Raw genomic sequence first — 144179 nt, 5'->3', positions numbered from 1 at the left:
AGGAAGTAATGAGTAAGGTACCAAAAGGGAAGCTAAAGCTTTGAAAGAAGTCTTGTGAGATTTGGGTGAGTCAAAGCCTTTTTTTTTTTCCAAAAGAAAAATAACCTTGGTTAATTTTCAACGTCTGAAAATCTGATTCTTCCAAAATGAAAAAGCAGCAGAACAAACTTTTTATAACTATGTATTAGAAGAAACCTGGGTAATGATTGCAATTTTTTCAAGTTATTTTAAAAAATACATGTAACACATGAAGCTATAAATTTATCTGTCAAACACTTTAAAAATTAAACAGGTCAAATAATTTGTTTACTTAGAGCTTCCCTCTTATTATTTGCAACTGCTTTAGTACATGGGAAAAACAACCAGATACTGGATAGCACTTTCTTCAAAATAACTAGTTACAAAGAATGTTTAACATAATAGTCTATGTTTGTAAGTCTAATGAAAGTAGTAAAATAAGATTCAGTTCCATGACTGAGCTATCTGGAAGGTTAAAATTCACATTTATACACGATATAAAAAAAAAGGACTTTAGAAAGAAAGCATATTTCTTAACTTTTTATGTGAATAGAGGAGACAGCTCAATTATGCCTGAGGAGTGTTATTAGCCACAAAGGTAGTCTCTACTGCCTTTGTCCCTCCTGTTCCACACTTATACAGACATGCATTCCACACTGCTTCTATCCTGTGGGGACAACCCTCTTTATTTCAGTCTGAGGAGCCTGCAACTCTTCATGTTGGGGTTGTGAGTTCAAGCTGCACGTTGAACATAGAGACATTAAAAAAATCAACAACAACAAACATAATTGTTTTGTGTCTCATATATTTCTAAGTTCTTCATTTTCAGTTAGTTTAGCATGAGCTTGTTCATCAATAGCCATGATCTGCTAAGGAGAACTAACCGTTTCCCCTTTGATCATCTAATCTGTGTGTGTGGTAAAGATGACCCCGAACAGAATGGTCTCAACACATCAGATCCTTAGAACAGTGTCATTTATTAGTACCTATTAAGAATTGGTAGGACTCTAGTAATTATGATGGTTTATCTTATGTGTCAATTTAACTAGGCCTGGGGTGGTCTCTCCTGTTTTATCCCTTCTTCAGACTCAGCTGAACATACTCCCCACAGTGCTCTAATACCAGGTATGTGCTTAAACACTGTTTCTGGGTGTGTCTGTGATGGTGGTTTTTTATTTTAAACATTGTTTTAACTTCTAAACATAAAACTTTATTATATCTCTAGTTATGTCCTTTTGTAGGATATATTTAGGACCAAGTACTGTATAGAGAATCGTTCTGCTAATTGAGTTTCCACCCTCACCCATAGATGACCCTTATCCCCCTTCCCTACCCAGCTTAAGTAACTTGATCACAAAGTGGTAGTTTGTTGGACAGTTGGAGCTCAAGTCTAAATCCTACAGTATAAGAACAAACAAGGAGAGGAAGTCTCATTCCTCTCAGGGCCCTCCCAAGTTAGCAAAAGAAAAGAATACAGAAGATTCTGCTCTAAGCATCCTGAGCACAGATTGGCTGAGGCCCACCCACATTAGGGAGGACTATCTGTTGAAGGCTATTGTTGAATAGAATAAAAGGCTGAGTAAGAAAGAATTCTTTCTGGGGCACCTGAGTGACTCAGTCGGTTACGTGTCCAACTCTTGTTTTAGGCTCAGGTCATGATATCCCAGTTTGTGGGTTCGAGCTCCTCATCCAGCTCCACAATCTCTCCCTCTCTCTCTGCCCTTCCCCTGCTGGTGCTCTCTCCAAAATAAATAAACTTTAAAAAGGGAGGGAGGGAAGGAGGGAGGGAGGGCTTGGACTGGGAGTGGAACCTACATCACAAGCCTTGTGGCTCTCCAGCTTGCTGAGTACTCATCTTGGGCTTCTCAGCCTCTGTAATCTGTTTCTGTCAGCCAACTTCCTTTGTAACCTCTGGGAAGAAGGTCAGCAAGTCTATGTTAAATATCAATTATTAGGTAGGTAGTCTTCCATGTGCTGGAGATACACTGGTGGACAGCAGGGAAGACAAACATTAATCCCTCTTTCTTAGAGTTTAAAATGTAATGGGAGAGACAGACAACAAATAAAATACCTAATTGTTGAGAAACAATTCTCCATGTGTCTCTCACATTTCCAAGTATATTGTGATCAGAGGTACTGCCTGACTTTGTTCTGGGCTATTTTCTCAAGGTTGTTTATACAGTAAAGAAACTTGAAAAATATAGTCTCTTGTTCCAGAGCAAGGTCAGGTTTTCTTACAGCTTTGGATATAGTGATACTGATAGTGATAGGCTTTAGAGCTGAGTGAGATGGAAAGTCACTAGGAGGTTTTCAGCAAGGGAGTGACATAATTTGATTTGCAGTTTAATAGAATCACTCTGGGTTCTGGGTTGAAAATAGCTCAAAGGAGACCAGGACAGAAGGAGGGAGTCATGAGATTGAAAGATAAGGCAGAGAAGGAGTATGTAGCTAGAAATGGAGTGTTTCCTTGAGTTACAAGGAGAGGCAAAAGACTGGTGTTCCTTGGATAAAGGCATTTCTCCTTTTAATATTTCAAACCCCAATTAGTGTGCTATTTTTCTCATGAGCATTCTTTTTTTTCGTTCATTGAAATATAATTGTATAACCCTAATTAGTGCTAAGAATCCATTAGGCAATAAAAATTTCCTCTCTAATTACAGAGGAGCACATGTCCTACATGTGAAATTAACAAAAAATTAATTTTTATTTCACCAAGTTAGAAACCAACTTATTGATAATTTGGAACAGATATTGAGCTTTTAGTGTTTTCTGATGCATCATGAAGCAAATAAAATTGATGTTTTTTTGTCGGGTTTTTTTTTTTTGTTGTAAGCTATGTCAATACATAAGCCCTTTTATTCAGAGGAATGTTTTTTTCTATCATTTCAAAAAGTAAAAATCATGACTAGGATAGTCATGGATATCCAAATCACTACTTTCTAGGAATCTTTTCTTCCTAAGCCAGTCATCTCAATCTTTCAGAGATAAAAATCTTACATGAATTCTGGCTGATTCACTACCATAATTAACCTCATATAGCCTCCTATAATATAATAAACCTCATATAAAAATTAAGGGAGGAAATAAGAAAAATGATCATGGCAAGGAAGCCATGCAAGCCCTAGATAAAATCAGGAAAGACCAATCTCCTTTTACAGACTTCACCATCATCCATCTTTTCTTAGTTCCCCAGTGAGGTATATATCCTAATCAGATGGCATCATTTTTGGCTCACCCAGCCAGAGAGAAATCCCCTCTTTTCTTTGAACTTGAGATTTCAACTAGACATCAGCTAGACAATGTCATGAATTCTTGATAAGCTACTCTTTGAAAAAACCCCAGATAATACCTGAGTATTTTAACTATTCATCCATCCATCCATCATAGCAACAAATATTTAACACTCTATCCTGGAGGGTACAGTGATTTACATGGAAAATAGACATAGATGTCTAAGATCTGATCTCTGAAGAGAAAAATATATATGCAAGGAAAGGCATTCTGTGGTAAATGCAGTTTATACTGCTATTATGAAAGTTAATACAAAAAACTATAGGAAATAGAAGAGCCATTAAACTGCAGTGGTGATGGACCAGGGGCTACTGAGCTGTACATTTAAGGGTGAGTGGGATTTATTTGGGAAAAGAGATAGAGGCAGGAGCAAGATCTTCAGAACACAATTTTTTCTAACCCATCTCTGATATGTGTTGTGGCTATGAAAAATTTAATACACTCCCCCAAGAAAGCTGCTTCACATATTATTATGATCTCACATTATTGAGATCTATGCCAGAGGCTTTAAGTAGCATAATGAATGTAAGAAATAATTTTGCAAGAGAGAAGATAGCGGAGTAGGGTGACCCTAAGCTTGCCTCATCTCTAGAACACAGCTAGATAAAAATCCAATCATTCTGAAAACCCAAGAAATTGATCTCAGAACTCAGAGAACCAACTGCACAACTAGAGGGAGAGAAACAGCGACATCATGAAAGGTAGATGCTGTGGAGAGTTTATATGGGGGACTAAAGAATTGGAGGTGCTGCAGAGGGTAGGGAGCCCTGATCACAGAGGTAGGAGTCAAAGAGAAAAAGTGAAAACAGTCTTCAGGGGATTGCACAAGAAAAACCCTGCCCCAAAATCATGGACTGGGAAAAAGAGAGGAGGTGACTACCACAATTTTTTATAAGTAGTGGAGCTCAAACTCTGAAACTTTAGAAGTCCCTGCCATCACTGGGATCATGGCTGGGGCCTTAGTGGTGCCCTGTGGGGAAAAACAGAGACCTGAGATCAGGCAGCATGGTCTGAGGATCCCCTGGGTCACATGGGGAGAAAAACTTCTTGTACTTTCCAGGGACAAAAGAGCTGGTGGGCACCAACCAACTGCCCTGTTCGCTAGCATAGGAAAGGGATACCTGTTGAGGGCAGCAAACCTTGGTACCAGCTTTTTGCTGTATCCTACCATAAACTCAGTTGCTGCACAGTCGTGCAGCTGCTTTTCTGTGACAAAGCAGCACTAGCCACAATTCAGTGAGACCCTCCCACAAAGGATCAGCCCAGGTCCCTAAAATCTGGAGTTTTAAAACTAAGCTGCACACCTGAGATAAAACACAGGTGTACTATGTCACCAGGCAGGCAGACAGATAAGACACAGACAAGGGTGAAGGCAGGGATCTGATGGAAGCTGGCAATACAAGAGGGGAGATTGTTTGCTCTCCTTTGAGGACTTCCTGAAGAGTGGCAGATGTGAACCTCGTGTTGCAGGGACAAGAGAGCTGGGTGACACCAGCCCCCACCCCCCACCCCACATCAGCAATGACCAACTTCAGTGAGCAACAAACTTCCCCAGAGTGGAGGCTAGAGCTACTTACACCAAGTCCCACCACCCCACCCCCCCAGCCCTGTGCCCTGCAGGTACTTTTCACCAGGGCAATTCTGCCTGAGAATTAGTGCAGCAGTTCCCTCCTGAAGAAAACCAGCACAAATTCCTCCCTCACACCAAGTCTACTGATCATAGAGGGCTGCAAAGCTTCAGCTCTAGGGGAAATAGGATCTAGCTTTTTAAAATCAGACCTAAACACACCTACTTAAAACTTGCTACACAGTAGACAAGGTCTACTGTGCCTCCCCCCACAGCAGGCAAGGAGAAAGTCTTCAGAGGACTGACCTAAGGGAACGAGTAGCCAAAACACAAAAGCAGAGTACACACAACATACACCACAATCAATTCCCGATTCGGCACCAGTCCCAAGACAGTATAGGACCTCTCCTTCATATATCCATCATTTTCTGTAGCATGAATATAACATGCTTTCCTAACACACAAAAAAATCTGGCCTAGACAAAAATGTCAAGATGAAGAATCCATACCAAAAGAAAGAACAAAAAGTAGAAGTAATGGTCAGGGATTTAATTGAAACTGATACAAGATGCCTGAACCAGAATTTAAAACAACAATCATAAGGATACTAGCTGGGCTTGAGAAAAAGCATAGAAGACACTAGAGAATCGCTTGCTGCAAATATAAAACAATGGTCATGAATGTAGACTTAAAGAACTCAGCAACTCCTTAAATCATAATAATATGTCACAGGAGTCCCAGAAGAAGATAGGGGAAAGGGGGGAAATAGTTGAGTAAATGATAGCTAAAAAGTTTCCTAATCTGGGGAAGGAAACCCAGATCAAAATCCAAAATGCACAAATAACTCCCATGAAATTCAACAAAAGCCAGCTGATACCAAGACATATCATAGCCAAATTCACAAAATACTCAGACAAGGAAAGAATCCTGAAAGCAACAAGGGAAAAATAAGTCCTTAACCTTCAAGGGAAGACAAATCAGGTTCACAGTACATCTATCCACAGAAACGTGGCAGGCCAGAGAGAGTAACATATATTCAACATGCTGAATGGGAAAAGTATGCTGCCAAGAATACTTTATCCAGCAAGATCATCATTCAGAATGGAAGGAAATAAAAACAGTTCCTATCAATAATAACTTGGAATGTAAATGGACTGAATGCTCCAATCAAAAGACATAGGGTATCAGAACGGATTTAAAAAAAAAAAAAGCAAGACCCACATCTATATGCTGCCTGCAAGAGACTCATTTTACACTTAAAGGCACCTGCAAACTGAAATTAAGGGCATGGAAAACCATCTATCATGCTGATACACGTCAAAAGAAAGCCAGAGTAACCATACTTGTAGCAGGCAAACTAGATTTTAAACCAAAAACTGTAACAAGAGATGAAGAAGGCCACTATATCATAATTAAGGGGTCTAACCATCAAAAAGAATCTAACAATTGTAAATACTTATGCCTCCAACTTTAGAGCACCCAAATATATAAATCAGTTAATAACAAACATAAAGAAACTCATTGATAATACTATAATAATAGTAGGAAACAGATCACCTAAGCAGAAAATCAATAGGAAACAATGGCTTTGAATGACACACTGGACTGGATGTACTTAACAGATATATTTAGAACATTTTATCTTAAAGCAGCAAAATGCACATTCCTTTTGAGTGTGCATAGAACATTCTCCAGAATAGATCACACACTGAGTCACAAACCACCAAGTACAAAAGATCTCAACAAGTACAAGATTGAGATCATGCCACATGTATTTTCAGCTCATAACACCATGATACTTGAAGTCAACCTAAGAAAAAATGTGGAAAGCCCTCAAATACATGGACGTTAAAGAACATCATACTAAAGAATGAATACGTTAACCAGAAAATTACAGAAGAAATATATATACATACACACAAATATATATACACCACATTAATAAAAGAAAGGATCAAAACAATGATACTGTCAATACATGCAGAAAAAAATATTTGACAAAATACAGCATCCATTCTTCATAAAAACTGTCAATGAAACGGGGCATATACAAAAGATCTCAGTTAAGACTATATACCAAAGAGGCCTCAACATCATAAAGGCCATACACAAAAGACTCACAGCTAATATCATCCTCAATGAGGAAAAACTGAAAGCCTTTCTATAGAAAGTTGCATTTCTATACACTAACAACAAAGCAGCAGAAAGATCAAAGAATTGATCCCATTTGCAACTGCACCAAAAGCCATAGGATACCTAGGAATACACCTAAAATAAACCTAACTAAAGAGGTAAAAGATCTATATTCTAAAAATTACAGAACATTTATGAAAGATATTAAAGAGAACACAAAGAAATGGAAAAGCATTCCATGCTCATGGATTTGAAGAACATTGTTAAAATGTCTATACTACCTAAAGCATCTACACATTTCATGCAATCCCTATCAAAATACCATCAGTTTTTTTGCAGAACTAAAACAATCCAACAATTTGTATGGAACCACAAAAGACCACGAATAACCAAAGCAATCCTGAAAAAGAAAAGCCAACCTGGATGCATCACAATTCCAGACTTTAAGCTATATTAGAAAGCTGTAATCATCATGACAGTATGGTATTGGCACACAGACACCTAGATCCACAGAACAGAATACAAAACCCAGAAATGAGGGCACCTGGGTGGCTCGGTTAAGTGTCCAACTCTTGGTTTCAGCTCAGCTAATGATCTCACATTTTGTGGGATCCAGCCCTATGTTGGGCTCTAGTCTGACAGCACAGGGACTACTTGGGATTTTCTATCTCTCTCTCTCTCTCTCTCTCCCCCCCCTTCTCCTCTCTCTTTCTCTCTCTCGCTCGCTCTCTCAAAATAAATACATAATTTTTTTTTAAAAAGAAAAGATAATCCAGAAATGGGCCCACAACTACATGGTCAACTAATCTTCAACAAAGCAGGAAAGAATAGCCAATAGGGAAAAAAAAATCTCTTCAGCAAATGGCATTGGGAAAACTGGACAGCAACATGCACAAGAATGAACCTGGACCACTTTCTTACACCATACCCAAAAATAAATTCAAAATAGATGAAAGACCTAAATGTGGACAGGAAACCATCAAAATCCTAGAGGAGAACTCAGGCAGGAATCTCTTTGACCTGGGCCATAGTAACTTCGTACCGGACACGTCGCTGGAGGCAAGGGAAACAAAAGCAAAACTCAGCTATTGGGATTTCAAGATAAAAAGCTTCTACACAACAAACAACAAAAAAGCAACCGACATAATGGGAGAAGTTTTTGCAAATGACATAGCTGATAAAGGGTTAGTATCCACAATATATAAAGAACTTACCCAATTCAACACCCAAAACACAAATAATTCAGTTAAAAAATGGGCAGAAGACATGAACAGACACTTTTCCAAAGAAGACATCCAGATGGCTAACAGACCCAGGAAAAGATGCTTAACATCACTCATAATCAGGAAATTACAAATCAAAACCATGATGAAATACCACCTCACACCTGTCAGAATGGCTAAAATTAACAACCCAAGAAACAACAAATGTTAGCAAGGATGTCGAACTCTCTTACACTGTTGGTGGGCATGCAAACTGATTCAGGTGATGGGCATTGAGGGCACTTGTTGGGCACCCATTTTAACTAGAATTTAAATAAAAATTTGAAAAAAATTAATTCTTCATCCATGATATTTCAGACATTTAAGATACTTAGGTAGCCAGGACTTCACAGACCCACTTTCCTGTGTGATGGAAGTTTAAGAACCCAGTCCCATCCAGCAAGGCATCCCTTCACAGTGCTTCTGTCCTGATTCAACTACAAACTTGCTTTAGAATATAGTTGCATATATGAAATCTAAATCCAGGCAAACTAATTTATGGGGACAGAAACCAGACAAGTGTTTGGGGAGGGGATTTGATGGCAAAGAGAGCACCGGGAAAGGGAATGAAAATGTTTTAGATCTTATTTGGGACAGTAGTTAGATGGGTATATAAAACTATCAAAACTCAACAAACTAATACTTATGATTATATTTTAATTCTATCTTAATAAAAAAATAAGAAATGGTATCATTGCACCTTCCTCAAAGTGAGCTTTTTATGCATGGTACTACTCAGAGGTTTTAAGGATAGGTCTGGTGTTCTGCAAGCTACAAGAACAGTCTCAGAGTTTTTCCGACAGCCCATGAGTAAATGCAGGTAACTTTGGCAGACTTTGGCTTTAAATGTGTTTTTATTGGAACTATCTAGTCACTAGTTCATAGAGATGCTGACAGAAAAGCAGTACCTACACCCTAACTCTCTGATATTTACTAAAAAAAAAAAAAAACAAAAAAAAAACAAAAAAAAAACCCACCTGACAATACAGCTCAATGGTTGTACTGCCTTCTGTTAATTTGCAACCCTGAATAATAGCAATTGTCACTGTGAAAATACAAAGTCAAGCTACATAGGGAGGGTAGTGTGCTGGTGAATCCCAGTGTGCTGGGATTGTAAGAGAGATCTTTTAGTTCCCTCTCTAATTGCTCATGAGCCAGGTTTGCAGATGTGCTGAGATATGGCCCACATATCTACTCTCCTCACAAGGCCTTCTATAGTGTCTTGCACTAAATATTTACTTACAATGAAGTAGAGGAGGAATAAATATAGAAAAGTTTGTTTCAGGTATATGTTTATTAATTTGCCAAACCAGAAATTTGTAAAGCCAAAAGAGGACAAAAAGAAAAGGAAAAAAAAAAAGGAGAGGATTTGGGAAAAGTATTGACAATTGACAAGAAATAGACAAATATTAGATGCAAGAACCTTGCACATGTTGTTACTGTCATACTCCCTTATCTCCTCAGTACTTTTCTTCTCTCCTTAGGAGTCTTTCTCTCACCCTATACAAACAATGAGCTTAATTTTAAAACTATTGTTCTTAAGGAGGCTGATAAAAACATCATATCTCAGACTTAAACTATGTTTATTCTGGAAAATGAGTCAGGCTTGGTTTGGTTAAGCTCTTAAGCTATCTTAAATGATTTCCAAAAAATATTATAACCTAAAACTGAAAAGCCACACCTGCATTACATTTTCAATTTTATATACCTATTTATATACCAATTGTATATACCTATATACATTTTCAATTTTATATACCTATATACCTATTTCAAATTTATATACCAATTTTATATACCTATTGAAATTTGATAGCATGTGCCTTATTCCTCCACAAATAACAATGAAATAGTTTAGCCTTGATTGAGTGCATACTACAGTGAATCTGATATTTCTGAGGTTATATATTTCAATCTCCTTATTGACTGAATAAACAGAAAAAAATGCACACACAATTGTAATGTGAATACTGCCTCATGAATCAAAAGATAGCAACCCTAGATAACTAGTTTTCCCTGTAGAATAGAAACTCAGGATAGTGAAAAAGTAAGTTTTTGTCACATTCATTTTTAAAATGTCAGTACACGGTGAGCTTTGATTGTAAGGCCAAAGGAGTTGCGGGCAGGCAATGGAGGAATAGTAAATCTGTTGACCTTTTAACAGACCAACAATGTTTGATGTGAATTTGCATTTATATTTCCAGATGCATAATATTTATGGCCCCTAAAAATTAGCGTATTGCTGAAACACCCAGTTTTTTTTTGAAAATGCATAGGATACTGCAATGTCCATAGAACAGCAGGCATACAACATGCCTAATACAAGCTTCGCTTTTGTACAGTCTGTTCCAACTACGACACCATGTACCTTGGGGACTTTGCTTACATATTCTAGAATGTTATTTAACCTAAAGATAAATGAAAGTCTTTAAAAGAGAGTACAGAGGCTGCATTTTGAAGCCCAGGTCTTACTTTATTCTTGGGTGCAACTCAACCCACAGAAAGATTATTCACACCCACTCATAGGTCCCAGCTGCAATCCCACCACCGGGTATGCATACACCCAAAATGGTCCCTTTGTATGGAGGAGGGCCTGGAAAGGAGGAACAGTATGTTCAGTCATTCTGCAACCACTGGGTAAGAAGCTCACCTTCTGTCCAAGTTTAAGAATGTTAGTACCTATTCTATACGGTTGTGCAAGCCAGACCAAATGAAATGTTGTTGAAAGAAAGTCATGTTTTAGAGTTTGGAATTCTTTATTTCAGTTTTAGAGATTTCCTTGCAAGCGAATTATTAACTTGGTATTCCAACCTATGTTTGCAAAAGCACTCTGTTGTCCGTTTAGAATGTGTTTTCAAAGAATAGCTGGCATAATAAGCTTGCACAAGCCATATTAAAATGTTAATGCAGAGTGGAAATGAAACAAAAAGTACATTTATGTTTTATATTAGGCAACAATTTTACGTGTAAGGATGAGTATATTTTTTAAGTACTTTTGGTGCATATCCTGATCTAACTGGAGCTCACTATAGAATAAATTACTGGATAATACTCATCAAACTCCAAATTGGGAATATCAGAATACATGAACTGATAAGTATGCAGAAACACAATGAGATAGATTATTTAAATCAGGATTTGTCAGAGTATTATTAACTTTGGGGGCTGGGTAAGTCTTTGTTGTGGGAAGCTTCCTGTGCACTATAGTACATTTACCAGAACCTCTTGCCTCTACCCACAAATGCCATTAACAACCCATCCCCATCTTCTAAACTGTGACAAGCAAAAATATTTCTAGATATTGTCACCTTCAGGGAACAGGGGAGGTCAAAATTACCCTCTGTTGAGAATCCCTGTTTTAAATCAAGATAGTTCTATGAAACCCTGAACATATGGTTACTAGTCACTTAACTCTAAAAATTAGGATGTTGAAAAACAATACAAGTATGAACACAAAACAATGCCACAACTACACATAAGCTCTTTTCTTTGGCTGGAAGATATTAGCTAGTGTCAATAGGCAGTCAATAGGCCCAAATATTACCCAATATATCTGATTTAGGAAATGGAGTCAAATTTATCTAGACAAATTTTTATACCGGTTTCCTAGTGTACACCACTTTTTTTTCTGTATTAACAAATCTGAATTTTTATTTTATATTTTTTAAGGTTTTATTTTTAAGTAATCTCTACACCCAATATGGGGCTCAAACTCACAACCCTGAGATCAAGAGTCGCATGCTCTATCACCTGACCCAGCGAGGTGACCCAACCAATCTGAGTTTTAAAAAAGAGGCATTTTCTAAATTTTCCACTAAGCTTTATAAATAAAGTGAAATCTTATTGAATATCAAGCGAGGCCCTGGGTGGCTCAGTCGGATAAGCGTCTGACTTCAGCTAAGGTCATGATCTCACAGTTCGTGAGTTTGAGCCCCACATAGGGCCTCTGTGCTGACAACTCAGAGCCTGGAGCGTGCTTCTGATTCTGTGTGTCTCTCTCCCTGCTCTCCCTCTCCGACCCCTCATACTCTGTCTCTCTCTCAAAAGTAAATAAACATTAAAAAATAGTTTTTTTTTATAAATATTATAACCCAATTCTCAGAAACCATCAGTAATACCGTACTTGGAAAACCCAACTTCCATTGTTGCAAAGATAGAAGTAACTTTGTAAAATTTTGCTTTCTGGAACAAAGGACAATTAACCAATGCTATATCGCATGCAAACTATTCTCCTATTTATTTTGAGTACAATTTCTAGCCTCACAACTTATCTATTGTTGTCATTTAATTTCTGGGTATCTAACTGATGCCTTTTAAACCCAGAAGTTCCCTCTAAACTCTCCCTTCCTTTGTACATCAGTAACTGATGGAATTTAAAGAAAAGTAAACCTTAAGTAGTGTGTGGGGGGGGGGGGGCAGAAGAATAAAAGGAATTTGCAAAGAAGAATATAAATCACAGAGAATATTGAGATACCTGCACTCTTCCAGGGTAGGGCAAGTGCTAAAACAACAGGGGATTGTCCCAGCATAGACTTGTTAAGATGAAAAGTCTCTGCCCCACCCTCACAGGGTACCCACCTGAACCTGGTAAAGGTCCCCAAGTCCTGAGATCTCAAATAAAAGCCACAAGAGAGGCTGGTCAGTTGTGAGCTGTATGTATTTTCTCACTGAGAAGTTCCTTATTCAGAAGCTTTCCATGAATGTTTCTTGTGATATTCTCCCTGAATTCCAAGATTCCATTAATAGTAGGCCTACTCCACTTGCCATACAAGTTCACAACCTCTAAGTCTGTAAGTGTTAAAAAAAAAAAAGGGGGTAGGGGAGCCTACCAATGGGAGTGCTTTTCAAAACTTTATTTACCCTGATGTCTTGGCATGATATTTCACACCTCAATTTCTGTGTACAGATCTTAAGGACACAGCTACATTCAGACTGCCCTCTAGTCACACATACTTCATATTCAGTATTCTTTGGTCTCTTGTTTGAATATATTTTTAAAATTCTTTCTCTGAGCAAATCCCCTCCTTTTTTTTCACTTTAACAACTCCTATTTAACCAAATTACATAGACTTTTGCCTCTGAAATGTCTGTACAATATTTCCTATCTCCTACTTGACCTATTCCATTCCCAGAATTATTTTGCTTATGCTCTGACTGCACTTCCACACTTATCACCTCCCACTTCTTTCATACATTCGGGTGTTAGTTTGTATTCATACACACAGCTCTGATAATAGACCAAATCCCTACTAAAGTCAGTGAATGGCTTCTAGCTCTCCAGAGACATCAAATACAGACTCATCCTGCACATTTTCATGGCTGCTAACAATATCACTATGACTTTATTCCCCTGTCACTCCAGCTTTATCCCTTAACCCTTTCTGTAGTTTCCCCGTTCATCAGGTTAAATGGAACATTATCATCACCCAAGTAGGCCTAGCTGTGTACATGTTGTTCTCTTGCTTAGCATTTCCTTGATGCCTAATTCATCAAATACTAATAACAAAGTATTACCGATATTTCAAGTTCCATCTCCAATGCCTTGTCTCTTTTCCCAATTCCTCCTGAGTGGAGGGGACTGCTGATTTTAAAATGACCAGTCCTTAAAGAACTTTCTTTGTACTCTTTTATGGCATTAAGCCTGCATATATCACCTTGTACTCTATAGTATGTGCCTCCTGGCTCATGCCATATGCTAGACCATCAGGTCTTTAAGTGTAGAAAATAAAATTTACTCATCTTTATGGTACTTAACAAGCACATAGTCAATATTTGTAAAGTTAAAAATAAAAGAACAGAAAGTATCGTCAGGGGCTTGAAGAAACATGCAAGTATTCACTCATATATTCAATAAATATTCTTGAGTATATATATATCACTTGCCAGAAACTGTCCTATGATACATTTAATTCTGCTCTAATGGTTGTTCCCATGTGGAAGCACTTAATATTATGTACTTGCCAATAGCAATGAAAAATAAGCCAACTCTACTTCAAAAATAATCAATCTGCTGGGGCGCCTGGGTGGCTCAGTCGGTTGAGCGGCCGACTTCAGCTCAGGTCATGATCTCGTGGTCTGTGAGTTCAAGCCCCGCGTCGGGCTCTGTGCTGTCAGCTCACAGCCTGGAGCCTGTTTCGGATTCTGTGTCTCCCTCTCTCTGACCCTCCCCTGTTCATGCTCTGTCTCTCTCTGTCTCAAAAATAAAATAAATCTGCAACACAGCTTTCACCAACAAAATCTGGCAGATATTATTTCTCGTTATGTTAAAATACGTAAATGAAATTAAATCTCCCTATGTGTTAATTTACGCATTATCTCTGCATAGAAATCATGATATATAAGTAGAAATTTTCACCTTCTAGGATATACTCGATGCAAAATAAACATATAACTGACAGCTGACAGCTTTGTAGGATTAGTGTTGGAAAAACTCCGTAAAATTAGATCTGTTAGCTCCATAACACACTAGGTAATGGTAAATTTACACTAAAGTAACAGTAGGCATGAAGACTGGAATAGATCTTTGCAAAAATCGTATTATTGTACTTGCTAGTTTTTACTGGCCTATGTGTGAATTATTTAAAATTAAGTTACCAAGCATCAGAAATTGGTATAGTTGTGCATATGTGCCCAACATACACATGACTACATACAAATTTTGTAAACTGAAGTTTGTCGGAGATTGACTACTGAATGGCATAAAGACTGGGTTACAATTCCTAGGCCTAGCTGTTCTAGCTAGCCTGTATTTACTAGCAGTACAATCTTAAATCAATTAACTGTTTGAGACTTAATTTAATGAGGTAAAAAAAAAATCACATAATCAAAATTAGCTTTAAGGGACTTCTGCCATCTTGGAAGAACATGGAGTAACAGAGTCAGATTTACCCTCTTTCTGAAACAACCCCAACACCAGACAGCATATTGAAATAATGGATTTCAGGACTCTGGATACCAGGCAAAGAAAACAGTGATCTCTGAAGATGGGCAACAAATGAAGTGATCCTTTTGATTGCCCAGTTTACTGCCTTGAGAGAGTTTCCAGATAGTGTTTTGGGGAGGGGAGACCAGGTAGAGTTTGGCTGATTCTTTAAGGTGAAGAGATGAAATCTAAGAGAGACCAATAGGGTGTAGTTCTCAAGCCAGAGTACTGGAGAGAAGTCAGATGCACAGAAAAGGGAGCACTGCAGATCTGCAGAAGGTTTCCCTTCAAAATTCAGGAGAGTTTAGGTCATTGCATGCATATGGAGAAACTACTCAAAGCCAGGGCCAGAACCATCCATAAGGACAAGTGACAACATTTCATGAAGCACATACAGGACAGGATACTGTCCTAGTTCCCACTAGCTAGACTAAGTATCAATGAAACTCTCACTGGTTCTTTGAGATCATCAATAAACCTCTAGTCAGACTAATCCGGAAAAAAGAAGACAAATACACCAATATTAGAAATTGAAGGGATAACATCTCTAAAGATTATATATATATATATATATATATATATATATATATACACACATATATATGTATATGTATATATATATATAGGCAATATTATGAACAACTTCATACAAATAAATATGACAACTTGGAGATACAAACTACCTAGGCTCACTCAAAAAGAAAAAAAAGAGATAATGGGAATAACCCCATATCTATTTAAGAAATGCAATTTTTTAGTTAAAAACCTTCATACAAAGAAAACTACAAACACAGTATCTTCTCTGGTGAATTCTACCAAACATGTAAGGAAAAAAATAGCAATTTTACATTAACTTTGAGAACACTGAAGACAATTAATGGCTCCCTAAATTATTCTATGTAACTAGAATTACCCTGAGACTAAAACCAACAATGTCATAAAAACAAACAGAACTTGAGCTGAATATCCCTCATGAATATAGTTGTGAACATTTGAACAAAATCTTAGGAAATCAGATAGAACAATACATTTAAAAATTAAAACAAATCATGACAAAGTAGGGTTTGAATGAACCTTTGAATATAGGTTGACTTAAGTCAAAAATTAATTAAGGTGAGGCACCTGGGTGGCTCAGTTGGTTAAGCATCCAACTTCTGCCGCGGTCATGATCTCATGGTTCATGAGTTCAAGCCCCACATCAGGCTCTCTGCTGGTGGCACAGACCCCACTTTGGATCCTCTGTCCCCCTATCTCTCTGCCCTTCCCCTGCTTGCTCACTATCTCTCTCAATAAATAAATAAATTTTTTAAAATATTTTAAAAATTAAATTCACTGTAATTGTTCATAAACTAATAAAAATCCTGTGACATCCAAATTTATGCAAACCAAGTATCTGACAAAATCAGACATCCATTCTTGACAAAAACTTACAGCAAAATAGGAACAGGAGGGAATTTTCTCAACCTGATAAAGGGTATGTGTATATGGGTATAGCTTATATCATACTTAATGGTGAAAGACTAAATACATTTCTCCTAAGAGCAGGACGAAGACAAGGAGGTTTCAACCTCACCAGTTCTGTTCAAAACTGTACTAGATGGTCTCGTCATTTCCATGAAATAGAAAAATAAGTCATCCAGATTGGAAAGGAAAGGATTCTGTTTATTCATAAAAAATATGACCCACTATGCAGAAAATATAATGCAATCTTTCCCAGAGCTACTAGATTTAATACATGAGATTAACCAGATGGCAAGATAGAAGATAGATATTCTGTAGGCAATTTTATTTCTATATTTATTATCAACAGGCACTGTATATTAGAATTTTTAAAAACTCATGCCATTTATAATAGCAAAAAAATGCAAAAGATATGTACACTGAAAACTGCAAAAAGTTGTTGAGAAAAAATAAAGTAGACCTAACTAAGAGGAGACATACTTCATTCTTGGATTGGAAAAATACTCAAGATTGTATGCCTTCCAAATTAATCCATAGGTTGAAGCCAATTTTAGTTAAAATTCCAACAGTTGTTTTTATAAAACTGACAGCCTACATATAAAATTCACATGGAAATGCAAAGGACCTAGAATAATCAAAAACAATTTTGACTAGAAAAACAAAGTTGGAAGGCTAATATCTGCTTTACCTATTTATTATAAACCTACACTGATCACTACAGTATGTTATTGGCACAAACATCGATCACTGAAACAGAATAGATAATCCATAAATAGACCCCTATTTATGGAAAACAGACTTTTTTCAGCTTTATTGAGGTATAACTCACAAATAAAATTGTAAGATATTTAAAGTGTATGATGTGATTTGATATACGTATACATTGTGAAAGGACTAACCCCCTTGAGTCAACTATCTCACGTATTTACCTTCTATTTTTTGTGGGGTTTTTTTTTCACTTTTGGTAAGAATATTCAAATTCTACTCTCTTAGCAATTTCAATTATACAATATAGTGTTATCAACTACAGTCACCAGGAGCCCCAGGAAACCACTTTTCTACTCTCTGTTTCTTTAACTTTGACTGTATATTTTCTACATGTAAGAGATACCATGCAGTTTTTGTCTTTCTCTGGCTTTATTTCACATAGCATAATGCCCTTCAGTATCATCCATTGTGTCACAAATGACAGGATTTCCCTTTTTTTTTTTTTAGGTTAAATAATATTCCATCGTGTTTACCACATTTTCTTCATAGAGGTTAAACTCCTGGACATTGGTCTTGGCACTAATTTTTTTAATTGGCAACAAAAGCAAAAATAAGCAAGTGGAGCTACATAAACTAAGAAACTTTCGCAAAGGAAACCATCATCAAAATGACATGGACATACATGGAACATGAGAAAATATTTTCAAACCACTTATCTGATAAGTGGTTAATATCCAAAATATATAAGGAATTCGTAAAATTCAATGGCAAAAAAACCTCTAAAAAACAAAAAGTCCAATTAAAAAATGTGCAAAGGGCATTTTTCTACAGAAGATAAACAAAAAACCAATGGGTACATGAAAAGGTGCTCAACATCACTGTGCATCAGAGAAATGCGCATCAAAACCCCAATGAGACATCACCTCCCACCTTGTTAGGTTGTCTACTAACAAAAAGACCAAGTGATAACAAATGTTGCCAAGAATGTTCAGGAAAAGGAAGCCTTGTTGCACTAGTGGTAGGAATATAAACTGGAATAGCCACTATAGAAAACAGTATGGAGTTTCATGAAGAAATTAAAAAAGAATTGCCACGTTATTTAGTGATCCCACTTCTGGGTAAACATCCAAAGGAAACAAGATCGTTGTATCATAGAGCTATCTGCACTCCCATGTTCATTGCAACATTATTCATAATAGCCAAAGTATGGACAATTGATTTTCAACAAAGTTGCAAAGGTAGAGAGAAGATGGTCAAGAAATAGTGGCAGAAATAACTGTCTGTATGAAAAAGCATGAACTTTGATCTTTAACTCACACTATAATAAAAACTAACTCAAGATGAGTTATAGAACCAAATGTGAAACCTGAAACTACAGAACTTTCAGAAGAGAATTTAAGAGAAAATCTATATGGCCTTCGATTAGGCAACAATTTCTTAGACACTGAAAGTATATCCATTTAAAAAATTGATAAAATAGACTTTGTCAAAAATGAAAACTTCTGCTCTCCAAATGACATTATTAAGAATATAAAAAGACAAGCCATAGACTGCAAAAAAATATTGACAAAGCATATTTCTGATAAAATACCTGTATTGTAAAAATACAAAAACTGTCAAAATGCAATTATAAGAAAATAACACAATAAAAATGGGGAGAGAGGGAAATGATAGATGCTTCTCCAAAGAAAATATATAGGTAACAAATAAGCATATGAAAATCTAAATATTGTGAGTTATTAGGGAAATGGTAATTAAAACCACAATGAGATACATACATCATAGAATGGCTATACTTAAAGGGACTGACCATACCAAGTATTGACAAGGATGTGGAAAAACTGATGCTTTCATACACTGATAATGGAATGCATAATTGTCAAACACTTGGGAAAAGTTTGACAAATTCTTAAAATGTTAAATATAAACTTATAATATGATCTAGCTATTCCACTTTTAGCTAGTTACCCAAGATAAATAAAAACATATGTCTACACAAAAATATGTATCTGAATGTTCAAAGAAGCTTTATTTGCTACAGACCTAAACTGGGAACAACCCAAATGTTCATCTCAAAATAATCGCACCGAGTGAAAGAAGCCAAACAAAGAGTAAACACTGGATAATTTCATTTCTACAAAGCTCTAGAAAGATATCTAGAATTATCTCCAACATTTGCAGATGACATGATTCTTTATATAGAAAACCCAGAAGCTTTCACCAACAACTGCTAGAACTGATTAACAAATTTGGTAAAATCTCAGGATACAAAGTCAACATACAGAAATCCATTCCATTTCTATACACCAAAAATGAAGAAGCATAAAGATAAATTTAAAAATCAGCCCCATTTACAATTACATCAAAAACCCTAAGATACATAGGAATATACCTACCGAGGTGAACAAGAAAACTTCTGGATGTAACAGAAACATTCACTATCTTGATTGTGGAGATAATTTCACAGGTGTGTACATGTGTCAGAACGTTTTAGGGACACCTGGGTGGCTCATTTGATTAAGCCTCTGACTCTTAACTTCAGCTCAGGTCATGATCTCACCATTTAGTGAGTTGGAGCCCCACATCGGGCTCTGCACTGACAGCGCGGAGTCTGCTTGGGACTGATTGATTCATTCATTCATTGGTTCATTCTCTCTCTCTCTCTCCCCTCCCCCCTAAATAAATAAATAAATAAATAAATAAATAAATAAATTTTAAAACCTTTTTAAGTTGTAAAATTTAAATCTGTGCACTTTATTACATGTCTGTTTTACCTCAGTGAAGTTGTTTAAAAATGTCCTTTGAAAACCTATGACATTATTTATACTTGAATTAAAAAATGTCTTGAAAACCCATTAGCTTGCCCCTACACTATAATAAACATACACATATTACATACACTGTAAATTCTTACATGGTGAACCACTGTGAGAACCACAAGAGTAGACTAAAAAAGGACCAAAGGAAAGTGTTTACACAGATATTAGGGCATTCAAACCATTCTGCTTCTAATTTCAGTGATGAAGACAAGAGCAGGGTGAAAAATTTCAAGACATTCTTATGTTCAGTGTTTACTCCTTTTGGTTATACTATAAACCTGACCATGTGAATGCACATTACTAGATGTGTTTGTTACTGTACAAATAATAGGGTCCTGTCAAATTTTGTTGTGGCTTGTTGGCATAAATTAAAATCATTTCTATGTTCAGACTCCACTATAATTTCTACCTACTGCATTGCTTTTTGGATGTTTGAATATAAAAATTAGCTTCTACCCTAAAGGCCTGTACATTCTATTGGGAAAGTCAGCATGCAAACATTTGTAACACAATGTTGTTACGGCTACAGACAGGCAATTGATTTTGCATAGGGACAGAGGGTCAGGTAAAGCTTTAGAGAAGATGTGAAATTAGAACTGTGACTTGAATTAAATACAGTTATTTTCCTAGAAGGGAAGAAAGAGATTATTTCAGAAGAAAGTGTCTTTTCTTGGTTAGAAGCACCTTTAAAATCTCTCCTTGTTGCCACCCAAAATTTTTCAATTGCCATCTCCAAACCTTGTGTTGGTTACCAGTTGCTAAGCTTTAATGTATGTATTAATGTATATCTCACTCTGTCTTACATTAGCTTTGCAGAATGGGTAATGTTACCCCCACTTTATAGATAAGAAAATGTGTAAATCACTTTAGGCTAAGGTACTATGTAGTATAGCAATAAGGGTTTATTTCCTGCTCACATTACGGGTCTCCAATGTGGATCGATTGTGTCTGTGCTTCATGTCTTCTGTTTTTCCAGACAAAAACTGAAGAAACAGCCCTTATCTGGTATAGACCAATCTTGTAAGAGGAAAAGACCAATACTGGAAACACAAAATGGCTCTTAAAGCTTTTATTCACAATATGTTGGCTAAAGCAAGTCACTTGGTCAAATGCGATGTAATGGCTGGAAGTCTAATACTCTCATGGAAATCTACCATGAGCCACATGCCATGGGAAGAGACATGTCATTCTCTCACTGTTGAGGGTAGCAAATATCTAGAACTTCATAGAACTAGCGTTCAAAAATGTGTATAACTTGCAAGCCATAGAGCTGAGTGGCAGGGACAGGGTTCAAAACTGTTCATTATCAAAACCTCTACTTTTTACACTAATACCACATTTCCACACTCATTTATCTCAAATGTACAGGTCAAGTTTAAGTGTAGCGAATATCCTTGGTAGGGAAGAGAGAATCTCAATAGTATGTGTATACACACAAACATGCATGTGTGTGAAATAGAGAACGAGGCAGGTAGACAAAGACAGAGACACAGAGAAGAACTGGAGAGAAATGAAAACAGGACTTGATCGTTTAGTCTTACCTCAATTCTATGGCTATAATAAAGAAGAAGTTCTTTATTTCTCCACAAATTTATCCCGCCCTTCCCCTGAATATGGATAAAAGTATTAGATACAAATTTGAGGCTATTTAATATAGTCTCAACATAAGGCAATACGTCACTTGACATTTAGTAAGCACACCATGGATACAGCGCTAAACCAGGGAGTCTAGAGAGACATCAGTCAGATGGCAACCCATGTGAAATAGCATTAGAGCTCCTACAACCCAAACGACAAATGCTTAAGATACTCCTTCAGATACGTTGCTAATTGGGAGCCTGTCCCACACACAAGTTAATCTCACCTAACCTGAGGTTCCACATCCCATTCTACCATGGGCAATTCATCTTACCCTCCCTGTTTGCGTCCCTGGAATCCTTTAGCACACAAGTATTTCCATATTAAAACAGAAGGACCTGCATGATAGAGAAGCTGGCCTCCTTGTCTTGAGCTTCAACATAAATCAATGAGAGAGAACTTCAGTAATCATCCAAGTCCTCATCATTCCCCTCTGTCTTTGCATGGTTCTGACCGAGTGTCACTTGCCAAAGTTAAACTTTCTTGAGGTATTTCCTTCTAAATCATCACAATTAAATAAATGCAGCTGACTCTATATAGCAAGGAAGGGGCAACAATTATGTGGCATTCTAAGCACGATGGAACCCATTAATTTTCTTTCCTTTTTAAAAGAATGCTGTCACTTTAACTCTGCACTTAAGGCAAATTTTCAGAAGTCTTAAGTTGCTAAGAGTATCTAGAGAAAATTGTTAAAACACCGTAAGTAAATCTGTGTTACATTATATAGAATAGTCAAGTACCAGTCAGCAGAGGTCTGGAAAAAAAAAAAGACATAAAAGATAAAATTTTATTTTGAGACTGTATAGTGCGATTCTCACCTTGAGGGCTGCTGTGTCCACTAGTCAAATGTGTCATGGGCATCGTGCTTGTGAACTACTGGGAAATTGGTTTGTAAGGAAGTCTACTGGGGCTCTTTGGAAATAACTGAGCTTGTATCCATTTATGGGGTTCAGTTGTCCTCAGGTCTGCATGGAAAACTGGAGTAGCTGACAGCGCATCAGGGGAAGAGAAGGTGGCAGAGTGTGCAGACAGCAATTGAATTCCACAAAGGATGGCAACATTCATGGTCAACTTGGCTCAGAAAAAATAGATTTGCATGGATGGTGCAAGGAGTTTTTAAGTATAAAGGAAAAGTGGAATTTCTCAGAGGCATGTGCTGTTTATGCCCTGGCAGCAATGCCAGCTCACCTCAGAGCCTGCGTCTCTTGGTTTCTCAGTCATTGGGCTTTCTCCAGACTCATGCAAATTTGCCCAGTGTTACAGGGTAGCCCAGAAATAGCCCAGTGTAGCTCGAGATTTATCACTCCCCAGGAGTGATACCCCCTCAACAAATGAGAAATGGGAGCCAGCAGATAAATAACCAAGTTTCCTAGACATTCAGTGGACAATTGTGACATGTATTCCACCCAATATCTCAAATAGCCCATAGTGAGGTTGAGCCCATAACCCACTTATGAATGAACCTTTATCAGTGCTTCCCTCCCCTCCCCATCTCTTTCTTTACCCCTTTACTTGTGCTTCCTGGAATACTCCATAAACAAACCACCTGTTGTTATGTCATCTCAGAGTCAGCTTTTGAGGAATCAACTCTAAGTTACTCACCGAATACAGTGTATCACTGGGTCCAAAGAACTCAGCTTTTGAATTATATTAAAAAAGGTATAATACAAAGGAGGAAAAGACACTTTTCCCTGATTCTGCAAGATTATCTCAAAGCTCTGGCACCAAGAAGATTCAAGGTGATCACCAGGAGAAACATGTATCTGATAGAGCAGTGAGAGAACAGAACCCTTGCAAGGCAGTTACTAAGACTGAAGGGTAGAGGCAGCACTCACCACCCTGTTGGGGTGACAGATGCCATGTAAAGAGGGCCATGAATCAGTGAGGCATAATGGCATGGTAGATGTCTCACAGGGGGAGAGTAATAAAGGAGATTTTAATAGGAGTGTATTTTTATTGATGTGTTGCTTACATAGTAGACGTTTTGAAATTATAAATAGTAATGGATGAAGTAAAATCTGACACAGAAATAAAGATATTCCATGCCTCATTATTGATCAAGCAATTATAGTTACTTATTTCCTGCTGGTAGGGTTTAGGAAATGAATATCAGAGCAGAGCACAGACTGCACAACTGAGAGCAAAGACTGAAAACTGAAATGAATGAAAACTGAAGTAAAGCACCCAAGTAGTGGACTAAGAAGTTCTCTTAAAGATGTCACCAAGAGGATTCTCCAAACTGAACCCTGAGGGAGGGGTTAACTCCCAAGTTAATGTAAGGAACCAATACAGGGTAAACAAGATCCATGTACTAATTAAAATACCTTGAAAGTAAAAAAATTGGCCTACTAGGATAGAGGTTAAAAATTCCCATTTTGGAAAAATATCACTAAATGAAACTATTAAATTTTACATAATAAAACAAGGATCTACAAATGGTTATGGAGATAATAAACACATTTCAAACAAAATACCAAAATACAAACATTTGTAGACAAAAAAAAACCTACACAAAAATAAATCCAAAAAATGCACTGGAAAATATGTAAATATATTTGGATATGAAATAGAGTTAATATTTGAATATAATAGATCCAGAAGAAATAAAAATCTCCAACAACCTAACCTTACACCTGAAGGAATGAGAAAAAGAAAAACAAAAGAAGCCTAAAGACAACAGAAAGAAGGAAATAATAAATATTAGAGCAGAAATCAGTGATATAGCAACTAAAAATCAAAAGAACAGATCAATGAAACCAGGAGCTTGTTCTTTAAAAAAATTAATAAAACTGATAAATTCCTAGCCAAACTTATCAAAAAGAAAAGACAAAGGACCCCAAATAAAGAAAAACACAAATTACAGACGAGAAATAACAACAAACATCACAGAAATACAAACAATTGTAAGAGAGTTTTATGAAAAATTATATGCCAAAAAATTGGACAACCTGAAAGAAATGGACAAATTCCTAGAAACATATAAACTACCAAAAATGAAAAAAGAATAAATAAAAACTAGAACAGACCAATAGCCAGCAAAGAAATGCATTCAATAATCAAAAATCTAAAAAACTAAAGTCCAGGTACAGATGACTTCAGTAGAGAATTCTACCAATCATTTAAGAAGAGCTAATACCTATTCTTCTCAAACTATTCCAAAAAATAAAAATGGAAGGAAAACTTCCAAATTCATTCATGAGGCCAGCATTACTCTGATACCAAAAGCAGATAAAGACCCCCCTAAAAAGGGAACCACAGGCCAATATCCCTGATGAATATGGATGCAAAAAAAATCTCAATAAAATCCTACCAAGCCAAATCCAACAGTACGTTAAAAGAATCATTCATCACAATCAAGTGGGATTTATTCCTAGGCTGCAGGGATGGTTCAATATTTGTATCTCAATCAACATGATATACCACATTAATAAAAGAAAGAATAAGTACCATATGAACCTCTCAATAGATGCACAAAAAGCATTTGACCAAGTACGGCATCCATTCATGATAAAAACCCTCATAATGTAGGTTTAGGGGGAACATACCTCAACATCAAAAACCCACAGCTTACAAAGCTGTAATCACAGGCACTGGCACAAAAACAGACACACAGATCAATGGAACACAATAGAGAATGCAGAAAAGGACCCATAAATGTATGCCAACTAATTTTTGACAAAGAAAGAAAGAATATCCAATGGATAAAAGAGTGTCTCTTTCACATATAGTATTGGGAATACTCGACAGTGAAATGCAGAAGAATAAACTTTGACAAATTTCTTACACCATACATAAATTAAACTCAAAACGGATCAAGGACCTAAATGTGAGGCAAGAAACCATCAAAATCCTGGGGGAGAAAACAGGCAGCCACCTCTTTGACCTTGGCCACAGCAATTTCTTGAGACAAGGGAAACAAAAGCAAACATGAACTATTGGGACTTCAAGATAAAAAGTTTCTTCATGGTGAAAGAACAATCAACAAAACTAAAAGGGCAACCGACAGAATGAGAGAAGATATTTGCAAATGGCATATCTGATAAAGGGTTAGTATCCAAAGTGTATAAAGAACTTATCCAAATCAACACCCAAAACACAAAGAATCCAGTGAAGAAATGGGCAAAAGACATGAATAGACACTTTTCCAAAAGACATCCAGATGAACAACAGACACATGAAAAGATGCTCAACATCACTCATCATCAGGGAAATACAAATCAAAACCACAATGAGATACTACCTCACATCTTTCAGAATGGCTAAAATTAACAACTCAGGCAATAAAAGATGTTGGTGAAGATGCTGAGAAAGAGGAACATTTTTGCACTGCTGGTGGGAATGCAAACTGGTGTAGCCACTCTGGAAAACAGTATGGGGGTTCCTCAAAAAGTTAAAAATAGAATTACCTTACAACCCAGCACATGCACTACGAGTCATTTATGCAAAGGATACAAAAATGCAGATTCAGGGCGCCTGGGTGGCTCAGTCGGTTGAGCATCCAACTTCGGCTCAGGTCATGATCTCGCAGTCTATGAGTTTGAGTTCTGGGTCGGGCTCTGTGCTGGCAGCTCGGAGCCTGGAACCTGTTTCAGATTCTGTGTCTCCCTCTCTCTCTGCCCCTCCCCCACTCATGCCCTGTCTCTCTCTCTCTCTGTCAAAAATAAATAAACATTAAAAACTTTTTTTAAAAAAAATGCAGATTCAAAGGGGCACATCCATCCCAGTGTTTATAGCAGCACTATCGACAATAGCCAAAGTATGGAAGGAGCCCAAATGTCCATTGACTGATAAGTGGATAAAGAAAATGTGGTTATGGGAATGCAAGCTGGTGCAGCCACTCTGGAAAACAGTATGGAGGTTCCTCACAAAACTCAAGATAAACTATCCTATGACCCAGCAATTGTACTACTAGGTATTTATCCAAGGGATACAGGTGTGCTGTTTCGAAGGGACACATGCACCCAATGTTTATAGCAGCACTATCAACAATAGCCAAAGTATGGAAAGACCCCAAATGTCCATGGATGGATGAATGGATAAAGAAGATGTGGTGTGTATGTATGTATGTATGTATGTATGTATATATATATATATATATATATACACACATATATAATGGAGTATTACTCGGCAATCAAAAAGAATGAAATCTTGCCATTTGCAACTATGTGGATGGAACTGGAGGGTATTATGCTAAGTGAAATGAGAAAAACAAACACCATATGACTTCACTCATATGAGGACTTTAAGAGACAAAACAGATGAACATAAGGGAAGGGAAACAAAAATAATATAAAAACAGGGAGGGGGACAAAACAGAAGAGACTCATAAATATGGAGAACAAACTGAGGGTTACTGGAGGGATTTGGGGGGGGGGGGATGGGCTAAATGAGTAAGGGGCACTAAGGATTCTACTCCTGAAATCATTGTTGCACTATATGCTAACTAATTTGGATATAAACTTTAAAAAATAAAAAATAAAATTAAAAAAAAATGAAGGGAAATAGTCTGTACCAGAAGGAAGGAGAAAAAAAAAAGAAAAGAAAATGTGGTATAGATATACAATGGAATATTACTCGATTATCATAAAGAATGAAATGTTACCATTGCAACAACATTGATGGAACTAGAATGTGTTCTGCCAAGCAAACTCAGTCAGTGAAAGATAAATATCTTATGATTTCACTCATATGTGGAATTTAAGATACAGAACAGATGAACATAGTGGAAGGGAGGGAAAAATAAGATAAAAACAGAGAAGTAAACCATAAGAGACCCTTAATTACAGAGAACAAACTGAGGGTCGCTGAAGAGGTGTCAGGTGGGGGGATGGGCTACCTGGGTGATGGGCATTAAGAAGGGCACTTGTTGGGATGAGCACTGGGTGTTATATAAAAGTGATGGATCACTAAATTCTACTCCTGAAACCAATATTACACTATATGTTAACTAACTTATATTTAAATAAAATTAAGAAACAAACAAAAATAAATAAAAGCAAAAACAAAAAAACCTGAGCTATTATCAGCCTCAATTAGGAAAAACTGACAGCTTTTCATCTATAGTCAGGAACAAGACAGGGATGTCCACTCTCACCACTGTTATTTAACACAGTACTAGAAGTCCTAGCCACAGCAATCAGACAACACCAATAGATAAAAGGCATCCAAATTGGCAAGGAAGAATTCAAGCTTTCAATATTTCAGATGACATGATTCTCTATATAGAAAACCCGGAAGACTTTACCAACAAGTGCTAGAACTGATAAACAAATTCAGTAAAATCTCAGGATACAAATTCAACATACAGAAATCCATTGCATTTCTATACACCAATAATGAAAAGCATAAAAAGAAATTTAAAAATCAGTCCGATTTACAATTGCATCAAAAACCATATGATACATAGGAATATACCTACCAAGAGGTGAAACCTATATTATGAAAACGGTAGAACACTGATGAAAGAAATTGAAGAAAACACAAAGAAATGGAAAAAGATTCCATGCTCATGGATTGGAAGAAAATTGTTAAAATATCTATATTACCCAAAGTAACCTACACATTTAATGCAATCCCTATCAAAATACCAACAACATTTTTCACAGAGCTAGAACAAACAATCCTAAACTTTGTATGGAACCAAAGAAGAGCCTGAATAGTCAAAGAAACATTGAACAAGAAAAGCAAAGCTGGAGGGATCAAATTCTGGACCTCAAGTTCTATTACAAAGCTCTAGTTTATCAAAACAGTATGGTACTGGCACAAAAACAGTCACATATATCAATAGACCAGAATAAAAAACCCAACAATGAACCCACAACTCTATGGTCATTTAATCTCTGACAGAGCAGTAAATATTATCCAATGGGCAAGAGACAGTCTCTTCAAAAAATGATATTGGCAAAATTGGGGGAACCTGGTGACTCAGTAGGTTAAACTTCTGACTTTGACTCAGGTCATGGTCTCATGGTTCATGAGTTCAAGCCCCACATAAGGCTCTGTGCTGAAAGCTCAGAGCCTGGAGCCTGCTTCGGATTCTGTGTCTCCCTCTCTCTCTGCCCCTCCCCTGCTCATGCTCTCTCAAAAAAATGAATAAACATTAAAAAAAATACAGTTTAAATAAATAAATCCATCCATCCATCCACTTTTTCTAGTTCAGCATCAGGATGAAAAAGCCACAAAGCAAGCCTATCTTTTTACCCTAAAAGTTGAGAGTATTGAATAGCATGACTCCAGTTACCTTATTAACAGAATCTCTTTTCTCTACCTTGTTAAGAACGCTACTGTTGCCTGCATCTGAGTACACTTCCCATTATATGGTCCTATCTTTTTCCTATCTTTTAAAATAACCTATACTATTATCAAGAAATGGTATAGGGAGGGCCTCCCCGGGGGGGTTCAGTCGGTTAAGCTTCTGACTTTGGCTCAGGTCATGATCTCATAGTTCACAAGTTCGAACCCCGCGTCAGGCTCTGTGCTGACAGCTCAGAGCCTGGAGCCTGCTTCAGATTCTGTGTCTCCCACTCTCTCTGCCCCTCCCTACTCTGTTTCTCTCTCAAAAATAAATAAACATTAAAAAAAAGAAAAGAAAAGAAACTGTATAGGGAAAGACATCCTACCATCTTACAGTGGCATCAAAATCCCATATCATTAAAAATTTTAATAAATGCATATGCAAATTTTGAGATGCAGAGTTGTAAACCATTTACTTCACTAAGCTTATTTTAATTCTTTTTTCATTTCTTTAGTATTTATATCATCATTTGATGTGACCACGACAGATGGAAATGTGTGTTAAATTCTGCCACTAAGACTGGTTTTGTCTACTTCTTGAATTTTTACTACCTTTGGTTTTATATATTTCATATATTTAATGACTCAACGTTCATGGTTATGATATTTTACTGTGGTTATTTAATATTTTGTCAATATTTTTAAAAATCTTTCTTCCAAATTATGACTTTCCTATAGTGTTTTCTGATATTAATATTGACTACCCACTATCTTTCTCTTGGCATTTGCCTGGCCTATCTTCCACTCATTTCTTTGTCTGTTTAGCCTTTCAATTTCCAAGGGAACTAAATAGTTTTAATAGTGCCCACACAGTCTCTGCAAATATTTGCAAATTCAAATAGTGAACTAAAACAGGTCTCCTTTTTTGAGGATGAGCACACGGAGAAAAATACCTTTTTATTGGACTGGGAATCCAGTTGAACATAAAGGGCAAAATAGTGCTGATTCTAAGTGCAGGGAGCTCTCCACTTTGCTGAGGGCAGTCCTTGAAATCGTGGGTATTTCATAATTAGGTGATCTTGGGCGGGTTCCTCAACCTTTCTGTCTCTCGGGTCTACCTCCTCTGAGAAATAAGATGACAATATATACTTTCTAGGATAGATGTAAGAGTTAAGTAGGTTAATCCACGTAAAATGCTTACAATACCAGGCACATTGTCAGTATTCAAAGGACGCAAAGTAGTATCATGATTCCTATTGTTACTCCTGTCACAGGATTTGTTCCATCTGTTTCCTACTTTTCTCTCTGGAGCCTGCTGTTAACGTTTAGGGGTCCATGACAGGTTCGAGCTGCAGCGACCAGTAGGAATATGAGCTTATGAAACCGGACTTGCCATTTTTTTCTTAACTCAGCAGAAAATGTTGTGTTTGACATGGTGAAATTTTTTCACAATATCAAAGGTCCCCTCAAACCTCCCTTCCCAAGGCAAATCCTAAACTCAGCTTCTTAATGTTTGTTTATTTCTGAGAGAGACAGAGCATGAGTGGGGAAGAGGCAGAGAAAGAGGGACACACAGAATCTGAAGCAGGCTCCAGGATCCGAGCTGTCAGCACAGAGCCCAACACGGGGTTCGAACTCAGAAACCAGGAGATCATGACCTAAGCCAAAGTCAGACACTTAACCAAATGAGCTACCCAGGCAGCCCATGTATTCAGCTTCTTATGCTACCTTTCTGAATTATTGTCTAAGACTTTAAAAACAAAGAAAAAAGGGAGAAAAACCAAAATGGTACTGTTCTGCCTGCACACAATACTCTGCACTTAATAATACCTCTTGTATATGGTACAGACTTTCCCCTATTTAAAGTATTCCCTGGCTTATCATTTTATTTTCAAAAATAAAAGTCACAACGAGTATCTTTGTACATATGGATATATTTTCTAAAGGGTAAGTTTTTAGAAGTAGAATTCTAGGCCAAGACCATGAGCACTTTTAATTTTGGTAAATATGCCAAATTGTCCTCTGTGGAGGTCATATCAACCCACATTCCCAATAGGGTTGGAGGGTAGAAAGCTCACTTACTCTCCAAGTGTATTAGCAAACCTTTTCATCTCTGCCAGTCTGGTAGCTGGAAACAGTATTTCATTACGGTTGTGATTTACCTGTGTTTCATTCAGAATGAGACTGGGTGTGTCTGCCTCTGTCATGGTCATCGTCTAACATTTGGGCTGATGAGACAGTGAGTGAGGCGGCATCAGTCTTTGCAGAGGAGCAGGCTTTGAAAGTCTACGGTGGTCAGCCTGAACCTCGTTACAGATATTTTAAAAAGCAAAACTGCAGGTTTCTTTAGCCTAATATTTTTGTTTCTTTTATTTCATACTTTTGTACCAATTCAATAACATTTCTAAATTGCAGTGGCCGCAGAAGTTCTCAGGGAGTCTTTTACACTTCTATTAATTTTCTTTTCTGTGAAATTATACTAAGAAAATATAAAGAAGGAAATCCTTTTCTGCTTGCCTACAGCAATTTAAAGGCCAATGATGAATGGTTAGCTGGGAGAGCAAGGCTCCCAAAGCAAGGGAAATAGGGTGATTAGGTTTTGTATTTTAAATGAGGAATATGTACTTGGAATACATAAGCAAGAAGATACCCGTTTGTGCAAAAGCAAGAGGAACACAAAATTAATCAATTACAAAAGAATCAAGCATAAAAATACAACTTTTCCCAAAGAATAAAAATTTCTTCGTAGAAAAATGCTTTTTTTTTCCTGCTCCAGACTAAAGATAAATGACCAGACATGTGTTTAGACAAACGACAATGTATTTTCAGTGTGAAAACCTGAATCATGTAATGCCAACCAATCAGAATATGGTTGGGGTGCCTGAGTGGCTCAGTCAGTTAAGCATCCGGCTCTTGATCTCAGTTCAGATCATGATTTCATGGTTCATGGGTTCCAACCCCGTGTTGGGCTCTGTGCTCAGCTTGGGATGGTCTCTCTCCCTCTCTCTGTGTCCCTTGCTTGCTCGTGTGTTTGTGTGTGTGTGTGTGTGTGTGTGTGTGTGTGTGTGTGCGCGCGCACACACACGCATACTCTCAAAATAAATAAGCTTAAAAAATATTTAAAAAGAATATGGTTATTCACATGAATCATTTCTTAGTGAGGTCATTACCCCTAAATGAATTGATATTTATGAGTGGATATTCATAATCTAAACCTCACCTAGATTTTCTAAAATCCCTGTTGCCGTACATAATTGCTCAGCTACAGAATCCTCAACTACAGTACCTGAATCATTGAGTTGTGTTGGACAATTTTATTGCTACATCAAACTGGTCAACTGGTCAACTGCACAAATATTTTCTGTTTCCTATAGTCACATCCATTTTTCTATTGATCAGATTCTGGTTTAATCTAATTTTTCCATAATGATTCATCTTAACTTTTTACTGGAATTTCTATAGAAATTAAGAAGAATTAAACACTTGAGAACATGCATCTGAAAACTGCATTGCTGGATAAATGTTATCAGTAAAGAGAGTTAATAGTTCATCAAGTTATTGTTTTGACTACCATATCTATATATGATAAAAATTGTTAAAAATGTTGTACAATATCAAATCTAGTAACAGAATAAATTAATCAATGAATAGAACAGAATTGGGCCAGGAGAGAAGGGCCAGTTTCTTTAACAAACCTCAAGACAGCTTTCCCTTCTCACTTTAACAGTTTTGACTCAACACGATTTTACCAATAATTACTCATCCTCTTACCCAAAGAAGTAATAATAAACACTGGTGTAGAAAATATTTGAGGCATCTGTCCAGTACCTTCTGGAAATACCCTTTCTCCTTCATACAGTCAGATGTCTTAAGAAGAGACACCTCACGGGGTGTCTGACAGTTAAGCATCTGACTCTTGGTTTCGGGTGAAGTAAAGATGTCAAAGTCATGAGATTGAGCCCCACATGAGGCTCTGCTTTGGGCTTGAAACTTGCTTGGGATTCTCTCTTTCTTCACTCTCTCTGCTCCTACCCTGCTTGTGTGTGCATGAGTGCATGTGCATGCATGCTCTCCCTCTCTCAAAATAAATAAGTGAAAAAGAAAGAAAAAGAAGAAGAAAGAAGAATACAGCACCTCATTCAACCAAACCCTCCCTAAGCCCTGGCCACAAAGAGGAGTACCTGACTCAAGCTGGTTTCAGGTTTGGAACTAAAGAAATCATTAAGCAGTCTCACCAAGAGTTTGAATTTGTGAGAAGTAAAGCTAGGGAGTTATCAATGGCAACAGAAGAATAGAGGCAAAAACAGAAAGACAATCGCTTGTGACAAATGTCAAAAGGTAAAGGAACATACAGTTGACTGCTTTCAGATGGATGGGTCAGGGAAGACTTGGAGAAGTGGCATTCAAACTGGGTCTTAACACATGGATAAGAATTGAACATTCATTCTTTATGTGTGCCAGAAGGGGCTTTAGTGCAATTTTGGAAGTTTCTCTGTTGTTTTCCCTTCTGGAGACCCTCACTTCTAAATCACAAGCCAGTTATTTGGATATATACATAAGTATGTGAGTATGTATGCATACATAAACACACATATAAAAATTTAAGAATAAAGTTATATGAGTAGGGATGTTAAGTGCAGCTTTATTCTCATTAGTAAAAAGAAACATGAATATTTCTGTTATATATATATATATATATATATGCACAGTTAATAATGACAACACATTATGACATAGAATGGTAAACAGATCTGTAAAAATTGTATTCCAGATACCTATGTATCTTTTGAAAAATTTTTATGCCATGTATTTCAATTTTTATTTTTGTCAAAGTTATACATGAACACAGTTCAGAATTAATAGCTCTTGTTTTTAAAAAAACAGCATGCCTCTGACCTCCCATATGCCACTGCTTCCTGATTTCTAGAGGCAACCACTTCTGAATCCTTTAACAATTTATTAATTTTTATTTTTCTGAGTAATTTACTTTAATTGCTTCTTCTTGACCTTTGAGTTTTAGACACTATTGACTTCCCACTGTGAAGATGAGGCTCCTGCCCATGCATTCATATTTCCCATTTCCTATTAAGATAACAAAACATAATTTTTATTAAATCAATGTTCATTTTCAGCCATGGTGGACTATTCGCTATACTATGATCATTTTGTGTTTTCTATACAACAGAAACTCTTCCCTCCAAATTACTTTATTTATTTCTTTGTTTCTTTATTTTTGGTGTATGCTTTTCACATTGGAGGCTTTTTCAAATGCCCGGTGATCCTCTACAGTCTGCTCCCACTTATGACTCAGCCAAAAAACTGTTGATTAGAAAGTCTACCTGTGGTGGACAGAGATGGTTGTTGAATGTATATTCTTTTTAGGGTTGTCTGCCTAAATTAATCCACTGGAGGTAGTCAGCATCTTTACTTAGAGGATCAATCATTCCTCAGAGACAGTTTCTTCAATTCTTGCTTGTGGATATAATCCTAATGGGCAAGCTGGGAGAGTCAACATAGATATATCAATCTTTACTTCATTCCCCTGCTTCTCTGTCTCTGCAGGACAGAGACCTTCTAGAGAGGACAAACCTGCCAGCATCGGAGGAAAGCAGTGGCCGATTGAGCAGAGGAGAGGAGCAAACTGGGTGACTTGCTTTCTGGAAAGACTTTCAACCAAAATTCTTGTTTTCAACCCACTTTTGTCTCCACTTCCAGCACTTTCTAGCATCAGCAATTCTGGAGCCCTTTGCAGGTCTCATGGTATAAATCAGTTGGCTTCTTTGCTTTCTCCACTGTGTAATTAGGATTCAGCATTCTGAGATCTGCTAAGTCAGTTTTAATTCTTCCATCTGTTCTTTGGCTTCCAATGTTTCATTACTGACATTTCCTCTTCTCTTTGTCCTTAGATATCTATCATCTTTAAAAATACCTGTACTGTCATTTTATTGAATTTTCAGGAGGGAGCAGAGGCTACTGCCTATTCAACTCACTGTGCTTAACTTCCCAATTGGCATTTTATACTAGACTTTTATTTTTTAAAGAGTTCAAAAATTAGGCCTCAAGTAGCAATGTCTGGTTATTTATTGTAAACCCCAAACACTAGATTTTCTAGCAACAAACTTGGAGTCAGTTCTTTTTTTCCCCCCTCCAACTGTATGTAAGGGGATAGCAGGCAGTACAAATATATTTTAAAATCATTTGATATGATATTTAACTCAGCCTTGGTCCTGGGACCTGGGTAAACAGAGTTTAAAATGTGCACTCTGACGCATATTGAGTATTTGTATCCTAACTTTTGTAAACAGTGTACTGAAAGTTTTCTTTCTGTTTTGGAGTAAACAAAAGGGTCCCAAAAATGAAACAAAAACTTGAACATCTGTGAGACCTGAACATCTACCAGTCACAAATTCTCATTGTATCCACTAAGTCTGAGATACTTAAATTATTGAATACCTGCGGCCTTATCCCCATAAATTATTGTTCAGAAATTTAAATTTCAGGAAGAAGTGAAGGCACTTTTCCCTACACCTAAGAAGTGTGCCATCTATCTTAATACTGAAACTTCTTTCAAACATGTTAATTTGAGGAAATTCTAGAACAAGTTTTGAAATCTTATTTGACAAGAATTCCTATACTTGTTTTTATCTCAACCAAAGGATATACTCAGTGGTCCATGAATATTTACCAGACTTTAATATTTCACTAAATGTCTCAGACATCTAAGAAGTAGCTTACCCACAGTATAGTTATCCATGCCGTCCAAGCAGAGACCTCTTACTAACTAGGTCATCAAAACACAGTGAGGGCTAGACAGAACAGCCTCTCTTCAGCTTATGGAAGAGCATATAAGGAAGATTCGTCTCAGGACAGGATGGTGATCAAATCCAGGGATTTTTGCAGCAGCTCCCATTGATAAATACTAGGTTATATTGACTATGTGCACCACAATAAACCACCATTTGTAACCAGTTCAAGTCAACACTGATAGAGGTGAAAAAAAATTTCTACAAAACATTTTCACTTGCCAAGGTTAAGATAAACAACTATTCTTCAAAATCGTCTCAACAAAAACAGAGGCTATGTGCCTGAATCTTCTGGGCTACATCCATCCTTCAAAAACTATTCCCCTTATCATTTTAGGCCACACAAAAACCTCTTGGGAAGAAAATGGTTAGTTCAATTGGAGTCAGAGCCTATGGCCATCTTGATATCTTAAGTAACTGACTGGTGCCAAATTCCCCAAGCTATTCTCAGTGTCATTATAGGACTGTGGTTCTGGAATCAGAGATTTGGATTAAAACCTGGGCCTGCCACCAATAAGCTGTGTATTTGGGGGGAAGTCAGGTAAACTCTTCTATATAAAATGGAAAAGAATCTTAGAATTCTTTTGATTGTTCATGTCAAAAACCCTACTTAAGGTGACTTAACTAAAAACAAAAAAAAAAATGCATTGGCTAGCATGATTTATTGGCTCTGCTTTCTTTTGGGTTGGCTTCATTTATGGGAAGATTCTTCCCATGGAGAAGCAAAAATGGGCCCTTATCATTCCAAGTATACAGATATCCCCAATACTAGAAAACCCAGATACAAAGGCAAGGTGTCTCTCCCCACGAACCCCATGAATCTCCAACATGGATTCTGGATGACTTTTTTGGGGGTCGGTTTTCACCCTTGGGACAATAATTTTGGCTACTGAGATTAGTTTTTAAAAATGGCAGATTTGATCTATGTTACATAGAAATGAAGGCACAATTACCTTCTGTACCATCAAAATTACATGGAGGCGTAGTTCCAGAAAGAAAAAGACAAAAGCAATTTAAAAATTGTACAAGTCTACAACATGGCGTACCCATTCCTATTTTACAGAACCACTATGACAAATTCACAAGGTAACTTCAGCAAAGCAGTGGACATAATGACTTTTGGCAATTATTTTTTAAAAACCTTACTTATATAGATAAGCTAATTGTATCCAGGTGTTTTACCCATTTCTTTGAAAGCTAGATATGTGCCTTTTGCTCAGTAGTCTCCCGTAAGCATCTAATCAGATGCTGTTTCTTTAATTTCTAAGCATGCTAAACATGATTAGTTAAAGCTAGAACCTTCAAACAAACTTCTTGCTTCAAAAACAAAGTCTGAAAACCTAAGCAAAGTACAGATTGCAACCAATATTAAAAGTCACACACTGCCAAAAACCAGAAAATAGCCCCACAGTCAACTTTAACCTCCACCTGAACTGGCTGACAGAGAGGCCATAAACAGCCATAGAAATCATTGCAAATTTGGTGTGTTATAAAAATTCTGAATGCAGTCCTGAAAATGAGATCTAGATGTTAAAAACTGTATGTTCTTGCTCTTTCAGCATGTATCTTAAAACCCAAAAGTTAGAGACAGTGATATTTTTTTTCTAAGGTCACCATTACAACTGCAAGGGTGGTTTGTATACACACTACTTTAACCCTTTCAGGGTCCTCCCTTTGCTACTTATAAGATGATGTTTATCAGGTAGCCAGACAACTGTGTGTGATATAATTTATGGGTGAACTTAAATCCTTATTTGTCTCCTACAAGAAGAGTATGGTTAGTTATATAGTAACTAACTTAAGATAGGGTGCTTATATACTGCAATTCTTTGGGATTTCTGATGCAAATATAATAAGAACAGAGATTCAGAGGTGGGAAATTATACCAAGTGAATGCTTAGTAGTACAGTTTGCGCAGAAAAGAGAACACAAAGAAGAAGCTATGGGAAATATTCATGACACATTTTAAAGAATATCTGATGAAAGCAGTTTACAGAAAATTGGATTCTAATATTTCTGCTTATAGATGAATCAATAAAAATTATTTTAAAGAGAGGATTCTATAGACCTTTACAACTCCAGAGTGGCTCTAACTCAATGCTCCTTTCAATATACAAAAAAGTCAAAATTATTTCACATTTGAGAAGAAAAAGAGCTCTCTCTCACAGCCACTGGATCATTTTCTGGTCAAGCTCTCCTACTTTTTTTTTTTTTTTTTTGGTTGTTGTTGTTGTTTGTTTGTTTGTTTTTGAGGGAGAGTAAGTACTACAAATTATGTGAGCTGCTTTTTAGAGCATGAATTCCACGTATTAAACTTTTTTGATTTCGTGCTGAAACTAAAGTAGTGTGGTTTTTTTATTAAGCAGTTGCTTTGATTGTACTGGTTTACTTACTGCCCACTACCAACCTTATTTCCAAAAGCTGGAGAGGAACCTGCTGTTAGCCTAATTGTCAACACACACCCTGGAGGAGGAAGGGGGATCATTTCCCAGGACAAAGACACCACACAATCTTTCTGGGAAAAGTCTTTCCATTAGTTTTCTTGGCCCCCAACTTGACCATGTGTTACTTTTAGCCTTGGAAATTTCTTCAAGGTTTATGGATTGTCACAGAGAAACCTTCTTATAGGAGAGCCCTGAGTCCTCAGTTTAAATCTGGCAATGTTGCATGTGGCTATACAATGAGGAAATTGGTTTTGTTAACTTCCAGAGACTGACTTCTTTGTGCATGATGATATTACTTACCAACAATAACTAGAGGCATGGAACTCTAAAAACCCCGAGAATGGAATCAAATAATGGTAGATCAAAACCTACATTGGCATTTGAGTGAGGAAAAAAACTAAGTACATATATCACCAAGAAAAATCCAATCCCTATTCTGTAGGTGGCTATTTTGAATGATAACTTTCAGAATTAGTCACCATTCATGGAGAGAAGGAAGGTGAAAAGTTTTTATAATAGATGATATCATCTCCAGATAGCAATCAGTAAACTGGTATGCTGTTCCTTACTATTAACAGTGGAAAACACAAATAAACACCTTCCCCTCAAGTAGTTTACAATCTAAAATTAGAGATAAAAGATATTAAAGAGATATAGTAACAAAGCATCATAAAACTGACAATCAAAATTGTCATAAAAACATCACTGAGTTGAAAAGGCAGCATTTATAATTTCATGTTGAGAGAGTCTCATGAAAGGGTGAAATTTTAACTTGGACCTTTAAGAAAAGGTAGGATTTTGATAGAGAAATGTGTTGAAAATCTCTTTGTAGGGAGAACAGAGTGAGCAAAGACATGGAGGAAAAACAATGTTAAAGGAATTGGATTGGAATTGAAGCTTTGTGTGAGAAAAGTAGATTAGCTCCAAAGGTATATAAAGGGTAAATTGTGTGAGCCCTCAGATGCAGTATAAAGGGATTTAGTCCCAAAGGCAAGGGAGATTAACCTTAAAGAAGATTGATGTATGCAGGGTGAGCTGGACCAGGGAGAGGCTAAAAACGCTTTGAGCATAAGCTAATCTTTGTGTGGCCTTTCAAATTCGGTGCAAGTGATCTCGAAGCGGATGGAGCCAGCGTGGTATCAGTGGGAATGGAAAGGAAAGGATGGATTCAGGAGATACAGCAAAGGAATGCCTGATTAGAGGAAAGGCTATCAGACTTTCTGCGTCTGGGTGACTAGAGAAGTGTGATACAGTAGCAAAAATGTGACATCAAAGGGATGGTTTGTATAGGGGGAAAAAGAATGGGTTTGGTTTTAAAAACGAGTTTTAGTACTGATGTCCAATGAGGAGTCCTGAAGCCAGAACTGGAGAAATAAATTTAGTGCCTTTATAAATAAGCAAAGCCACAACTGCAAAAGGTGACCCCAAAGCTGGGTGAGTATAAAGAAGAAGAATGAACCCCAGGAAAAGCCAAGCTTCAGGATAACAAGTTAAGGAAGAAGAGGCAGCAATGAAGGAAAAAAAAAAATTAGGTGGACAAGACATGTACAGGGGGATAAGGAACCGAACATTGAGCAGCAATAGAACAAAACAAGGGCCGGGGGGCATGGGCACGGATTCCAGGAGGGCAGAGCTCTCCTTTGGAGCCCCATGTCCTCAGAACACACAACCATTCTCTGCTCTCCACTATGTGCACTTCCAGATGGCCCTGCAGAGTCATCTATGCCAGGATCCAGGTGGGCTAATTCGTGCAAGGAAGTATTTTAGTACCACTCGGATGCCCAAATAAAGCCACCATTTCCCATGAGCCTTATCTATAGTAGTACTAACCTTTTCATCTCTCACTGAGAAGGAAAAAAGGGAAGTCTAAAGGCAAGAGACGGGGAGAAAGGAGAAAATGTTACATAAAGTAAGATGCTATAGAAAAATTAAGAAGTATGAGGGTTGTCGGCTGAAAAAAAGGATTAGAAAAAGTCTTCTGAGAAGGCATCTGAGGAAGAGAAACACCTTATTTTTTAAGGAAAGCTGTTTTAGTAGTCAAAAAGTTTGCTGCCTTCACTATTCACAAAGAGAAAAAATTTGAGAATTTCCTATAGCTCAGTATACTGAATTGAACTTGGCAGAGTTCATTAACTGTAATGGTGCCCTCAAAATTACATCCCAAAATATGAATCCATCATCAAAAGTGTTCCATAGTTTTTGTAGCATTGATTTTGCATAAGTGAAAATTAATAGAATATTCACCAGTGAACAAAAAGTTTTCTCTTTATTAATTTGGAAGGGCTACAATGACTTGAGTAGCCAAAGTTCTGTGCAGTGAAAGCAAATAAACACCAACAGCTTCCTAATTGAACAGGCACACTATTGTGTTTTGAAATATTCACTGAAAAATTTTCAGGCTTGGAAGTGAGCTGCTCAGGGTCTCTTTCCTCCATATGTCCTGTAACAATTAAAACCTCAATACTACTTTGAGGAACATTTAACACCAGCTTTCCTGCTTTCTTCAAATAATAAATGTGGCTGCTAAATCAACTGTAGACTCATAAAGCTAAAAGAAATCTCAGGATCATCAAGTCCTAGAAGAAGCATAAAGGGTATTACCTAAGCAGTTTAATCAGAGATGTATATTTCTATACTTGTGAAAAGAACTTCAGATTTTCAATTTCTATTGGCTAACGAGTCAGTGATTACTATGTAGATTCATTCCTACCTTTTCCCTAGTAACCAATCTGTGCTTACCATAAAGGGATTGAGGTTTTCTAAAACATATTTTTAAATATTAAATACATGCATTAATATATGCATAAGCCAGCAAGTATGGTTACGTCAGTCAAAATTAGTTTGGGCTGTAACAACTGAATCCCAAAAGAATAGTACCTTACACAAGCATTTTATTTTTCTTATATAAAACTCTAAGGAAGGGCAGTGTGGATATTAGGGCCACTCTGCTCCCAGCCTTCTTCCAACTTTTGTTTCCCTTTGTAAGGTCTCAATCGGCAAGATTTCCCCATGGTCCAAAATAGCTACCTCTAATTACATTTACCCAAATAAATGTGGTCTCTCATATTGTGTATTATAAATAGCTCTGTAATGAATTCATTTACACAGAAACCTTTGTTTATATCACCCATTTACCTTGAGTGAATTCCTAGTGCCAAAATAATCATTCAGAAAGGGTATAACAAATGATAACTTCACCATCAGCCTGTAATAGTACCCTTTTTACCAACACATGCCCTTGACAAAACGGAGTATATCATTTCCTCAATTATTTGACAGGTGAAAATGTTTTCTGGCAATTTTAATTTGTACTTATTTGGTCATAAGTGACCTTGAACAACTTTTGTGAATACTAACTACTCACACTTATATCTCTTGCAAATTGTCCTGATACCATGGTAATTTGTTTGAAGCTGGAATAAGAAGACTGTATGAAAACATTTGCATATTATAAGATGCTTTATAAATAGGAGATGCTTTTAGGGTCTGATTAATAGTAAGAATGTCTTCCCTTTCTTCTTTCGGGATTATCATTCAGATCAAGTAAATATTATATGTGACAATGCTAAACATAGTTTATATGTAGAATGCACTTGGATATATGTAAAATTTCTTTAGTTTGTTGATGAATTGGCACCCATGCAAAAGGTAGGAAAGGAACATGTGCAGTTTTTCCCATGGTCATCACTTTACTCATGACCTATCTGCACAGGAGCATGGAGCATAGTCCAGGAGCATGGAAAAAGTATGTTTTCTAGAAAGTTCCTTCCAAAATCTACATCAACAGTAGGGAAATCAGGTTTACGGGGGCAAAAAAAAAAAAACAGTAAGATTTGAAAAAGAAACGGGGCGACTTTTGACACTTCTAAAAAGGAATTGTCACTAGGAGTTTTGAAACTAACCTCACCTTTCTTCTAAGAGCAAACAGAAGCAGCAATGATGCAGGAATTACCTTAATATCCCCCCTTCTCATTAAGTTACCTAAATCCACACACACCATTGTTTGCTTGCCTTAGTATCAGAGATGATGCTGTATACATTCCCCATGCAAGCTCATTTCTGGCCAAGGCTGTAACTAATATGTGTATTTTCATCTCTCAAATACAAACTTCCAGTTACATCTCGCTATAGACCAGTTAACACATATTTAACAAAAACTAAATTCATCTATATATTTTTGCATTTGGTGTCCCTTAAGCAAACACATTACTAACACCTTGCTAAAATCAAAACATCTTTTCTGTGAGTGACAATAAACACTGCAAATGCATATAATTTATGTTAATAGGATATACAGATTTGGAACACAAAGAAAAAGAATGATGGCAATATTATCCTCCTCTACCTCATTTATAAATTTTTATATATTCTGATTATACTGCTTATTTCAAAGCAGAATACGATTTTATCAGAATTTAATCTATTCGACTTATGCTATTATTATTTTTATGCATGTTTTGTTTTATTAGTTGACTTGTCATGGTTGCTGGTTATTTTTGGGAGTTTGGTAAGATATTGATGCAAAAGAAATTAAAGGAAAAAATGCATTTACTAAATAATCCTAATATTTAAAATGCTTCACAGGAAATGAAATGAGTATTTCCAAAAATGAATATTGTTTAATAAATCATAATTATCTTTTTCTGGAGAAGAGTCAAACTTAACTAAGCCTTGGCTACTGAAAATTCTTTGTCTCTGTCAAGGAGCAATGAAATGTTTCCTAAATGGCTTTGAAACTAGAGTGCAGGGCACAATACCTACATGAAGGGTGGTTCTTTATACAGTTGGGAAAAATAAGCATAATGATTCAAGTGCCATCTATAGGAAATGTTCAAGTATGTTAAGAAAGCTTGCAGAGTTGATTGATAAGTAATCTTTAGATAATAAATCTCTTATGCAAAATGAGCTAAGTCTTTGGGCCTTAATTCTGAAATGAGTAAGAATTTCTCATGCAAGGCAAACCCTGGACTTTAGTTTCCACCTCCCCTATTAGTGCTGGCTTTGTCTTTAGATCGTCTCTGCTCTGGGTCCATCAAGGTGACTGAGTGTGGCTCAATGTCTGATGCATTAGTTGCAATCTTTTCACTCTGATGATGTGTTATGAGTGCTGCTGCTAGCAGCTGTGATTGTTGTTTGTAATTATCTCTATTTTCCTGATAGGCGGTCTCTTGCTCCTACAGCTCTGAAGCAATCATCTGCAATGTTGACTTCTCAAAGCAGTAATACTCAGGACAGAATTGCCTCCCACTTTATTTGTCTACAAATGTCAAACGTGTATTGCCTGAAGCTGCTGTCATGCACTATGTGAAATGGAGAGGGTCAGTTATTGCCTAAAAATTTAAATAAAATAAACATTGGACATTAAACTGAGGAAGACGAAGGCCAGGATGACAAGTTTTATCTGGACTGAACGTTTGGATTGGTAATGGCTGCCTGTACTGAAGACGGTGAATCTGTATTTAATCCTAGCAGAAAGCTGTTAATTATTCATTAGCAATGTCTACCCTCAGTGCATGGGTCGTGATTCAGATCTGTTCATTTGGGCAAAGGGATTCTAGACAAATCTGATTGTCATCAAGAGTTGTTATATAATCTGTGAAGTAAATTGCTTTTAAAATCCATCAGTAAGCAGTGTAATATATACAGGTATGGGTTAACTTTAATACTCAAGGCAAGGGCATCCAGTTAGCATTTGAAATAGATTAAAGAGGAATCCACACTCCGAAAGTGCACTTAGGCATTTCAAATATTTTATCAAAATCTTTACAAGAAATTTTGTTAATCACAAAGAAACTCAGCAGTAAATTTTCATTGCTAAAATGAATGATTTCTGAAATATATGGTTGGCTAAATGCGAGACTAAATGAAGATGGCATAAAAATTCAACAAACCCAAATTGGCAATCACTTGATATTCAAGACTCCAAAGGCCTTTGGCCACTCCATTTCAGGAACAACTCAGTCATTTGACCCCAGTAACCAGTGGCTGACATGGCCATCAAAATATTGTAGCATTGGCCTCAGGTTAAATTTTTCATGTAAGCTACCTGTCAGAGTGGCTAAGGACAGAGAGATGGATGTTCCAGAGAAATCAAGAAAAGATTTTATGCATATGTTTTTTCCTATTCATTAATAAACATTTATACATTAGGCAGAACTGGGGTTAAGGCTAAGACTTGCTTTCAACATCAAGTATCACCCGGTAACATCAAAGGTAGCCTCCCACATATCTCTATTTATCTGATGTGACATTGTTGAGCCAAACTGGCTTAGACTGGTTCACAAAAGTGGTTACTCTTTTGTTTGAGATGGTTATCCCAGCTCCCTAGGTTTCTTTGTTCCTTTTTCTCAGATACATTTTATGTGTAATGCTTTGTTGAAAATTGTTTTCTCCACCATCCTTCTCTGTACTTCTTCCTTGCTATTTTTGTATCCATAGCATTAAAGGAGGCATTTTAGTAGAATATAAGTTTCAAATGGAGGAATGACAAATTCTCTCCCAAGTTTAAACTCACAGAATTTATAGTTATCAAAGTCTGTAAGAGCCCTGATATGCTTAAGGCGTATGCACTCTTTTTTTGCAGGCTAAAAGACCAGTCATCTTCTATTTGTCAGGTATCTAAGCCACTTAAGGAAGAACAAAACACAGCATGGGTTCTAGGCCAAGGAGCTGGAAGACCAGTTTTGAGCCACTGCCAAGTCCAGAGCACCACTGGTCACAGAAATGAAATGGCAGCTTCCCTTCTGTTTTGCCAGGAAGTCAAGAGCTTCGCTGCCCGCAAAACAAAATTTCAAACATTTTACTTCATCAGTATGACCCAAGACATGTGTGAATTCTGCATTTAAATCTTCCACCTTTGACTATGAAAGAAGATATTATTTGTTGTTGGGTAATTATCTGTGATATCTTTATTTCCTCAGTCTCTATTTTATATTTATTGAGAGTCTCTGGTCTGAGAGGTCCAGTTCAAGTAATGACAAAGTAGTTGGTATCAGAGTAACTCTCCCACATAAAACAATTAGAACTTTGAAAAAAATTATTAAACTGGAGAAAAGAACTGCACTGAGGGATATCCACATTTACATGGCTTTTCCTCTATAGGAGAGTCTCACCAGCACACAGCAGCAAAGTAGAAACCAAGCAGAAAGCAGAAGGTTTTTGAGGAGGAGGTGTCACAGGACAAAGTTCAATTAAAGTTATGCCATTTTGTGCAATTGTTAAGAAAATTGAAGGTATTTGTAAGTTTGTCATATTAATTGGAAGTATTTACTATTCAGAAAGATGATTTTTTTATTTTACACGACTGTACTTTTGGACAAGTGAAATATTTAAGAAGAATATTCAACATATAGTATATAATCTATAAATTCAGCTAAGTATATTTGAAGATGTCAATTAAGTTTCAAATGGTGCCAAATATTATTTCAAAAGTAATTTAAAATGATGGTTAAAAGTTGCTAGACTTACAAATTACAATAGTAAGATGTGTAAGCTAAAAAGAAGTTAAAGAATTACCAAGTCTTTGAATTCACATAACTTTAAAAAATAGTTCTAATTATTGGAACCATAAGTTAACCTTTGGGTAGTTATTCAATGAAAAAAGAAGAATCGTCAGAAATACTAAACATCTTACACTGTCAGAGACAGGAACAGAACTACTCCAACAAGGTGCCAATGGAAGTTCAAAGTTCAAGCAAATAGGCAAGACTGAGGATCTGAAGGAGCTGACAAGCCAGAGAGAAGAATGCAGCAAAACACCAAATATAGCAAAAACAGGAAGGATCTTGATGACTACCAAAGTCACCCTTTGTTCTAGCCAGGAAATGTGTGTGTTGGGGGGTGGGGGTGGAGGTATTAGATATAGATACTTAAAAAAAAAAAAAAAAGAACTGGGCAGTAGTCAGCCTTTTCTTCCTTTTTATGAAGCCAGAACCTATCACATACTGCAGTCACCAAACTGTAGGAGAAAGTTACAGGCCACAGAGAAAACCTGCACCAGAGTAAATTAATGAACCCTACAGATCCATCATTATTTATTCTTAGAAATCAACTAATTCTGTTCAATAGCAGAACCTTAACCAGAGTTTGGACAATAAGCTACTTTTCTTTACCATGTGATTTCTGGCTTCACTTTTTATTTTTAATGCTACCACATTTAGGAATATACACAAGAACCTAACATAGTTATGTACTTGTTCGTTTTAAAACCCACCTTATATTTGGGAGAGTAAAATCTCTATTTATAACAACACAGATCACTAGACAACAGAGTCCTGCCTTAAATTATTTTCATCTCCACTATGAAATATATTTTCTTCCCATTTACATTTTTTCTCCAAGGCATATTAGAGTTTTCTCAGTATCATGGAAACTCATTGAAAATAGATATTGAGGGGCGCCTGGGTGGCTCAGTCGGTTAAGCATCCGACTTCGGCTCAGGTCATGATCTCATGGTCCTTGAGTTCGAACCCCGCGTCGGGCTCTGTGCTGATGGCTCGGAGCCTGGAGCCTGCTTCTGATTCTGTGTCTCCCTCTCTCTCTGCCCCTCCCCCGTTCATGCTCTGTCTCTCTCTGTCTCAAAAATAAATAAACATTAAAAAAATTTTTAAAAATGGATATTGACTTCACTTTTCTGATTGACTCACACTCCTAGGTACTGTTGGATGTCCAAAAACACTTTTGTTATTCAAGTAATTATGTTTATACAGACTCTACTGCATGTGCTGTCAAGTAAGTAGAGCTCATGGGCTAGAGACTCATTCAGCCCCCTCATTATTATTTTAAAAAATCTAATGGTATCAACCAGTTGTTCTGAAACATCTCCCTTCCCTGCACTCTTGGGATGTGTGATAATTCCTATCAATAGCAGGGGCTTGCTCTGGCTAAAGTAAGGGTAGGGACCAACAGGGATGGATTTTTAAAGAAGCTTAGATGAATTTTTACTATTACCCTTCACCAAAATTCCCCTGAAATAACTTGTACAAATGGTAGGTTAGTGGTCGAGAACGATAAGCAATTTAGGTGGGTAATTTGCTTTTAGGAAAATAAAACTTTATAGAAGCACAGAATTATTATAATTTGCAAATAAATTGCTCTTACAGCATGGTAGGTAAGAGCTTGTACTCTTGAGACAAATGATGGGTTCAAAGATGCTACCACTTACTTAGTTCGTGGTATTCAGTAAGTTCCTAAAACTCTTGTGCCTCCCATCTCCTCATTTTGCAACACAGGAAAAACAAAAATGTGAGTACCAGCTTAATAGCCTTGTGACACTTAAATGGATTGATACTAGCAGAGAGGTTGAGACTGTGCCTGGCCAAAACAGAAGACGAACAAGCAGCACTAGAAGAATTCAGGAAGTATAAGCTGTTATTGTTTTCATAGCGTTAAACAAATATGCAGCCCATCTGTAATTATTTTCTATGCTTGCAAGTACTAATATGCATTATTTTATAATACACATGTATTAATCTGCTCAGGCTGCCATAATAAAATATCACAGATTGGGTGGGTTAAACAACAGAAATTTACCTTCTCACAGTTTTGGTATCACAAAGTCCAAGATGAAGGCCTCAGAGGTTGGGTTCTGGTGAAGGCTCTCTTCTTGGGCCTTTGTTCTGTGTGCGCACACACACAGGCAAAAAGGGGAAGACAGGGAGCAAAGGAGAGGGGGAAAGAAGGAGAGATAGAAACACATGGGGAGGAAAGGAAAAGGGGAAAGTGGGAGAGGGTAACAGGGAGAAAGGGAGGAAACAAGGAGAGAAGGAAACAAGGAAAGGAGGGAGGGAGAGGGGGAGAGAACTCTTCCATCCTCTTCTTCTAAGGACACTAGTCCTATTCAATTAGGGCCCCTCTTTATGACTTCATTTAACCCTAATTACCTCCTTATAGGCCCTGGCTTCAAATACAGTCACACACGGGGTTAAGGCTTCAAATTGTGAATTTGGGGGTAGGGAAGGGTATACAATTCAGTCCTCAACAATTCAGTCCTTTACATATAATCCATGTATTTCACATTTTTTAGCCAATCTCACCAGAATATCCCTCCCCACTAATTAGCCCACATTAATTTAGCTGAATTACTCAATAGAAGAACAATTTAATGATGCTTTGTAAAATTAAATTCCTAGTTACTACCTTCCTATAAAACTGACATTTTCAGGTAGAACTGAATTAATCATACCTATATCCTACCTAAATACTTCATAAGGGAGGGCGGATTGGGCAGAGGAATGGGTAGCAGCGCATAGATGGTACCACAATAATTAAGTCACAATTATCTTCTGGAGCTTCCTCAAAATATACCTTTTTCACTAACCTCTCCAACTCTGCGAAGTATTATGTAGTTATCTTTAGATACTGTTCTAAGAACTCCCCAGATTTCTCCCATGACTTCCCTCTCTCCAGAAAATTATACAACAAATATTTCCCTGCCAGACCCATTGGCTGCCAGAGCCCATCAGCCTCCAATTCTCAGTGAATATCAAACACAGTTATTTAGAGTTTTCTAGCAATGAGCCAGATACCTTCTTATTCTCCAAGTCTAGGAACCCAATTATTTTTCAGAAGAGATTTTTTTTTAAAGAATCAGATCGTGTCTGATATATTGATGCCATTTAGCTTTATAAATACTTTTAAAAAATAACTTCAACTTCCTTCATCTGGCAGTTGTTAGTTTTCCATCACTATTGTAAGGTCTTTTTGTTCCTGTTCAAATCACATTCAAGATGTGTAACTCTAGAAAAACAATTTATCTGAGAAGTGTACTGGCCACGCTAACACATCAAAATCATAATGGTGCACAAAGAGCAGCAAAAGGGGGAAAATGCATGGAAATATGAATGTTGGCAGGGACCTGGAGAAGAAAGTAGGTACTGTTCACTACAGTAAGTTTCAGAGTTAACTTTGAAATAACAGATATAAATATAATAGTTTACATATAAAATCAGCAGAGCTGGCTTATACTGGTTCGTAAGAACGGACTTATTAAAATTTTAGGAACTTTGTGGTAGTTTTAAATTGATCAACATGCAAGTATTTACACCACAAAAGTAAGCTAATTTTACACATTAGGACTTTTTCCCAAAGAGCTAGTGGTTCCACATTTGCAAACGTATCACCATAATATTCAGTGTAATTTATGCACATGTATCACTTTAATTATGGGCAGGCGACTATGTAAATACCAGAACTCTCCCTTTTTCTCATCTATGCACTCCCAGTACATCTCTATAAAACTCTCTGATGATTTTTAAAGGAAGAAAAACCGAAGTGAAAAGCATATTGACTTAGTAGAAGTACTCTTATTCTCAAGTAGCAATAGGTCTCTGTAGTCTTCTCACAAAGAGTCATCTGCACACCATGGAATACCTGCATCTCAGAGTCTACATCTGTAGCTTCCTTATGGAAACAGACTCCTCAATGTTCACCTCTCTTACTGTACAGCACACAGTATGCTGTAAGTCATGGATTCTTAAGTGCTAATAGACTTGGGATTACTCGGGTCATTACAAAAACAGTCAGATTTTCCCATGTCACTCTCAGAGATACCAATGCTGCAAGCCTAGGGTACGATCTAGAGGCCAGACATTTCACAGTATCCCCAGTGCTTGTGCTCCAAGTGATCCTCAGCCTGCACCTATGAAACACTGCCATAAGGTGGTGTAGAAGGTGGTGGCAGAGTGTCTGCAGAATTTTGGTCACCTTGCCAAAAATTAACTTGAACCTGCCTACTCTAAGGAGCAGTATTTGTTCCGTCTCTCTAGGTCATGCTTACATGTCAATAATCACCTCTCTTCTAGGAGCCCTGATCAAATTATCTCCTCCTCCAATTTGTCTGGATAATTCTATCCCAGCACTTTTCCTCTCCAAAATGTATATTTTACTTGCCAGTTGATTGCTGAACAGCTACTGCTGGGTTTCTTGGCTAAGGATCAGACTTATGTGTCCAACCTTTAGGTAAAAAAAGACTTTACTGGGTTGGGACTTCCCAAAGATCACACAACTTCTGTTCAAAATCATGCTTCGCAGGTTGCAACCTTTTCCTTGGAGCTCCTCAGAGACACCTAGTAAGAAATTTAAAGGCTTTTGAACACTCTTTAAAAAAATTATTAGGTAAACTCTACACCCAACATGGAGCTCAAACTCACGACCCTGAGATTAAGAGTCGCACCCTCTACTGCCTGAGCCAGCCAGGTGCCCCAAAGGCTTTTGAATACTCTTAAGGGTCTCCTCTTGTCTCCCTTGAGGAGCAGAACAGCAATTCAAACTACTTACTATCAATCTTTTAGTATCTATCAGGTTAATATTTGCCTAACAACTTCAAATACAGTGACTGACCAGGCTTCTGTCTTTGCTGGAGTTCTGATATTGTACTGCACACTATTCATTACCGGTACCACAGACCTATTTCTCAGAGATTCGTTCTATCTGAATCCTTCATTCATGACTGTATGTACTGGCCACTATCCTAGGTATTTCCAAAGCACTCTTTTCTAAGTGATTTCCAGCATATACACACATGTTAGTATAATATTTCCAAATTTAAATCTGTTTTCCCTATATGCACACCTTGTCTGAATTTAGTTCCCTGAACTTTTCCAGTTGTTTCCTCCAGGGGCCTCTTCCCTCTCCCAAGGCTGCACAGGGAAAAGTAGCTGTGAATCATCCAATGCAGAAACATAAACAGAGCCTGAGAACAACGGAAGATAGAAAGATTCAGTTACGGCAGAAGAAGTTTTCCACTGGGAGAAGCTCTGGAAGGAAACTGTTGGGAGGAAGGTATATAACACGTAGAAAGAGAAAGAAAGTAAGGAAACCACTAGTCCCTGGAAGCTAACTTTTCTGGAATCTAACTAAATATGCAGCTGTTGCCTTTTGAGAACCATTCCCTTGAGCAGTCAGCCAGTTGCCCAAGTTTCCTTCAGTTTGTATTAACTTTGATCTAGACCAGAGAGACAGCCCAGAGCTCAGACCAGCCCTTTCCGTCAGCTTCTGAATCTGCTAGCTCTTTGCTAGCAGGAAATCTCGGGATTTGGGGAAGCTTCCGGAATAGAGGGTAAAGGATGTTAGATCTTAGAAAATTTGTGAGTTAAAGAGGATACCGAGAGAAGTTCTAGTCCTCTGACCAACAGTGGAAGGTTAACAGTACAGTACTGTCACATAAATGGCATAATTTATATAAATACTTTGTATAAATGTGTAAGTGCCCCTTCTGAGTGAACCAACACAAGAAGGAACCACACTCAACAGAGAGATTACAGAAAGGTGCCTCCTCTGGGCAGATGAATTACAAAACAGCGTATGAGAGCAAGGCAAATCATCAGGAGCTAGACTTCAGGGCACAGGCTGTGCAACTGCATCCAACATGTTGGCCATGGTGGGACTTCTAACTTCATGGACCACCCTTTATGTGGCTAGTTTTTATCCCTGAAAACTGAGTTTAAGCATTACCTCACCTTACCAAACACAGTCAATACTCTGTTCCTCAAAGTATTTGTAATGTTTCTGCCTAAATACTAATTTAAGACAATTATATCAAGATAACTTGTTCGTGGATCTGTTTCTCTCTCCAAACTATAAACTCATTGGACACAAAAACCACCAACCATTGATCTTGGGGCTTCCAGCACCCACTATAGTGCTCGCTACATAGTAGGATCTTACTACACGTTTGCTTAACTGCCTATCCCTTGCAAAGTTGTGGCATACTTACAGTAGCATTTGTTTCTCTGTTAAACACTTCTAAACAGAAGACGAAAGCTAAAGGTGAAGAGGCTTCAGTAATATACAGACATTCCACTCAACAGATTCAGTGAAGAGTTTTTTTTAATGAGGCAAGTATAAATGGTAGCCTTTTGAATTATTAATGCACATGATCTCTTCTTTAACGTAAGTACATATTCAGGTGGATTCTTAGAAATAAAATCCTCCAACTTTAATCCATTCTGTGAAGTCATGTATTTCAGTGCAAATTTTGGAAATATCATGAAAGGCACTAACAAGCTACAAGCGATTATTTTAACATCTGTATTTACAAGGTACATGTAGAGACTATGACCATTTTTTTTAAGCACACAAAATGCCATCACTACAATTGGTGAGATTGCACTGCAATTACAGGAAAAATAATCTGCATATTAAATTTTTAGGTTTATAATTCATAACACAATAGTTAGTAAATGAAATATTTGAAAAAATCATTATCATGTATTGTTCCAAAAAGATGTGTCAGGAATTCCTAATGACAGCATACTTTGCAACCTCATGATCCGCTGGAGTCTATAAAGCTAGGGATGTGTAGAGCCCAGGACTGTCGTGACATTTTCATAGTGTTTTCAGTTTTTGTAAGTAGTCATTTACGTCAAAAAGTAATAAAGCATAAAAGTGGTGCTATGGTGGCAGTGGTTTCGTAAAACTGCCTCAACAATGAAATTAGTAATATACTGCAATGGTTTGATAGTCTATCTTTTTCAGATATTATCTAAATGCAACTTTCAAAACCCCGGGGAGAAAGGCATTTACATTTTAATTTTATGGGTGAACTATGGTAGGTTTAGTATACATTAATTGAAATTCCTGTATGCTTGGTCAACATGATAGCCAATGATTACCCAGACTTAATGTTTTTTAACTTTTCTCTGTTTTTTCTTCATGAAGATAAGGAAGAAAGGATGGGAAAATTAGTGAGCAAAACCTGCTAGGGAAAATCATCAGAATATTGTTTAAGAAAAATGGAAACTATTATACATGTCCTATAACAGGACATAGGTTTTATCAGTTATGGTATGGCCTTGCCATGGAGTCGACTTTGCATCCATAGGACAAATGCTGCAAAATGTATTTATCATCTTAAAAGCATGTTACATATTTCGGTCACTTTAAGAATGGATAGACTATAAACCTTGAAAACGTAAAAAGTAGTAATATGCTTGACAAAAGCAGTATAAAGTTGTTTGATAGGAAGTAGCAAATTGTGTGCGCAATTCATTTCCTAATCATTTACAGCAGTCATTTAATTGATAGTATCTAAAGTTACATTTTCCGAATGGCATTGTTTAAAAGATAACTCACTTTTATTTTAGAAGCCGTGGGCAAAATTATGCAGGAACAAACTGCACAAAAATTCTTTTTATTAATGCCTCTCTGAAATACTGCCTATTTTCATACTCAAACCTTTTAAAATTCTATTTTCTTCTCATGTTTGTACATTGGACTGATATGCTAATATATACACCTTGCCAAAGCTTTAGTCATAAAGCAATCAAAAAGACCAAAAGATAGTGTAGTTAAATAAACTGATTGCAATCATGTACAGAAATAGACTGAGTGTCAAAATGGGTATGAATGAAGAGCTAAAGGAGATGGTGGAACTTTAGGTCCTGAAGTGTGTATAGGATAAGGACAGAAGAGCTTTGAAGGCATAGGAGATCCAGAAACAGCTCTGCTAACAGGGACCAAATTCTTTTGCCTTTCAGTAAAGAAATGCCTTGATTCATTGATTCTGCTCTGGTTTGGCAAGGAGGGGGGAAACTAGTGTGCAGGGTATCAGAGAGAAAGCAGAGATAAAAGAGAAGAAAACCCAGAAAATAAACAGATAAATAGTTGAAAAAAACCTCCATATGTACTCCATATGTACTCCAAGCACAATTGGATGAAACAGGTTGGCAGGAACCAAGCATTAATGGCAGGGTATGGAAAGAACTCTAAATGAAAAGGTGAATTGGGATTCAAACATGGAAGGCACAGAGAGATAAACAGAGAAGTAGATTTTAGCAAGTATGAATCATCACTTCTGGTTTTTAAGGAGACTCTGGAAATATTTCAATGGTGCAAAATGAAGTAGAAGTACAAAAGAGGGAAGGGAGAAACAACCTCTCCTAACAATCAAGGGACATTGCTTGATAACTTCTCTTTCATTATCTACAGCAACCCGGTGAGGCTTATGTTATGGTTTTCAATATACAGATGAGGAGATTAGGGCTCACTGATGTTAAATAACATGCTTGATCAAGGTTGGCAGGAAATGAGACTATAAAGATGCTGTTGAAGAGACAGGTTTCTGGGATGGTAGGATAAGGATCTCCAAAAATCCACTCCTCCATACAAGTAAAGAAAACACGGACAAAACCAACTTTCTCAGACCTCTGAAAGTTAACTAATACACGCCAGAATCCAAGGAGTGTTTATTCAAGAAAAAATAGTTAAGTTTTGGTAAGGGCAGTGAGCTTTGAGGTGAATTCTAATAAACATTTAAAGAAAAGTAAACACCTATTCTTCTCAAACTATTCCAAAACATAAGAAAGGGAAGAAAACTTCCAAATTCATTCCATAAGGCCAGCATTACCCTGATACCCAAACCATATAAAGCCCACTAAAAAAGAGAACTACAGGCCAATATCCCTGATGAACATCGAAGCAAAAGATCTTCAACAAATTACTAGCAAATCATATCCAAAAATACATTTAAAAAGTCATTCCCCATGATCAAGTGGAATTTACTCCTGTTTTTCAAGGGTTGTTCAATACCCACAAATCAAACAACATGATATACCACATTAATATAAGAAAGGATAGGGGCGCCTGGGTGGCTAGGTCGGTTAAGCGGCCGACTTCGGCTCAGGTCATGATCTCGCGGTCCGTGAGTTCGAGCCCCGCGTCGGGCTCTGTGCTGACAGCTCAGAGCCTGGAGCCTGTTTCAGATTCTGTGTCTCCCTCTCCTTGACCCTCCCCCGTTCATGCTTTGTCTCTCTCTGTCTCAAAAATAATAAAAAAATTTAAAAAAAAAAAAAGAAAGGATAAGAACCATATGATCCTCTCAATAGACACAGAAAAAGCATTTGACAAAGTACAAAATACATTAGTGATAAAAACCCCTCAACAAAGTAGGTTTAGTTTACCTTTTGTATGTTTCGCTTTCTTTGTCTTCATTAAAGGTGATAATGTCTTCGGTAGTGGCTACAGCAAAATCAGAAAAGAAAAAAGTAAAGTAATAAATGAATATTCCCATAATAAACAGTCTCCTGAATCATTAAGAATTTGAGTCACTTTTTACCTGTCTTTTTTTTTTAATGTTTATTTATTTTTGAGGGAAAGAGAATGTGAGCGGGGGAGGGGCAGAGAGAGAGGGAGACACAGAATCTGAAGCAAGCTCCAGGCTCTGAGCTGTCAGCACAGAGCCCAATATGGGGCTCGAACTCACAAACCCACAAACCCACGAACCCACGAACTGCGAGATCATGACCTGAGATGAAGTCGGACACTTAACCAACTGAGCCACCCAGGCACCCCTTACCTGTTTTCTTAAGCTAACTATTCTTCCAATGAATAAATGAGAGGTGCACCTACAGAGAAGAAGTGGAAAAAAAAAAAAAACAACCACAGCGGATTTCTATTTATATTTAAATCTGAGCATGCCCTCTTCCTCTAAATTCCCAGACAGGTGATTTAACCTTTGTAAATAGATGATGGGGATTAAGGAATGCACTTGTGATGAGCACCAGGTGTTGAATGAAAGTGCTGAATCACTATATCGTACAGCTGAAACTAATATTACACTGTATGTTAACTGGAATTTAAATAAAAACTATACACCAATAATGAAAGAACAGAAAGAGAAGTTATGGGATCGATCCCATTTACAACTGCACCAAAGCCAGTAAGATACCCAGGAATAAACCCAACCAAAGGGGTGAAAGATCTGTACTCTGAAAACTATACAACAGTGTGGAAAGAAATTGAAGACGACGCAAAGAAATGGATAAACATTCCATGCCCATGAATTGGAAGAAGAGATATTGTTAAAATGTCAATACTACCCAAAACAATCTATGCATTCAATGCAATCCCTATCAAAATACCACCAGCATTTTTCACATAGCTAGAACAAACAATCCTAAAATTTGTATGGAACCACAAAAGACCCCGAATAGCCAAAGTAATCTCGAAAAAGAAAAGCAGTAAATAGGAAAAGCAGTGTGATCTACAGGTGTAAGGAAAAACCTAGTCCTTCCTGTGTTTCTTTTTTACTCTCACGCTACCAGACTCCCACAGAACACTTCTAGTCACCTGATGTGTGAAGGTTTTCCCCACACTACCAAACAGCACTCAATTCTCGTGTGTGCGGAGGGCAAGAGGATCCTCCACACCTCTTAGCAATGCCCAGGAGACCAACTGAGTGTCCTACAATTTAACTCAAATTTCAACTCAATTCTGACATTTTCTACCTAGAGAGAGCAGCAAATCCCACAGATTTAAGAGTTCAGTCCTACAACCATGGCCCCCCTTAACTCCCAACTTCAGATGACAGTCATAAGTACAGGTTGTTACCAGGGCTAGAACAGCTTACAGAACTCAGAAACACTTTACTTACTTGACTACCTGTTTATTTAAAAAAAAAAAAAAAAGGTTTTATTCAAATTCCATTTGGTTAACATACAGTTTAATGTTTAGTTTCGGGTGATTAAACACTTGTATACAACACCCTGTCCTCTTCACAGCAAGTACGCTCCTTAATTGCTATCACCTGTTTCACCCAACCCCTCTCCTACCTCCCCTCTGGTAACCATCAGTTTTTTGTCTATAGTTAGAGTCTTGGGGTGCCTGAGTGGCTCATTCGGTTAAGCATCCAGACTCTTGATTTGGACTCGGATCATGATCTCACAGCTCTTGAGTTTGAGCCCCACTTGGGGCTCTGTGCTGACACTATGGAGCCTGCCTGGGACCTCTGTCTCCCTCTCTCTCTGTTCCTCCCTAGCTTTCTCTCTCTCTCTCTCTCTCTCTGTCTCTCTCTCTCTCTGTCTCTCTCTCTCCCCCCTCCAAAGGAAATAAACATTAAAAAAAAAAGAATCTGTTTCTTGATTTGCCTCCCTTCCCCCGCCCTTTGATTACCTGATTATTATAAAATTTAGAAACAACCAGATGAAAGAGATGTGTACAACAGGGCATGAAGGAAAGGCATGGAGTTTCCAAACCGTCTCAGAGTACACTTCTCTCCCTGAATCTCTACCTGTTCACGAACCTGAAAGTTCTTCAAATGCTCTCCTTTTGGATTTTTATTACAGCTTCATTACATAGGCTTGATTACATAGGCATGACTAAACCATCGGCCACTGGCGATTGATTCAAATTCCAGCCCCTCCCCTCTCGCGGGACGCCCTGGGGTGGGACTCAAAGTTCTAATCCTCAAATCATGGTTGGTTCTGGCAACTAGCCCCATCCTTAGGCACTGTCCAAAAGTCACCTCATTAACATAAAAAAAGACATCTTCATTGCTCTCTTCACTTTGGAAATTTCAAAGGTTTTAGGAGCTCTGTGCCAGAAACGGGGATGAAGAACAAATCTACATTTGTTATTATAAATCACAGTATCCCATTTAGGCTTATGTAAAACAAGTGAAATCTGCACCATCCCTTGCACCACCTCTCCTTTGCTTCCTGGCTTAGGTGAACGGGCAGATGGTGGTTTCCTAAGCCAGAGCATCTCTTCTGACAAGGTCTCATTGCTTTGATGGCCTTTGAGTTGCTAAGCAACCTACCTTTCTCACCCCCAGGTCTGTCCCCATCACTGTTCATCGAACTCTGGCCCTGTCGTCTTACTCATTCCATAAGCCAAATACATACATATACATTGAATTTCCACATTCCGAGGTTCTTCCACACTTAAAGAATATTTTAGGGTTTTTTTCCCTTAAATTTTACACAAATAATCTTGTAGCTGACATTGTTTAATCTCTTATCCATTCACCCTCCTTACAGGAATACCTTCTAATCCTTTTCTGAAGTTTAGCAGGTCTTTTTAGAGGTTCCCCCTGACCCTTCCTCAAATTTTCAGGTGGAAAATCTCTGCCTATTCAACAAAATGATAGCACATCTGATGTCATTTAACAAGTCCTGCCCCATAAAGGAGGTAGTATGCCCTTTTGTTTTCACAACAACCAGAATAAATAAGTTTAAAATGGGCCTCCTGGAGACACTTTAGCAACAACAACACACAACTCCAATGATGAGGATTCCAAAGATGCGGTAGCCAGGTGGGGGCTATTTTTGAACAAACACACCTCTCTCTGTCCCTCAAATTATACCACTGGCATTGCCTCCCACTCTGTTTATAAGTGGGATCACCCTACCTCAAACAAATTCACTAACATTTCTTATTAATAGATCTGGAAGAAGATTTGTAAAGAGGAACAAGTAAATTAGAATAGGAAAATATTTTTCTCTCTGCTGTCAATGTGATTCAAAGATTCAATTAAGGACACTCTGTGGCTAAAATGAACAAATCAGGAGACTATAGATGCTGGAGAGGATGTGGGGAAACAGGAACCCTCTTGCACTGTTGGTGGGAATGCAAACTGGTGCAGCCGCTCTGGAAAACAGTGTGGAGGTTCCTCAAAAAATTAAAAATAGATCTACCCTGTGACCCAGCAGTAACATTGCTAGGAATATACCCAAGGGATACAGGAGTGGTGATGCATAGGGGCACTTGTACCCCAATGTTTATATCAGCACTTTCAACAATAGCCAAATTATGAAAAGAGCCTAAATGTCCATCAACTGATGAATGGATAAAGAAATTGTGGTTTATATACGCAATGGAATACTACTTGGCAATGAAAAAGAATGAAATATGGCCTTTTGCAGGAACTGGAGAGTGTTATGCTAAGTGAAATAAGTCATACAGAGAAAGACAGATACCATATGTTTTCACTCTTATGTGGATCCTGAGCAACTTAACAGAAGACCATGGGGGAGGGGAAGGAAAAAAAAAAGTTAGAGAGGGAGGGAGACAAGTCATAAGAGACTCTTAAAAACTGAGAATAATGCTCTGGTTTCTCTTCAGATTGCATAAATCTTTCACCTTTTAAAAACTGAAAATAAACTGTGGGTTGATGGGGGGTGGGAGGGAGAGGAGGAAAGTGGGTGATGGCACTGAGGAGGGCACCTGTTGGTATGAGCACTGGGTGTTAGTTCCTCTCTAATTTATTTGACAATAAATTTCATATTAAAAAAATAATAAAATAAAATAAAAATAAAAAATAAGGACACTCTGGAGATGAAATCTAATTTTAGTTATGGAGTTTTTGATCTTTTTTATTTTTATTTTGTTACTTTTAATTTTTTTAGTGTTTATTTTTGAGAGAGGGATAGAGAAAGAGACAGAGTGTGAGTGGGGGAGGGGCAACAGAGGAGATACAGAATCCAAAGCAGGCTCCAGGCTCTGAGCTGTCAGCACAGAGCCTGATGCGGGGCTCGAACTCATGAGCTGTGAGATCACGACCTGAGCGAAAGTCAGACTCTCAACCGATTGAACAACCCAGGCATCGCTTTATTTTTTTTACCTTTAAAATAAACTTTATTTTTTAACATTTGTCAGATATTTGTCATTAACTTTCCACATGCTAGTCACTGAAAATAAAGTGGTGAACAAAATGACTTAGTTGTTGTCCTAGGGTAGCTTAGACCAAGGAAGACAAATATCAAACAAGTCATAAAAACATGATGTAAAGGGGCTCAGGTTGCTAAGGAAGTATATGACACAGAAACTGAAACTATAATTCTTTGTGTGTGTCTGTGTGTGTGTATGTGTTTTGGTTCCAAAATTTATTGGTATTGACTGCAGCACAATGTTCCATTTAACTGAAAATTTTCTAAGCCACTATCCCTACAGAAATATTAATAAGCATAATTATTCTAGATAATAAAGCTATAATTCTTAAGAGGAAAAATTTAGATATCATTTACTTCTAGATCTATTACAGTTTTCATACTTTATCATTCCTCATGTGAAAAATGTCATAAGAGAAGAAATGAGAGCAAAAGAGAATTCAATTGAGGTCCTTTTCAGATTCCTGCTCATATATAACTGCACTTTTAATTTCTAAATAGGGTTAGAACTTGGTAGGTAGTAATCTTACATATTCTAACTATAACAGTTTAATCTAGAGTATAATTTTAAAGAGACTGAAATTCAAAGACAGCATAAGCAGAAGTCTTCCAGTATTTTGACAGATCAAGTGAGTGGTTTTTCCCAAAAACTATTCCTCAAGTACAAATAAAAATAGCAGTGATTACAGCCCCTTTTACCACTGTGCTGGTAAACACTTCTAAAGAAGAGAAAATCATGCAATGTCTCTAAGAAAAACCAACAGAACTGTATCTGGCAAGGCAATTGGGGTTCTAAACTTACTGCCCTATTACAACTTTTCCAAGCATCAAATCTTCACAGATTCTGTCCTTGACACAACATGTATTCTTTTGAACAGGAGAACACAAAGACCTCTACAGAGAATGATTTACCAATAAATAAAGTACAAGTCCATCTAAGCCTGTAGCCTCAAAACTAGACAGAGGTACTGTAATGCTCACTTGTCCAATATACATATATTTATATGCCTTTTATTGTATGAATTTTTTTTTAAGTAAAATGGAGATGCCCAATGCAGAGCCCAACTGGGGCTTGAACTGATGACCCTGAGATCAAAACCTGAGCTGAGATCAAGAGTTGGATGTTTAACCAACTAAGCCACCCAGGCACCCCTATGAATTATTATTTTCATTGCATGAATAATCCAAATAGTCTCAATAATTGCTAATGAATTATTAATTCATTAAGAATACAAACTAGATGACTCACAACATAAAGAATGGACTATTGTTATTTTATTTTACTGATCAATTGATTAATGTCATTGCCCAATCCATGGTTTGGGGTAAAACCTGCTTCCATTTTCAAATGAAAACAACAAAAATTTTAACCAAAATAGTCATCACTTTAATAACAACAAAGATAGGTTGTATCAAATTACCCCTTTTCTAGAGGTCAAGTGAAGAATGGAAATTATAGCCATGGATCTATTATTTCTCTTATTATTTGATAATACTAGCATACATAATATCAGAAAGATTACAGGCATTAAATTTAAGTGTTTTATTATTTAAGAGTCATCTTTTTTCTCTAAACCCTAAGGAAAAAAAGATATCTTTTGACAACCAGAACTTTGAAGAATCAGTGAGATAAAATATCCTTCAAATTCAATTATTTTTTTGAAATGGTAGAAAGAAATCATTTTCACAGTTAACTTTTCAAAGGGCAGTTACAAAATGACATACATATTTTACATTGAAATGAAAATAAAGCCATGAACCTTAATTTTACCTTAAATTCTAAAGTTGACTAAAAATGATTCATGATTTTTAATAGCAAAACTACAAAACAAAATAATACCATCAAAGGTTAATTAATGAATTAACTATCAGGAATGTGAACCAGCCTTAATGATAGTCTAGCAGACAGAAAAAAAAAAGCTTTACCCTTATTAAAGGGCCAGGAATATACTCCTACTGCACTGATTTTACCTTAAAACTTATATTTATCCTTTCCTATATAGAAGCTAGACAACATTAGGACATATTCTAAAATAAATAACATGTATTTTAAGCTCCCAAATTTGTGCCTTATTGTGTTTTCTAAGTGGGTGCTAGTACTTATATTCATTCAGAATGGGATCTCATAGAAACTCATTCTTAGCTTCTTCAATTATCAAGAAGCATCAAAAATGGAAACTCAGTCAAGTGATTGCTAGGCGTTAGGTGGAAAGAGGGATGAATATGTGGACCACAGAGGATTTTTAGGGAAGTGAAAATATTTTGTAAGATACTATAGTAGCGGATACATGTCATTACACTTTTGTCCAAACCCAAAGAATGTACACCACCAAGAGTAACTAAGAACTTTGGAGGATAAGGATATGTCAATGTAGTAGATCCATCATTTGTAATAAATGTATCACTCCAGTGGGGTGTTGATAATGGGGGAGACTATGCACATGTGAGGGGAAAGGAAAATTTGGGTGATCTCTATACCCTTTTCTTAATTTTGCTGTTAACCTAAAACTGCTCTAAAAAATAAGACTCAATAAGGCAATGTACACAGTTTTCTGTTTTTATTTTCTGTTTTTATTCCAGCTGGGGGGGGGGGGTAGCTTCTGAACTCTGTACACTATTCTAATAGCGATACTCAAATAATAAGTAATACTCAAATAGCTCAAGCCTTACAGCCACAAGTAAATCCACAAAGGGATCAAACTATAACACTAAATGATCAAGTATATTTTTTGGTCTACAAATATTTCTCTATTGTTTTTAGATACGCAGAAATGTAGCATAGTAACTGTCTATGAAATTGGAGTACAAAATTCCATTCAGCAGTGACCTATATGTTTAAGTTTCATGCATAGTTATAGAAGGAATCAAAAAATATATTTTAGGAGCTGCCGGAGTCTGATGAACAACTATATTCACTCAACTTTATCCAAAGATAGTTTCTACTTCCTCCAAACAACTTAATTAATTCAAAGAGTAGAGAATGCCACACTCAGGCCAAGTATAGTAAAGCAATGTGGTTTTTAACATCTAGATCACAAAACCAAAAATGCATCTCAGGTTTTTAGACCTTAGCTATCCAGCAAGCTTTGTCAGAAAGGTTTTCATAAAGGCAGTGTTATGTTCAGAGTCATGACAGAGGGAAATGGTATCATGAGCAAGTAGAAATGGATTCCTGATGAGAGCTGAGTCAGGGAAGGCAAGCAGGATGCTAATACAAGAATGAGGTTCAAATAAGAAAGGGATATTCAGAATGAGAAAGAGGTGACAGGTATGAAAAATACTTCAGACTTCTTTCTAGGGGCAACAGAATCCTGACATGTTAATTCAACTTGCAGGAATGCTCAGGCATTTGTGTGGCAAGGCACTGAGATGATGAAGAGAAAAACTAAGAGGGAAGAGGCCGTAAAAATGAGTCGAGTCTCAAATCAAATCATATTGCTATTTTTTAACAGACGATAAACCTGAGAGTGCAGTCAGAAATCACTTTCCAGGGGTCCCTGGGTGGCTCAGTCAGTTGAGTTTCCAACTTCGGCTCAGGTCATGATCTCACAGCTCGTGAGTTCAAGCCCCGCGTCAGGCTCTGTGCTGACAGCTCGGAGCCTGGAGCCTGCTTCGGATTCTGTGCCTCCCTCTCTCTCTGCCCCAACGCACTCTCATTCGGTCTCTGTCTCTCTCAAAAATAAATAAACATTTTTAAAAATTAAAAAAAAAAAAAGAAATCACTTTCCAGTTTCTTCCTGCTAACATACTTCCTCTGTGGTTTTGAGGTGATTCAGTTCAGCAAACTTTCCTTCATTCCTACATGTAGAAGGGATTGTGCTTGGGGTGGGTAGTAGGCAACACAGGAAGGTTTCAAAATACATTTGACATAAGCAGTCAATGTGCTTATAGTATAATGAGGGAGATAGGTATACACCTAACTAATGAGTTGAACTATGCAAAATTCTGTAATAGAGTTATGAGGTAATAAACAGAGAGGAGGAAATAATTAATTCCTAGTTATGTTCTAGAAGAAATACATTAGTTACAACCGTATTCTAAGTACTCTGATTTACAGAAATAGGTGGCTGAGAACATTTCACATGATACCAGGGTGACTTTGGGACAATTCCTTAATCTCAGGAGACTCAGTTTACTTATCAAGAAAGTAAAGGATTGAGTTAAATCATTCTAGCTTACTTTTAATTCTAAAAACTTTCTACTTCTACTTAAGTGTTATTGGAAGGCGGTAAGGAGGGCTTAGAGTAGAGGACATTTACAGGATTCTGAAGTTACTGATGAGGTTTTCCCTGTATAAGCTGAGAGGTAGTCACCTCAACTTTGCTGATGTTCAGAAGACTTCATGTTCCCAAATTACCTGCCTTTAAGCTCAAAAGAGATGTGACACTGGGTATTTACACCAGCAAGCATTTTCTAGTTGACATTCAAGGCAGGATTACTGAAAAATTACAGTGTGTTCAGCAGCAAAGCTAGTATCAAGTAGACACAAAATGGGGGAAATACTTCCTTTTTTTCTTTGTTTACAAATTGAGTCTTTCTTCCAGTTTAACCTTTCCTAACTTAATTTAGCCATATGTTGGAAAAATTAGATTATGGTTAAGAAAGGAGTTCAGATTTCCTATTTACAATGGAATGAATTGGCTGAGCCAGGCTGTGAGAGCAAGCATTGAAGATAAATGTATGTAAAGCTATTTCTACTCTCACTGTTCAGAGGCTCCTTCTAAAATCCTTTTCTTTCCTCAGCACTTAAAATAAACCACAAGTGAGCTTTCTAATGACCTTGATGCAAAAAAGGATACATATCTGTCTATATATGATAGATGTATGTGTATATATATTAAGTCTTAGCTATTCTTTTAAATACTGTCTAGTGCCTGCCTTGGATATAAAGAGAGAATTAATTCTGTATATTTGGTCATATGAGGAAAAAATTAGCTTTTACCTATCAAGTTTAGCACAGATTTGTATATAAAATTTCAAAGCATCTCAATGTTTATTCCAATCCAAGCTTAAATCACAATTTACTAAGAGGCATGTTGCTCTAAGTATTTACGTTAATATTCTCTTCCAGCCTTCTGATAGAATTGTCCTGAAGCTTGGCACTTGACTAATCTCTCCTTTTTGAAATTCTTCATAGGCTTCTGACACAATATAATCTTGTCTTTCCCTCCATCTGTCTGACACCTCTAGACCATTTCCTTCACTTTCAAATAATCAAAGCCCTACACTCCAGTCTCTCTTGGGTAGTCTTCTCTATGCCAACCTTAGCTAATTCACCCATTTTAGCCTAAGAAGAATTACATATTAATCACTCCAGCCCAATTAGACTTGACATCCTTTTCTTTAAAGGTTGTAAGAAAAGAGAATAAGAAAAAAAATACAAAAAGGACTACATTTGCTGATAGTTACAATTGGTTTAAATTTAAAATAACAATATTATAACAATATAAGCAAAAAAAATCAATTCAAATGGTTAACATTAGAATTCTAAGACAATAACCTTATTTTCTCCTAACCTCAACCTAGTTTCTTAGAAGAATAAAACAGTTTACCTTTGTTTATTATCATTTATAAAATCACTCAGCAGCCAAGCATGGAAGAAAAATATGTATTATGTTTCTCTTAATTTTATTAGATCAATAACAATGATACAAATTATTAATCAACCTTCGATGATTTATTCTTTATGCCATTGGCTATTAGGTACAGAATACTCTAAACTAGCTTGTTCAACACCTAGCTTTCCTCATTTTTTTTTTTTTTTTTACTTTCTCTGCTGAATTTAGACTCTCATCGTTATCTTCAACAATAGCAATAAACATTTTTTGATCAGGTTCTAACAGCAAGGCTGTGTGCTAGAAATTGAATATACAAAGATATAATATTGTCTTTCAGGAAGTTTATGACATAGCCGATTAAAAAAACTGAATATATGAAAATACCAATAAAATGCAAGGCAGCATAAAGTGGCAAGTGGGTGTTCTTAACACAGTATGCATTTGTGAAAGATGAAGAAATTTTCTGATACTAGGACAATCAAAGACAACATGACAAAGGTCATGGGACTGAATCTGGGCCTCACTCCAAATTGGGAGAATCTGGTTAATAATGAAATAGACAGCAATGTATTGAAAAAGTGAAGAAAGAGTTTGGGCATTCTGGACAAAAGAAACACACTGAGAAAACAATAGATTAGAATAAAGTTGCTATGACACCAAAACCAATCCAACAGGCAAGCAGGGGACAATGTAGGCGCTCACTTCTCAGGAGCTGAGGATATTTATCACTTGGTATGATATTCATATGGCCTCACTAGCTTCTAGAACAGCTCTGCTCTTAACATTTGAACAATTTATTGCCTAATTATTTCATTTGCCCTTTTGAAGAGGCTCTCTACAGGACACTTTCTGGGAGTGAGAGCACAAAAAGGGGGCCCTTGGAAAGTTATCCTCTCCCCATTGCATTAAAAGCAAAATAACCTTTTATCAAATGCTTTGTGACCATTTCGAATATTGAATTTGTATTTTAATCTTGGAGTTCAACAGGAATATAGCCAGTGGGAAGGACTTAATTACAAACGATGTCTTTCTCATGGTTATGCCCGCAATCCCAAGGGATGTTTTAATGAAGTTCTGAGCCCTCAGACAGGAAAGGTCAAATGGCTTTCCTCCCCTGGTACCTCAAAGTGCACATAGCTGCACCTTTATCCTCACAGATGTTCAACCAGGTATAATATTAGCCAGAGGCGAAAATTCCAGGAAATTTGAACTCACAGGGTTAAGAGTTCTTTGGAATTCAGTGGATAATAGAACAGCCTCTTTCAGAGTTTGAAGAGCAGATGAATTTAGATAATCACCATTTGAATACAAATGTATATTTCATTAGTGATATAATATGCCAGGAGGAATGCCATTCTCCTTGCAAATGTATCACATATTAAAAATTCATGATATTTTAGGCTGATATTTTTTAAATGGTGAGGATGTTTCTGCAATGTTTATGCACATATTTAAGTTTGTATTACGTTAGCTGGATGAAATTGCCTTTTTTTGTAGGTCAAAAATGGTTGAATATTCCATTTTATCTGGTTCAACCTGACTATTTAAGTTGTCTTACAATTAGGAAAAGAATGCAAAGTTACATTTTATAACACCATCCTGACCTAATTTATTCTTAAAAAGTATTTTTGCACCATGCTAAACAAGATCTTTTCAAAATGTGCTGATTTGTGTTTGTGTGTGTGTGTGTGTGTGTGTGTGTGTGTGTGTGTATCCATTAGCTCTAAATTTGTATTTGCTTTTCCTCGCACTGGCCTGGATTTTCAATTTTGATTTTTAGGTTTTGTATCACGAGCACTAGCCAAGTAACTTAAGGTAGAACCTGACATACATTTTAAGCACATAGTCGTTTTAAAAATTAATACTGGAGAAAAGATTTGGCTTTTCTTAAAACGTTAAAAAGCTGGTTGCCCTGCCTTCCCCAAACAAAACCAAAAATACCTCAATATGCCATGAAAAGCATGTGTTTCCACATGAATTACTAATGTTAATAATTAGAAGATTCATACACAGAATGCAAGTATTTGGGTCTTCCATTTTTTTTCACAACTTATACTTTCACAAAATATTTGGTCATGAAATAGATTTGAATTTATTTAGTTAGTTCCTTAATTAGACTTTTTAACCAAAATTTATTAATGTGACTTTGCCCTGATGCATAATTATAGTAACAGATGAAAGTAATGTCTACCTCTATAAAGTATTATTTAGGTGAATATTAATTAACTTAAACATAAAAATATTTTTAATATTCTTAAAGCTGATTCCAGTGTAAATTTTAAATAATCACTAAAATATGTGAAATTAAAAATGAATGGAAATGTATATAATGTCAAATTAAGTCTGAATAAGACTTAAAACACACACTTTTGGCAGGTTAAGTATCTGTGATTAAAAATACTGGAGATCTTTTAACAAAGACTAGTAACTAGGTAACTTGGAAAGGGATCTAGGAAATAAGGGTAGGATAACTCTTGTCTGGAACAGTAGAGGTAAGTAGCTGTGGTTATTTCTTGAAGCTTATCTCACTTGGTGGAGTTGTACCTGAGACTGAAACAAACAAAAATTCTAGAAGAACTCACTGCGATCCAACCAAATCGCAAAACAGATGGTCTTGTGTGCCTAACAGACAATTTCTGAAGAGAATAAATTCATGGAGCAGACCACAAAATAAAGGGAACAAGTGCCATCCATGGGCCAGCCCATCTGATGGACTCTCCAAGCACCTCCCAGAAATTAGGTTTTTAAGCTCAAAGAACAAGATTAGGGTCTAAGCTCTCTTTACACGATTTCATAACCACACACTACCAGCCTCGCCATCGTTATGAAGCTTTGATATAAAAACTGTAAGATACTTGTTTTTAGGTCTAATTCCTTTATGTTCCTTAAAATACGGATCATCATGAACATTTACAAGAAATGGCACAAAAACTCTTCTCATGATTGAAAAGCAGAGAGGTATCTTATTTTTATTGGCAGTTAATGTGGGGGCCTACACTATAACAGCTGTTTCAGCCATTAAATTAACAACATAAAATCGCAAAACCTTTGGCGGCCTGTTTTCTGTGGGGAGAAATAGAAAAAAAAAATGACTAAAACGGCGTCTTCCCGGGGTTTTGGAACGACTGTACAAGAAAGGTGTTGGATTGGCTGTTGGGAGATTCGTTTTTAATTATTTCAGTTTGAATAGAACTGTCTTCTTTTAGTGAGGATTTATGGGTGTTGGGTTTGTTTTTGGAACAAAATCTTTCCAAGAGGCACGTGTTAATTTACCAAGCACCTGAATGGCAAGGACGACGAGTCTGGGGCAAGAATCAGTGAAATACGTCAAGGGAAAGCTTGGGGGGGGGGGGGAGGGGTGATTTTTTTTTTTTTTTAAATTTATTTTAAGATCTCTTTCCCGCCTCTCTCCAAAGGGGAAGCCACCACCGCGGTTTAGGCTTAGACTTTATCTCTGAGACAATAGCGCCGCTCGCCGCCTCGGGCGCAGCTCAGACCTCTCGCCCTGCCCTGCCCTGCCCTGCCCGCGCCCTCGTACCCCCGCCCGGCCAGCTCATCTGCCCCGCGAGTCACCTGCCCCGCGGACGTCCCTGCCTCACTGCGCCTGTGTCCCACTGACGCCGCCACTCCACTAACTCATCTGCCCGCAAGTCCCCCAGCCGCGCCAATCCCTCAGCTCATCAGTCCTCGGCCCCGCCGGACCCTCTGCCCCACAGGTCTCCCCGCCCCACGAGCGCCCCAGCTGGGCTGCAGCGGTGGTCGTGAAGAGCCCGCAGTCAGTCCAGCCTGCGCCTTCCCCGGCCCTCGGGCCAGAGCCGGCATGAGGCCGCGAGCCCCTGGACGCCTCCCAGCGCCCCGCGCCCACGGTGCCCTGCACCCCCGGGATCTCGGGCGGGCCAGCCCACGTCTCGCCTCCTCGCTGGCCCGGAGCCCCTCAGGCTTGTTTGCTTGTCCTCATCCCCGGGCCAACCCCGCTCCCTCCCGGCTGCTTCAACAGCCGTTTGCTTCCTGCGGTGTGTTTCTTTTTTTCCCCTCCTAGGCTCCATCAAAGGTGGCTCTGTTATTGAAATATGAAGCCATTTCCTCTCCAAAACCCTTGGTTACTCAAGGCGGGAATCAATGGACCTATATACTCTCCCAGGAGTTATAAATAAACGTCTGTTTGTTCAGGAGGCGTTTTCCCGCGTGTCCCAGCATCTTCCCCAGTGGTTATTTTAGGGGTGTGTGTGTGTGTGTTGCGCGCGCGCGCGCGCTCACCCTGTGCCCATCTGGTTCTAATCCTGGGTATGGATCCATAAGCCAACCCCACCCATCTCGTCTGCCCCTCGCATTCCTCACTCTATAAATAAATCCAGGTTCTTTGAGCTCTGTCATCCAAGGATACAATAGCAGTTGTTTGTTAAGGGAGAGTCAAACCCAGATTGATAACTGACTCCAGTTAACAAGAAAATACACTTCTTGCAATTTGGGAGGAAGGGTACCTCCAGTTTATGAAATTTTGTCTCCTGTTGTCATGATTCCTCTCTACCTATTCACCCTAGGTCTACTTTGGGGAGAGGGAGGTGGAAAAGCCAGGACCTTTTCTACCTTTGGATTTTTCTTTTAACCAAGGCAAACACACACACACACACACACACACACACACGCACGCGCACACACACACACACACACACACGCTAGCGCCCGAAAATGCACTGTCCTGGAGTTTCTGTCTCACACTGCTGCCCCATAGACCATCCTCCAGACCCCTTACCCCAGCCCCTCTGTACAGACCTAGGAGTGGTGAGAGTTCAGGAGGTGTGGTGTGGGTGGGGGTTGCGGCTGTAGCTGCTGCTTTCCCTGAACCCCTGAGCGGGATACTCAGGGATCTGAGCAGAGTGGAAAGTCATCTAAGAAGCTGCTCTTTCACAAGATCTGGGCACAGAGCTGCCCCTCCCTTCCTCCCTGAAGTTTGCATGAAGTGCACGTTAGGCTGTAATTAGGGGATCTGGGAGGAGAACTTTCCTGGTGACGCTTTGCTTTTCTTCTGCTCTTGGTGAGAAAGTGCCTCCTTCTTCCCAGGACCAGGACCTCTGCCATCCAGCGCCACAAAGACACATTCTGCGCACACACACACACACACACACACACACACACACACGCTTGCCCAGAGACAAACTTAAGGTGAGGAGAAAGAGCGCTAGCTTCACTTGATCTCCAGGCTCCAACCTCAGCAGGACTTGAGAGCATCTGAACTTCTGGATTTCAGGACAAGGTAAAACTTCCATAAATTTTTCACTCTTCCTCTCAAACCTTGTGCCTTTAAGATTTCAGAGAGCAATACATATTATGATGTATATATACATTAAAACAATTTTTCTTATTTTCTTTAATTTTCTTTTGGGTTTAACATGACATCTCCACTTTTTTTTTTTTTTGAAGAGTCATATTGTCAGACAAAATGCTGAAGTGCAATAAAAAAAGTTCAGTCTACTTTGGGGTAAGGATTAACTCTAGTATCCTGGGTTTTGCTAGTGCTACTATAAATCTGGTAGGCATGTGGTTTCCAACTCTTGGCTTTTCCATCTGTGTTTCAACAAGCATTTTTATTGCACCTGAAATTATAAAAAAAAAAAAAAAGATAGTATAGATTGAAGGAAATGCTGAGGAATGGGAATGACCATTCCAGACTTATGAGTTTTATTTTAGGGAATATATAAGTTTGTGTGGAAAAGAAAGATACGGCAATCATGTAGGTAATACCTGTTAGATTGATAATCTTTGAGGTGTTGCCAGTTTTGTTCCCAGCTTCTCCGATTAATTGTGAAATTAAGATTATAGAATTATGTGTGTCATACGTAGAATGATGTTGCTAGATAATTTTAAGGCACTGAAAAATATTTTAAAGTCATAGTTATTAAGATTACTTTTAAAAGTTGGTTAAACGATTTATGTATTGAGACTGTTCACCACCCTAAGCAAATCTGAACACTTTGGGGCTTAAATGAAGTTGTTTTCTTCCATTGAATTTGACTGTTGTGTTCAAAATGAGATGGTTTATTACTTTGAAAATAAGTTATTTTATTTTCATTTATCACTGGAAAAATACACAAAGTGGCTAGTACATTTGGGAATTTTTAGGGTGGAAAGTGTTCCTGTACATGTTCCAGCGTGATGTCATAAAATCAAACATACTGGCTGGCTTCTTGGAAGCTAACGGTTCTTAAGAAATAAAGCCTGTGAATTAATTTCTAAGTGAAATGTAATATTTATTCATTACAAATGTAGTTTCTGGTAATCATTCTATTTGATTATTTCAGTGTACTAAATTTTGCAGTAATTTTATACATACTCCAGTGACTTCAATATTTTAATGGAATCATAAAATGGGAATATTGTTGTCCCAAAAATATATCACACAAGTTCTTTTTGGATAACTTTTAATGTGATAGTTCTTAATTCTTACATTAGTTTTTATCCTCATTTGTATTTATTTCTACTAATAAAAAAGTTTTCAATTCCATTCAGTGAAATAGAATGTATGCCAGAGGTCTATTGAACATTTATTAGTCTTTAGTCATTTGCGGGCTATCTGTTCTTAATAATTTAATTGTTTAAGCTAAGAGCTGACGTTACATTTTTGGTAACCTCTTCACAAAATTGGAAACAGCTTAAAAATGGGAAAAAATAGATAAGGAGGAGTAATTTTCTTTAAGCTTAATTAAATGAGCAAGAGAAAACCAACAAACTTAAAAGATCACTGGCCCCCTGGGAGAACATGCCCAGAAGCCAGTATTCCAAACAGAAGTGTCCAGTGGGCCTGGGCTTTCCATGAGAAAAGAAGAAAGAGGAGCGCATCATGTTCTTATAAAGTGAGCCATTTATTTATTGTCAGCAGGCCCTGTCTTTCAGAGGAATGACGGACACTGTAATTTAGAAGTACTGAAGAGACTTTCACAGAGAAGAATCAATTCATTATATCCCTAGTAGTTTCACTTCCTCTTCCTTCCTTTGGGAGCAAGTAACACATCCAGGATAAATACATTTGGCGGAATATGCAGAAAGATACTTTATGTGTAGATGGTTTACGGAACAGTCCTGCCTTTTAACATCTTGGTTGTGGAATGCTGGTATTTTCTGAAGAGTTGAAGAAGTCCTTGAATCTTAAGGTAACACTGGACTTTGTTTCAGGAAAAATGAACGTGAATCATTTTCAGAAAATAACTCTCATTTCCAGAAAATGCTAGTGCCAGCTTTCTTTTCATCTCCTTTTGCGTGTTTCCCATGCATGTTTTATTTTCCAGATTACATTTTTAAGGGAATGGTATTCCACCAATTAAAATTCCAACAAAATGCAAAGCAAATTTGAAAATAACTTTTACATCAGAGTCTTCTGTTGCCTTTAGTTGATTTTCCAACATCCTGGATTCATTATTAGTAACCATGGTACTTGGTTTGTGCTATTTAAATGTACTTAGTTTGTTATTTAAAGGTAACAAAATATTGTTGGAGGAAAATGGGGAGGGATGGAACCCTGAATATGCTTAGGATTTTAATCAATAGTGTTTAAGGAGAATTAGAGGAAACAGCTGGTTAAGCAAATATTACGTGTAGAGTGGCCGTGATATTATAAATTAATAATGCAGCTCTTTATTTACACCATGAAAGGTAGACTCTGTGATGGTGTGTGTGAAGTACGGTCCCTGTGTGCCACCTAGTGGATGAGTCAAAGAAGGTTTTTTTTTCACCAGCCTCTCTCCCTAAAAAAAATCTGAGACTTCCATTGGGTTGACACTGAACACTAACTGTATGCCAGATGTTGGGGTAGGAGCTCAGAGTAGAAAATACAGTAAGTGACTTTCATATAATTTAAAAATCAAGGCACCACTTAACAGTTGATTAAATTCCCAGTGGTTGCATTTAAAATCAGCTTAATCTTTACTGGGTAATTTACCATCAACTTTCTGCCTCCATGAGGGTATAGTTTAATAACTGTAACTCACTTCCAACACAGGATGTGTTTTGTAGAAGGATGCCATGACCTACCTAGCTCAAGAAAGGACTGGAGAGTTGGAATCCTGAATCACTCCTTCTCAAATGAAAATATATTTCTGTCTGGAATCACTGTTTCTCACATGGAAATATATTTCTGTAAAGTTCAGTGTTACTGAGATTAAATGGGTAAATAAATACTAGATTAAAAGACTAGCACACATATACTAGCATATATTATTACATATTCTCTAGACATTTTTTCTTTAAATGTAAAAGGATAGTAGTAAAATTTGTTTGGGGGTCCTGGAGGAATATTTTACAGAATATTGCCCTCAAACACTAATAATTCATGTAGAACAACGTCTTCAATACCTGTTGCTCATATGCAGTTTTGAAGTAGGAACATTGTTTTCATTAAATTGACATAATAGAAAAAATCCTAAAAAAAGAACTATTGCAAGGAAAGCCAGTGTTTGAAAGGAGCATCAGGAAGGCATAGATTAATCCATCAGAATACTGCATTGAGAATTTGGAAAACCTTTTCTCCAAGAGATACATGAATTATTATTCCAATTGGCTTTTTGCAAGATCTATGACTTAATAGCAACAGTGTTCAGCACACTGACATTAATCAAGACAAGTTCTGAAATTCACATTAGAAGGTAAAATGCCTCAGTAAGAAAAAAATGATTAATTTGTTACTTGCTGAGCTCTAGAGGTGTCATCCACAAATCGAGTTAGGGCATGCTGGTGTGGAATGGAAGTTTCCTATTTAGGGAACTTTGGTTTTGTGTATGGCCATGAGACCTACACGGTGAAAGAAGGACAGCCTCTCATTAAGTCCTTTTTCATTAATTCCACAAAATTATAGCCTGAGTTGATCAGAAGTGGTGGCTGAAAACACTATCAATCATGTAAAATAAGGCATATTATCTTAATTCTTCTTTCCAATAAGCTGTTATCCACCAGAAACAAACCATTCTGTTAACAATTTCCTCTGACCATCCTCGTGATTTAGAATGAATCCCATACTTGTAGTTTAAGCACCTAAAAGTCAGAGGCCGTGAAAGAAGAAGTTCAGACATGGATTGCAAAATTGTCATTAATGATTTCAGATGACTTAAGGATACTAGAGTTTATGAGAAAGACCCAGTCAAGCTCTCTGAAATGCTCTGTTGCTACTGCGTTCTCAGCTATATCATAAGTAGTAGGTCCACAGAATGGCTTCTCCTGGTGATGGAGATGAGGAGGCTCCTGGGATTGAAGACTTCCTAGCCATGTTCAGATAAAGCCAGGATTTGTTTAAAATATCAAATGGTGCTGGACTATTTTGAGCTTCTATTCATTGTTTTATAGTCTAACAGGGGGGGTGGGAGAGTGACACCTGATATAGGTAGGGGTGGCAGGGGTTGCTAGAAGGCCAGGAGGCCATTTGCAAAACAAGGCAAGACAAAAACAAACAAAACAAACAAAACAAAATAAAAGTAACAGAAAACTGACTACAGTTCAGGGGTTGGTTCTCAGTCTTGGAAGCCATAGAAATTTCCCTACAGGGAACACAAATCACTTGATTTGTTACTAAATTCCAACTACTATACTCCAGTTACATTTACTATATTGAATAAAATCCAATTAAGTTAAATAAAATTCAAATTATTTTTATGGTAAATCTGGATTTTCCTAAACTTTTAAAGTTTCATGGATATCTTGGATCAGTCTCCACCTACACTGTCTGATTTTTTCTTATTTTGACTCTCTTATTTTGAATTGGGGATCACTTCATTTGATCATTCTTGCATTCATTTTGTTCATTCAATGAAAAGTTATCAAATACTTGCTATTTGCCAGGTACTATGCTAGCACTATGTGCTGGGACCCTTCCATGAAAACTCATTCTAAAAAAATCAGAAAGTCAAAATTAATGATAATGAATCTAAAATGCACAGGATCCTAAGGTATACTGAGAAACAGAAACAACTAAAAAATTCTAGCCTCGTAGTTTTTATATTAAGAGAATTTGGGGCATACATCTTCAAAATCATTTTCCTTATTTGCTATCTAGCTGAGTGGATAAGAGCTTTGTTTTATTCGGTTGTGTGGGCACAGATGGGCCTGGGAGGGCAGCTCTGACACTCCAGAACTCCAGGAGAGCTAGGGTTCCAATAATCCATCTGCTTGGATGGACAGGAAAAGCAAAAATTCATTTGCACACAGTTGCTGTCTGCCAGTTTGCGGCTAAATTCAGATTGAGCACAGGATGATGTAGTGCTTACCATTTGCACCAGGCACCATACTAGGGGTTGCACAGTAATTGGCTCAAGGAGTTCACAAGCTAGTGGAGAAGACAGATGGACGCACATCATGAATCACTAGTAAAATTTGCCACGTAGGTGAAGTTTGGCTTCATAGTCTCCTGGGTCTCTTTTCTTTGCCTTTATCCAAACTTTCCACCTCGCCTCTACCTCATAAAGTAAGACTCCTGCTCTCTACCCCCACTCCGGAAGATCTGATACTTCTCTGGTTTATTGATTTCTTGACTGACTGATTACACTTCAGTGTGAATGAGTTTCACTCATGCATTTACATTTCAAGCCTTTTATGTCCCTAAAGCAAATGTTTTGTTTTCTGTAAAAAGAATTTCAAACATTTGGGGGCCTTCCTATCCTTACACCAAAGGGTGTAATTAAGCTGATTTAGTCCTCCATGGTCTTCAATCTCTCAGTTACCCCATTCCGTGTGTGAGGCTAGAGGGACTCCCTCAAGGCCCATTTCTAGAAACTTGAAGGATGTTGGATCCTGTTAATGATTGGCTCCTTCCAGCTGAGCCGGATCAACCTGTCCTTTCATCCTCTTCCCAGAGCTTTGCCCAGACCAAGTTTCCCCTCTCCTACCTGGAGGGGCTTCCAAAGCCCATCCCTTTACTTTGCCAAAACCTGCCCTCACGTCCTCTGCAGCACTTGGGTCGCTGCCCCTGGACAAAGAGGGCACCTAGAACTTCTTATGTTCTACTCTTTGAGCCCTTAGGTCACCCTGAATGTCCAGGTATAGAGGGAAAGAGCAACAGGAATCCACATATTTGGTCCAAGGACTCCTCTAAGTGAAGGGGCTGAGGGAAGAAGATGAAATATGTGTAGGGCAAGCATAGGAATGAGACCTCGTGTTGAAAAGATGGGTCGAAGTCAATATCTTTTAAATTATGCTCAGGTACCTAACTATGATTAGCTACAGAGAAATTTTGACATTGATGCTGATTCTAGATTCTGGAAAACTAACTACAGGAAAAAAATTGAACATTTGCTTTGGCTTTATATAAGAAACACTAATCATAGTCATTTGTGTAAATTCCCGTTTTATGTTTAATTAACATACAGTATAACAATAGTCATATTTTATTGGTTGTTTCAGATTTATGTTCTCATTGATTACATTCCTTGGATTACGCCACCATAGTTTGCTAGTCCTGTAAGATACTATCTGTTCTTATGTAAAGATATGCTCACCACTTTTTAAATTGCCAGGTCAGATAACCCATATTTAGAAAGTCCCGTTTCCTTCCCTTTCTTCCCGGCAGCCTAGAGGAAAAGGAACATTTATCTGCATTATTCACCTAGCTAGAAGATATAGATGCTCACATTCAGTAGGTGCCCTATAAATGCTTACTGTTGTTGTCAATGTACAGTACAGTGCAGAACATGGGGCTTTCTTCATCTCCTGGCCTTTTATCCCAAGTGCCTATGTTCCAGATGTCTGAACACTTCCCAAACTCAGGCCATTCCCTGACTCAGTCTTTGTTTCCTTTTTAGTCTTCTTCCCATCTTTCAGTGTTGTTAAGTGCATAAAATCTTCTCAGATTTAAATAATAATAATCGGTATAAAATGAATAATGTAAGTAGAAATAATTGATAATTTCAAAAAATCTCTAAATTTAAGAAAAGCAAGACTAAAGCCTGGAAATGAGTTTAGAGAGGCTTTGGAACAGTGTAGGAATGATCTCAAAAGGATGCATTTATTGGATGAAAGAAAGAAGTCAAGGATAGTGTGACTTTTTCAAGGACAGACGATAACATGAAGAGAAATACAATAGACTAAGATTGAGAATAAAGGAAGAATAAAGGTTTCTTGAAGAATATTGTGAATCTAATTTAGGAAAGACTGACAGGACAGTGGAGAACCCATGTGAGTTGAATGTATATATTTTAAGCACAGGAGAGAACTCAGGGCTGAAAATAGATTTGGAAGTCTTTAGTATTAAAATGGTAGTTGAAAATCCTACAGAAGAGGGAAAGACATCATCCCAGGGAAGAACAAAGGGGAAAACAGCTGACCATGAACTGAAACCCAGGAAAAAATTGGTAAGAATGAGTTTTGCCATTGTGTGTGATTTTAACTCTCACTTTATCAATTATAAATGTCCACTGAGTAGGATAACATCAGTGTGTTATTAATCCTTATGTCTCAGAGTCTTAGTCAGTCCTCTGCGTATAGAAGGTGCCAGACATGTTTGTTAAATCAAATGAAATTAAAATGGTATTTCCGAGCCTTGATACTCTAATGACAGATTTTCATAATGATAACTCTGAACATGGGTAAGACCCCAAAATGTCTGAATTGTAGTTATTTATTCAATTTTGTCTGATACTGAGCTAGCTTTAAATATATGTTGTTGCATTTTGTTGTTTAAAGATCAGTAATCAATGTGTGGTGTAGATGGTAATTCACCAGAGTACTTGATTAACCTTAGCCCATGTTGTTTAGCTTAACATACAAATGAGTTCGCCACAGAATGCAGCCTAGTTCAGGTCCATTTATAATTCTTTTCCTAGTTCCTTGATCTTGAAGACCTCTAAATCTTAGATCAGATTTGGAGCCCAGAATCCTGGATTTCTCTGGTTTTTCCAGCAATTTGCTTCCCCCCCACCCCAGTTCTTCTCCCTCCCATTGTCCTCCCCACTAGGGCTGCCATATAAAAACCAAAGGATAACTAAATAATGTTTAGTAGAAGTATGTCTCAAAGATCTCATGGTACATACTTATGCTAATGAGATTATTTGTTGTTTATCTGAAGTTCAAATTTATCTGGGTGTCCTGTATTTTTCATTGACTAAATTGGATAACCCTACCCTACACTTGAAGTTCTTACTACTAGAATATGGCAAACAAGAGTTTCTCCATGAGACTTCTGAACACTTTCCTTCTAAAAGTCACCAAATGAAGTTACTGAATTTATTTTCACTAGTTAAATGTATTAAAAAGATCATCGAAATAAAATTGTCTAAGTACAATATACCAATTGATGCAAATTTATAAAACATTTATAACTATGGTGTTTTGTATATATAGCCTATACACCAACAGTTATAAAAATGACATAATGTATATTAGTAACCATGTGTTTTGGTCTATGTAGAATGTTATAAAATAATGTACATGTTAAAAACAAACTTTTTAATTTTCACTTTTGCAAGTCAGCAATAATGATAAAACAAGCAATTATTTTTAAATGAAAAAGCATACGTTCATACAAGCATGTACAGTGGGTACAAACTCCCAAATATTCTAACTGCAGAAATAGCTGAAAGGGATCTTTTCTCTTCTTAACTATGTCATTTTGTAGTTGTGCTGCCACCTTGTGATGTTTTGAGGTATGATTCAACTTAACTCAGTCCATTTACCATTTGGTCAATGTTAAAATTATTCCTCAGGTGATTAATGTTTTTCATTTTACCAAAAAATGTCATTTATTTTTATACTTCGAAAGGGCTCTCAAATTTTTAATGCAAATATTTTCTAGAAGTTTATTGTCTGCAAATTAGTATATCATTCTTAAGATAATCAATTAGAAGTCATTTAGTACTGTTTTATGTTTTATGATAGAATTCTGGTTGTATGTGCATGTAAAGTTTACGTGACCTTTCACCCTGAATTTCCTTTAAACTAGTTGAACTCAACATGTCCATACTTGAACTCATTATCTTCCTTCTACCAAGCCTGGTCCATTCCAATTCTACATAGATACCAAGGCCATATAATTTATGAGCCAACCGGGAACACTTTGAAGGTGAAATTAGTAAGGTGACTTATTAATTATTCCAGAAAAGTAATATAAATCAAGACTGCCTCAAGCAAACTGGTTTTCTTATACATAAGTCAAAAATTGTCATCATCCCAGTCATCCTAAGAAGAATGTTTGGACTTTCAGACGACCGGTCCATCAAACTGACCTGAAACTTCCATCCCAGACTTCCTGTCTTTCTTCTACCTGTTTGCTCCCTCAGCCTTTGCTTTCTCTTCTGTTGTCCATCAGCTTGCCAACATTCTCACTGTCTTTGACCTGTTGTCTACAGAGGGACCCACCAGCCAGAAATGCTTTTTCAGGAAAATCTAACACCTCACCTCTTCTATACTTGCTCCAAATTGCTGGGGACTGCTAGGAAACCCTCCTAACACCTTGCATAATGGGTCATCATATCTGGACCACAGATCATCATATCTGACCTCAGATGGATCTTTAATGCTGTGTGGCAGTTCTATCAGATTTCTTAAAGGTTTTCTGTTTCTTGAACGCCCTGTAGCAGATATCTAAGCCTCCCTAATTCATATTAAAAATAGAAGCCATCTGGAAAGAATTTTGTCACTGTTCTGCCACCAAAACTTGTTTCTGACTACCAGCACCTCCATAGATTCTCTTTTCCTTTCTATTAGGGAAAGAAGAAAAAAAAAAGCTATGCTTTACCTCTAAGAGTCTAAGGCAGACATTGCACCCTGAGCTCAAGATCTCATATCCTCTTCTCAGAAACAGTCCCGATTAATTAAGGTTTTTCTCTCTGGTATCTTCAACCTCTCCACTCTGGTTATTTCTTCCTATCTATTGGCATTTAACCATGGTCATAACTTTTTGTCTTAAAAATATATAACTCTCCATAATCTCACATACATTCTATCTACCAATCTCTCTCCTTCCCATCAGAGCCAAGCTTCATGAATTAATTACATGTGGTCACTCTCTACCCTTTCACCGCATCCACTTTTCAACTCACAACAATGTGCTTTTTCCCTCAACTACTCCAGTGGAATGCTCCTCATCAGAGTCACTAATGATTTCTTTTGATACATTTTCTTTCTCTGAAATTTGAACTGCTCCCAGTTTTATCTAGTGTAGTAAATTATACTGTTTTCTCTCCATTCTATTTCCAAAAACAGAGTCACCATGTTGATTCTATCCCATAAATATCTCCTTTTCTATCTCAATTAGCATAAACCCTACCTTCCATGACCATCCCCTCTTGTCTAAATTCCTTCAAACCTTACCCATTGGTGTCTGCCTCTTCAGTCTTGTTACTTTCTAATGCACTCTCCCACACAGAAGCTAGTGTTTCTCAAGTGTAAATCTGAAAAAAGTTGCCCGCTTAACCCCTTCAACACCTTTCTATTACTGTGAACATTAAGTTCAAATTATTTAATATCATTTGCAAGGTTCTCAGGGACCAGTGCTAGCTTACCTTTCTAGCTTCACCTCTTCTCATCTACAGTTACGCAGCATACCAGATGGTAGGCCCAAAGGACCAAAACAAACAAGCAAAGGGGCACCTGGGTGGCTCAGTGGGTTGAACGTAGGACTTTGGCTCAGGTCGTGATCTCGTGGTCTGTGGGTTCGACCCCACATTGGGGTCTGTGCTGACAGCTCAGAGCCTGGAGCCTGCTTCAGATTCTGTGTGTGTGCGTGTGTGTCTCTCTCTCTGCCCCTGCTCCATTCACACTGTTGCTGTCTCCTACTCTCTCTGTCTCTCTCTCTCCCTCTCTCTCTCTCAAAAATAAAAACATTTTAAAAAAGAAGCAGGGGCGCCTGGGTGGCGCAGTCGGTTAAGCGTCCGACTTCAGCCAGGTCACGATCTCGCGGCCCGTGAGTTCGAGCCCCGCGTCAGGCTCTGGGCTGATGGCTCAGAGCCTGGAGCCTGTTTCCGATTCTGTGTCTCCCTCTCTCTCTGCCCCTCCCCCGTTCATGCTCTGCCTCTCTCTGTCCCAAAAATAAATAAATGTTGAAAAAAAAAAAATTAAAAAAAAAAAAAAAAAAAAGAAGCAAGCAAAAAAATCCAGGTAATAAAACAGAAAATAGAAACGGATCAATAAGATATCTAAATATTAGAATTATCAGATACAGATTTTATGTGAGTAATATGTTTAAGAAATTAGACTCTGAGAGAATTTTGCCCAAGAACTGGAAACTACAACAACAAAAAAAGAGCATTCAAATGGAAATTCTAAAACTGGGAAAACAATTAATAATTAAATACTAATAACTAAAATTAAAAAACTCAATCCAGGAGTTTCTGAAAAGTTGAGACACATTGAAGAGATAATTAGTAAATGGAAAATAGGTCTGAAAAGCAACAAGGACAATAAGAAGCAGACTGAAACCTAAGAGAAGAAGGGGAAAAAGTACTGGGGCTTGGGAAGCTAGGTGTGTGGGGAAAGGAGAGTAAAACATCTATGGGCATCGTGGACATTGCCATCCATCCCAGAAGGAGAAACAGCAAACGGGGCAGAAACAATGTTTTAGAAATAAATGCTTGTGAGGCGCCTGGGTGGCTCAGTCTATTAAGCTCAGGTCATGATCTCTCAGTTGGTGGGTTTGAGCCCCACATTGGGCTCTGTGCTGACAGCTCAGAGTCTGGAGTCTGCTTCAGATTCTGTGTCTCCCTCTTTCTCTGCCCCTCCCTCCCTCACACTCTGTCTGTCTCTCTTTCTCTTAAAAATAAAAAAAGTAAACATTTGAAAAAATAGCTTGTGACTGTCCATGTCACAAATTCAAGAAATACTACAAAGCCACAACAGAATAAATACAAAAAACAAAACAAAACAAAAACAAAAACCAACAACCCACACCCAGGCACAGGACATAAAAAACTGCTGACAACTACAAAGACTGTTAATATGTTCTGGCAATAAAAGGCTTCAGGTAGACTAACAAATAGCAAAATTAGCCAGCTGGAAATTTTTCCTTTTTTTTTTTTTTTTCCACATTAGAAAATGCCCAAAATCAGCAGGTTGGCTTGACTGGGTGGCTCTTATCTGCTGAGCCTACTTTCTCTGAGAGAGCAAAGTCTTTGAGCCCAGAGGGCTTGAAGGGTATCAGAGAGATACCAGTTCCCTGAAGGAGCTAAACTGAGATACTGAGACTTAGTGGTGACTCAGTTCCTGCAGTCTGTTTTCAGATGTCGTCCAGTCGTATTGCTGTTTAGGAAAAATTATGGACACGTTTGGGAGGTTCATATCCATCTGTAATATGATCTAATGTTATTTATGTATTTATTTTGGTTATCTGGGATACTTTGTTGTCAAAAAAGTGGAAAGTACAAACATCAGACACTCAGAAAAACATTCTAAAGAGAACAATTAAAAGATGGAACTCAATAAATAGAGTATGGCTAAAAATAAACTGCCACATGAATTTTACAGTTATTTGACCCAAAATTGGGACCCGATGGATCTTGTGAGCAGATCAGACTAGGTCTATGATTTAAAACATTATTTACTTTTTTTTTTCCTTCTGAGGGAAGAAGCTTCCTAACTTTGTAACTTTATCACTCTCCAATGTTATTTTACATTACAAAGAGGAAATCAATAGAATGATCGTAAAGTTTATGATTTATATAGGATAGTTTACAATATTGTAACTATTTAAGGCACCAAGAGGCAGATCTTGGTAGCTAAAGTAAATGCAAATATATCACAAAGATGATGACAATGACAGTCTCCAGACTTCATTCTCCAAATCTTCTCTTCCCAAACATTCATGCAGTTCTTTCACCCTTTGCTCCTTCACTTCTCTCAGGCAGGAATCGCTTACCCTTGATCCCTCCCTCCTGAACTATGGCTCCCAATAGGATCATTAATAGAACACTTCCTCATGCAACCTTACATTGTACCGCCTGCCCTCTGAAACTAGTCACTTTTGTCTCAGTTCCCTCTTAGTATTTTATTTGCATCACCATTACTCTACGTAGCACAGTTTTCTATGTATTTATGCTGTAATTAATTATTGACATGTCTTTCACTCATTTATAGCCTCCTTGTTAATGGACTGTTTTATCCACCTGATATTCTTAAGACTTTTGACCTGAAAGGTTAGATCAGATTCAAACCTGAAAGGTTTGAATCAGAGTTCAAAGAACTTGATCTGTTCCAGTGTTCCACCCACCACAGGAATCCCTTGTGTGATATAATTTGTTGATCTACTTCAACACCTGCAGCCTCAGAAAGCACTATGTATTTTGCAGGGCAATTCGTTTCACTTTGAGAGGACTTACCAAAAAGTTCTTGCTGACATTGTGCGAAATCAGCTTTCCTCACTGTCATCCATTTGTTCTGGTTTTGTCCTGTGAAGCTACCTTGAATAAGTTTATTATCTTCCTAGTTCGTATTTGGGCAATTTATTCCTAAATGCAAAACAATATGTTTTGTTCTATAAAAGTTTATTATTTGGGGCACATCATTCCAAACTCTGCAGATCCTTTTATTTCTTCTAGCTTCCCAGCCACATTGCAATCGCTCTTAGTATTAGCTTTATAACCCACGTACAGGCTTTGAGCCTTGGAACTCTATGACTGAAAGGAAAAACCCAATTTGTATTACCATGACTTGAAAGCAAACCTCCTGATTGATAGTGCTCACAGAATTATAGAAATGAGTAAAATAATGTCCTTGTCACTGGAAAGGTCTCCTTTTATTAAACAAATAGCTGGTGCACCAGAAAAATGGAAAATAAATGTCAATGCAGAGTTGAAAACCTTTATTTTCAAAATGGAAGGCATTGATCTTCTGTACTCCTTTATTGAGACTATCTGATTATGTATTATTACTATTTCAAATTAATCTTCAGATAGCAGAATGAGAAGAACAATGCATCATCATTTAAACATCTGCATCCCATAAAAGGTTAGGTTATGTCAAAAATTGAAACCTAGCTTGGTCTCATAGTGAAATCATTCATGGTAATGCATTAATTGCCCAAACATAAAACAAAATAGTTCGAAGAGTTTGAGGTCTAAACAGTGAAGGCAAATACCAATTTACTATAATTGATATAGAGGAGGGCCACCTGGGTGGCTCAGTTGATTAAGCATCCAGCTCCTGACTTTGGCTCGGGTCACGACCTCACGGTTCCTTAGTTCAGGCCGAGTCCCGGTTAGGGTTCTGCACTGACAGCATAGAACTTGCTTGGGATTCTTTTCCCTCTCTCTCTGCTCCTCCCACACTCACACTCACACTCTCTCCCAAATTAAAAAAAAAAATTAGTATAGAGCAAAACGTGATCTTAATGTGTGTTACTATGCATTCTGTGAAAAAAAAATGCACTGCCTCCCCTCATCCCTCTTTGTCTGCACCAGCATGAAAATGTCCATGCTGAGCATCAGAAGTAAATAGTCTATGACTCCTGGATAATAATTATTCCATGGCTTTGCTATAGGCCAGTAGCTGCCACCTCAGAAGGGGAGAAAGTCATTCAGATATGACATACCTACAATACCTAGAATGCCAGGGTGCCCTCTTTTTAAAAATCCTGGTTTCTATGCAGCATAGTAGTAGATAAGTGTAATTTTATTTATTTTTTATTTTTTTCTCAACGTTTTTATTTTATTTTTGGGACAGAGAGAGACAGAGCATGAACGGGGGAGGGGCAGAGAGAGAGGGAGACACAGAATAGGAAACAGGCTCCAGGCTCCGAGCCATCAGCCCAGAGCCTGACGCGGGGCTCGAACTCACGGACCGCGAGATCGTGACCTGGCTGAAGTCGGACGCTTAACTGACTGCGCCACCCAGGCGCCCCGATAAGTGTAATTTTAAATAAAGCATGTGTTTTAACCAACCAACAGAAGGGATTCCAGTTGTTCCATTCTCCTAATGTTAAAGTAGAAGTATAGAAATTATGCTCCTGTTATTATCAACACTTTAAATTGGTTGTTAATTAAGCCTATTATCCTAAATTATGGAACAGGACTGGTTTACTATGAAATTTATCAGGAATCAGTTCTTTCTTTGTTTATGTATTTCATTTATGTATCAGAATGTTCTCATGAATTGCAAATCCAAATTTTTGGTGCATGGGTGAACACTACAGGAAATTCAAGTTTGAATGGACTATATAAAAACATTTCCCTTCATCTGTGCCCTGCTATACAATTGAAAATTATCTAAGCGTACACAAAATGTCTTGCAGTGTATTGACTGCCTGTGAAGTTGAGATTTTGATATAATTGCATTCGTGCTCTGTGTAATGCTTAGGATCCTTCGATTAAAGAAGATTGTTCAGAGCAGAGCAACTTTCTATATAGCCCATGGGATTTCTCTTGAAGTAAACCAAAGGCATCCTGGGCCTTGATAATTTACAATTTGAACTATTTTGCTCCTTAAGGACAACCAAAGGAGTGTTATTCAGCATGAGTAGGCTCTATGTAACTTACCCTAATGATAGTAATCATATAAAGTCACCAAAAATATTTTGGACACACCTGATGAAAAAAATAATAATGTCCTTTAAGATTCTCCACTCTTGGAGGATTATTAACTGGTTAAACAGCAAATTGAAAAGTGGTGAATGGAGATAAAAACAAACTGTATCTTTATTTATAAAGCCAGATCTTTACGTTTAGATGCTGGAAAGCACGCTTGTTGGCTGAGATACAAAGTGTAATAGGGATTGGAAGCTTACTTCAAGGGACAGTATGGAAGGAGAGAGAGGACAGAAAGAATAAGTTCTACCAAAAAACCCAAATCCCAAAAAGCAAACAAACAAAAATGTTCCTTCAGTAGTTTATTGAAGGTAAGCTCATCACACTGGATATTTTACATTTGTTTGATAACTTCAAGTTTCTCTCTACACAGCCCATAGCTGAAGTAACCAAACAGATACAAAATATTCAGTGTGATGTACCTTATCATCATTATGCACCGAAAACAAAAAGAGCAGTATCCCTAATATGCAAAAAGTTCTTAAAAATCAATAGCATAGTTTCAACAAGAGTGCCAAGACAATTCAATGGAGAAACTATACTCTTTTCAACAAATGATGCTGGAAAAAGTAAACAGCCACATACAGAAGAATCAGTCTGGACCTCTACCTCATACTATACACAATATTCATTGAACATAGATCAAAGGCCTAAACATAAGAGCTAAACCTATAAAATTCTTAGAAGAAAACAGAGGAGTATATATTCATGACCTCGAATTAGGCAGTGGTCTCTTAGAGATGACATTAAAAGCACAAGCAACCAAAGAACAAATGGATAAACTGGGCTTCATCAAAATTAAAAACCTTTGTGCTCCAAATGTCAATATCAAGAAAATGAAAGAACAATACACAGATTGGGAGAAATATTTGCAAATCATACATCTATTAAGTGTCTCATATCTAGAATATATAAAGAACACTTACAACTCAATGATAAAAAAACAACTCAATTTAAAAATGGGCAAAGAATTTGAATAGACATTTCTCCCAAGAAGATATATAAATGAGCAACAGACACATGAAAAGTTGCTCAACATCATTAGTCACTGGGGAAACACAAAAACCAAAATGAGGGCTGCCCGGGTGGCTCAGTCGGTTAAGTATCCAACTCTTGATTTTGCCTCAGGTCTTGATATTACGGTTTGTGAGATCGAACCCCACATTGGGCTCTGTCTGCACTGATGTGGAACCTGCCTGGGATTCTCTCTCCCTCTCTCTCTGCTTCTCTCTCTCTGTCTCTCTTAAAGTAAATACATAAGCATAAAAAAAATGAGATGCCACTTCACACCCACTAGGATGGCTATAATTAAAAAGACAGACAATAATTTGTTTAATTAAAACCTATCCTGGTAAGGACGTAGAGAAATCGGAACCCTCATGCATTGTTTGTAGGAATGTAAAATAGTGAAGTGCAATCCCATTACTAGTCCACACAAAAACTTGTACATGGATGTTCATAGCAGCATTGTTCATCAGAGGCAAAAAGTGACAATATAAGCCTAATAGCCATCAACTTCTAAATGGATAAGCAAAATGTGATATATTCATGCAAAGAATTATTGAAAAGAATGAAGTACTTATATATGCTACAGATTGAAAACATGATGCCAAATGAAGGAAGCCAGTCATAAAAAAAAAACCACATAGTGTATCATTCCATTTATATGAAATGTCCAGAATATGATAAATTGAAACAGACAGAGAGTGGATTTGTGGTTGTCAGAGAATGGAGAGTAACTATCACAGGTATAAGGTTTCTTTTAGGAGTAATGAAGTGTTCCAGAATTAGATAGTGGTAACGGTTGCACAACTTTGTGAATATGTATCTTTAACTTACTCATCTCACTTTGTAGAATTGAGCCTAAGAAAATAAATTTAGATTGCTAAAAATTTACCTATAGCTATGTGATGACAATGTTTTATTAGAAAAACAATAAAAACATACTTAAATATACAAAATACATGCTTGTTTAAAATATTTTTGGCATGTATATTTTATACACACATAAACATCCATATCCATGTAAAAGAAGATTTGATGAAATGGAAAGATGCCGATCATATATTCAATTTTTAAAAATCACTTTTAAAGACACTGTATAATTTGGTTTTATTTCGGTGAAAATAAAAATAGCACTTGTTATTGGCTAAAATGTTCAGATATGTATGCAATAAATATCTTGCTATTATAAAAATAAGGCTGCAATAAACATAGTGGTACATATATCATTTTGAATTTGTATTTTTGTTTTCTTTGGGTAAATACCCACTGGTGGAATTACTGGATCATACGGTGGTTCTATTTTTAGTTTTTCAAGGAGACTCCATATTGTTTCCCACAGTGGATGCATCAGTTTACATTCCCACCAAAAGTGCACAAGAGTTCCCTTTTCTCTACATCTTCACCAAAACTTATTTCTGGTCTTTTTGATACTAGCCATTCTGACTATTTTGAAGTGATAGCTTATTGTTGTTTTGGTTTGCATTTCCTTGATGATTAGTGATGTTGAACATCTGTATGTCCTCTTTGGAAAAATGTCTATTCAGATCATCTGCCTATGTTTAATCAGATTATTTGTTGTTTTATGGTGTTGCATTGTAGAAGTTCTTTATATATTTTGGATACTAACCCTTATCAGATATATCATTTGCAAATATCTTCTCCCATTCAGTAGGTTACCTTTCATTTTGTTGATAGTTCCTTTTGCTGTGCAAAAGCTTTTATTTTTGATGTAGTCCCAATAGTTTATTTTTGCTAGTGTTTTCCTTGACTGAGGAGACATATCCATAAATATGTTACTAAGGGGAATGTCCAAGAGATTATCGTCTATATTTTCTTTTAGGAGATTTAGGTTTTCAGATCTCAGATTTAGGTCTTTAATTCATTTTGAGTTTATATTTGTGTATGCTATAAGAAAGTGATCCAGTTTCTTTCTTTTCTTTCTTTTTTGCATGTAGCTGTCCAGTTTTCCAAACACCCTTTATTAAAAAAGACTGTCGTCTCCCCATTATATATTCTTGCTTCATTTGCATAGCTTAATTAACCACAGAAGTTTGGGTTTATTTCTTGCATCTCTATCCTGTTCCACTGACCCATGTATCCACCTGTCTTTTTGCAATTGATTTCTAACATAATTCTACTATGGTCAGAGAGTATATTGTGCATGACTTGGATCCTTCTACATTTATAAGAATTATTTTATGGCCCAGAATGTAGTATCTTGTAGAATCCTGGTAGATGCCTGGTATACACATGAAAGGAATGTACATTCTACTGTTATTGAATAGAATGTTGTATAAATATAAATGAGATCAGGCTGATTTATAGTGTCCAAGTCTTCTTTGTGTTTACTGTTTTTTTGACTAGTTATTCTATAAATTACTGATAAAGAGATATTCTCTCCTTACAGTTGTATCAGGTTAAAACCTTCATGTATTTGAAACTCTGTTATTAGTGGCATACATTTTTTTTAAGATGGTAATGTCTTACTAATGATTTTATCAACTTATCATTATGAAATTATCCTCTTCTCCTTGCTGATATTTTTTGGTTCTGAAATCTACTTTCTGATTTTAATATAGTCTCCCCATCTTTTTTTTATTAGTATTAGCATGTTATATACTTCTTCATCCTCTTACTTTTAATATATTTTTGTCTTTTTCATTTAAAGCGACTATCTTTTAGGAAATATACAGTTAAGTCTTTCTTTACAACTAAACCTGACAGTCTCTGAATTTTAATTGTTTTATTTGGATCACTTACATTTAACATAAATATTGATATTGTTGGTTTTGAATCTATCATCTTGGTAATTTTTGCTACTCGCTTCTTCTATTCTTCATTCCCTGCCCCCCTCCTTTTTCTTTTTTGGATTAATTTAACATTAAAAATTTTTCAGGGCATCTGGCTGGCTCAGTCAGTAGAGCATGACTCTTAATCTCAGAGTTGTGAATTCCAACCCCACATTGGGTGTATAGATTGCTTAAGTTCTTTCTTTGAGCCACTCTCTCCTCCCCACACCCCTCCCCTCTCTTCCCCTATCCTCACACCTCTCCTCTCGTCTCCTCTCTTCTTCTCTTTTCTCTCCTCTCCAACATTCTGCCCTGTGATCTCTGACTTCATTGGATTTCCAGAACTCTGGGCTCTATCCCCTCAACTCAAGTTTTCCAGTAGCATCGATGTAGACTCCATCATCCTGCACTGTAGCATGGAAACTTTCTTTTGGCAATAACCTCGGACAATCACACACAAAGCACATTTTGAGTGCTGTTTTTTCTATATTTTGTCCATTTTCCTTTTAGTTATTTTAGACAAGAGGTTATAGATCCTGCCCCTCTTACTCCATCTTTATCAGAAGCAGAAGTTCTACATGGTTTTATTTTCATCTTTTGCTTTTCCTTATTTTTGTAGTTTTTCTAAAGTAATACACATATGCATAAATAGAAACTTATGACAATAAAAATATATGACTTATTTTAATAAAGTAGACAGGACAGTACTAAAGGATTTACTTAGTTATTAATCATACTAACATGCTTGAATATCTAACGAATAGTTACATAAATGGTTTTCAAATTATATCAGGTACTTTTCCCTGAGTGGAGAAAAGGCAAACAAATATCATAATTTAAGAGAGGAAAATGGGGGCGAAATCTTGAAAAAAATGGACTTGTGGCTCTTGTCGCAATATCAAACTCATATTAATAACCCTAAAATGCTACAACTGTACTGATGAAAATACCATTAACTTGGCTCTAAATAGAAGTTGCCCAACATTTTTCTTATTCTAGGTTCCAATGTGTTCCCTCAATATTTTTTCATAAACCTTTTAGTCCCCATTTGCAGATGTTTCTCTCATGACCAAATAGTTAATGAGAATTCCAAGGCCTAAATGCTCTACTTTGAATTACATCTTTCACTTTTCCCAAACTCAGATTCATCACACTACTAAAAACCTGTTTCTACATCTGTGACTTTGGCCTTTATGATCTCCTTGGGTGGCTCGTTTATTCCTGGCATTTCTAAACCTCAAATTATGAAGGAATTTTTCTGAAAAAAAAGTATCAGATTCTTAACTATGAATGTCTTGGGCTTTTAAGGGCAAAAAGAAAAGACCAAGGTATTTTCAAAATGATTGTCCTTTGCATTATATCCAAGTAGATATGACCAAGGACTAGTGCCAGGAATGTGTTCCATGCAGTCTTTCTTCTCAAGTAAGCTGAAGATTGCTTCCTCAATTAGTTCAAACTTCTGGGTGGTCTCTTAACAAATAGTTCTTTGAAGAAAATAGTGAACAAATAATACTGCAAATGTAAAATAATATTAGTTATTTAACTTTGAAACTAAGGAAGGATGAATTTTAATGTTTTATGTTTATTAATATAGAATTTCCTATCTCTGACTTTTAAGAGGGAAAACTCTATGTAAATCCAGTGGAAGAAAAAAGTTTAAAGATGCATATACATTTGGACTTAGAATTAACTGAGTGTAATTGTGTGTGTGTGTGTGTGTGTGTGTGTGTGTGTGTGTGTAAACTACTTGGTTTTATTATTTTTATGTGGAAATAGATGCCTACATGCATACTACATTCTATATTAAAATCAGCATACAATAAATTTTGAATATCTAAGGATATTTGGCAAATAAATAACTTCTTCCATTTCTGAGAAAAATTGCTCCATTACTTGGCCTTAGTTTGCATATTTGATTCTACTTTCAGGTCTGAAGTCACCCCATGTGTTCTACAGATACCATCCACCCTCTGTCCCCCCCCCCCCGCCCCCCGATTACAGCCTGCCCTAGGCAAAACACTAAAGTAGTTGAAGTAGGTTTTTGTCAGCACTTCATTCTTCCAAAGTCTCCTTTTTCCTTTTTACACTTCTTGGCTGGACAGTGAAAAATAAATTGTATTTCCGTTTTGAGGACATTTATTGCCCAAAAAATAACCATTTGGGCAGCTGTTCCCTCCAGAGAAACATAAGACAGGCTGACAATATTAGTAATTGTCACTACTCAAATACCCATAACTGTGGTTTTCATTACTACACTGGCTTTGACTACCTAACAGTTTGACAATGAAAAGAGTCACCATTTAGGCTCAGAATATTCAGTTAGAGACTTGGCTAAATCCAGTGACTCCAAACCCTCCCCACCATCCACCCCAAACAGAAAAGGTGGCCAAATTAATTTTGTCATGAAAAAAGAAAATCTTATATAAATGGGGGCCTAATAATTAGAATGATTAGATGGACTGAGAAAACTCCAATAAAGTAGACTTTATCTGTACCTGTTGTAGACTTTGCAAGTCCTCCAGGCAAGCTCATTTTAAATGGCATTTTTGTCTGTACCAACACAGTGTCTGTACTAAGAATTGTACATAAGCGTGAATAAGTTCCCCCATGGGGCTGATAGGCTTCATCTTCTATTGGCCAAATGGGCACCAGTGAGCAAATGAATATTGTCTGGCCTTCAGCTCAGTTTTCTTAGTTTAAGGCTTTATTCGTAGAATTATTAGTAGCTATTTCTCATTGTACATAAGCAGAAAGTGATAGAAGTTTTCTGCCTCTGTCCACTATTGCCCTGAATGCATCATCTTACAGCGTTATTGTCTCCTCAGTCTATACTAATGTCTCCCATTTAAATAACATTTCCTCAAATATCCATTTTCCAAAGTAAAAAAAAAAAAAAAAAAAAAAAAAGATTCAAACCTGCCCGCATTTGGCAAATACTATCCCAGGAAATTATCCACAATCGTGGGCGCCCACAAAAGAGGTCAACAACCATTTGCTTTTCATGTGCATTTAATTATTGGAGAGAATTTGATTTGCCAATTATGGTAGTATTTTAAAGCAACTTCATTTTACAATTAAGAATGAAGACTTCTTGGGGCGCCTGGGTGGCGCAGTCGGTTAAGCTTCCGACTTCAGCCAGGTCACGATCTCGTGGTCCGTGAGTTCGAGCCCCACGTCAGGCTCTGGGCTGATGGCTCAGGGCCTGGAGCCTGTTTCCAATTCTGTGTCTCCCTCTCTCTCTGCCCCTCCCCCATTCATGCTCTGTCTCTCTCTGTCCCAAAAATAAATTAAAAAAAAAAAAAAAAAAGAATGAAGACTTCTTAAAGTGGGGACTATGCCAGTGATTTCATGCCAGATCCATTGTGGATATTGAAAAGTTTAACTGGTGAAGAGAACCAAATAAAGAATGGCAGGAACTATTCTGCTATATAGAGATAAACATAGCCTGTGCCTCAGAAAAGGCAGCCAAGGTGGATGGTGTGATTCAGTGGTCACTGGGATGACTTCCTGAGCAAAATATTTCTCCCACTGCCTAAAATGTTCACTATGGAAGATAAAAATCAAAGGCATTGTTCAAGAAGCAAGAGACCAACAGAAGACTAAAGGCAAAGGAAATACTGGATTTAAGGGTAGAGAGGGTCAGAAAATAGCTATCACTTGAGTCAGGGGTGGCAGGTCTGAGGAGAGAGCCTTGAAATGTAAATCCATGAATAGGTAAAATGTCTCAGACATCAGGGTATTCTAGAAAGAGGAAGAAGAAAGAAAAGAAACAAAGGAAAGAATTGAGGGATATGAGAACACATTTTCTTCATCCTATTTGGCTTATTTTGTGACTAGAAATTCTTGTCTATCCAGTATTTGTTTCTTAATGAAACCAAGGGGGTAAAAACAGCCTTTTGGTGTGTCAGTTGAAGAGCAGTAATGGGGAATGTTCTTATAAATGCACTTCCATAATTTAGATATTGTAACACCAAAGAACAAAAATACAAAGTTAATCAATTCTCCTGATACTTTCTTTTTTTTTTTCATTATCCATATTAAAGAGTAGGATGTCCTAAAATATTAAAATTGACAGATAACTTACACAATAGTCTGAAGACATTCTTCCAGCCTGCATGCTGGAGATTCAAGGGCTGATAATACAATAAGGGCAATGGAGTTACATTCTAGTTGGGGAAACTGAGCATCTAATCACATTAGTGTCACATCCAATGCAATCCAATGGGATTTCAAGAGGTCATTGCTGGTTTGGATTCCATAATGGTAAGATATTTGGGGCTATGGATTGCATTTTATATGCTTACTTCTAAAACATTGTTGAATAAATGCTTTGAATACTATGCCAGTGAGTAGATATTTATTCTGTCATTCTGCAGGAGACTAAACAGAAATTTATGCTTTTGCTGAACAGGGTATTTTGCAAAGATGTGCCTAAAGTATCACTAAAAATGCAAATTTTGGGCAAGCGTTCCTTAAATGAGGGGCAAGCCCTTCCTCTCAATGGGAGAAACAGCAGATGCATCCTTAGGCCATTCACTACATACTGAGAGAATATTTGCCAATTGTGCAGTTTTTAAAAAATTGATTTTGACTGGACTAGATCATTAAGGTTAATGATTCAGTGAGATCATTGTCTTTTCCTCTGTGTGTGTGTGTGTGTATGTGGGTGTGGGTGTGTTTTGCTTTTTAATAACTAGTTGCCCTTGTTATGCCAGTTATGTTGAAGTCCTTTCAGTAGTTTCAAGTACATTTCCTCTTTTGCATATATTTTAAAATACCTGTCACATTAACTATCTTAACTTACAAACAGCCAACTTAACCTATTAGCTTTTTTTTTCTCGAATGGAATTTTTACAGAATGAAATTCTTCCCTTGAAAATCAGGAATGAAAAAACAAAAACAACAACACACCCTCCCAGATGTGGAGAAAATAAACCTTATCCTGCTTTGAACTTCCTGAAATTTAATTGACCTTCTTTTGTTTTGTGTCACTTTGCACCCCACCTGTTTTACTCTCCTCTCCCACCCTTTGGCCTGGCAGTGTAGATTCAAGGACTTTCCTGAACCTACATGCTGAGTCTCTGAAATGGCTGGGATGGCGTGAGGGGTGGGGCCTGTGCCTGTGTTGGCACTGGATTTGCTGCACTACATTTTTAGTCAGCATCAGCAGAATGAAGAGGTGACATGGTTGCTTCAGAATTCATTGCTAGAAATTACCACCTGAAGTCCGACCATACTGAGCCTTTTTATTTCGTTGCTGCTCTTGCTATTACCAACTCAGATGAGAATTAAAGTACGTGGCTTTCACTATCTTTGCCTCTCATATAAGCCAAGGGAGGGTTCTAGAAGCTGTGCAGGAAGAGATCGACAGAGTTCAGAACCCCTCACTAAGGTGATTATATTGGACAGACTGGTCTTGTTCCCTATGCTACCTTTTCACCACTCATAACCGCTGCTTCTTTGTTTTCCTGGTCATGTCTTTCCCTTTTTAACACAGAGGTCAGATAATCATGCAAGGAGTTGGCCAGAGGGCATGATTCTTAAGTAAATTTTAAATTAGCAGGTAGGAGGAAATGAGATAGAAAATTTGGCCTCAAGTCCTGTTCTTTCCTTTCCTGTTCTTCCCCCTATTTGACTGCATTTTACATCCCTAATTTTTGTCTGACTCTGCCTTCACTGGAGGTACAACTTCAGACAATCTCCAAAGTACCAGTGTGAAGAAATAAAATGGGAAATACTGACGAAATATTGGCTCACTCACACTAAGCTTTCAGAGGCTTATGCTATGTTTATTTTCCACCAGTGTGAGAATACTCTATCAAGAAGATGGCTGAAGGATTGGTGACAGAGGTAGAGGAGGTGGGCAGTTAGCAACGAGAGCCTGTGTAAATGCTTCAGTAACTTTTATGCTTTATGTTCTTCCACAAACGGACTACAAAAACTTGTGTGGACATACTTGAGAGAAGGCATGGGAAGACGTAGGCCCTGGGCCAAAAGTGGTCTTTTATGTTAGATTATGTGCTTCAAATGAGCAGCAAACATGCAAGATATGCCCATGGCAGGTTGAGATTGAGGTAAGCGAGAAAGGATCGTAGCAATCCACACAAGCAATGGAGTAACTGAGTTACTCTGGTAACTAGTTAACTCTGGATCACCCTTACATCAGCTGTAAGTACTGAATAATTCATTCGTTATTATTCATGTACACTCAGAGGAAACTCACACGATGCTAGGAGTATCTTTATAAAATATCATAAAATTCTGAAATCCAGTTTTTGTACTCAGTGGGGCTTAAACTTCTGTAACATTAACATGGAATCACTTTGAGGTGGTTCATTAATCATTTGAAAATTTTATGATTGTTTCATGTGTATAAAATGTGATGATTGTTTCAATAGGTGAGTTGTGTGTGTGTGTGCGTGTGTGTTATGTCTCATATCAAGAAGGCTAAAACATATGGTTGTGTAGGTTGTGTACTGTACAACACTGGGGGTTGCCATCCATTCTGCAGTGCACAGTGCAACACCAATGCCCCCTGAACTCCCAGTGGGTCCCAGGGGATATCACGGTAGATAGTTTCTACCCTTCTGGAGCTTGCATTCCAGTAATTACGCACCCATGCAATGGCGTATATTCTGCTCTTGAATCCCACACAATATTCAGAGAACTACTTTCAAGTATGTGGCTTGACACTCTTTTGATATAACCCAGTGTGAAAATGTATTAAATTTTTGGTGTGCTCTGTGACTACACTGATGTTGAACGTAGAGTAACATCTGGGTGAATCTGGCATTTCGGAACAGTAAGTGAAACCCAATACTAAAAGTTAGCCTAATAGGCTTTGAAATGTTTACATCATACTTTTGTAAAACACTAGAAATCTTTGGAAAGTGTGTTACGGATGCATCTTCCTTAGTCAATAGAACACGACACGTGTAAGAAAATCCCTGTTTGTGATGTGCTCTAGCAGTTATATTTTTAGGGTATTAATTTGAGATATGTAAAGATAAACTAAGCCACTTGCAGTGGTGGTGAGGATTTGGTTAGAAAACCGGCTGGCATCAAGAAAAATGCAAATTAGCGTGCCGTGCAAGGCCTTCTTGCCCGTGCCCTGGATGCCTGTCCAACCACGCGCCAGCTTATCCACATCGCTATTCTGATTATCCTACTCTGCAGTCACGCGGGGCTTCGTGCAACCGTTCAGCGCCCCAACGCCTCTCCCAGCTCATTTCCTTTGTGCGTGCTATTCTGACAGACAGCAACATCCTCTGCCCCCTTCTCTATCTCCTTGTCTTGCAGATCCAGCTGTGCCATCATCCTCTTTGTGAAACCACGCCTGTCCCCTCCCAGGCTGGCTTAGGTGCCTGCCAAGGCTGCTGCGTCCTACAACTCCAGAGGGTGCCCATCCCATTGCATTCTGGGGAGCCCTTCCTCTTTCTCCAACAGTATCCCGAGTCATCTCTATGCACTTAGCATTCTGCTCCGTGCTACTTCTTTGCAGCCTCCCTGAAGGGTGACTTTGGGATCTGAAGCCTTATTTCTACTTGCCTGGCATAAAGTGGTGCTTAGTGGATAATTACGTGAATTGTGGCTTCGTATGGCACAGTACATAATTTAGGGGCCCTTAAGCTATGTAAAGCTGGGTTTTCCCTCTCTGGATCTGCTCAGATTGTTCACTTAGCCTATCTGGTGGGTTTTTCTTGGTTGTGATTTCTGTACTGCAAGTCATTTCTCCCATTTCCAGTGGCTGTTGCTGCCGGCCGCCTTTTTCAGGTGTCCATTAGCACGAAGGAGCACTGCTCCTTCTCTTCCAGCGGCTGGGTTTTTCCTCTCCTTCTCCTCCTCCTCCGCCCTCCTCTTTCTCTTCCTCCTCTTCCCCTTCTTCTCTCTCTCATCTCCCCAGTTCCCCATTCCCCTCTTGCTTCTCTTCTCTTCTTCTGTTCTCTTCTCTTCTCCTGTTCTTTTCGTAGGCTTCTCATTGGTAGGGGCTTTGGCACTTTAAAAGACTGCTTACAAAAGCACACTTTTCTAGAACCCAATCTCTGAATCAGCCCTGGACATTTTATTGCCCATGACATTTGTAGCTTTAGTGGTCCTCTCGGTATTTGTTCTGTAGCATGCACTACAAATTATTTTCAGGTGTGCAGTTATTACCAACATCTGAGCACAGTGACTGAGAGCTGTGTATGTGCTGTTTTTGGACAGCAGTTTCTTTTTTGAAGAGTTGTGCAAATGTTACCATTTCTCTTGCTTTCTAGGTACTGTGTATTCTCAGGATCACATTTCATCACCTAGGTATAAATACATCTGCATACCTGCTAAAGTTAACGAGGTAAAAGAGATTACTCATAGGTCCTTAGTACACAAATAATTCTCAACTGTCATTTGCTCAACATTGATGAGAATTTGGGACTTTTATGTTCGTGGAATGAATGCTGCTTTCTATGAAAATTATGGAAGAGTAAAAAACATAGTTTTTATAGTTGTTCCTTTCCTCTGAACTTTGGCAAAACCCACCCAGGAACAAAGGCACCTCTCCTAGGCTCTCACTTGCAGGGACTTGAGACCCTCCATTAACATTTACAAAGCCACGGTCACATTTGAAATGGAAAAGACCCTGAGAAACTTAGCATTGGTAACTCCAGTGGTGGGAATTTGGAGCCAGGTCGAAAAGAAGGGTCTGTGGAAGGGGTGGGGGTGGTAATTTTATGGTGTTCAAGGACACTGAAAACCTTTGAGATTCAGGTGTACATGTTTTCCTTACTTCTTGCGAGAATACAACTCACTTTTATGTTTTATACTCATAGATGATTATTTGGTTCTAAGTCAAAGGCGAGCCTAATACATACTACAAAAGTTTTAACTGATATTATTATTTATAAAAGAAAGTTATAAATTATGTAGATATTTTTAGAGTCTAGAGTAGTCAGTTCTAAGTGACTAAGTCAGTGCTTCAGCGCCTACAAAGAAGATTATTTAATGATTTTAGTTGCTTTCAGAATGAACAAATTCCTCAGCTAAAGAAGATGTAAATGAGGATAATTTTGTTTTAAAAGCTTAAAAAATACTTTCAAAGATTACTATAACTTAAAAACCTATCAAGATGAATTCTTAGGCTGTATCTTGCATCATAAAATCAATTTGGAAACTTAATTTAATGAGCTTAACTGTCTATATTTGCCAAGTTAATTGAAGAATATTGTATTCTCCCTTTTTGTGCAGTGTAGACACAGCCTTTTGGGCTGGAACAAGCTTTGTTACTCATAAGCCAATGAACTGAATTCTGATGAGAATTGTGCTTTGACGTAGGATGTGAACCAATACTAAACCTGCCTCAGGGTCTTGGAAGAGACCTTAAAAGTGGCAGCCAAAAGAGGTGGGGACTGCACCAAGCAAGAAGGAGACAGAAGTTTCTGCTGCAAACGATCATTAATGGATTTTTTTGTTTTTGTCATGACTTAGTACAATCAGATACCTCAGTAAATCATCGATCATAAAGTTCTTCCTTGTATTTAGTAAAAAATCAGAATTGACATACATTTAAAATCTTTCTACACCTTCTCAGAGTCTGATCACCGTAAAAAATATATGTGAGTTGCCTGATTCTTGTTGTTTGTCAACTATTTTAGAATTAGATGTGGGATGCTGTGATGAGTTTAGAGTTGGGTTTTGCATTGTGTAGAATACTTGTGACTGTTAACATCTGTGATGCCACCAAAGCTGTCTTGTAGATGATGTGCAGTTGTATTTTTAGATCCAGTGTTAATATAATGTTTAACTGAGAGATGTTGAAATTTTTGAGCTTTTAAAGAAATGCTAAGGTTTTAAATGAAACGGAGTCCTAAAATATTGTTTTGCTACCTCAATTAGACATACTTTCAAAGATAGTTTAATTGAAAGTGATGTTATGATGAGTTTTTTACCCATATAAACCCTGCTTCTAAATATTTTATTTAAAAATTTTTCTTTCAAATTCTAAGGCCTGTGGACGTTTGCATCCAATTACTAGTATTCGTGTGAGCTAGATTCTAAACTCGTTTTTATGTAACCTACACTTAAAAGCAGTTCTAACATTTCTCAATTTTATTCATATTTGCACATTAAAATATTAAAAAGGGAGTTACTTTCCATGGTTTTAAGATGATGTAAATGAGTAATAAAAAATGGAAGTGGTTTTATTTTATGTGCTATTGTCTGTTTTTGGATTTGTTATTTGTTAGGACAAAATGAGGTAGCAATCTAAATTCTTAATCTTTTATATATATATTGATTCTTTTATAATGTTTTATAGTGTTTATATGTCTACATTGTTGGTTAAAGGGCTCCTTTCAATCTCTTTTAAATGCTGTGTTTAATTAAGTTCTATTTGAATTGCCGTTCACTAGGGAATCTGTCTACCTTTGTAGAGTTCTTAATTTAGTGCCAAATTCCTAGTTCCATGTTCAAAAATCATTTACTGTTACTGATAATGACAATAAGTCATTTGATTTCACACATTAAGAAAAAAATATTTTTGAAGTCTAATTTTCTATTACTCAACGTAAGTTGTTGATACTACTGAGATTTTTGATCATGGAATCAAAGAGGAATGAATTATAAAATGAAGTCTTTCTTGCACAAGTGTGCCTAACAAGAATACTCTTTAGAGCATGCTTATTCACTCTACAGAGAAAGCTTTTTTTTTTTTCCCCCCAGAACGATGCTAACATAGGTACACGCTTTAGTGTTTGGTTTTTGAAGAAATTACTCTAGGTTAGAAATGAAGAAAATTTTAGTGAAATTTTTATTTTAGTCAAAATTTAGCATGTGGACTTACTATTTCTGTAATATCACTATTAAAATGTCAATATAATGCAGCATTTAGCCTAGTAAACAATAAAGAAACTATGAGATGGCCTGAGAAGTGGCAGCAACATTAATTTATATTCTAACAAACTGAATTATCTTTTAAGAATTGTTCATGATGTGATTTGATTTTTGACCATTTTCTTTATGTGTAATGATAGGAAATGAATATTTTCCTCTGTATTCCATGAAGGATGCACTTTTAAGAACAAGCAATATAATATTCATATCAAATATACTCTGATTTTTAATGTTCTATGGTAAAATTATGGTTTTCAGGGCAGCAAAAGTAGGATCCATTCGCCAAAGATAAATAGAAGGGAAGAGAAGAGATTTTCTTTTAGCATCGCCATCATCAAAATGTATTTTTGTTAATATGTTAACAATGTACTTATTGACTTCCTCTACTAAGAACTGTCTGGTTAAGAAACAAACTATTAATTATAGAAGACATGTTCCTGCCTGAACCTGAAAACTTAGAAACCTCATGTAAAGGAAAGCTTTTGAGTAGACAGTGAGAACACCTGCAGATAGTATGTAGCCAGAGCTGGCAAAAATACACTAAAGCTACTGTGCAATTTCTTCTACACTCTAGGGCTTTGAAACCATAAGTCTTCTTGTCCACCTATCATACCATTTTTTTTTCTCCAACAAACTGTGAATTATATGCTAACAGTAGAACCAGAATATTAGAATATATTGACAGCATGTCTGTGATTTCCTTTGAATGACCAGAAAGGAGGGTCTTACTGACTGTCCATATAAATGTGCGGAGAAACACATTTTTAAGTGTGTAATTTCAGAATGAATAGGTGTGTCTGTGTCCACATGCCATCCCACCCATATGATGTGGCTACACACGCAAAAGTCACTAAGAACATACGATCACGAGAAAGTCATCTTTTACTGTAGTTACAATGTACATTCTTTCCTTCCTGTCACGTGAGTGAATTTTGACAACTACCTGTCCTGTGGTATTAACCCACTTGGAGAGATTCTTGGGTGAAGAGGACACACTACAACATTGGAGAGCCATAGTTTACTCTGCTTACTCTTTTCATAGAAGAAAAATGAGTCAAATAAGATGTAAAATAAATATAAAATACTATATTATATCTATAAATCCATCTCCAACCTCAATATGAGCTGGGATAGATAACACAATTCCAAAGGAAGGTATTGCATGCCAATAAACTTTGAATGACATGTTTGCAACTTTTAAGTATTACTTTCAGTTTAGGGTTTTACATAGTTTATGACCTAGACATATCAGAATCCTGCTACATGTGCTTCATTCATTTATTCATCCAGCAATGCCAGACTGTTACTCAGAAACAAGTTCTTAAACTTATTAATATGTGTATGCACTGCTTCCTCCACACCCCCTAGATATTCAACAAAAGCTTGCAGAATTGAACACTATAAACATCAAATACAGTTCCTACTTTTATTCATGCACGCCTTGTTTCAATTTATTTGGGAAAACCTATCAGCAAACAAAACCACTGTAGAACTCTTTCATAAAAATGGTTTGGGGGAAGTCTAACTCTTAGCTCAAGAATTATTTAAAGCAGTTTCAGGTGGGTCAATGAACAGCTTGAGCAAATGCACTTTGATTAAGTGAAGGGATGCTGAGTTTGTCCCAAACTCCATCAATATTCTCTCAGAGAGAGCTGGCAAAGAATAACCAGCCAAAAGCAGTAAGTGAATTGAATTGGCTATTTAAACAAGTATTATTGATATCATCCCTTTAAAAATCCATGAATTTGTTTGCCGAGGAGGACAGTCCTAAAATGCAATATAAGTAGATTGGAGGAGGGCCTGATCTCTCCAGTAGGAAAACAATTACAGAAAAACAATAATAAAAATGTGTATAAAGCATTGACATTTGTCATCAGCTGTTCCAATTGATGGATAAAGAACTTGACCCCTTCAAAGCAGCTGCATGACTTCTCTCAGGGTCACATAACTAGATAGTGGCAGAGCAAGGAATGAAACTAAATTCTGCCTTCCCTTTTTTACCCTTCTACCCTATCTCCCCATCTGCCTAGAAGAGCTCCAATTTACACCCTACTGTTTTTCCATGTAATTATAGTTTTCCTGTACATTCTATGCCCTGCTTTGTATGATAAATCAGATGATTGTGTCAAATATCGAATAATATGATAAATATAATAAAATATAGGAAGAAGAGAAGAGTGGAGAGGTAGGGTAAGATTTATATTCAATGAATGGAGAAATAGAAGGAGAGAGAGAAACAAGAAGAGATAAAACAATGATGGAAAATGTAGAGAAAAATTGGAAATAAAGTAGGTGATTTCAAACTACAGAGGAAGAAAAAGAAGTAACTAATACATTTCAAGACGCAAGTTATTCTGAGAGTCATGAGGATCCTAGGAAGCAACAGACTGACCACGACCAGATTAGAAAGTGACCATGGCTGGCCGTCTAATTCAGGGCATCATAAATGCTCTTTAGCTTCTCCAACAGCTTGTGCTTTCATATAACAATGCAAGATGACAGGCGAAAATGCCACGTTCACTTGAAGTTTATATAGACTCACTCCCTGAGGGGAGTTGTATCATTGAACAAAGATTTCTTTTTTTTTTTTTCAATTATGGCTTTTCTCTTGAGCAATGGGTATATTCCAAGCAGTTCTGCATTCTACTGCCCCCATGTGTGCAATAAATCTCAGGGCTTAGGTAAAAATCCAAGTGTTCCTCTGCACATTGAACAATTCGAACGCATCAGTAGGGTCAATTCATTAGCCATCATTTGGGTCAAAGGTCTGACTACTGGATTGCACCTATGTGTAGAGTCAAAACAGAAAACAAGGGTGCCTGGGTGGCTCAGTCAGTTAGGCATCTGACTTGGGCTCAGGTCATGATCTCACGGTTTTGTGAGTTTGAGCTCTGTGTCAGGCTCTGTGCTGACAGCTCAGAACCTGGGGCCTGTTTCACACCCTCTCTCTCTCTCTCTCTGCCCCTCTCCCACTCATACTCTGTGTCTCTCTGTCTGTCAAAAATAAACATTAAAAAAAATTTTAAAAAGCAGAAAACAAGGCCAACCAACAACAGTAAAACAACAGAGAAACTGACATAAGGTTATTCTTTTTTAAAAAAAAATTGCTCAACACACAAAAAATATACAATTTGAGAAGTCTACAACTCTTAATTCCATGAAATAAAGGCCATTCTAATAGCAAAAGGGTAAAAGAAAAAAAAAGGTTACTTCAAAAAAGAACTAATTTTTTAATGGATTAACGTTACCTAATGAAAAATTACACTTTTGGAGTCCCTTCTCTTTTGTTTTTCTTTCTTTTTTTTTTCATTGACCAAGTTTTACCACTGACGAAGTTTGAAGAAACACTGATCATAAACCCTCTTCTGCCTGTAACTAGATCAGATTTAAAAGATACCGAAGAGGAAAAGATTCCATCTATTTCGAAGTAATTCTGTCAAAGGAGATTCTTAGTCAATCTTTAGCAACCTTTGTATTGATTCTTGTAATTTCTAAACTAAGTTTCAAGTACTAAACTGAAACCTGGTTTACTTCATTAAGTTCTCAGTGGAGAAGAAGTAACTTTTACCATTCTCCATATAATAATAAGTGTAACTCTTTACACAGTATTAAACTCTCCTCAGTCTCAGCTGCTTTAGTCCTCATAGCTGTTTCTCCCAGATTCAATTTTCCATTCATTCTTCCTCTTGGCACAGGGAGGTTCTGGGTGCTGGGTGTGCAGTGAGAAAAGCATTCATACTGTGCACTCAAACATGTCTTGTGCAAACAGGACTGGGATTAAGTGCTACTCCTATAACCCAGTGAGAAAGGGATGAAAGACAGCATTCCAACCTGTGTGAACTGTAAGAGATCTGGGAGACCTGACTGGGAGAGTTGAAGGCCTTTCTCAAGGCACAAAGGACAGACGCCGTGAGTGGCGCTGGAGAGTGCAAGCCAGAGCTCGGGGGGTCAGACTGCCCAGATCCCCAGTTTCTCGTTTTATGTGCTTGGGACTCCACCACTCCGACTCTGGTTCTGTAACTGTAAAATGTGTATAATAACACAATTCTTCAAACTGCATTGTTTTGAGAAATAATAATTAAATGGGTTCAGGAAATGTGTGGCATAGGCCTCTTGGCACAGAAAACAGCACCCATGCCTTCCATTGGGTTTTATTAACCTACTACCTCATATAGTAATTTTATTTTTTGTTATTTTCTTAAACTGAAGTAGAGTTGACACACAGTGTTACATTAGCTTCAGGTGTACAGGAGTGATTTGACAAACCTATACGTTACCTTGTGTCACAGTGTAGCTACCATCGTAACACAAATTTTAGCAGTGTTTAAGAAATAGCAATTGGCGGGCGCCTGGGTGGCTCAGTCGGTTAAGCGTCCGACTTCAGCTCAGGTCATGATCTCGCGGTCCGTGAGTTCGAGCCCCGCGTCAGGCTCTCTGCTGACAGCTCAGAGCCTGGAGCCTGTTTCCAATTCTGTGTCTCCCTCTCTCTCTGACCCTCCCCTGTTCATGCTCTGTCTCTCTCTGTCTCAAAAATAAAAAAAATTAAAAAAAAGAAATAGCAATTGGCCACTTTGCTATTAGACTACTGGTATTGGTATATCTATACTTGTATCAAACTACTAGACTTCTATGTTGACCACACTATCTTGCTTCCGAATAGCGGTTTAATTATCACCAAAGCAGCACTGGAAAATTACAGCCCTATCCTATGTCTTTGACCAAGAACACAGGCATTTCTGTTTGAACCCATCTTGAAGCTGGCTGCAGCATCAGGCAGCCAGGCTTGGTCAGCTATAAAAAGAGACGTCAATGGTGTGAGCTGCAGGTGAACTGAGTGCTAATTCAAGGTTGGTAAATAGGTGGTGGTATAAAGGTCCCCTAGATTTCCTAAATTTTACTCATATCAAAAACTGAAACTTTTTACCTAACACACCTGGATATTCAGAGAAAATGTTGTTACAAAATGCAAATAAGCAGGATTCAATTCATTCCCTCACATGACCGCCTGCTACCTCCAAGGCATCCTTCTCCACTGAGCACCAGCACGCAGGCCTCTGGCACAGCCCTTGTGCTCTAGGAAACGCACCCTAGGACCTCACGTCGCAGTGGAGTTGGCTTCGACACCTGAACACTGTGGCCCTAAAGTTCGTTCTAGGGGACCTTAGCATGTCATAGTCCCACGCTATCCTGCCTGGAGTGCGTTAACACCAGTGAGGGTGCTTGAAAGTGTGCACCGACCCACGCCTGTATTTGAATCAAAAATCACTGAAGATGTGCCATATCCTTGTTAAAATGAAGATGGTGTGTGTGTCAGTGTGTGTGTGTGTGTGTGTGTGTGTGTGTGTGTGTACACACGTGAGCACCAAGGCAGTGTTTGTGGCCCTAGGTTGGTATCACAAGTGAGGCAGGGCACAGTCATATTACAAAAACTGCCATCTGACTTCTCATCTATAAGCTGTGGAAAAAAAAAGTTTATATTCACATATAACACAAATTAAGGTTTTCAGAGCTTGGTAGGTTCAAGTTAAAGAGGCTAAATAAAAAAGGCAATAAAACAAATAACAAGTTTCACTTTCAGAGCAACAAGCGTAGCTCAGGGTAGGGGTTGCTTTTGCTTGAAAGCAAATACAACTTACTAGATGTGTGACCTTCAGCAAGGTAACTGTCCCTGTTAGGAAAAATGGAAATTTTGGTCTCACGGTCTCAAGGCATTGTAGGTACCGTGCTTAGCATAGCACTTGGCAAATAGTAGACATTCAATTAAAAGGAACTGCTGTTGTTATTATTATTATTGTTATTATTATTTATACCCCTCACCCCACCTGGGATGTTTGCATTTTAAAATTGAGCTGTTGGCCAATGAATATGTTAATTCAATGGAAAGAACCTCCAGTGATACAATTTCTAATTCTCTGGTATGGAATTAAAGGAGATGCACAAATTTGTGTGGAATATGCTTTAAGTAGAAGTGAATAAAAATGAGGATGACTGTAGGTCTAGGATGTACAACTGTAACAGTGTGCATGTGTATGTGTGTGTGTGTGTGTGTGTGCATAAATTCTGCTGTAAATGACCACGCAAATGTGGAAATTAACATAGCAAATTCTCTGCTTCTGCTCATCTGATCCCTCACTTAGAATTTTTCTGCTCTTTAAGTGATGAAATTATATATGTTTTCCTCCCACTCCCTCTTCAACATCTCCCTGTCCTTTAAAAAAAAAAAACTTTTTAAATGTTTGTTTATTTTTGAAGGAGAGAGACAGAGTGTGAGTGGGGGGGAGGGGCAGAGAGAGAGGGAGACACAGCATGTGAAGCAGGCTCCAGGCTCTGAGCTGTCAGCACAGAGCCTAACACGGGGCTCGAACTCTCAAACCTTGAGATCATGACCTGAAACAAAGTCGATGCTTAACCACCTGAGCCACCCAGGTGGCCCCACATTTCCCTCTCCTTTGATTCCTGTAGCAGGGAGAGAGCCCATGATACCTCTTGTGTTGGTTTCCCCACTGTCTTATGCTTGAGTATGGAATTGTCCCCATTATATTCCAAATTCGAAAAGATCACTTTTATTATGTGTCTTCACCCAAAGTACAGTTGTGGGCTGAAAAGAGGTAATATTTGTTAATAATATTCCTATGGACAAAAGTCAGTATCTTCAAAAACGTAATCATTTCTGGGGCATCTGGGTGGCTCAGTTGGTTAAGTGTCCGACTTCGGCTCAAGTCATGATCTCGCGGTTTGTGAGCTCAGGCCCCGCATCGGGCTCTGTGCTGACAGCTCAGAGCCTGGAGCCTGCTTCGGATTCTGTCTCCCTCTTTCTCTACCCCTGCCCCACGCATGCTCTGTGTGTGTCTCGCTGTCTCAAAAATTAATATTTTTAAAATTAAAAAAACAACAACAAGCATTTCCAAAAAACCCTCAGAGACACAGTCAAGTGAATTTCAGAAAATAAGATGAGCAAATCAAATAACATTTTAAAAGTGACACCCTCAGTGTCCTGGAAAAGTAAGTTTCTTCATTTGCTCATCCACTGTCTTCTTTCTGTGTCATAAGGAAGAGAAAGAAAAGGGTTCAAGCTAACATGAAAGACTGAAGCCACAGGCACCACAGCAATGCCCAGTGTTAGGAGAACGCAAAGAGGGATTTCTGTCCCAGGAGAGACGGGGACGCCTGTGTCTCGTGTGTCATCAGGCTCTGGAGTCAAGGCAGGCCTGCAAGGACCTCCAGGAACAGACTCAGCGCTCTGTAATGAGTATTCCAGGGAGTCAGGCTTTCCTGGAAGAAACAAATTAGTGTGAGAAGCCAGTACTGTGCAATTTCAGTTTTAAAAATAGCCAAGTGTTGTTAAGGCTGCGATGTGCATGGGAAAAAAAAGAAAGCCCTTGTTAATATCTGCCTCGGCTTTCACATGGAAACAGAGGAGGTACACTCAAATTCTTCCCTGACAGCTATTGCCAAGGTCATAAGGTTTGTATCACTTGGAGTCACTTTTTGGCCCTTCCAATGACAACGTTTGGGGGCATTGTGTCCCCTTTGATCAAATTGGTCTCGCAGTAAAGAACAGCCAAGTGAGGGCTCTGCCTCTTTCACTTAGGACCAGGGCTGTGCTTAGCTGTCGTCTCAGCCCTTCATTTGCATAATTGCCCTGGGAGGCTGGCAGGGACGCTCCCTGCAGCCGTGCCTCTGCTGACTGCAGAGACCCCACCTGGCACTCTAAGTTGGTGCGTCAGCATTTTAGGGAGGAATGAATGAAAAATCAATCAGGATGACTGCAGTGGTACCATGCACAACTCTAACCTAGTTTGTCCATAATCTTCAACTCTTCACCATCGACCCAAGCAGTGTTTAAGATGGTAAGTGAATCTGTAATAAATGTGCTGCTTTTACTTAATCAGGGATTTTTTGTTTGTTTGTTTCTTCTTCTTCTTCTTCTTCTTCTTCTTCTTCTTCTTCTTCTTCTTTAGAACAAGCAAATCCAACTTGCTTAGGAATCCACATGTAAAATGAATGACGATGTCAAGTTTCATGCAAATATTTTTCATTTGCTCCGGTTTAAGATTCAGTTTCTAATTAGACCCGGTGATACTCACGTGCAGGGCAGCTATGTCAGATGGTGGTTTTGTTAAGTAATACTTCAAATTCAGAGATCAAAATAATTTTTAAAGTCTTTTTATATCCTTGCCATATCTTTTTGTAACTAACTGTAACTCTTTATATCAAATCAATACTGATTTACATCTCTAGATTTACAATTCTGCAAAGATAGAGTTAAACACTATTTGGACTCTGGCTGCATAAGGGAAACTGGAATTGTTCAAAGCTGCAGTCTTCAGCTCCCAAAGACAGCTACAGTAACTTTCTGAACAGATTGGGTTAAATATTTTTACAGACCCATTCTATGATGATAAGGCGGTAATAAGTTGTGCAGTGCAACACTCCAAAGGGTTCCAAATCTCACAAGCCTCTTTGTATGTGATGCTCTCACAGTGAAGAAGATTCTTTGGGTTATAAAGATGATGAAGAGTCTACTTCTCCTGGTGCTGATTTCAATCTGCTGGGCCGATCATCATTCAGACAACTATACTCTAGATCATGACAGAGTTATTCACATCCAAGGTAAGAAAACGCAGGTTCTCATGAAAGTCAAATTAATTTCAAGTTACTTGGAGTTGGGGTGCTTGGTTGGTGTTTCTTAATTTTAGCTCTGCTGCATTGGCTTTTTCTTTTCCTTTCTGTTAATTGGTGAACATGCTTTTCTGGTTTTTGAATGCTATTGCATTACAGTAAAGAATTGAGGACAATTAAAGCAGAATGGCTTAGGAATGTCCAACCGCAAGGGGCTGATGCAATTTGTTCAGGGCTTTTTACTACGGTTGGTGTCTTCCAAGTAGAATGAAGGGCATAAAGTTTATTTAAATGTAAGCAAAAGGAGGGAGAAATAGGAAGTAAAACTCACAATGGAACGTCATTCTGTTCGAGTAATCATTAAGAAAAACCATGTGAAAATGAAAGTGGGACAAGCTAAGGTTCAGGAAAGAGTAACTCACTTTACGACAATCTCCTCTGCCAAAGCTTTAGTTCCCATAGACCAATGTGTTGCTCCTGCATATTTTGCAGCTCAGCTGAATCCTAAGCTTGAGAGCTGTAGCAGGATTTAAGGCTGCAGTAGAATGCAGCTGTTTCCTCAGTCCCAGCTTCAGACGAGGGACATCCTGCACTAAGAAAGCCGACAGACTTATGCAATAAGAAAAAGATAGTTTGCAGCTTCTCTCTTTGCCCTTGTAGGCTGAATAATTAAAATAAGAATTATAGACTTTAACAGTTCAAACACACGAAGATATTAATTTTAGATGAGCTCGGTTTGAGGACCAGAGGTATTGTAAGTTTGCTAAGAGACACAAAACATTAAGTTACATCTTCAAGGTCAAAAGCATAGCCTCCAAAAACCGCATCCACTGTTGGAAAGTATGGTTGGTGAAGGTCAAATGCTAGTCTGGCTAGAAGTATTTTCCTGTATTATATTATGACTACACAAATCGAATTCTGAATTTGATGACGTCTAGCTATTTTAGACATCTCTCTTTCAGTTCTCTTTGCTTCCCGCAGCTTTAAGTTTTCCAATGTTGGACCATGAAAATGAATTATATAATCATAAATTTTACTATGCAAGCTGCTGACTCAGCTGTTCCCTTGAATGTGTATAGTAGAATCCAGGCTGTCTCCCAAAGACTATACGGTATTTACACATAGAGATTTTCTAATGAGGGATAACATCCTTTAACATCTAATCACAGAATTAAATGCAGCCAAAATAGGAATACCTAGTCATTAACAACAGCAGTTTGAAGTGCTCTATAAAATAAATTCTAGCTGTGGTTTCAAGTAATTATTAAATTCCTGTGACATTATGAACTATGTACAAACCATTTAGTCTAAAGTGCACCCAGAGTATGCAAATATTATTTTTAAAACGTGTTAACATGTTAAAAATTACTCTGGGGAGTCTCTAAGACTCAAGTTATCTCAGCAAGGAAAACTTGGTTTGCTCCTGCCTTTCCAACCCATATATTCTGCTGAAATTTAGTGCAAAGGAATTTCTTACACAGGGATCGGAATTATCCAGATCATTTACATACACTACCCAACTTTTTTAAGTGACCTGGTAGTCCACCTCATTTTAATTGTAAATTCCTATTCTTAGAAAGTTAGTCACAGCTTTCAAGTAATAACACTCATAGGCCTATACTTTGCTTATGGAAGTTGTTACTGAAAGGTGATTTGGGACAGTATTCTGATGCTAGGTCCATAAGTCAGAATTTATTTTAAAATTGCTCTAAATATTCATCATCATTACTTTTGTTTAATAGAAAGTTTTCTTTTTCCTTTATGATTGTACTCAGATGGAACTTTCATATTTTTCAATCCTTCAAAGAAACACCTCCAGTGGTCTGCCACAATTTCCGTTGTCTTTTACAATACAAAAGTAAAGCAGACAGCAAAATAGATAATCAACCCTCATTATTTGAAGTAGGCAACCCTCATTATTTGCTGAAATACTACATTATTTTCTCACATTTGGAACTGTTATTAATCAAACTTGGCCCAGAAAGGATTCAAGGGAGCTGAAATCCTTGTGAATTTTCTATGAATTTTGCAGTCATATGATTAAATTAGGAATCTAAATCTCAGATTCCTGAACTGGACTGAAGAGCAGTATATGCTTCTCTCAGGGATAGAAAATTGCTCAAGATTCATGTTACTGCAAAAATACTTCTTCTATCTCCCATTTTTCATTAAATATCGATTTTTGTATTCTAAGTTCTCCAGGCCTAAGTAACACCCAGAGGAATAATGCTCATCACCCTCAAATTCTCCTTGGCTGCAATGGTAAAGATGTTCAACACAAGATGTACATCCTTGAATCTCATGCATAAGAGTTACCTAATTAATTTTCTGAAGGCTTCCTGCCAATTTTGTTTTAGAAGGTTCTATGGAGATATAGGCACAAAAAAACTTAATCTGGGTTTTTTTTAAAAAAGTCAGATTACTAGGAAAAAAAAAACAGCAAGGGTAGGTCCCTGTGCAAAGTGTTTCTAGTAAAAAGAATTTTCTGGTGATGAAAAGTCTCCCAGATTCCCATGGGGGGAAACACAGCTTTAAATAAAATTGCACGCATACTAATTTATTCTTTTTTTTCTTGAATCAATTTGGTTACACAAGAAAGCAAATGTCACTTGTCCATAAAGTCTGCTAAAAATGACCAGTCAAGATATTACATTGGCTGTCATACACTGCTCTCAATATAGGAGAGGGCCATTTCCTCAAATACTTGTACAGGAAGAGACAGTTCTCGTTAATGCCTTCTCCATAACCCTCTCAACTAATGGATTATATTCCTCATTTCATAATGTGCCTAGTCAAACAACTTCCAAATCCTTTGAAACTTGAGATCTTTGGGAAGGATTTTGTATGGAAATCCAAAATACACAGAAGCACAATTTTTTAAATATTTGGATCAAGCCCAAAAACTCTTTGTGTAGACTTTCAATGACTAGTAGAAGTTCAGAGATGATGAATATGCTTTTTAAAGTACAAGTCTTAAGACAGAAGAGAAATGTTGTGGTCCTTTTCCCATTGACCAATGTGAAAAGCAAAGCAGGTACAGTTATCCTGAACATGTAACTGTTTGACCGTATCCAGGTCAGAGAGCCAGCACTTCCTGCCTCTGGTGTTCAAGAGAAGGTCTTCTGATGGCAAATTCAAGAGTTTTACCCATTATGCCACTTACTGGCTTTAGCGCTTGGACAATTGATCTCTTCCAGTCTCAGTTATCACATCTAGGAAACTGGGCATGATCACTGATTCCAAAAAGTTTTGTGAGAATTAAATGAAGTAATACATGGAAAAGTGCTTAGTACTGAACCTGGCACACAATAAGCTCCCGCTAGATAATAGTTGTTGTCGTTGTGGTTATTACCTCCTAACCATCATGGAAAACTGGTTTTTATGGGTGGAGGGGATGGGCTAAATGGGTGATGGGGATTAAGGAAGGCACTTGTGATGAACATAATGTGTTGTATGGAAGTGTTGAATCATTAAATTCTATACCTGAAACTAATATTGCACTGTATGATAATTAGCTGGAATTTAAATAAAAAGTTGAGGGCCGCCTGGATGGCTCACTCAGTTAAGCGCCCTGACTTCAGCTCATGCCATGATCTTGCAGTTCGTGAGTGTGAGCCCCGCATCAGGCTCTGTGCTGACAGCTCAGAGCCTGGAGCCTGCTTTGAATTCTGTGTCTCCCTGTCTCTGTCCTTCCCCAGCTTGTGCTCTGTCTCTCACTGTCTCTCAAAAATAAACAAACATTTAAAATAAATAAATAAATAAATAGTTGTGAAAAAAATAATAAAAATAATAACAGCAGCAGCAGCAGCAGCAACAACAACAACAAAACCCTGACTTTTAAATAGAAAAAGGAGCACAAATACCAGTGGAAAACCAGTGGTTATCTTTTCAAATTCATTTGTTAACAGAACCATATCATTACCTTAGCTCTCAGGGAGTAAACATTTTATAAGTTGCCTCTTTGTCCTCCTTAATTTCACAATTTAAGATTTGTTCAACATTGTTAAACATCATCTTATAATTTTTACTTTCCTATGGAAACTGAAGCTTTCCAAACATAAGTAATATTTCCCTCAACATACTTACTAGGTAAACACAGATAAGCTACTTTAAATTTTTTGAAAGAATATTAAAAGGAAAAGATAATGTGTACCAGGAACCCTTGACAGAAATGGACATTCCCACTCATTGTGGTTGGTCCTTCCATTCGCTGTGTGTCCCAAACGACTCCTCTGTTCCAGTTTAATGTGCGTTCCTTTTTGCTAACTAACGTGCCTCCCTTGCCTCATCAGACCGTGAGCTTTGTAATGCCCCAACTGTATAGTAGTGCTTGGCACATAGTAGGTGCTTAACATAAGTTTGTTGAAAAACGAGTGAGTATAATGAGATACTTCCAAATTATTGCTATTGTAACGAACATTTAAGTCCTGTGTCATCCACAGCATTTAGCATATGTGACACTTTACACTATAGGATTGCTTCCATTCTGTAATGTTGGCATAAGTTAAATCATAGTTTATAGAATTTGAGAATTCAAAAGAACTAGTGTAGATCATGTAGATCAATAGCCCATTGTACAAACGAGGAAATCAAGACTCACAGCCTTTACTTGCTTGTCCCAGGTTGCATGGCTGATGAGGGAATTGACTCTCAGCTAAGGCCCTCCCTTTCTTCAAATCTGGGCTCATTTCTCACTTTCTTAATGAAATTTCTCTCTCAGCAGCATTCTGCCCCTCCTCGGACACCCCGATCTCTCTCACACCTTCTCTTCCTTTTCTCTGTAGCGCTGATTATCTACCCTACTTATTGTTTTTAACATTTATTCATTTATTTTTGATACACTCCACATGAGCAGGGGAGGGGCAGAGTGAGAGAGAGAGACAGAGAATCTGAAGAAGGCTCCAGGCTCTGAGCTGTCAGCACAGAGCCCAGTGCGGAGCTCGAACCATGAAGCAGGACACGATGCCCTGAGTCGAAGTCAGGTGCTTAAATGACTGAGCCATGCAGGCACCCCTCTACTCTACTTGTTTTTATGTAATTGTATCCATCTGTGCTTCATGTGTCCATCCACTCCACAAGGGTAGACAGGGATCTTCGTCTGACATATCCAGTCACCTGAACCACTACCTGGCACATAGTAGGTGATCGATACATGTTTGTTGAATAAATGCAAGACCAGAATCCAGGTACTTTTTCTAATCCAGCCCTATTCAGTGTTACCAAAGCCATGAGGTGTCTTTCTAGTTCGTGGAATGACAGGCAGTCGATGAGGAGGAGGATTGGGAGTGTGGTAGCAAATTTTGTTTGCTCGTATGCATGGCTCCCATACCGCACACAGCATGTTATGCTCCATGAGAGTCCACCAGAGGCAGGAGGCAGCAATCTTCCTGATGTGTGTAGGCAGCTTTGAAGAGTGTTCGATTTTTGTTTGGTCACTGCAGTGCTATCCTGTTCCTTATGTAATATCTGCAGAGTTGGGATCTGGTGGTGCAGAGTGGATCACAATAGGTGGAATGAATTTAATAATGTATGATCACAAACCGTCTGCAGAGCCAAAGTTTAATGTGAGAACGGGATAAGTGTTATTCCAGCTTAATTTTCTCTCTTCCACTTAAAACTCAATTGGACTCTGAGTCTGTCTTGAAAAGTTAAATTAATTCATTTTTGTAGTTTTGAGGCAGAATAATGCTATTTGGCACAAATTTAAAATCCACAAAGATTAAGTGTATTTTCCAAGTCGCACTTACAGAAATATATATACTATTGATAATTCTATCTAGAAACTACTAGCTATAAAATATCAGCAAAGTTAACCATAAAATTATAAAACTTAGCAACATCATGAGTATTGAATGAACTTTCTGAAATCTATTAGTTTACGATAGGACATAAAGCCAAATACGATAATAAGAACCAACTACATTAAACACAGGCTTATCATTTGGTCAAACTAAGAATATGAATATAATAAATGAGCCATCAAAAGAAGGAAAATAATCATGTACTGCACACAAACGTACATGCACTTAGTGGGGCTGCTATAAGGGAATACCATAAATCGGGTGGCTTATAAATAACAGAAACTTACTTCTCACAGTTCTGGAGGCTGAGAAGTCCAAAATCATAGCACTGGAATATTTGCTGTCTGATGAGAGCTAGCTTCATGATTCACAGAACAAGGTGGAAAAGAACAAGGTAGCCCTCCTGTCTCTTTTCTATAAGGGCACTAATCCCATTCATGAGGACTCATACTCATGACCTAATCACATACTAAAGGTTCTACCTCTACAAATCATTACTTGGGGATCAGTGTTCAACATATGAAAAAAAAATGTTTAAGTTTATTTATTTTGAGAGAGAGAAAGTATGAGTGGGGAGGGGCAGAGAGAGGGGGAAAGAGAGAGAATCCCAAGCAGGCTCCACACTATCATTGTGGAGCTCGATGCAGAGCTCGAACTCATAAACTGTGAGATCATGACCTGAGCCAAAATCAAGAGTCAGATGCTTACTGCCTGAGGCACCCAGCTGTCCTTAACATAGGAATTTTGAGAGCATACAGACATTCCGTCTGTGGCAAGCACCTACTCTTACAGGCATTGGGGACAGAATGATGAACAGAACACACAGTCTTTGTCTTCATGCAGCTTTTCATCCAGTAAGAGGATGAAACAGACATTACTATGAATATAGAACTAAGGACTATGATAACTGATGGAAAAATTATGGAATGCCACAGAGAGAACACTATTACCTACTATTACTTTTATTTAAACAGAAGCCTTCAAAAAAGTAGTTTCTTTAAATTACAGATAAAAGTCAAACATGGCAACACCTTTCTTCAACTATATAGTCCTGGATACACACACATTGTATAATTATACATATATACATATGTACTCAATGGTCATGAATAGATAAGGCAAGGGATTAAATGATTATAGATTAATATATAATTTCTATAAATTCCTTAATCTTGATTCAGAAATACGTATATTTTCATACCAACTTTGCATCTGCTAGCCCATGCCCTAGCCTTCTCTGCATTTGCGTGTCCTTTTGAGAAAATCTGCAGTCAGGCACTTGATGAACATTGTCCTCTTTCAAGCAAAGCACTGGGTTATTCTCTGAGGAAGGACAGTCCATGTCCTCGGTGAGATTACCAACAAAATTATGGCAACAAAAGGTAACCAAAAAAGAACAAAGTAAGTGTTAAACAGAGGTGGAAACATGTAGAAAAGAGTAAAGAGCTACTAAACAAAAAACTCTTATTGTTTAGAACTTTGTATCCATACTCACTAAAGCTTTTATCACTTAGTAGATTTAAACTCATAAAATACATCTTAAGAATATTTCTAAACTTGTTACTGAGTAACCTAGAATGCTGATTCTATGTTATTCTATAAAGCACATTAAAGCAACACATTTTATAATATTTCCAGGTATAAAAACCTACATTTAAAAATCTCTTGGGCCCGCCTGGATGTCTCAGTCGGTTAAGTGTCTGACTTTTGCTCAGGACGTGATCTCACAGTTCGTGGGTTTGAGCCCCATGTCCAGGCTTTGGGCTGACAGCTCAGAGCCTGGAGCCTGCTTCAGATTCAGTGTCTCCCTCTCACTCTGCCCCTCCCCAGTTCTCTCTGTTTCAAAAATAAATTGGGGCGCCTGGGTGGCGCAGTCAGTTAAACGTCCGACTTCAGCCAGGTCACGATCTCGTGGTCCGGGAGTTCGAGCCCCGCGTCGGGCTCTGGGCTGGTGGCTCAGAGCCTGGAGCCTGTTTCCGATTCTGTGTCTCCCTCTCTCTCTGCCCCTCCTCCGTTCATGCTCTGTCTCTCTCTGTCCCAAAAATAAATAAATGTTGAAAAAAAAAATTTTAAAAAAATAAATAAATAAATAAATAAACATAAAAATTTTTTTTAAATCTCTTCAGGTAGCAACAAATTCACACCAACAGCCATTGCTTTCTCTGTTCCATTCTGGGTGCTGATATGTGCAAATCATGCAGGAAACCAATAATTATTTGGAAACTTTCCCAAATACTGAGAAAATCCATTTAATACAGAAACCTTTCCCTTTGGTTGCAGTTTTGCAAGAACCAATGTTGACTCAGCTAAAGCGCTGACCTATAGCTTAATGGCTTAATGTTGAAGTAATTTCAACATGCTATGTTTCTTTGACTTTACTAGATATCAAGAAAAAATAGATTTAGATTTCTTTATTGATTTGGCGCTTTATTTTAAATGTGAGGTAGAAAATTACTGTTTTAGGAGAGTCTTTTGGAATAGAAAAATCTACCAAAATGGTAAAAAGTTAAAATATTCAATTAGAGGTTATCAAACTGATAATATCCAGTGGGGATAAATCTTTGTTATGGAAATATTTTTATTTCAAAATGAAGACAATGAAAGAACAAGAAATGTAAAATTTCTATAAACCTTCAGAAATATTTTGTGTATACTGTAGTAGCACTAAACATATGTGCCCTCAAAAATGTAGTCAATACAAAGGTATTTTAATCTTATTTTAATTTTAATCTTATTTAATCTTTTTTTTAATCTTTTAATCTTATTTAATTTTAATCTTATTTAAATTACATATGTTGGTTACTTGACTTTTATGCTTACTCAGTGACTAGTTACCACATGTATGAGCTCTGAGTAGTATGTTTTCACACACTTATGGATTACTCTGTGAAGTATATTGAACAACTGAAGTTAAACAAGAATTCTCCAGAACTACCTTTTCCAACCCTGCCCATTCAGAAGGGTCAGGGACATTAAAGATAAAAACACATAAAGTCGACAGTCCATCACATATGAAATTAACAAGGCATGTTAGAACAGGAAGCATTCACTATAGTCAAGTGGGTCAGTTAGGTGAAGAAGGAAAAAAAGGAGTGTCCTACCTTGTTTCTAAAGAGGGATTATAAACTTTAAATAAGAACACCACTGAAAACCTATCCTTGAAGTATGGAGATTCCCACTTCTAGATGATTCTATTTGTAATCGTGCTTGCTTTGCCTTATTCCTGGAAAGCATTGGAAATGATGTCTGTGTATTTGGCTCAGAGTTACAGAGTTATTCACTGAATTATAGTGAAAGCACAGGTGAACAAGAGATGTGGAGGTTGGAGATAGGTAGGTTTCCTTATAAGTCACGATAGGCATTATGTAAATTTCTTATGTTCTTAGTTACAGGACTCTATTTTTTCACTATGGATTTGTGATTATCTGTGGCTAATTATGTTGGTAAGAAAAAAGAATTAACATCTTCACACAAGTTTATTTTTCCTGTTTTGTTTTTTTAAGAATAGATGGGTAAATTTTAAAGTTTTCTTCCCTAGTGTAATGTGGGTTATGAATAATTATTACTTTCTTTTGAAAAGTATCATAAGTTATACTGATACGTTTTAAATCTCCAAAATCTGCATATAATTATTTTTAATTCTCACTTTGCTTTTTCTTTTATCACACAATCATTAACAAGGAGTCTTGTAGCGTAAAATAATGAAAAGCTGATTAGATGCTTAATACTGTACTTCCCTGAAATGTTTTCAAGGAAACAGAATACCTTATTTTAAAAGATGAATAAAGTAATGGGTTTTTGTAAACTGCCTACGATATACTAAGATTGTGAGGGGGCCTCCAGGGGGGCATGGAATGAAATGCTGTAGAGGAGAGTCAAGCAGGGTTCTGTGAGCTGAGATCTGAATAGTAAGCAGGAACCAGTCACATCAAAAGCCAGGGACAGAGCACTACAGGTAGAAAGAGTGAGAAATGAAAATTCTCTGTGATAGGACTAACATGGTGTCTTTAGGCTGGAAAGAAGCTGGAGGCACTGCAGCCTCACAGTGAAGAGGGTGTGATTTAAGATGAGTTGGAAGAGTAGGCAGGAATGAGACCAAATTGCTTTGTATTTGGTCTAGAGTTCAGACTTTATTCTAAAAGCATTTGAAAGTGGTTACAAGGTTTTGAGCACGACAGTAATGTCATATGGTTTACAAATACAAAAGTCCACATTAATACTGAATTATGACGTGCCAAGTGCAAAGGTAAGATATTTAAGAAGGTCTTGAGGTACTTTAGATGAGAAACTATGGTGGTGGAGATGAACCAATTAGAAAACAAAAGAAGCAGAGATAGATATAGAGATGAAGGGAAAGAGGCACATCAAGCTCAACTTCGAGATTTTGCCTTGAACAAATGAACAGATGGTAGAGGCATAAATAAATGGAGGAAAATTGGGGGAAGAACAGGTTTGGGCAGGGGAAGAGGGACTCGAGTTGTCTATTCGGCATCCAATACATGGCCAGCAGATAGTTGGATTTATTCATTTGGTGCTCAGGGAAAATTACACTGCTAGAAAGTTTTGGAATCATCAGCACATAGTGCTATTTATAGCCATGGCTCAGCTGAGAACACCTAGAGAAGGAGGAAATGCAGGTAGAGATAAGGAGACAGCCCCGGTCTGAGCTTCGGAGGTGCTCAATACCAACAGGTAGGGGGAAAGAGGATGCAGATACCACATATTTGCTTCCCAGAGTCTGAATCCTGCTCACTGAAATGTGGTATTTTTTTTTCATGTAACTTCTTTAAAAATCTAAATTAATTGCAAACATTTTAAAATTGGAGATATTTGCATGAAAATCTTCATTTCTAGCATCTGCTGAAAATTCCAAAGACCTGCTATTTTTCAACCTGCATTCCCGTTGGACAACATCAGCAGGAATCGGTATCCTGCTCCCCTTCAGAATGGAGCATGCGCTCACCGCAATGGCATGGTCCGTTCCACTCCCTGTTGTTCTCAGCACCTTGGTGTTCCCATCATTTCCCTCAGCCTTGCCCACCTGGGCGTTTGTGTTCAACTTACCTTTCATTTGTTTCAGCACTCAACTTAATACTTGACACATTCTAGACTATCAATTTATGATTGTTTATTAACTAAAGAAGCAAAAGATCCCTTATGCCTCCAGGGCTGACTCTGTGACAGTATTATCTTGATGTCCTGCATACTAAGTGAAGACTTTAACCATACTAGTGTATAAAACCAACAATGTCTTTTCTTCAAATTACGGATAATTTGACCTTACATTTCACCACAAAGTGGAAGTGGTCTGAGCAGAGACAAGTAGATTTGATCTCTACCCCTTTACCACATAAAGCCACATTTCCACTAATTAAAGAGTGTGTGGTTAATTACAGCCTAATGAAGATAAATGACTCATGCCAATGTTTTGGTTTCCCCATACCCTTTGAAAGAAACCTGTAGGACATTTAAAACCCTGAAAAGTATATTTTTATTAGGAATGTCATTCACCCTATTAGTGAAATATTCAAATTTTATTTTTTATTTTATTTTTCTGTAATGTATTCCTTAATCTCTTTATCACTATGATTTGGTTTAAAATAACAGTAATTAAATACTAGTTCATTATGCATAAAAGTCTTTGATAACATAAATTTAAAATCTGAAAATTGTTAACCAGAGTAGATAATGCTGAGTTGACAACGGTAGTAAGGTTATCTCTAGTCCTGGGGCCAGTTATATTGGATGAAGCAATGGCAATAATATAAGCTAATATTAACATTTAAAACCACTAACTATGTGTGATCCACAACAGAAAATGCACTACCGCAGTCATCTCGTTTAGGACTCACCACAGCACTGAATGAAGGTGGTTATCCTCACTGAAGTTGAGAAAGGTTCAAAGCTTGCCCCTGGTCATATGGTTATTAAGGGGGAAGCTGAGATTCAGACTCAGGCAGGTTAATCCTCATGTTCCTAACCCAAACAGGAACCAACTCTTGAAGACTGTTGAGTGAATTAATAGGTGAGAATGGCTCTCGTTTTATTGTATTCTGTCGATACAACTATGTTTCAGAAGAAATTAAATCACGACAAAAAAACATTTGGTCTTGGACCCTGAAGAAACTATTCTTATGAACTATTCCTATTTCTTGGAGAAATCCTGCTACCATAGTGATTCTTAAGAGGAGTTAGAGGAGCGGGGTGGAGCAGGGGACAGCTGCCAATGAATACATGCCATCCCTGTCCCCAAGTGAAGACTGTCTGGAACCCCCAGGGAAATTGAGGAGGAGGCAGGAAGAAGTTAGATTCTATAGATGTGGATAGATTTGGGTTTTTCTGAAAAGGCTTCAAGGTGGTGGTCCCGGGTGTACTCCTGTCCTGCTAAGAACTACTAGATTAAAAGAATCAAAGAAAGTTGATGAGATGTCAATTTCTCAGGAAGCAATACTTTCTAGGAAAGTCTTCTGAAAGAGCACAGGAAAGAAGCCAATGTGGAAGAGAGAAGCTGGTTTGCATACCTGGCACAATTTGGATCTCAGCAAATGTTGGTTAGTAAGAGTCACTGGGCACTTACGGTGTGCGAGGCACAAGGCTAAGTTCTAAGCGAATTACCTCATCTAACTCACACAAGAATCTAGGAAGAAGGTGGCTTGACTCCATTTTACTCAGGAGGAAACAGAATCACAGAAAGGTTAAGTAACACAATACAAGAGCCCATATGTTTAATCAAAGAATTATAACTACCAAAAACATACATGAACAAATCATGAACATGGAAAAACAAAGCCCACAAAGAACTTAGCAGACAGAGCTAAACACTCTCATCACAACTTACTTCTTCCTGCTAGAAAAACAGAGAAGAGACAGAGTATTTTTCAGGATATTAACACAGTTTCAGGTTTACCTCTGAGAACAAAGATTTTTACACTGTGTTCAATGGATGGATCCCTTAGAGCTACTTGGAGGCTCCTAATACCTGTTTCAAACAGAGAAGCTCACCTTTTAACAGATATATGTGGCAAAGGTTTGTCTAATATATCCTATGGGAAGAAAAAGTTCCACTGTCCCAAGGGAAAAAAAATGGTTGTTTTTTTTTTCTAATCAAATATTGCCATAGATCAACCTCTAGGCTCTAAAACAATGACAACATTTATCCTTATTTTTTACTATGAAACTTGGATAAGACAATAACACAGTGCACATTCATGATAAACATCACTCAAAACAATACTATATTTTGGTGTGGGCAGTTTCCCATTACAGAATCCATTTAGCTCTAAGGCAAGGAAGGAAGATGGATATGGTCAATATCTAAGAGAATGCTCCATAGCACATCACATCAGATAATGCAGGTCTTGACAGAAAGGACACATGCCGTTTAAGGACATCGGGAAGCCACAGTTCTAGGTAATTTGGTTCAGCTGCAGATTGATAGGAGCTAGCAGGGCACAGACTATACAGTAGTTGGAAACAAAGTGGGCCCTGGCAGGAGGTCAGGGCCAATGTGGGGAGAAGTGTATTCTTATAGTGTGTGAGTCCAAATGGCAGGGTCACAGATGGTCACAAACAGCTGTAATCACTTTACAGCAAAGAGTAGACCTCACTTCCCAGATTTCTAGCATTGGACTTACCCTTTATAGTCAAAACTAGACAACAATCAGGACCTTTGTCAATTGCTTGGGAATAGGGAAAATGAAGTAAAACTTTCACGCTTCGAAGACATATTTAAAGGTAACATTTTTATTAACAGACGCATAGGTCTACAAAAATATACTCCTGCAATCACACAATATACTGTAGTTGTGGCTACCATCTTCCTGTGCATCTCTCCAGAGATAATTTTGGCAAAGCTTTGCGTTTACTTGTCAATTAAATTTCCCCGACTATTTTGTTTATTTTTGTATCATTCTATTTAGTGTGGGCATGGGTTATATATTTGCACAGTTTCAAATTTTTTAAATATATGTAAGTGTACACAATGAAAATCTCTCAAGGTTTCTCTCCCAAATATCCACCTTACCTTCCCACAGGCTACCAAAGTTATTAGCTGCTTGTGTTTCTTATAAATCCTTTCAGATACAGTTTAAGCAAATAGAACTATTTCTTTTGAATTTAAGTAAATGGCAAGAAACACACATACCTTTATGTATCTTCAGGTCAGACTTTATTTTTTTTAATGCTTATTTATTTTTGAGAGAGAGAGAGAGAGAGAGAGAGAGAGCAGGGGAGGGCCAGAGAAAGAGGGAGACACAGAATACAAAGCAGGCTCCAGGCCCTGAGCTGTGAGCACAGAACCCGTTGCAGGGCTCAAACCCACAAACCATGAGATCATGACCTGAGCTGAAGTCAGACACTTAACCAACTGAGTCAGCCAGGTGCACCAGGTCAGACTTCAAACTCCAGATGAAAGCAAAGATGGGCTACAGACAAATCCAAGAAGGTCTCAAACCCAGATCGGCTAGTTGAGGACAGGGCAAGAATGGATCATTAGAGCCTGTCCTCTGGCCTTTTCAGGTTGGCTTTTCCTGAAATGCTGAGTCCCGGAGGAGAGGCTCAGCACCCTTTGCATTTAGGAATAGCTGGTGAAGAAACTGAAGCTCTGTCTCTGACAAATTAAAAGCAACCATCCCTCGGAAAGGACACTGAAGGCTGTCTGGGGACCGAGGGGGGCAGCCAAGACAGCAGAAAGGGCCCTCATAAAAGTTTTTGATGCACAGCTGACTAGATACAACAGAATCATAGCCAAACAATGGGAGGCTCTGACTCCTGGCGAGCAACTTTAGGAAAAAACTAGAGTCATTCCAGTTTGAAGGAAACAAAATATTCTCAGCTAAATGAGTAAGATGCTCCTTACTTTTTTCCGAAATTATGCATGCTACTCAAATGTAATGTGTGAGGTACAGTGAGAAACCAAGATCTCAATTACGTATTCTGCTTAAATATTGGGCTCTTAACAGGTATCTTTAATTGTGTCTGTAAAATGTGTTTATCTTGGAGCTACATCAGGATATAAAGCAAACCCCATCACACCCACGTCTCACTGCCATAGCCGGCTGAGGCACTAGGCAGCACCAGCCCGTGGCGGTCCTAGACCCTTGTTGCCGCCAGGCACTACATGATGCTGGAGGAACAATGTTAACAAGGCACGGCCTAGAGAGACAGAGTGGTCATTTGCAGCAGATTATGCTAAGCACAGCCATGAAGACAGAAACCCATCTCAGTTGCTCATTCTCCAACAGGTTTGGCTTATATATGGTATTTTCACGGTAAGCGTCTTCACCACAAGCATTTTTGCTGCAGATATTTTCATGGCCTAACTAACTGGCAGTAAGACCACTGTGCCATAAAAAACTACAAAAAAATTTTTTAAAGGCACATTCATTTAAAAGGGCATAATGAGGGGTGCCTGGGTAGCTCAGGTGGTTAAGCATCCAACTCTTGATTTCAGGTCAGGTCATGATCTCATGGTTGGTGAGTTCGAGCCCCACATCAGGTTCTGAGCTGCCAGTGTGGAGTCTGCTTGGGATTCTCTCTGTTGCTACCCTGCGTGTGCTCTCGCTCTCTCTCGCTCTCTCTCTCAAAATAAAAAAATAACAAACTTTAAAAAAGGGCATAATTAAATATGAAATAGGAATAACAAAATTAAAAAGACTTTATTACGAAATACTAAATACTTGAATACATTTAAAATGTGTGTATAGTCATGGCAATACGAACAAAGAACTGATTTTGTTTTGTGGATGGTTCCTAAACACTTGTCTCCAAAGTCTTTCATTCATAGTATTAGGACTTTTTTTTTTCCCTGTTGATTCAACTCCTTGTTCAGCATCTTGCTTCTTCTTTCTTCTCTACAATCTCGTCCTTCATTAAGAGACTTAACAGTTTCCAAATATGAGGATGCACATCTGTAACTGAGCTTTGTATCACAATAGAAAAGCCTGTTATGTTGTTGTTTGTTCTTGGCATATTGTCACCTGTCCCTTTGAGACATTCCAAAGCTCTATGGGAAACATGGGTTCAAACTCTGTGTCACTGTACGAAGGCTAAAATTTATGTAACATAAAATGGGAGTACTGCATCAACGAACAAATAAAACCAAACTGTCAACCAGTTGATGAAACCAACAAACTACCAAACCAAAAGTGCAACCAGTTGTTTTTTCTTTAATCTTTTATGGCAAAAGTGCCATTACCATTTATTCATGCAGCTGAATATTTGTAGCAAAAATACTTGCAGCAAGGATGCTCATGGTGAAACTACCTAGAACCAGTCTGTGTGCCCTAAGGAAACTAACACCTTCCACAGTGTTAGTCTCACAGATCCAAACCAGCCAAGTGGTGACAAATGTCACAAAAATAAGGAACCATTTTTAAAACCTGTGCAATTTTCTCAAATGACTCATCGTGGAGCTGACAATTGAATTTTTGCCTCCCAGTTTGGAATGCCAGGGAGGAATTAGCTTTTTCTTTGAAGTGATAAAAATTTTTAGAAATACTGGTGGTGGTGGTTACACAACACTGTGAAAGCAATTGATGCCAATGAAATGTATACTTAAAAATGGTTCAAGTGGCAAATTTTATGTACATTTTACCACAATAAAAAGAATTCAAATGATGTTGGTGGAGTTTTTTCTTGGGAGAAGAGTATTCTTAATGTCCTTGTTTAGCCGTCTTATATATGTTCCCCAGTTTTATTATTTTTTTTTTATATTAATCTAAGAAATCCTCAAGTCTTGAGGCTACTTCATCTGTGTACCCTATTGAGAAAGTAACCAATACTAACACTGGTTATTTTGCAGAATCTGCAATTCACTTTTAAAAGACAGACTTTAAGGGGTGCCTGGGCTCAGTAGGATAAGCAGGCAACTTCGGCCTAGGTCACGATCTCAGGGTGAGTTCGAGCCCCACGTCGGGCTCTGTGCTGACAGCTCAGAGCCTGGACCCTGCTTCGGATTCTGTGTCTCCCTCTCTCTCTGCCCCTCCCCAGCTCACACTGTGTTCTCTCTGTCTCTGAAAAATGAATCAACGTGAAAAAAAATTTTTTACAAGGCAAACTTCGATTTGTAACACCTTCTCTTTTTTCCTGTTACATACATTTCTTTGGCAATGAACTGCTAAATAATAATAATAATAATGACACTTTTAAAGGAACGAAAAACAATGGGTAATAGTCCAATACCATATTTCTAAATTGTTTTTCTGCAACTAATTGCTTTTGTCCTATTGTTTAAAAGACTTCATATAAATTACACAGCAATGCAAAGATCTGTTGTTTGGTCATGCCGATGCTTTCATAATTTGGTGAAACTGAATGATATCCTCTAGATTTCACAGCAGAATCTGTAAAATAATAATGAGGGCCTGCTGTTTCCCCTGGAGACAACTGTGGTCTTTGAAGGGTATCAGATCTGTCAAGTCACTGTCTTGGACACTAATAGAAATAGGAAATTTCTGTTACTTACAAATTAAACTTTAAAAAAAAAATCCAGTCCTTCCAAAATGAGCATATGTATGTTGCCCAGTTTTTTTCTTTCATACTTTTTATTTAAAAAAAAGGAAACCAAGCAATTCTCATTCTGATGATCAAAGTTTATTTTTATCCCTTGCTTTTTATTTGCTTTGCAACTGCCTACTTATCAAACAGGCTGATTTAAACATTAATTTCAAGGCACTTAGGTATTTGCATCCAATGATGAGATTCAAGACTTACCCTAGACAAGGTGGGTGCAAAGTTTGTCATGCGCACACTCGATTCCCTTTTCTGCTCTTTGTATCTGCCTTCTCCCCTCTCTAGCTGATGTTTCCTGGCTGACCCCTAACATGATTGCCTGTCACAAGGAGCCTGGCAAGAATCTTAAACTGAATGTTCTCATGAGGCAGACCAGTCAGTCAAACACCCTGAGCTCCTGACTCACTGGCCAGTGCTCCTTCCTACATTTCACTTGTTCTGCAACAGATCACTCTCACCAACGATCCTCATTGCTGTATCATGTGCAGTGTCAATCTTCTAAAAACAAGCAAACAAAAAACCATTGTTCTCAATGCCAGGCTGGGGGTGTAGGCTAATGAACATTGATGGCCCTCAGTCACCCAATGTGTTACATATTGCACATCTTTCTTAGAGTTCTTTGAATTTCAGCCACAGACTTGTGGCATTGATTACCACAACACCCCAACCTCCCTTCCCAAAAAACAAGAATGGTAGAATTTTATACATTCTGGCAGCCTTGTTAGAAAAATTATTTTGTGGGAAATCAGTGGATTTTTGGTGTCTGTTCAATTCTCAATATTATACCACATAAATCATCACCTACTCACAATGTTGGATTACAAACAAATAGTACCTAAAAAAAATCAGAAACCTGTAATTCTAAAATACTACGAGATGATGTCCAGGTAACCACAGGAAAAAAAAATTAGAAGTCTCAGTCCCTTGTACAAGGGTTTTGATCTTTGCTTGAACTCTTTAATTTATGAAACACTCAGACCTTGTATTCATTCTGGAACACCTTATGATTATGTAAAACCGCACAATAATTTCTACATCTCCTTTATGACACAAGTGGCATTTTATGTATTTGTCACCCCACATGGTTCATAACTTTATAAGTAAGTAGAACTGTGGAAGGTTAATATATGCCAAAATTAGGCTCAATATCAGGCAATACCATATTTGAGAAATACTGTGCAAAATCTATGCAGTAGGAAGAGTTAGCAGTGAGTGCACGCTTACTTTTGGTCAGACATAATTCTAAGTATAAGAATACTTAATAATATCCCCTATCCCTGTGTATTTGGACATTGGTTTTAACTTTAAAGTGAAAGCCTTCAAAGAATCATGAGACTACAACCTCCTGGAGCAGGTGTCCTTCCAGGAACTAGGTAGGAGATATTCCCTACACCCTTCAGGCTCTACTGAGCAGTCGACAGCACTTTCCTCCTCCCAGAAAGAAGATACTTGGATGCACTCATTAGGGATGTTGTAGGGGGAAAAATTACACGTAGGGTAGAGTTGGGTAGATTTACCATTCATCCCTTATGATTCTATGATCCTAAATAAAAAGATAAAGAATAAAATCTAAAGGAAATGCTTAATGAGCTGGATTTATGATTCATTTTAATTAAGCCATTATCCTTAATTTATTATCTATTCCAAGTGGAGGCATTAATGGCTTAAACTTTTCAGTTTCTGAGCATTGGGCTGACTTCTAAATGAAATATATTCATTTTAAAATACTCATTGCTATATGATAAAAATAAAACTACCATCTCTATTCCTCACGCTTTTTATTTTAAAATCTGAATCCTGTGTATGCCATTAAATAAGTAAGGCATGGATCTGTCCAGAGGTGAGTGGGTACTCTTCCTGACCTGTATATGTTAAATGACTGATGGCCAAGGTTTGTTCACTACCTGCCTGCCGCAGGCAGGAAGAGTTGCAGAACTTCGTGAAAGGTAGCTTTTGGCAAGCTTCGAAAGCTGTGTGGAGATGAGAAGGCGTGTGTGTCCTAGAGTTTTTCAATTGCTTTCTCATTTTCAAATGTTGCACGTCCTCAAGAGACCTTGTCAAGGTCAAGAGCACAATGAGCTAACCAGGGGAAACCCCAGAGAAAGCCAAGATGTGAAAATAACAGCTGGCTCCCTAGAGAACAGGAGCCTTGCTGGTTTGGCAGGCTTGGACTCTTGCGGTGCTCTCTGGAAGGCTCTCTTGCTCTTGGGGGAGGGAGGAGGGAAACCAAAGGGCAAGAAGAAGAAAGGTGGGAGCGATAAGATAAACTATAAAACAAAATGTAGCAGAAAGCAAAGACAAGAAGTAGAAGGAGATTTTAAGGGTACAAAAGAACCAGTAATTTTTTGGTTAATCAGAAAATAACATGTAACTTTGGATATACTTTTAACATTCAAGTTTTGAGGGATATATTTCAAAACCTGAATCTCTTTAAAGCATTGGCTGAAAGTACCTTTCCGATGTCTAGTCTTCATATGAAAATAAAATATATACATACTGCTTGAAATGCTCCAGAATGTCATATTACAAGTGTATATGTGAATAAAAGCCACATATGTGAGGATATTCTAAGTTCTTTGCCCAGAACAGTGCAATGAAAACTGATCATGTAGTTTTATATTCTTCCCATAAATAAAATAGAGATTTATTATATCAGAAATCTTAGGTGTTTTGTTTGAAATCTTGAGATGTTTTGGTTTATATTGATGAAATTAGTCATGGAACTATGCCATTTCTCTTGGTCTTGTTTCTACATTTTTGATATTGAAATGTAGAGAAAAGTAAATGGAATTTGCTATTAAATTATCAAATTTTGATGACTGTGGAGTTTTCTATTCAATACTTCTCAATTAATATAATTAACACCCTTCTTTTTTTCAGTGGTTTCAAATGCATGACTCCCTTATAGATGCCCTCTAGGTATTAGAGGAACCTTTCTATGTGCTTCAAAAAAGATTGTGTTCAAGAATGCAGAGAAGCTTTGTCAGATACCCTGTATAGATATATAGATAGCATATTTCATTTTATTTTTTTAAAAAAGTCTACAAGCATTTTAATGGTTCTTTTCGTTTCTTTCTTTCTTTCTTTCTTTTTTTTTAATAGCAGAAAATGGCCCCCGTCTACTCGTAGAAGCAGAACAAACCAAGGTGTTCTCACATAGAGGTGGCAATGTTACACTGCCATGTAAATTTTATCGAGACCCTACAGCATTTGGCTCAGGAACCCACAAAATCCGAATCAAGTGGACCAAGCTAACTTCAGATTACCTCAAGGAAGTGGACGTTTTTGTTTCCATGGGATATCACAAGAAAGCCTATGCAGGCTACCAGGGCAGAGTGTTTCTGAAGGGAGGCAGTGATAATGATGCTTCTCTGGTGATCGCAGACCTCACCCTGGAGGATTATGGGAGATATAAGTGTGAGGTGATTGAAGGATTAGAAGATGATACTGCTGTGGTAGCATTAGATTTACAAGGTAGGTACCTATAAATCATGTTAAGCTTGGAAATGATAATTAATCATTTTTCATGATGAGTAACGTCTAGTGGTTACCACAGTGATAATGTGAGAACTCAAAAGCCCATGAATGGAATGCTTCTGCTCTTTTGTGTTTTGCAGTCTGTCACTGATTCCAGCTTTCATGTTTGAAATGTACACACAATGGTTAGACGTAAAAGTGAAGCTATTTGCCAGTAGGAGAAACGTGCAGTGGAACTGAATTAACAATACTTGGAAACTGCCTTATGCTATTCAAAATTTAAATCTCATTACATAGTTATTGAGAAATTCAGATTGAATGCATTTTTATTATGCTTCTAAAATTATCTCAGTTTCAAATAATGCCAACTTTTGTGAAGGACATCTGCTAGCTAAAATACATGTAATTGTAATCTATCAACTAACTGAAAACTTAATTTAACAAAAAAGTGCCCTCCAGATTTACTTAAATAAATAAGTAAAGAAGTAAACATTTTTAATGGTCCAGACTCCTTTAGACACCGAATACCACATACTCAAGGCATTCTGGAGGAATTTTATTTCTTAAATAGGCAATCTTTTCAGAAGTTTTAAAAACCAAAATGTGAAGAATGCTAAACAATAAAAAGTGTCCTCGCCATCCCACCTCCCCTCTGCCCAAAGCCCACCGTCTATATGCCCCACTAACAGGGAAACTCCTCTCTGTTTCTCATATCTCAAAATATCTCATATTCATGAATTTCAGTGTTTCTTTACACTGAAGGATGACTAATGGCTATATTGTTGGAATACTTCCTTCCTTAGGCACATAAACTATAGGTATATGTTTGTTAGAAGCTCCTTTCACATCCTAGGACAGATTTGTGCCTTTTCCACACGTGTGTTGGTTCATTAACACATCACTGAAGATGTGACCTTCTGAATCCCGTAGAATCCCATCACACGTATGGAGATTTATTAGCTTTATGTATCTAATAAATTGCACAGTATCATAAAGTACATTTTTGTGACCTTCTCTTGTGTGTTTTAGTTGTACTTCTTGGCTCCTGATTATATGTCACCTTGTACTTTCAGTTTTTATTGATTTACATTAATATCCATAAACATTAGCATTATTCAAGATAAAACAAGTGATTGGCTTAGAGAAGACTGTTAACCATCAAATATGAATTGACAGCCAATTTCCTTTATCAAAGGGGCATCAGACAGTGGACGGAGCCTTGAGCTAGTAGTCCCAAGACTCTTAGGTTAGTCCCAGCTCTGCCAGTATGAGTTCTATAACTGGGGAAAGTTATTTATACTTACTGTACCTGGCTTCCTTTTCTACGAATAATAGGTTGAACTGTTACTACCCATCAAGTTACTTTTTCTTCTAAAATTCTATTTCTATACCATGTATTTCCTAAACCCAAGTAATTCACATACCATATTTACTGTCTCCCCACATTTATTTTAAAATGAAATTTTAAGTGAATAGAAACCCATATAACTCACCAGAAATAGAAGGACACCATAAAAATAAATACAACTAATATAAGATACTTCTATCTTCCACCTGGATACCTGTGTGCTAATAGCTTTGAGCATGAAACCTGCTTTAGCCTTGTCTGAAAAGGAGATTCATGTGTTAGAGGATGAGGCACTCTAAGGTCAAGCTGAGACTGTATTCAAGACATAATTAAAGGTGCTGAAAAGGAACTATAAGAAGAATAATTTTTTCCTGCCTAGGCCCTGCACCATCCCAAATCATCATGCTTTCCGCCCTATTGGAATACTTCCATACCATATAACCCATAAGCATACGAGCCAAGTAAATGTGTCCAAGAAACCAATTTAACTGATAAATATTTTTCCAAGGACTGTTTTGGTGCCAGGAGATATAAAGATTTCCAAGTCTTGGTTCTTTTAATTCAAAAGTCTTACAGGCCATTAAAGATCCCAATATACTTTACAAAGTAAGTATTTTAAAATAAGGCAGAAGTTATAATTTTGTAGGTCAACTACACTTCAGTTAAAATAAATAAATGAAATCAGGTAGAATTTGGTAAAGTAAGTGGGTACAAACCAGTTGCTATAATCGTGCTCACAATGTATTTTGCCCACTTGCAGTAATCCCACTTGACAGACGAGACTTAGGGAAAACTCCTTTTCTAAGGTAACATGGCCAGTGGTAAGAGCTAGAATTAGAATTTGATACCAAGACATTGGAAGAAGCCTATGCCTTTATCCACTATGATCCAGGGATTCACAGGAAGGAGAAATTCTCTGTTGGAGAGAAGACCAGAGGCTTCAAAAAGACAGCAGTCTTTGGCAGCTCCCAGCGTGAGAGGATTCCTAAAGGTCCCAGAGTTATTTGGGGGATAACCGACAAACTATCTTTTGGTCATACTGCATTAATTGGTGTACTCATGGTAGCTGTTAAAATTCCCCTCACTGCAGGTAGTGTTTTCCCATCTTTCTTGTGTGCTGCAGAAAGGGTAGGAGCCATCAGTAACCAGCGGACCTGCCTTGAAAAAGCTAACATTTTAACATTTAGTCTCATATACATGAATCCATTTCCAAACAAGTGAAGAAAATACAAATCTTCAAAGAATAAGATCAGAGTTCTATCTTGTACCTTCTGCCTCCTCTCCTAAGCTGTGATGTTTTCACAGCACCTTACACAGCTTTCCATTTAGCTCTCATCACATTTTGTCTTGTAAATATTTGTAAACTTGCTGGTCTCCACTTGCTAACTACAATCTACTTGAGGGCAATCAAGTGCCAAGAATAAAATTAGTGCTCAGTAAATAGTTTACAAGTGATTGAATGTTAGATAAAATGCGTTTAAACTTTTAAATACAGAACAAAAAAAAAATGCCTGCCATGCAGGGGCCATGGAAAGTAGGAAGCAACACTTGATTTGGACCACGAAAGATGAAAGGGTCCTTCCAAAGGGTAGAGAGTGTGAAAAAGCAAGGCGAGGGCATTGTGGGTATGAGAGAGAAACTCCTGAAAGGTAAACATGTGAACACCAGATGCCATAGACAGTCGGCATCCACCTGGACTGGTTTAGGGCTCTAAGCTCAGTAATAGGGTGGGATACAAATTTTTATAATAGCCAGTTTCAAATATTTGGAAAAGTAGAAAGACTGACCCCCCATATACTATTGTCCAGCTTCAGAAATTATGATAATGGCATCTCATTTTATCTTGTTTTATATAACCCTATTTCTACTGAATCTTTTTCAAGAAAAACTCAGAAAGCATATTATTTTATCTATACCTGCTGCAAGAAGAGATAAGGACACATATTTTAAAATGCAATTGCACACAAAAAATTTAAGCTAACCCTTGGAGAATAAAATTTCAGGAGCTTGCTTGCTGCCTGAAAGTGACTTGATAGTTTCCACATAGTCTGGGATAGAGGAGCAAGGTGTGTTTTAAAGGCTCAAATAAACTGCATGTGCAAACGCAAGCTTGCAGTTATCACTTACTAGCTCCACCCCAGTTTTTGACTTTTTTTCATTATCATTTACATTCTTAATGTGACCATCTACCAATCAGGCAGCTTTCACTCAAGCTCCTTGTCAATGTTCTCATGTGCATAAATAAGAGCACCAAAAACTAGTATCATTTTAAATGTCATGACTATGCTGCCTTTTCAACTGTAATTGTAACAACGTCTTAAATTATATTGGCCCTTTATTAGAGACTAAATGCTATGTTCTCCAAAGAATTTTTCTAATTAGGAAAAAATCGTTCTTCTTCAAGATGTCCAAATTAGATGCTTTGTATTTATGTTCCAAGATTTTATTCTGTCTTGGATTCAAATTGCATATCAAATCATGAGCTGTCTTCAGTAACAGGCACAACCTAAACCTGTATCCTAGAGAACCGAGTACAGTGCCTTGCTCTTAGTTGTGACTTATGAACTTTTTGAATCACACTGATAAAAAAAAATTATACATTTTTTTGAGAGACTGAACTACATATAAATTGGAGTTAGCCGTGCAAACAATTTCTTCATATAGAATCTTGGGTAGGGTAACGCCCTCTGATTACTCCCGATTACCCACCATGCCCAAAACAGCACCCAACAAGAGAATAGCCTCATGTCAATATAATGAAGAAATTCATGTCACCAGAAATTAATGAATAGCTGGGTCTGCAGAAATCATCTCAGCAATCAACACATATATAAATAAAGATACGAAAAAGAACATGATGTTTGTGCTTCCGACCTTCCACTGTATTGGTTTTCCACTGGTGACAACAGCTCCAAATATACAAAAATATAGTATGAGAACTTTTACAAATAGAAAAATAATTTCAGATATGTATGTGTACAGGATGTGTACAGAACTAATAGGCACTGAAGACAGTAAAATTATACTCCATGATTTCTTTTTATTACTAAATATATTTACTTTATAAAGTTACTGAAATTTACATTAGCTTTCATATGGGCCATGGTATGAACATCTTATGTGTCTAACAAATTGTTATTTGCCAACAACTAGGGTGAATTGGACTGCAAAATTATAAATATTAAGGAATGTGTTTTCAAAACATACTTCGACAACTGAACTTCTCACGTCATTTGATATTATTCTTTTCCATACAATATATCATTCTTATTAATCTCCTTTGTCATGATACATACCAGCCCTTCATGGCAAAAGATATGGTTTTTGATAACATTTTGACATATAACTATAAAATAATCATACGTGGAAAATAATCACACACCCTTGGTGTCACCTGTGTAAGTGTAACTTTTCTTATTTTTGTAATGCTGGATGAAAGCAATAACCATTTGCTCCAGAATTCAGCTGTAGGAATTACACATTTTTCCACAGAGCCAAGGTTTCTGCAATTATAGTCTTAGATATTAAAATATTAACTCGATGGAAGCAAAACAAGTAAATAAATAAAATGCTAACAAACATGTAGTTTCAGAAATGCCCCTGCTTGTAAGAATCAAGATTATTGAAATGTGTGCACCCAATGTGCTCAATACAGTGAAACTTCTACCACTTTGGCTAACACATAGAAAATGACCCTTATTTCCCTGGAATGTATTATTTCCATAATCATCAAACATTAAAATTCAAGTAAATCTTTTGAGTTGGTATAACAATAAGTTGACCAATTATTCCTACAATTAAAAAATAATAAAGTTGTCATATAGGGTTTCACTTTGATTTTAAGAAGGGGTTGCATGAAGTTATGTTAAATTTGAAAAGAACTTAAATAAAAATACAGTACACTAAATTTGGAGCTGAATCAATTGTGTTTCAGTAACATTCAATTGTTAATCAAGAATAACCACTAAAGAAAATTTTTTCCTAATGTCCATGATAATCCACCAAATATACCACAGTGAGTTTAAACCAGAAAGGTTGTCTAGGTCTTTAAAATTATTACAAATTAAAATATCCTACATTCTCCACTATTTCCATCTTGAGACATCTGGGAAACGAAATCCAACCCAAATGGTTTCTTTCTCCAGATTGAAACACTTTGAGATTTTCCTTTCACTTGGGGTCTAGCTGCCAAGGAAATCTCTACTGGATAAATTAATTATTTCTCTTTTCATTGGCATTGCTGGAGTTCTGAGCAAAGAGGACGAAAGGCATGAGGGACAGGCAGGGCTACAGCAGATCCTTCCAGCACTAACTGGGGTTCTTAGCTGGATGCCTGGAAATAGGTCTTCTTAGATAGAACCATCTCAGACTCCCCTCCACCCCCATCACTGCAGGGGGCAGTGGTAACTGACAGAGTCTTTTCCTCCTTCCTTTTGGCTCTGATTCAGCTTACAGATCCCTCAGCCAAGAACCTGAGAAGGCAGGATGAGATCAGGAAGCCTTCCTGGATCTCTGCCTCCAGTGAAGAGTGCCAGCTGGACTGCCCTAGAGGGACAAACGTGTCCTGCAGAGGCCCTGGGTGGACAGGACTTGATTTAGGCTATTGAAATTTCTTCTTGTAGAGTCTTCCAGGACAACTTATAAAAGAAAACATTTCCTGTGTCCTGGTTACACTATTAGTCAATTGTAGATTCATCTTGAATAGGGTCTGCGGTCTCATAAAATAGCACTTGTGATATAACCTACCAATTACTGTGTCAGTGGGACAATTTTTCATATTCCACATGCTCAAGTATTAATCATTTCTAATTATAGTAAAAAATCCAAGGTAAGGCCTTGAATAACCACTCTAAATTAATAGTCTTTTATTTATTTATTTATTTATTTATTTATTTATTTATTTATGTTTATTTTTGAGAGAGAGAGAGAGAATGAGTGGGGAAGGGGCAGAGAGAGGGGGACAGAGGGCTCTGTGCTTACAGCAATGACCTTGATGTGGGGCTTGAACTCATGAACCATGAGATCATGACCTGAGCCAAAGTCCAATGCTCGACTGACTGAGCCACCCAGGTGCACCCCCTTTTTCTAATGTTTATAAATTAACAGTCTTATATGGGGAGACATTTTGATGCAGTGGTCTTTCTTAAAGTCCAGCAAATGATACAACTTTGCTTCCTTATGATGTGATTCTTATCCTTTAAGGAAATTGTACAGAAAGTTATGCGAGGGTTCAATGACTGCTAGTGATGATCTGACCAAAAAGAATGCTTTTGGAAAGTAATTGCATCTTCCCAGGCAAAGTCAAGTGCCGAAGTCACACTGTTCACTTTCGTTAAGTGCTTTTGCATTCTCAAATATTTTACTTAATTCTTTGGCGTTAACTCAAAAGATGTTTATTCTGTATCTGCCTTGTATAGGACAAGTTTTGGGAAGGTTTTTCTGTTTTTCTATTTGCAATAAAGAATGTTTTTAAAAGCTAGTTTCGGGGCGCCTGGGTGGCGCAGTCGGTTAAACGTCCGACTTCAGCCAGGTCACGATCTCGCGGTCCGTGAGTTCGAGTCCCGCGTCGGGCTCTGTGCTGACAGCTCAGAGCCTGGAGCCTGTTTCGGATTCTGTGTCTCCCTCTCTCTGACCCTCCCCCGTTCATCTCTGTCTCTCTGTCTCAAAAATAAATAAAACGTTAAAAAAAAAAAAAAAAGCTAGTTTCAATTTTCAATATACGAATATGAAAGCTGAAAAATAGTAATAGAAATATTTTTAAATGAAACCTTTCATTTTAGCTGCACCATTCAAGGACAGAAAAAATAAAATAAGATTAAGGGCTACACTAAAAGTTGAAATGGATAAGAGTCACAGGGAGCCTGGGTGGCTCAGCTGGTTGAGCGTCTGACTTTGGCTCAGGTCCTGATTTCGCCGTTCAAGAGTTCGAGCCCCATGTTGGGCTCTGTGCTGACAATTCACAATCTGAAGCCTGCTTCAGATTCTGCCTCTCTATCTCTGCCCCTCCCCCGTGCACGCGCGCGCACTCTCTCTCTCTCTCTCAAAAATAAATAAACATAGAAAAAAAAGGATAAAGTCAGGATACTCTCAATGGAAGTTGTGCTATACTGGAAAGAATTATCTTATTAATATGAAGTATGGGTGCTTAATTAGGTTTTTGCTAGACATGTAAACTCACTTTAGAGTTTCTCCAAATAAGAAACCTCCTAAATGAAAATTTCTTCTCTGTAAGTTTTCAGAAACATGTGTAAAAGCAAGTATATATCTACATTTGAATCATTTATTACCGTGTTTGTTCATACATTTAAAAGGCTATATTAAGCAAATTACTAATTATATAAGAAAGATTACTAAGAAAAACATGGAAAAAACAAAATACCTTCTCTCTGAGCACTGTTTCTATACCCTCTACCACTATTAATATTCAATATTGACTTTTTCCCAGCTGAAAAGGACTCAGTAGAAATCCCTTTTAAGATTAGTGACTAGTAGCAGAAGGTAAATTCTCAAGGGGGGCTATTTGAAAAACATAACCTGTGGATGAATCATTCCAGCAAAGAGAATTTTAAGGCTTGGGTTGAGCTCTTAGCAAAAGGGTAAAATCACCGAAGTTATGAAACCGCATAGCTGACTATGACATGCTCAGAGCTGAGACACTGTTGATGAGGAAAAGGGACCGTGAGAAACCATTTCAGGTTGATCAAAAACTGCAACTTCATTGGATGGAGATTCTATTAGGTTTTCACCAATCAAGGGGCATTTGCTCAGGGTTGTTCCTTTTCGTACCACTAATCCCTTGGCCTCTCCTCTGGACAGGTGTGGTGTTCCCTTACTTCCCACGACTGGGGCGCTACAATCTCAATTTTCACGAGGCACAGCAGGCTTGTCTGGACCAGGATGCTGTGATTGCCTCCTTTGACCAGCTGTACGACGCCTGGCGGGGCGGGCTGGATTGGTGCAACGCCGGCTGGCTCAGTGACGGGTCTGTGCAATATCCCATCACAAAGCCCAGGGAACCCTGTGGAGGCCAGAACACGGTGCCCGGTGTCAGGAACTACGGGTTTTGGGACAAAGATAAAAGCAGATACGATGTTTTCTGTTTTACATCTAACTTCAATGGTAAGCTATTAACTGTACTGCCTTCTTTCCTATCCCGGGGACCAATGCATACTATGACGCCACGCTCAACTTTTAATCTTACCAATTAGAAAAGAACATGGTTTTGATACACTGTTCCTGTTTGAACATGTAAAGTTCTTCACTGTCATAGTTTTTTATTTTTTTTTTTTTTTTTTTTTTTTTTTTTAAAAGCTTTTAAATTTTTTTTTTTTTTTTTTTTTTTCAACGTTTATTTATTTTTGGGACAGAGAGAGACAGAGCATGAACGGGGGAGGGGCAGAGAGAGAGGGAGACACAGAATCGGAAACAGGCTCCAGGCTCTGAGCCATCAGCCCAGAGCCTGACGCGGGGCTCGAACTCACGGACCGCGAGATCGTGACCTGGCTGAAGTCGGACGCTTAACCGACTGCGCCACCCAGGCGCCCCTGTCATAGTTTTTTAAAATATCCACCCAGGGCAAGCAAAAATGCTTATTTTCACTATTCTTAGGTTTTATTGCATCAGATTATCATAAAATAGTTTAAACTGTAAGGGTTCTCTTTCTTATTGACAAAGATGCTGCTGCCCCTGTGCGCAAAAGAGATGTGTGCCCTGGGATACAGAGCTCTTAATGAAGTGAAGGTAGCTTCCGAGTCATACTCTCCTTCTCTAAATTACAAAGCCAGTTATGTTCAGGGTTGGTCAGCAAAGCGCACCATCAGGAGAGAGCTCAGAGTAAAGAGAACTTGGCAAGAAAAATTAAGTAGCAGTAACACTGGAGGTGAAAGCAGAAGAAGAGAGATCAGGTTGCCTCCGTGTTGCTGATTGCGTTCCGTGTAACCCCAGCCCTGTCTTGCTCCATCCAGAGCCAGCTACATAGTTTGTGGGGCCCAGTGCAAAATGAAAATGTGGGCTCCTCATACAAAAATTAAGAATTTTAAGATGGTGACAGCAGTAGGTTAAAGCAGGCATGGGGCCCTGTGTAACTGTACAGGTCACACATCCATAAAGCCAACACTGGCCCCATCATTTTATATTTTTGCTCCCTGATGACATGGTTTAGGAAAAATAGCAAGGGATCAGGGATCAACAAACTTTCTGTGAAGGGCCAGATAATAAATATTTTTGGTTTTGTGGGCCACAGGGTCTCTGTTGCAACCACTCAATGTGGTTTTGTACACTGTAACTCAAAACAGCCATAGACAATTCTACACGGATGGGTGTGGCTGTGTTCTAACAAAACTTCAGCGGACTCTTGTGCTCCAGTTTGGGGACCTCTGGTGTGGATGACAGAACGAACCTTGTAGCTAATGTTGCGATGGCCTCTACCTTCCCTCCAAATCGCATTGTCTCAGTCACGGAAGAATTGGCAAGCATTAATTTACTCTTCAGTAATCTGTAGGTAATGGAGGGCAAGAAGACATCACATTGCAAAGGGTAATCAGATAAAAGAGTGTGACTGTATGCTACCTGAAACTAAAAATCTAAGATAATCTTCATTGTTTCACCGCAGTCGGTGTCATACTTCATACATTGTATGCATATTTAATACACATTGAAGGCATTTCAGTAATGAACTTTACTCAGTAAGTGGTGGAGACTAACTTGCTCTTTCTTGTGAAATCAAGATATGGTTAGGTGTCAGGGCTCCCACGGAGACAAGTTGAAAAAAATAATTCATTCTCTTTGCTAGTAGGTGAACAGACTGGATTCACATTCTGAGTCCGTATTATTTATGGCAAGTGACTTCCTGTATTTTTTGCATTTTCATACTGTAGTCTCTGAATAAGAATAATGTCTTATTGATACCTGTAATGAAAAGGACTTGAGGGCTTTTGAGTTTTTTTAAATGGACTTTTATGTCAGGAATGTGTTTTGATCTTTTCACATTCAAATTTTGCCTCTCCAGAAACTTGTGCTGGGGCTCAGTCTTGCTACAACTAGAATTTAAATAGCTCTTGCTTTTAACATGGAATTCTCGCTCTAGTGCTACAGAAGGGCCCTTTGAGTCACTAATTAGCTAACAGAAACTGCAACTGTCATTTCCCTTTTCTGTTTTCAAGCTATGAAAGGGCATGTCTGAACACATATTAAAGGGCAAGGAATAAGTTAATTTAACAGCAAATGACTGAGGGGCGCTACATTAAAGTGACAATCCTATGTTCCCAGAGCTTTATAGACATTGCTCTCTATCCCCCTTCCTTGAGAAACGCTTCCGTTTGGGCTCCTTCCGTCTCTGTGTGGCGCAGTCGCAGACAGGCCTTTGACGCGCTCTCTCTCTCCTCCTCCACAGGCCGTTTTTACTACCTGATCCACCCCACCAAGCTGACCTATGATGAAGCGGTGCAGGCTTGTCTCAACGATGGTGCTCAGATTGCCAAAGTGGGCCAGATCTTCGCTGCCTGGAAACTTCTGGGATACGACCGCTGTGATGCGGGCTGGTTGGCGGATGGCAGTGTCCGCTACCCCATCTCTAGGCCAAGAAGGCGCTGCAGTCCTACTGAGGCTGCCGTGCGCTTTGTGGGTTTCCCAGACAAAAAGCATAAGCTGTATGGCGTCTACTGCTTCAGAGCATACAACTGAGGGTGCCCCTAGAGCACGCCAGTGTCAAGGTCATTGAGAACATGTGAAAGGTGTTTTTTTTTTCAATACGAACTCATGCAAGTTTTACCAAAACTGTGATAACCCTTTTTTACTTACTGTAAAGAGTCATTTTCATAAAGACCAATTCATCAATTTGTTTTTTTTTTTGTAAAGCTATCACTCAGTATATATTATAAATTAATATAATTTTAAGGGAAGCGCTACACAAGGAGGCTTTAGAGCCAAACTGTTTCGGCTACATCATCCCAGCGAAGTATCCTTTCATGAATGGGGCACGCGATAGCTTGAGAATTGCTAGGATTAAATTAAGGGAAGCACGGCTACTCAGAGCAGCAGCTCCCACAAGCACAAATTTTACACATTTGTACAATTGTGAAATGTACTACAATCAGCAAATTAGAGCAACAGATTTGAAATACAGGCTTCTTTACATAAACTGAGATTCTGAGAGATTGCACAAAACTCAGTTACACATGGGACAATCTACACTTTTCTAAAAGGTATTATTTCAAGTCTGCAATAGACACAATGTTTTACTCTTAAAAATCCTGCCTTTTGACCAAGAAATAAAAATTTAAAAAAATTCATATGGACTCCAATGCATATTAACAAGCACAGTTAAAACTCCTTAATAACCCCATTTATATGAAGTACGAAAGGTAAATAAGCAGATAATATTTAACCAGTGAAAGATTCCTATCTTCTTTTAATTAAAATTACACATGCTTGAGAAGAATTGTTCTATCTTTTGAGTAGCTTTACTGAATTATATTTAAATTCTAAGGGCCGTTTGCTAAGCAGCATTAGCATCTACTCAGGGCAGTTATATAGATAAACTGCTGGACAGAAAAATTGTAAAATTTAGCAGCTTGATTTTATGTTAGCCTATGAAATATTATTGTCCTATAAAAATAACTTTAAACTATTTAATATTTCCTTATTTACCTTACATGAATAAAATTTAAATCACCAAAATAATGTATAACTATACACTTGCCTAAACAAATACGGACCCAACATTCAAAATTCTTACTATTCTTATTTGTATGTTTACTAGAAAGCCCAACTGGTGCCTGTGTGGGAGGAAAAAAGTGAACAAGTGGTTCTAAACCTTCCTCCATATAGAAAATGTGGTCAATGATATCACTTTCCTTGCTGGTCGTCATTAGGCTCAAATGAAATGTGGAAGCTCTCAGCAAAGAAAGAGTTTACACTAAAATCTTCAAGGCTGTAAATGAAAGGGTAAGACCAGCTTCAGAAAAACAACTTTAGACATTAGCAGCTCCAATATTAAATAAAGCTCTGTTTTCCTATATTTTTATGACTGTTGAGACCCCGCAGGGACCAATATTTGTATTCAAATTACATTTCATGGTTTCCCATTGTTTCACAATGAGTTCTAATAAATGGGATTTAGTCTAATAATCCAAGTATGACATAGCTGGTATGCTTTCATGAATGTTTTTATGTAGATTTTCCTCCCATGAACATGAGTAAATAAATCTGTTTCCTGAATTGATTGTGGTTGCATTTAAAGCTCTGTAATAATTCTAATAAATTCACTCTATATAAATGTAGAGTTACATATGTGGAAGGTATAGAACAATCGGAAGTCCATGAAACCATAATTATATCCATACATTATTTAGACAAAATATTGTAAATAAAAGTAGGCCATTTCTTTTGTCGAAGTAGATCTGGGAAATTCCCGATGCTTTAATATTTAAAGAGGACAATGTATGCATGCACTTTTTACATTAGGTTGGATATGCAAATTGTACAAAAATATAAATCCAAAGAGATTGTGAAGTTCAACTCAAACACACTGCTGATATAACTAGAACTCAAACTTCAAAACTAAAAATACCTGAACGGTCTAGGAAAAGATGAATATATTATTTAAAGAGGGGTATCTCCAAAATAACGACTTTAACACCTCCAATATGGGGTTTAGCTTATTGGAGGAAGCCCATACTTGAATGATTATGACCCACATTACAAGAATTTTATTGGAAATCCAAGTGGGAACAAATTTCTGTTGAGGCAGATATATTATTTTCAGTTATTGCTGCAGAACTCTACCTTTATAATATTAAGCATAGTAGTGTTTCTTAACTTTTGAATACTTACTAGTATTGGAATTGGTGCTGATCAAAATCTCTGGAGTGACTGTTAGCTAAATAAAATCTATACTGATTGCACACCATTTTTCCATGCTTGTAAAAAAAGAAAAAAAAAAGAAAGAAAAAAAACCTTAACAGAATGAATACTGCTGGGCAGAATTTTTATCTTCTGACTTCCCTCAAAAGATCAGAATCCTCTTATCCCTTTGGACTTCTACCTGAGTAAGGGTTTTTTTAATGTTCTTATTTTGCTGTTTTCCACCAATGTCTATTTTCCTACTTCATTCTCCAAGATATCTCATTAAGAATTTCTAAAAAAGAAAAGTTATCCAAATACAATTCCTAACAGAAAGTCAGTATAGCACTGACAAATTCAGAAATTACTCCTCAGACTAGGGTTCCAAGAGTATCAGAGGGATGAGATGGGAGTCTGGGTTAGGAAATCCTGTTTTGATCATTTTGTCCATAATTAACAGTTGTGGCCCATATAAAGAACAAAGCTGATTTGAAAATTCCACTGAGATACCTACATTTGAAAACACAAACAAAAAGAAATGATTCATATGAAAAGAAGGAATGGAAATGAAAATAAGTCACATTAACACTGGAAACCATCTTTAAATGACTGCTGCCATATTTTATCACAGTAATTTTTAGTCAAATATGGTATTTGTAAATTTAAACTTTCTGTCATAGAAAGGGGGCCGGTACCTGTTAAAGTTTTATTGTATGCAATAATATAGTTGCTTATTATTTTGGCAATTAGAAGTAGACTCAAAAGAGATTCTGATTTGGTTGCTGGCAGCCATACTGGGTTTCTTGATTTCAGTGCTCCAAAGAATATGGTGGTCTCATGGAGTAGCTGACCACTAAGGAGGGGAGGATTAAAAGGGAATGACCTGTCAGTTTTCAGCATAGAATGCATCAGGAACAATCAATGGATAACTGACATAATTTTGTTGATAAGTGAACTGTATCATAGCTCACTACTGCCAGAGCAGCAACGATGTACAACAAAAGAAATGCAAAATTCAAAAGTCATTAAACCACCTGATTAAAAGAACAATCAGTACTTAAAGGCATTTAATACCTACTGAGTACAAATCTGAGGAGAAAAACCAATCTGTATTACTAAAAAAAAAAAAAAATGTTTTCATTTTCTGTAAGATACAATGAACTGGTAAACAAACATTAAAAGTCAATTTTGTG

General features: G+C 37.6%; 1 protein-coding gene across 1 annotated transcript; it reads left to right on the top strand.

Moving 5' to 3' along the window:
• The first annotated feature begins 70368 nt into the window (after window positions 1–70368).
• On the top strand, window positions 70369–142366 carry HAPLN1 (hyaluronan and proteoglycan link protein 1). Its single transcript, XM_047863655.1, has 5 exons — window positions 70369–70497; window positions 108871–108999; window positions 129423–129794; window positions 137962–138264; window positions 140537–142366. Exons 2-5 carry the CDS (start codon window positions 108897–108899, stop codon window positions 140824–140826), a joined length of 1068 nt encoding a protein of 355 aa, XP_047719611.1. The 5' UTR covers window positions 70369–70497; window positions 108871–108896; the 3' UTR covers window positions 140827–142366.
• Window positions 142367–144179: the final 1813 nt, after the last annotated feature.

This window comes from Prionailurus viverrinus, chromosome A1, assembly GCF_022837055.1.
Source record: "Prionailurus viverrinus isolate Anna chromosome A1, UM_Priviv_1.0, whole genome shotgun sequence".
Taxonomy (NCBI): domain Eukaryota; kingdom Metazoa; phylum Chordata; class Mammalia; order Carnivora; family Felidae; genus Prionailurus; species Prionailurus viverrinus.
Note: the sequence above shows the minus strand (reverse complement) of the source record. Positions and strands in the feature narration are given on the sequence as shown.

Excerpts from the sequence above, each read along its gene's own strand:
- HAPLN1 (XM_047863655.1), top strand. The coding sequence starts at position 108,897 with ATGATGAAGAGTCTACTTCTCCTGGTGCTGATTTCAATCTGCTGGGCC. Across the intron at positions 109,000-129,422 it reads CAGAGTTATTCACATCCAAG|CAGAAAATGGCCCCCGTCTA; the intron begins GTAAGAAAACGC and ends TTTTTTTAATAG. Across the intron at positions 129,795-137,961 it reads GGTAGCATTAGATTTACAAG|GTGTGGTGTTCCCTTACTTC; the intron begins GTAGGTACCTAT and ends TCCTCTGGACAG.